General features: G+C 44.4%; 1 protein-coding gene across 1 annotated transcript; it reads left to right on the top strand.

The window, feature by feature from the left end:
- The first annotated feature begins 77,972 nt into the window (after nt 1–77,972).
- RBBP8NL (RBBP8 N-terminal like) lies at nt 77,973–126,873 on the top strand. Its single transcript, XM_087720566.1, has 14 exons — nt 77,973–78,200; nt 93,470–93,616; nt 93,828–93,870; nt 95,421–95,516; nt 99,427–99,539; nt 100,797–100,869; nt 105,943–106,097; nt 107,531–107,613; nt 110,791–110,954; nt 112,226–113,012; nt 114,528–114,639; nt 117,773–117,834; nt 120,693–120,819; nt 126,248–126,873. Exons 2-14 carry the CDS (start codon nt 93,550–93,552, stop codon nt 126,373–126,375), a joined length of 2,010 nt encoding a protein of 669 aa, XP_087576692.1. The 5' UTR covers nt 77,973–78,200; nt 93,470–93,549; the 3' UTR covers nt 126,376–126,873.
- Nucleotides 126,874–129,764: the final 2,891 nt, after the last annotated feature.

The raw sequence follows: 129,764 nt of genomic DNA, 5'->3' as shown, positions 1-129,764 counted from the left end.
CAGCTGACTCCAGCAAAGTTTCTTGCAGATCAAATTCTTTGTCCTACTGACCAACCTCCTGTACTCTTGAGTAACAGAAACTTAAGAGGGAGTCTCATTTATTGCTGTCATTTCCCTCTCCCTCTTCCTCTCAGTCTCTCTCTCTCTCTCTTTCTCACTCTCTCTCTCATTCTCCCTCTCCCTCCCTCTTTGTCTCTCTCTCTTTCTCTCTCTCTTTCTCTCTTCTCTCTCTCTTCTCTCTCATTCTTTCTTTCTCTTTGTCTCTCTTCTATGTCTCTCATTCTTTCTCTGTCTCTGACTCTCATTCTCTCACTCTCTGTCTCTCTTCTCTCTCTCTCTCATTCTTTCTCTGTCTCTGACTCTCATTCTCTCACTCTCTGTCTCTCTTCTCTCTCTCTCTCATTCTTTCTCTCTCTGACTCTCTCATTCTTTCACTCCCTGACTCTCTTCTCTCTCTCTCATTCTTTCTCTGTCTGTGTCTCTCTTCTCTCTCATTCTTTCTGTTTCTCTCTTTGTCTCTCTCTTCTCTATCTCTGTCTCTCATTCTTTCTCTGTCTCTCTCATTCTCTCTCTCTTTCTTTCACTCTCTGACTCTCTTGTCTCTCTCTCATTCTTTCTCTCTCTGTTTGTCTCTCTCCCCCCTCTCTCTCTCTCTCTCTCTCTCTCTCTCATTCTTTCTTTCTGTCTGTCTGTCTGTCTCTCTCTCTCTCTCTCTCACACACACACACACACACACTTAGTGAAGATAAGGATTGCAAGATGATCCCCTAGTTACAAGAAAGGTCAGGCTTTGATCACTGAGTGAGTTATTATCTCTTGTGATCAGCTGAAAATGCAGTGGGAAATTATCCCTGAAGGAAATTCAGCTGAAGGCTCCCTCTACCGAGTGGTTCCCAAAACTCTCCCAAACAGTTTAAGAGAAACAAACTGGTCTATAATGGTGCCAGTGTGATTTTTTTTTTAAAGGCACAGTTATAACTTCTATGAAAGTTGGTGACCTCCAGTAGATCAGTTCTCCAGAGCTTTTCCTCCAAATAACCAGAATCTAAGACCAATAAGAAGGGACACAGTGGCTCAGTGGCTAAGATGCTGAGCTTATTGATTAGACAGGTCAGCAGTTCGGTGGTTCGAATCCCTAGCGCCGCATAATGGAGTGAGCTCCCATTACTTGTCCCAGCTTCTGCCAACCTAGCAGTTTGAAAGCACATAAAAAGTGCAAGTAGAAAAATGGGGACCAATAGGCGTTCTGTGCGCCTTCAGTGTTTAGTCATGCTGGCCACATGACCATGGAGACATCTTCAGAGAGCCCTGGCTCTTCGGCTTTGAAATGGAGATGAGTATTGCCCCCTAGAGCCCCCTAGAGTCGGGAACGACTAGCGCATATGTGTGTGAGGTGAACCTTTACCTTTAAGACCAATTAGAACAGTGCAATTGCCATCTCTGTGTGCCCTGAAAGCAAGTGATCTAGTTGGCTTTCCTTCTGACAATTAAAACCCTATAAATAAGTCCTCAACTTACAACTATTCATTTAGCAACTGTCTGAAGTTACAACAGCCCTGAAAAAAGTGACACAACCAGGTTTCACACTTGAGGACTCTTGCATCCCCCCGGTGATCACATGATCAAATTCCAGGTCCTTGAAAACCGGTTCATATTTATGATGGCTGCAGTGTCCCGAGATTATATGATCCAGTTTTGCAACCTTCTGACAAGCAAAATCAACAGGGGAAGCCTGATTCACTTAACAACCGTGTTGCTAAAAGTCTGTAGAGATTCTCAGTCATCCAGGTCATGGTTGTCCCAAAGGTGCTTTTTTTCCCCAGGAGGCAACTGGACTTTTTTGTTTGTTTTTTGAAGACAATACAATACAATAGCAGAGCTGGAAGGGACCTTGGAGGTCTTCTAGTCCAACCCCCTGCCTAGGCAGGAAGCCCTATACCATTTCAGACAAATGGCTATCCAACATCTTCTTAAAGACTTCCAGTGTTGGAACATTTACAACTTCTGGAGGCAATTTCTGCTCCACTGATTAATTGTTCTAACTGTCAGGAAATTTCTCCTCAGTTCTAAGTTGCTTCTCTCCTTGATTAGTTTCCACCCATTGCTTCTTGTTCTACCCTCAGGTGCCTTGGAGAATAGCTTGACCCCCTCTTCTCTGTGGCAGCCCCTGAGATATTGGAAGACTGCTATCATGTCTCCCCTAGTCCTTCTTTCTATTAAACTAGACACCCAGTTCCTGCAACCGTTCTTCATATGTTTTGGCCTCCAGGCCCCTAATCCTCTTTGTTGTTCTTCTCTGCACTCTTTCTAGAGTCTCCACATCTTTTCTACATCGTAGTGACCAAAACTGAATGCCGTATTCCAAATATGGCCTTACCAAGGCATTATAAAGTGGTATTAACACTTCACGGGATCTTGATTCTATCCCCCCGTTGATGCAGCCTAGAACTGTGTTGGCTTTTTTGGATGCTGCTTCTCACGTCTATATGAGCATAAAAAGTTTTCCTGCAATTCAACTTCTGGGCTCTACATTCATGCAGTTTATTTGGTGTGCAGCACCAAAATGATTTCCCATTGCCTTTTTCCATAAAATGATTTTCCAGCTTCCCAGTCTCGCCAGCAGCTTAGAATGACAAGAAATGTGTGTTTTCACAACGATAGAACACATAATATTGACCTTTGTTATTGAATGGAATGAATCATTCAGGAGGCTATTTAAAATGCAAACATGGTTCAAGGGTTTATTATCGCCAGCAGACACGGCGAAAGAGACATGGGTGCACAGAGGGAATACTGGAGACATAGCAATTACAGGCAGACTTCATTAATTAGCTTGTATCTGGGGTATCTCTGAACTGGCTTTCCCTTCCTTTGCTTAGATTCAGACAGGCCTAGGCTACCACCTCCGTTATACGTAGGAGTCATTTCAAAGCAGACTTTTATCCCAATCACCTTTTCAGAGGAAATATTTCAGCTAATAAAAGGTCACTAAATCAGAATAGAGCTGGAAAGGACCTTGAAGGCCTTCTAGTCTAACTCCCTGCTCAAGCAGGAGACCCTAGACAGTTTCAGACAAATGATTCAGACAATTTCTTCTTAAAATCTTCCAGTGTTGGAGAATTCACAACTTCTGGAGGAAAGTTAGCAATAGCAATAGCAGTTAGACTTATATACCGCTTCATAGGGCTTTCAGCCCTCTCTAAGCGGTTTACAGAGTCAGCATATCGCCCCCACAGTCTGGGTCCTCATTTCACCCACCTCGGAAGGATGGAAGGCTGAGTCAACCTTGAGCCGGTGAGATTAGAACCGCTGAACTGCAGATAACAGTCAGCTGAAGTGGCCTGCAGTACTGCACCCTAACCACTGCGCCACCTCGGCTGGTTAATTGGTTAATTGCACTGGTTAATTGATCTAACTATCAAATCCTCCTCAGTTCTAAGTTGCTTCTCTCCTTGATTAGTTTCCACCCATTGCTTCTTGTTCTACCCTCAGGTGCCTTGGAGAATAGCTTGACTCCCTCTTCTTTGTGGCAACCCCTGAGATATCGGAACACTGTTCTTGTGTCACCCCAAGGTGGCGCAGTGGTTAAATGCAGCACTGCAGGCTACTGCTAGATCAGCAGGTCAGCGGTTCAAATCTCACCGGCTCAGGGTTGACTCAGCCTTCCATCCTTCCGAGGTGGGTAAAATGAGGACCCAGATTGTTGGGGGCAATATGCTGACTCTCTGTAAACCGCTTAGAGAGGCCTGAAAGGCCTATGAAGTGGTATATAAGTCTACTGCTATTGCTATTGCTATTCTTTCTATGAAATTAGATACACCCATTTCCAGTACTGGACTGCCTTTTGTCAGAAATGGTGTAGGGTCTCCTGCTTGAGCAGGGGGGTTGGACTAGATGACCTATAACCGTGATGGCGAACCTATGGCATACGTGCCCCAGGTGGCACACGGAGCCATGTCTGAGGGCACACGAGGCATTACCCTGTCAACTCCAGTGCGCAAACGCGTGCTGGCCAGCCGATTTTTAGCCTTGGTTTTCAGCCGTTTTTCACCCTCTGAAGGTGAAAAACTGTCAACCCGTGCAAACCGGAAGTTTGGGAACGGACTTCCAGTTTGCACGTTGGGCTATTTTTGGCCCTACGGAGGCTTCAGGGAAGCCTCCTGACGCCTCCAGAGGGAGAAAAACGGCCCAACGGGCAACCCAGAAGTCAGAAAAACGGGCCATTCCCAGCCTCCAGAGGGCCTCCGAGGGGGTGGGGGACCGTTTTTACCCTCCCTAGTCTCCAGGAAAGCCGTGTGCTCATGCGCAGGAGAGCAGGGGGTGGGCATGCGCAGACAGGCGACTAGGTACCTGAGGCGAAAAAGGTTCTCCATCACTGTTAATCTGAATCTGAATCAGAGACCGTTTTTTATATCGTTGAGCCTCCAGTCCTCTAATCATCTCTGTGGCTCTTCTCTGCACTCTTAAAAACCTCCAGCGATGAAGCCGCAGAGGTGGGCTCCTACCAGTTCGCACCTATTCAGTAGAACCAGTTCGTCAAATCTACCGAACTGGTTAGAAGAGGTTCCACCAGTGGACCCGGAAAGCAGGCCACACCTACAGAAGAGGTTCCAAAAATTTTTGAAACCCACCACTGGTGGGTGTGCAAAGTCCCGCAGTTATCTACGCATTTATAATGATCTAGTAATATTTCCTTATATATTTTAGGGACCTTTCCTTACATAATTGGTGTTTTCTTTCGTACTTTTGGATTTCTAATTTCTGTTTCCGTTAGTTGGCAATTGCTAAAACCAATCCCACGTGAAAAAGTATTCAAAGCCTTCTTGATTTCAATTGTCAATTTATTTATTCCTCCACATTGTAATATTTATTCATTTACATATCTCTGTTTTTCCACTGTTGTGCAAACACAATTCCAGCAGCTGCTAACATGTGTAAAATTAAATATATATCATACTCCCTTTCAAATAGCCCACAAAATATTTCTGGTTTTAATTCCATATCTTGCTTTACGATTGCTTCTAACCACTAACTTCTGAATAGCTACTTGGACCGACCTAAGTACTAATTCATAATTTCATATCCGGTCACATGGGTGGCAAGCCACTCCCATCCGGTCACATGGGCAGCAAGCCACTCCCATCCAGTCACATGGGCAGCAAGCCACTCCCATTCGGTCACATGGGTGGCAAGCCACTCCCACAAAGGAGGTCACACCCACAGAGTAGGTTCCAACAATTTTTGAAACCCATCACTGTGAAGCAGCCACAACTTCTGGAGGCGAGCTGTTCCACTGGTTCATTGTCCTCACTGTTAGGAAGTTTCTCCTCGATTCCAGATTGCTTCTCTCCTTGTTGAGTTTCCATCCATTGTTTCTTCTCTTGCCTTCTCTGGTGTTTTGGAAAATAAGTTGACCACCTCTTCTTCGTGGCATCCCCTGGAATATTGCTATCATGTCTCGCCTAGTCCTTCTTTTCTCTAGACTGGCCATACCCAGTTCCTGCCAGGAGTGGGATTGAAAAGTTTTAGCAACCGGTTCTCTCCCCGGTTGCTGGGTGGGTGTGGCCATGGTGGGCATGGCCTACTTGGCCTCCTGCACCACAGTTTTTTTTTGGGGGGGTGAAAAAGCCTCTCCAGGCTCTGGAGGCCCTCTGGAGGCCAGAAATGGGCCTGTTTCCAGACTTACAGAACTTCTGGAAGGACCATTTTTTCACCCTCCCCAGACTCTCTGAACCTCTGGGAGGGCGAAAACGGCCTGCCCTGGGCTACAGAGGCCCTCCTGAGGTCAGAAACGGGCCATTTTTCACCCTCCCAGAACCTCCACGTGGGCCCTGCACTTACCTGGCGTCCAGAATGGACCATGTGGAAACTCCTGGGAGGGGAGGGGCAGGGTGAGTGTGCCTAGCAGACAGTGAGGAGGTTGGAGAGGAACATGGACCAGTCCTGGAGTCTGGGGAAAGCTCTGATTAGTGTTCTGTGTCAGAAGCATGGGTGGGGCCAGGGCCGTCCGACAGTTATCAGCAGCCTTCGGAATCAGACATCAGTGGGGCAGAAGAACAGCTGGAGCCTGTTCCTGATGTGTGCATGTGCAGAGCTGCCAGGAGAAGGGAACAGCTAAGGAACAAGAGCCAACTCGGGAGTGAAGGCACAGGTGGACGGTGAATGGCCCCTCCCAGAGGGAATAAAGAGGAGTGAAAGGGGAGTGGAGTTTGCAGGAGACAATTAGTTCAATTCATTCGGGGGAAGATCTGTTCCTGACTTCTTGCCAAGTAATTGCTGCTACAGCATGGAGTTTGGAAGATATCAACCTGGCAGCTCTCCAAGCCTGATAAAGGTCCGTAGTTGTGAAATCTCATGAAAGACTGTTGGCCGGGACTTTGCTGGAGAGGAATTCGCTTTAAACTAAATAAAAGGGGTTTTATCGGGATGAGGAGTCGCCTTCGTGCTTTTGGGGGGCCTAGGACAGAACAGCAGTCTAGTTCGGATATATACATGTACATGGCGAGAAAAACGAGTCTTTACCAACGGATGACATAGGGAAGAAAGCTGTTACAGAATCTGTGCTCGGAGTGGGGGGAAAAAATGAAACTTTGATTTTTGGGTCTTACCGATTACATAGGTTTGTTGTTATAGAAGTGGCTAGTTTATACTATTATGGGAATAAAAAGTTGATGTTTGATGTTATTATTTTAATCTACTGCACCAAAGGAAGTCGGAAGTCAAAGCCTCCCCCCCCTTTTTTCCAACACTTTTGAATGTTGAATGTTGAATGTTGATTTTATTTATATGCCGCCCTTTTCCCCCCCGAAGGAGACTCAGGGCGGCTCACAACTCAAACCAGGGAAAGGGGGATACAGACAAAATTAAAAACGACACAAAACAATGTATGGTTTAAAACACACGACAGTCATACCATTCGAGACGGGGGCAACGGCTCTTTAGCCCCAGGCCTGTCGGAACAGCCAGGTTTTAAGGGATTTGCGGAAGGCCTGGAGGGTGGTGAGGGTTCGAATCTCCACGGGGAGCTCGTTCCAGAGGGTCGGAGCAGCCACAGAGAAGGCTCTCCTCCGGGTAGTCGCCAGTCGACATTGGCCGGCTGATGGAATTCGGAGGAGGCCTAATCTGTGGGATCTAATCGGTCTAGTGGAGGTAATTGGCAGCAGGCGGTCTCTCAAGTACCCAGGTCCAATACCATGAAGGGCTTTATAAGTGACGACTAGCGCCTTGAAGCGTATCCGGAGACCAACACGCAGCCAGTGCTATTTCCCTTCCCTTTCCCCCCACCCCTCTTTTTCCCACTATCTTCTTTTGATTTTTCCGCACCTTAGAGTATTAATACATAAATAAATAAAAACTTTGGAAGAAACAAAAAATAAAGCCATGCTCTAGAGCAGGGGGTCTCCAACCTTGGCAACTTTTAAGACTTGTGGACTTCAACTCCCAGAGTCCCTCAGCCAGCAACTCTGGGAGTTGAAGTCCACAAATCTTAAAAGTTGCCACGGTTGGAGACCCCTGCTCGAGAGCATGGCTTTCTCAACCACCTCGCCTTGAAGCTTTTTGTGGACTTTAATTCTGGGAGTTTAAGTCCACACGGCTTAAAGATGCTGAGTGTGGGAAATGACAGCTGTAGAGTTTTCTGTCAACTCATGGATCGTTGAAATGCTCTTCCAATCAGCATTGGAGCAAGACCTTCTTATCTCATAAAGCGGAGAGCCTTGTAAAATCATTGAGCTAGCTACTTTGCTGGAGATTGCATGGGACGACTCCACATTGGCCTGGAGATTACAACATACGAAGAACGGTTGCGGGATTTGAGTTTGCTTAGTCTAGAGAAAAGAAGGACTAAGGGGTGACATGATGGCGGTATTCCGGTATTTGAGAGGCTGCCACAAAGAGGAGGGGATCTATTCCAAAGCACCAGAAGGGCAGGGCGAGAAACAATGGATGGAAACTAATCAAAGAAAGAAGCAACCTGGAATTAAGGAGAAACTTCCTATCAGTGAGGACAATTAACCAGTGGAACTGAAGTTGCCTTCAGATAGCAATAGCAGCAGTTTAGACTTATATACCGCTTCATAGGGCTTTCAGCCCTCTCTAAGCGGTTTACAGAGTCAGCATATGGCCCCCAACAACAATCTGGGTCCTCATTTTACCCACCTCGGAAGGATGGAAGGCTGAGTCAACCCTGAGGCGGTGAGATTTGAACAGCCGAACTGCAGAACTGCAGTCAGCTGAAGTAGCCTGCAGTGCTGCATTTAACCACTGCGCCACCTTGGCTCTGTTGTGGGTGCTTCATCACTCTAGGTTTTTAAGAAGAGACTGGACAGTCACTTGCCTGAAATGGTATAGGGTCTCCTGCTTGAGCAGGGGGCTGGACTAGAAGACCTCCAAGGTCCCTTCTTGCTCTATTCTGATTGACCAGATTGAATGATTGATTGGCTCTCTTGCTGGTTTTCCAATAAACTTAACCTGTCACAATTACAGTGTCGACTGCACTGGAAGATTGGTAACAGAACTCAACAATGATTGCTCCGAGCCAGGAAAAACATCATAAAATTAGGTTTTATGTCTTTAGGCTCAGTGCTGGCAACAGTACGAGGTCTGGAGACAATGAGGGAGCCATTGTCTAAGCCCGTCTGGGTCAGGAGCTTCAGGGCACCTGATTTGCACACCGTCACCACAACACAGACACAATGTTGGCCTAATTCATGACCACAGCGCCACTATTGTCTTGTCGTCCAAGTTTTCTCCAGCAAAGCAATCTCGTGGCAGCAAAAACGTCACGCTGTCCAGCAATTCAAACTAAATTAAACTAAACTAGTAAAATAAAGTAAAATAAAGAAGTAAAATAAAGTAAAAAATAAAGTAAAATAATAAAATAAAATAAAAAAGAAGTAAAATAAAGTAAAATAAAAGGAAAGGAAAGGGAAACAAAAGAAAACACATGGAGTTATCCACTTACAACAGTTTGCGTAGTGACCATTTACTTAGTTACAATGGCACTTGGAAAAGGGACTTATGACCATTTTTCACACCTGTGACCATTGCAGCATCCCGCTGGTCACATGATCAAAATTCAGGCGCTTGGCAACTGACTCATATTTATGACAGTTGCAGTGTCCTGGGGTCACGTGATCCCCTTTTGCGAAAACAAGCTCAATGGGGAAACCAGATTCATTTAACAACTGCCTTCCTACTCTAACAACTGCAGAGATTCACTTAACAACCATGGCAAGAAAGCTCGTTAAATGGGGCAAAATTCACTGAACAAGTGTCTCATTTAGCAACAGAAATTTGGGGGGGGGTCAATTGTGGTTCGTAAGTCGAGGACTGCCTGTAAACTGCCACGCACAACCAGGCACCGCATAAATACCATGCATAGAGTAGCCGAACGCACAGATTTCCGTAGAGAGTATCGGGTTCCGGTAATTCACAGAAAGAAAGCAAAGGAACAGAAATTGCCTCCAGAAGTTGTGAATGCCCCAACACTGGAAGTCTTTAAGAAGATGTTGGATAGCCATTTGTCTGAAATGGTATAGGGTTTCCTGTCTAGGCAGGGGGTTGGACTAGAAGACCTCCAAGGTCCCTTCCAACTCTGCTATTGTATTATTGTATTACACAGTCCTGGTTTGCAACTGCTTCATCTTTGTCGTGAATAACTCCGGTATGAACTGACAATCACCATGTGAAAATAAAGTCAGGGTTAACCACCCGGTGCCACTTCCATCATTTAAGCCTCTCCCCAGCCCCACCCAAATACCCACGCGCGCACCCCACCCACTCACCCGGAAACTATCAGGCTTCAAATGGCTAAGCACATCCAGTCTCCCACCCAGCTTCTCAGCTCTGCAGCCGCTTTCAGCTGTGCAGCTGGAGAGTCAGCAGCGGCAGCCGGATTTGGCCAGGTCTGGCCTGTCCTCGCCCATCCAGCTGGGGTCCTTGCATGGTTCCATTGGGCCAAGCGGTGTAGTACTTGGTAGCAGGGGTGAAATCTGGCAGGTTCTGACAGGTTCTGGAGAACTGGTAGCGGAAATTTTGAGTAGTTTGGAGAACCGGTAGCGGAAATTTTGAGTACTGTATATACTCGAGTATAAGCCTAGTTTTTCAGCCCACTTTTTGGGCTGAAAAAAGCCGCCTCGGCTTATACTCGAGTCAGTGAAAAATTTGCCCGAAATGGAGGAGAAAAAGGGGCGGGGCCATGCCGCTGGGTGACACTCGTGAATGGCCCAGTGCCCCTGTGAGTTTCCCCTCCCTCTGTGTCAGTTTGCCGCGCAGCGCGCACCGCACCATCCCCCCTCCTCACGTTCTAATGTAATGCAGGGCTGTCTTACGAGTCCCCTTCCTCCCCCTCCTGCCGCTCTGCAACGATGTCCCACCTCCTCCTTGTTATGGCAAGCAGCCACATAGCGATGTCCCACCTCCTCTGGTACAGTGATCCAATGATAGGAATCACTGTGCCGTGTGTCATAGGAGGCGGGACATCGCTCCCGCGGCTGCACGGGACATCAGCATCACAGCGGGACATCAGCATCATGAGGTGAGTGAAGTATTTCATTGAATACACCGCTAGTTTACTGTTTTTCTTTGAAATAAATATTCAAAAACATTATTGGTATCTATTTTTGTTTTTGAAATTTACCGGTAGCTGCTGCATTTCCCACCCTAGGCTTATACTCGAGTCAATAACTTTTCCAGTTTTTTGTGGTAAAATTAGGTGCCTCGGCTTATATTCGGGTCGGCCTATACTCGAGTATATACGGTAGTTCACAGAACCGGCAAATCTGGCTGGCCTCAGAGTGGGTGGGAATGGAGATTTTGCAGTATCCTTTTCCTGCCACACCCACCAACCCACACCCACCACCAAGCCACACCACGCCCACCAAGCCACACCCACAGAACCAGTAGTAAAAAAATTGAATTTCACCACTACTTGGTAGGCATGGCTTGGTCGCGCGATTCTCCTTCCCCCGCCAGAATGCTCCCCACCAGAATTTTTTACTACCGGTTCTGTGGCTGTGGCTTGATGGCTTGGTGGACATGGCTTGGTGGGCATGGCAGGGGAAGGATACTGCAAAATCTCCATTCCCTCCAAACTCCAGGAGAAGGATACTGCAAAAGATGCTGAGTGTGGGAAATGACAGCTGTAGAGTTTTCTGTCAACTCATGGATGGTTGAAATGCTCTTCCAATCAGCATTGGAGCAAGACCTTCTTATCTCATAAAGCGGAGTGCCTTGTAAAATCATTGAGCTAGCTACTTTGCTGAAGATTGTATGGGACAACTCCACATTGGCCTGGAGATTACAACATACGAAGAACGGTTGCAGGATTTGAGTTTGCTTAGTCTAGAGAAAAGAAGGACTAAGGGGTGACATGATGGCGGTATTCTGGTATTTGAGAGGCTGCCACAAAGAGGAGGGGATCTATTCCAAAGCACCAGAAGGACAGGACGAGAAACAATGGATGGAAAGTAATCAGAGAATGAAGCAACCTGGAATTAAGGAGAAACTTCCTATCAGTGAGGACAATTAACCAACGGAACTGAAGTTGCCTTCAGATGTTGTGGGTGCTTTATCACTCTAGGTTTTTAAGAAGAGACTGGACAGTCACTTGTCTGAAATGGTATAGGGTCTCCTGCTTGAGCAGAAGAAGGAAGACAGGAGGACAGGGGATAAAAGAAGTAAGGCAGAAGATGAAAGAAGAAAAACAGAAGAAGGAAGGCAAGATAGAAGAAAGAAAAAGAAAGAAGGAAGAAGATGAAAGAAAGAAGATGCAAGGAGAAAAAAAGAAGGGAAGATGACAACGGAAGATGGAACAAAAAAGAAAGAAGACAAGATTGGAGGAAATAAGAAGACAGAATGGAAAGAAAGAAGGTGGGATAACAAAAGACGGAAGAAGAAAGATGGCAGAAGAAAGAAGGGAAATAGAAGGTGGAAGAAGAAAGAACACAGAAAGGGAAAAAAGGAAGACAGGATGACAGAAGAGGAAGACAGACAATTCAACAAGAAAGAAAAGCAAAGAAGAAATATGATAGAAAAAAGAAGATGGAAAATGGAAGAAAAAAGAAGGAAGACGGAGGATGGAAGAAGAAAGAAGGAAAACAGAAGATGGAAGAAGAAAGAACACAGAAAGGGAAAGAAGGAAGACAGGATGACAGAAGAGGAAGACAAACAATTCAACAAGAAAGAAGAGGAAAGAAGAAATATGATAGAAAAAAGAAGATGGAAAATGGAAGAAAAAAGAAGGAAGACGGAGGATGGAAGAAGAAAGAAGGAAAACAGAAGATGGAAGAAGAAAGAACACAAAAAGGGAAGGAAGGAAGGAAGGAAGGAAAGAAGGAAGACAGGAGAAGAGGAAGACAGAAGGTTCAACAAGAAAGAAGAAGAAAGAAGAAATATGATAGAAGAAAGAAGATGGGAAATGGAAGAAAAAGAAGGAAGACAGAGGATGGAAGAAGAAAGAAGGAAAGGAGGAAAGGAAGAAGAAAGAGCACAGAAGAAGGAAGGAAGGAAGACAGGAAGACAGAAGATAAAAGACAGAAGATGGAAAAAGAAAGAAGACAGAAGAGGAAAGAAGGAAGATGGTGGAAGAAAGAAGGACAATGAAAGAAGGAAAGTGAGGAGGCTGGATACCCAGCGTGAACCTATTGCAAAATAATAAAAATACAGGACCCAAAAAACGAAGCCAAACTGAGCCCCTTCAAAGGGGAGAGGAGGGAGATTGGCACAGGGCAGCTACGCGTTCTCTCACGCTTCCCTGTCTCCAGCAAGCCTCGCCCGTTATCTTGCCTTGCACAATAAAGATTGTGAAAGAGTTCTGCAATATTTATATGGGCACTCAATTAATTATGAACACCCGACGGTCAGCAGCAAAAGCTCTCTCCTAGAATTACGTCTCTTTCCTTTTGAGGGCCGCTCTTTCCATGATGAACCTCGGTTTCACCAAAGCCTCGTAGAATGAAATGTGCATTTTTGAAAGGAAGCTAAAACTCCAGGCAACAAGTGCAAAAGAGCCCGTAACTCTTTGTCCTCATAACAACCGGGGTCAGAGTTACGTGAGCGTTTCGATGAGCGACTGTTCAGGTGCCGACTTCTGCGTGCAGGTCAGTGGTGGGTTCCGGATCCCTTTCCAACCGGTACAGTTGGAACGGGCCCGGTGGCGTCCACATGCACACACGTGCAAGGCACATGTATCTTAGCACCTCCGTGAGCCTCTGCAATGCTCCAGCTGCTCAGCGTCACACAGGCGCTGTATGCGCCGTGCCCAGAAGACTTAAAAGACCGGTAAGGAGCTCAGGCAAGTGGGTGGGCCCTCCGGAGCACCATACTGGAACGGTATCTGGTGCTCCGGGCTGGCTCTGGTACGCCTGTACCGGGGCATACCTCCTACAACCCACCACTGGTGCAGGTAGTCCTCAACTTGCAACTATTTGTTTAGTGCAGGGATGGACTTCAAAAATTGCTCTCACCCCCCGCCCATCCGCACATCATCAAGATGAAGAGCAAGAGGAGGAATTCTGGGAGTTGAAGTCCACACGTCTTAAAGCTGTCAAGTTTGAACACCAGTGGGGTTTTTTTTCTAAAGGGTTAGGGGTGCAAGAGTCTTGTAACTTGACAGCTTTAAGACTTGCGTGCTTCAAATGCCAGAGTTTCTAAGCCAACATTTTGGTTGCTAAGCAAGAGCGTTGTTAAGTGAGTTTCACCACATTTTACAAGTTGGTCACGCCCACCCAGTCACATGGCTGGCAAGCCACTCCCACCCGGTCACATGGCTGGCAAAGCCACTCCCACAAAGCAGGCCACACCTAAGGAAGAGGTTCTAAAAGATTTTGAAACCCACCACTGCTATGCACTAAAGACAAATTCCTTGTGTGTCCAACCACATTTGGCCAATAAAGAATTCTATTCTATTCTATTCTATTCTATTCTAAATCCACCCTGGATTTTAGTTTTTCATCAATGATACCATAGCTATCCTTGCCTGGTTAAATAAAATAAATAATATAAAATATGTGTCCTACCTCTGATCCTGAATTAGGGGGAAATTGAGTTGCAAGGTGATAAATTAGATTCTCTGGCCCTGAGGTAGTCTCGCTGCAAAAGACTAATGAGGCTACACTTAAGCAAATTATTAAGTCAGCGGCATTTAGGATTTATCCATGGGAATTTCACACTTTATATTCTCAATACTGAAAGGGTTCCTTCCTTACAAGGTCTGTAGCCTTTCAGTGCGCAAAATGAATCAAACTCGATGAAATTACGTTACCATCGGTTTCTACAGCATTAGACTGAAATCTAATCTTCTAGACGCAATGACAGAAACTCAACAATTAATTCATGGATTATTATAACCCCAAGCAATCCTTCATACGTATTCGGCATTTGAATCAGTCTACTTTTAAATGCCAGCTCCAAAGAAGAACCATTAAAGTTGAAAGGCATTAGAGTTAGAAGAATCAACTTCCTGCTCAGTGTAGAAATCTAACCTAAGCTACCCCTGAGAGGTTCTATCATCTTTAGGACATGGAACATATAATAATAGGGTTGGAAGGGACCTTAGAGGTCTTCTAGTCCAACCCTGTGCTCAAGAAGGAGACCCTACACTATTCCGGACAAATGTCCAGTCTCTTCTTGAAAACCTCCAGTGATGGAGCTCTCACAACTTCTGAAGGCGATCCGTTCTACTGATTGTTTTGACTGTCAGGAAATTTCTCCTTTATTCTAGGTTGGATTTTTCTTTAACAATCTTCCATCCATTACTTCTTTTCATACCCTTTGATGCTTTGGATAACATGTTGACACACACCCACACCCTCTCCTTCTCCATGATAGCCCCTTTGCTTAAAAGAGAGACAGCCATCTTTCTTAATAACTTGTTCCTTTGGAGAACTGTTTCAAAGATGATTAGGGGACTAGAGGCTAAAACATAGAATAGAATAGAATTGGACACACAAGGAATTTGTCTTTGGTGCATAGGCTCTCAAGTGTACATAAAGAAAAAAAATAAAATATATTCATCAAGAATCATAAAGTACAGCCCTTAATGATAGTCATAGGATACAAGTAAGCAATCAGGAAACAATTTCAACATAAATCAGTGTAGGAGTTGAGATAATTTATGTCCAGGATGCAAGAGGTTTGTAAATATTTTCACAGCCCTCTTTTTGACTCCCGCAGTGTACAGGTCCTCAATGGAAGGCAGGTTGGCAGTAATTGTTTTTTTCTGCAGTTCTGATTATCCTCTGAAGTCTGTGTCTGTCTTGTTGGGTTGCAGAACCAAACCAGACAGTTATAGAGGTGCAGATGACAGGCTCAATAATTCCTTTTTAGAGGAATGTACGATGAACGGTTGTGGGAACTGGGCATGGCTAGTCTAGTGAAGAGAAAGACCAGGGGAGACATGCTAGCAGTCTTCCAATATATATTTGAGGGGCTTCCACAAAGAGGAGGGGAATAAGCTATTCCCCAAAGCACCCGAAGGCTAGACAAGGAATAATGGATGGAAACTGAACAAGGAGAGATTCAACCTGGAAATAAGGAGAAATTTTCTGACAGTGAGAACAATCAACCCATGGAACAACTTCTGAAGTTGCCTTCAGAAGTTGTAGGAGCTTCCTCCCTGGAAGCTTTCAAGAAGAGACTGGACTGCCATCGGTCAGAAATGATGTAGGGTCTCCTGCTTGGGCGAGGGGTTGGACTAGATGACCTACAAGATCCCTTCCAACTCTGTTAATCTGTCAATGTGTTTAAATGTTGACATTCAGATGGAATTCAACTGCAACTTAAACTTTTGATTCTATTGAATCATCTTGTTATATCTCTAAAATTTGGGTCAGTTTCCAAGACATGAGGAATCCTATTGCTGTCTTTTAACAACCACCACAACCACAACTCAAGGGCCAGAGTTTTATATTATGTAGCTCAGGGGTAGTCAACCTTTTTATACCTACCGCCCACTTTTGTATCTCTGTTAGTAGTAAAATTTTCTAACCGCCCACCGGTTCTACAGTAATGGTGATTTTATGAAAACCTAATGAAAATTTTTAAATAATGCTATGAATTTTTTTTAAGTCAATTAAATTTAAAAAAAGGAAAGTGCTTCAGTATTGGACAAAACCCCTACTGTCCACCATGAAAGCTGGAACACCCACTAGTGGGCGGTAAGGACCAGGTTGACTACCACTGATGTAGCTGTTATGGAGATTCCATAAATTGACACTTAATTCCCATCCTGCATTGTGAGAAAAATATGAATATGGAAGCCCAGTGAACTTAACAATAATTCTGGTCACTGGAATACAAAAAGGTTGTTGAGACTCTACAAAGTGCAGAGAAGAGCAACAAAGATGATAAGGGATTTAGAGAGTAAATCTGTATGACTAAATCATATCTGTATGATTTACTGTATGATGAATGATTGAGGGAATCAGGTATACCAGTCTAACAAAATAATTAGGATGAGAATCATAGTAATAGTATAGTAATCTCGTGACCCGTCAAAACCACGCTCGACTAAGCCGCGCCAGATTAAACCGCGTCGCTGACGTCATCAACAGGGCGACAACAGCCAGCGCGGAGAAAGAAGGACGTTTTAAATAGCGCTTTGAAAGCAAGCCGATTCAACTTAAGGTAAGGGTTAGGTTTAGGGTTAGCTTTGGGGTTAGGTTTAGGGTTAGGTTAAGGGTTAGGGTTAGGTTTAGGGTTAGGTTAAGGGTTAGGTTAAGGGTTAGGGTTAGGTTTAGGGTTAGGGTTAGGGTTAGGTTAAGGGTTAGGTTTAGGGTTAGGTTTAGGATTAGGTTTAGGGGGGTTAGGTTTAGGTTTAGGGGTTAATTTTAGGTTTAGCGTTTACAGCGTGCTTCTGTCTCCGCGCTGTTGTCGCCCTGTTGATGATGTCAGCTACGCGGTTTAGTCGAGCGCGGTTTATTCGAGCGCGGTTTTGTGGTGGAACCTAGTAATCTTCCAGTATTGAGAGGATATCATAGAGAAGATGGTATCACCTATTCTCCAAAGCACCTGAAGGCAGGAGAAAAAGTAATGGGTGGACAATCACTAAAGAAAAATCCATCGTAGAACTAAGAAATATTCTGACAATGAAAACAATAAGCCAGTGGAACACCTTGTCTCTGGAAGTTTAGCAGCTCCATCACTGGAGGTTTTCAAAAAGATATTGGGTGGCCATTTGTTTGGAATGGACTATGCTGTCCTGCCTGAGCAGAGAGTTGGACTAGAAGACCTCCAAGGGCCCTTTCAATCCTACTATTCTATGTTCTATTTCATGAAACAGTGGGAAATCTGGTCTTTGAGACTATAAATGTTTCAGAAATGTGATTGAATTATACCTCTACATAATACCCCTAATTCTGCATCTGACAAGCAACTTTTAGCTTGCCAAGGAAATTACATGTGTTTATTTATTAGAAGGTTTCCGTACAACGACTCAAATAGTTTTAAGCATGAATGCCCATTCTACATGAGAACTTGAATACCCTGGGATAGAATGGGCAGCCAATAGATGACAGACAGATAGAACAGACAGAAACACAGACAAATAGATGTTGAGATTCTAGAAAGAGTGCAGAGAAGAGCAGCAAAGATGATTAGGGGACTGGAGACTAAAACATATGAGGAACGGCTGCAGGAATTGTGCATGTCTAGTTTAATGAAAAGAAGGACCAGAGGAGATATGATAGCAGTGTTCCAATATCTCAGGGGCTGCCACAAAGAAGAGGGAGTCGGGGCACCTAAGGGCAGAACAAGAAGCAATGGGTGGAAACTAATCAAGGAGAGAAGCAACCGAGAACTAAGGAGGAATTTCTTGACAATTAGAACAAGTAATCAGTGGAGCCTCCAGAAGTTGTGAATGCTCCAACACTGGAAGTTTTTAAGAAGTGTTTGGACAACCATTTGTCTGAAACGGTAAAGGGTTTCCTGCCTGAAAATGGGTTGGACTAGAAGACCTCCGAGGTCCCTTGCAACCCTGTATTCTGCTAAGAGGATTAACACGTTAATATTGGCCTTTGTCAATGGTAACTGCCCTTTCTCCTGATCTCAGGTGTTTTGTACTTGAAAGGGTTAAACTTTCCTCTCAGAGATTCAGGAATGTCCTTCAGAGGGTCGGTTCAAAGGTTCACCCACATGTATCAAAAACATACGGCCATAAACCAAAGTGCAGTGCCAACTCGGTACAGCACTGTTAATTATCATCAAGGTAGCAATAATTCTCCCAGGGGCAATAACTGGAAATTAAGGTTTATTTATGGTAGCATCCAGCCCTTCTCAACCCAGGGAGAAGCCATCAGTAGCAGTCAAGGGGACAAAGATTACCAAGAAATATAAACTGAACTCTTAATTGATGTTATAATTACTTTTACCGTATCTACAGTTGTGGCTATTTCTGCTCTACTCCTGAGAAAAGACTACAGAACACAATCGAGCCCAAAACTACAGATCACAACTGAGCCCAAAACTACAGATCACAATTGAGCCAAAAACTACAGATCACAATTGAGCCAAAAACTACAGATCACAATCGAGGCCAAAACTACAAATCACAATTGAGGCCAAAACTACAGAACACAACGGAGCCCAAAACTGCAGAATACAACTGAGCCCAAAACTACAGATCACAATCGAGCCCAACACTACAGAACACAACTGAGCCCAAACTACAGAACACAATGGAGCCTAAAACTACGGATCACAACTGAGCCAAAAACTACAGATCACAATCAAGGCCAAAACTACAAATCACAATTGAGCCCAAAACTACAGAACACAAGAGCCCAAAACTACAGAACACAACTGAGCCCAAAACTACAGAACACAATTGAGCCCAAAACTACAAATCACAATCGAGCCCAAAACTAAAGAACACAACTGAGCCCAAAACTACAGAACACAAGAGCCCAAAACTATAGAACACAACTGAGCCCAAAACTACAGATCACAATCGAGCCCAAAACTAAAGAACACAACTGAGCCCAAACTACAGAACACAATTGAGCCCAAAACTACAAATCACAATTGAGGCCAAAACTACAGAACACGACGGAGCCCAAAACTACAGAATACAATGGAGCCCAAAACTACAGAACACAACGGAGCCCAAAACTACAGTTCACAATCAAGCCCAAACTACAGAACACAACTGAGCCCCAAAACTACAGTTCACAATTGAGCCAAAAATAACTCAATTACTAAGTGAGTTGCTAAGCGGTTGCTAATTGAGGTTTGCCCCATTTTACAACCTTCTTTGTCACAGGCGTTAAGCAAATCACTGCAGTTGTTAAGTGCTTCATGTGGTCATTAAATGAATGGCTTTAACCGTTGACTTTGGATTTTGGGGAGCCAGCTGGGAAGGTCCCCGAGGGTGATCCCATGACCCCGGGACAGTGCAACCCTCACAAATACATTGCCTGTCGCCAAGGGCCCAAATTTCGATCCCGTGACTGGGGGAGATGATGTGGGAGTGACCTTGGTTCCTTCATTGCACTGCTGCTTACTGTTAAACTTCTTTGTCTGAGTTGGTGAATCCTTGCTTGGAGTATTGTTTGATTCTTGGCCTTAGTGCAGGGGTGTCAAACTCAAGGCTCCCACCAAGGTGTTTAGATCTGGCCCACGAGGCCGCCCTGGAAACAGCAAAGGACTGGCTAACGCTGTGCCTCTGCCAGCGAAAACGGAGCTCGGGAGGGCCCTGCAGACCAGGCCCCGTTTTTGGCCACAGCAGCCTCCTGCAACCCTCTGCCAGTGAAAACATGGCTGCACGCCCCCCCCCCCCCCAGCTCCTTTTTCACTGGCAGAGGGCTAACAAAAGGAACTAAAGACAAAACAAAAGGAGAAAGGTTTCCCCTTCTGCATTTGAGCAAAAGGAGGAAAGAAGAAAGAAAAAGATAAAGAAAGAAAGAGGGGAAGGAAGAAGAAAAGAGAAGGAAGAAGGAAGGCAGAAGAAGAATAGCAATAGCAATAGCAGTTAGACTTATATACCGCTTCATAGGGCTTTCAGCCCTCTCTAAGCGGTTTACAGAGTCAGCATATTGCCCCCAACAACAATCCGGGTCCTCATTTTACCCACCTCGGAAGGATGGAAGGCCGAGTCAACCTTGAGCCGGTGAGATCTGAACAGCCGAACTACAGAACTGCAGTCAGCTGAAGTAGCCTGCAGTGCTGCACTCTAACCACTGCGCCACCTCGGCACAGAAAAGGAAGGGAGGGAGGGGAAGATTATAACGAGAGGGAGGGAGGGTCTGAGGGAAGTCCTGCCTTAGTATTTGGCCACCATAGGTGCCCCCATCGAGCTGACAATGGCCACCCTGGCCACGCATACCCCACTCAGGCCCACTTCAGTCCCCCGAGGTCAAACTCAACCCTAATTCAGCCCTCAATGAAATTGAGAGTGACACCCCTGGTTCAGGGATAGTATTCACTTACCTTGCCTACCAGGTCGCAAATGTGAGCACGCGCATGGCCTTCCGCGCATACGCTTTAGCTTACAAAAGTGCCTAAATGGGATGCCATATAACCAGGGAGGGTGGGCAGGGCCACCTGTGATTTGCGCTACTGGTTCGGGCGAACCAGAGGTGGGTTCCTACCAGTTCGCACCTATTCGGTAGAACCGGTTTGTCAAATCTACCGAACCGTTTAGTTTTAGTTTAGTTTTCCCTTTATTTGTATGCCGCCCTTTTCCCTGGGGGGACTCAGGGCGGCTCACAGTTCAAAAGGGGGGGGGGGAGACAAACAATATTCCAACATGGAGACAATACAACATATTAAAAAGAGAGCACAACAGTCACACAATTCGGGTGGGGTTAGAATCTTAACTCCTGGCCAGCCGGGACAGCCAGATCTTTAAAGCCGCGCGGAAGGACTGGAGGGTGGTGAGGGTCCGAATCTCCATGGGGAGTTCGTTCCAGAGGGTCGGAGCAGCCACCGAGAAGGCTCTCCTCCAGGTAGTTGCCAGTCTGCACTGGCTGGAAGATGGAATTCGGAGGAGGCCTAATCGATGCGATCGTATCGGTCTAGTGGAGGTAATTGGCAGTAGGCGGTCTCTCAAGTACAACCGGTTAGAAGAGGTTCCACCAGTGGACCCGGAAAGCAGGCCACACCTACAGAAGAGGTTCCAAACATTTTTGAAACCCACCACCTTGGATATGATTATTCTACACTATCATGCTCATATTTATAAAACTCAGTGCCTCTGTGAAAGGTAAGGATGACTACTGCGTTTGTGGTGCAATCAGAACATTGCGTGTGTTGAAGTTGTTTTAACGCAAACCAAAGATGCCTTTTAAAAAACAAGTTTACATCCTATTCTTATGCATGCCGGTGCTGTGTGTGAGATAATTTAAGGTGGTTCTGACAAGTGTCATCGGCATCTTCATATCCGGTCACATGGGCAGCAAGCCACTCCCATCCGGTCACATGGTCAGCAAGCCACTCCCACAAAGGAGGCCACACCCACAGAGTAGCTTCAAACAATTTTTGAAACCCACCACTGGGGCAAACCGATCCGAACCGGCAGAATATGACCTCTGCCCTGGTCTAGTGTTATCTCGGTGCTCATCTCTGCTTATCTAGGTTTTGATTGCTGGTGAGAAGGTGTTTTGTAGGGTTTTTTTGATCTTCTAGTTTGGTAATGAAACATTTACAAGAAAGCAGCCAAGTTCAGGGAGCACAGGCCCCCCGCAGTTCAATCCCGAGTTAGAAATATTCTCTGCTAAATGTTAAGAAAACCTATCCACATTTCCATGGCAATGTTCCATGAATTCTTTCTGCTTGGGGAGAAGTTTCCCAAGCTAAAAATTTTACTTTAGTTTAGTTTATTGTCATTGCAACTTGTACAACAAAATTAAATGCCACCTTCAGTGTACATTAGGTAAATGTTCCCCTTGTACATATGTACTAGTCATTCCCAACTCTAGGAGGCGGTGCTCAAAGCCGAAGAGCCAGAGCTGTCCGAGACGTCTCCGTGGTCATGTGGCCGGCATGACTAAATGCCGAAGGCGCACTGAACGCTGTTCCCTTCCGGCCAAAGGTGGTTCCTATTTTTCTACTTGCATTTTTTTATGTGCTTTTGAACTGCTAGGTTGCCAGAAGCTGGGATAAGTAACGGGAGCTCACTCCATTATGTGGCGCTACGGATTCGAACTGCCGAACCTCCGACCTTTCTGATCAACAAGCCCAGCGTCTTAGCCACTGAGCCACGGCATCCCATATCAGTGGACCTTATAACTATAAAAACAAAACCCCAAACACACATTCTTCACACGCTATATAATTGAAATTGAAAATCCGATACTGCATTAATATCGCAATGTTAATTTTTCCCTGCTTCAACCGAGAACTGCTAGGGAAAACGACGCAAGAGAATTTTCCCTGCACAGGGCTAGTTTTCGTTCAAAGCTCTCGCCGCGACCCACCCCGCCGTCCCCTCTCCCCCCCCTTCCCCATCGCCAACTTTAAAATTAGGAGTAATGCATTTGATCATATCCATTCGGAATGCAGAATCTCTTCTGCTCCTCGGGGAGCCATTTATATTATTCAGCCTTGCCTTGAACTGATTAAACCAAACAGGCCTGCCAGCTTCCATTATCTCAGTGAGCCTAAAAGGTAACGTTGAATTGGAGGGAGGGAGAAGGCATCCGTTGAGTGAGCATTGCCAGGTGCCCTTCTGGCATTGTCCAAGCATGTGAGATTTTTTTCCCCCTCCTGCAATTGTCTCGGGATATATATTCCCGATGCGGTCATGTCTTCCACTGCTACTGACGTGCGGGAATGCCTCTTGAGGCTCCAGCGATGCTGGCAGTGCCCAAGTACCACACGAGAGCCGCTTGTTTTAAATAGCAAAATGCAAAACTAAAATGTCACACGGCAGAGGAGCCATTGGGGAAGGGCTGAATGAATGCCTGTCTTGGAATTTCCGGACGTTAACAGAGCATGTTCCTGTTGAATGACTGATCCGTGCTCCACGTCCATTAATCGTTATGGAGAAGAGTTGCTCGCGTTTGTTCTGGGGGTGGCTTTTAAAAGATGAACCAACCAAACACACCTTTGGGTTGGTCTCTCCACCAGGATGATCTGCACGGTCAGAAAAAGTCAAAATAGAGTTGGTTTGGCCTAGTTAGTTAAGGCACCACGCTAGAAACTGGGAGTTCTAGTCCAATGAAAATGGATTTATTGATTGATTTCTACAGCCACCCATCTCACATCCATGACTCTAGTCTAGGTGGCTTAAAATAAAATGAGAGAGAGGGGTGGGGGTGGATGGATGGATGGATGGATGGATGGATGGATGGATGGATGGATAGAGAGACACAGAGAGAGAAGTGGGTGGGTGGGTGATGGATGGATAGAGAGATAGAGAAAGATAGATGGATGGATGGATGGATGGATGGATGGATGGATGGATGGATGGATGGATGGATGGATGGATGGACGGACGGACGGACGGACAGACAGACAGACAGACAGACAAGTGGGTGGGTGGATGGATGGATGGGTAGAGAGACAGAGAGAGAGAGAGGTGGGTGGGTGGGTGTTGGATGGATAGAGAAATAAAGAAAGATAGATGGATGGATGGATGGATGGATGGATGGATGGATGGATGGATGGACGGACGGACAGACAGACAGACAGACAGACAAGTGGGTGGATGGATGGATGGATGGATAGAGAGACACACAGAGAGAGAGAGGCGGGTGGATGTTTGGGTGATGGATGGATAGAGAGATAGAGAAAGATAGATGGATGGATGGACGGATGGACAGACAGACAGACAAGTGGGTGGATAGATGGATAGAGAGATAGAGAAAGATAGATGGGTGGATGGATGGATGGATGGATGGATGGATGGATGGATGGATGGACGGACGGACGGACGGACAGACAAGTGGGTGGGTGGGTGGGTGGGTGGGTGGATGGAGATAGATAGATAGATAGATAGATGATGATGATAGATAGATAGATAGATAGATAGATGATAGATAGATAGATAGATAGATAGATAGATAGATAGATAGATAGATAGATAGATAGATAGATAGATAGATAGATGTAGACAAACAGACAAACAGACAGAAAAGGGAGAGAGAGAGAGAGAGACCAAGCCCATCTCCTGGCTGAGTGAAGAGATGATGCCCAAAGTTGTTGATTTTCGCATCCATCCTAGAGGAGAATGGGTGTTGTAGTCGCCACTTGCACATTTGAAAGAGACCAGACTAGAAGAGAGGATAGCCAGTCAGGATCCCCAATGAAAAGCTGAATGTGTCCAATACAATCCTGCAGTATCCCTGGTTTAACCATTGGGCACTTTGTCCTAAAAAGAAGAACAGTTCCCTTGATGCTCTTTTTCTTGTTTAACTAAATTTGTTCTGCTAACGCTTTGAGGTGTTTTGGTTGTTTTTTTTACAAGTCCCGAGTTCACATTCTGATATGAACCAGAGGTCAGAGAGTTAGAGAACTGAACTGTAAAAGTTATTTTACAGGTAATATCCAAAAGGAGTTTGTGAGTTTTATCACCGGAGATAAGAGATTGGCTCCCAGCAGCTCCTCCTCTGGATTTGACTGGCACCATCAAATACACAACCAGCCCAATGGAGAAATGGGAGTGAATCCCCACTAATGACACCTTCCTTTCATGTCTCCCTCACTTCTCCTGTCTTCCTTTCCCTTCTTCTTCTTCTTCCGTGTTAATGGGAGAGTTGGAGGCAACCTATGGCTGCAGGCAGCTCAGAAAGAGGCCCAACCAGATCCTCTCCATCTCTTTGATGGGTGATTCCTGCAGCACTCAAGCTCTTAAACCAGGATTACAAGATTTCAGATCCATTCCGAGAGGCCTGGCTAAATTAGCTGTGACTTCTGTCCTGCAAACCCGACACGAAGTGGAGGAACAAAGGGGATTAATGTCCTTTCAGTACAAGGCTGGGCAGGAATAGACAATGTTAAGGTCTGCCCCAGACAACTACGGTATCTTTGTAGAATATTTGGAAGGGTTTCCCCCCCCCTCCCAGGTAACATTCTCCCATGGATGTCTAGAAACATATCAAAAGGCTACACTTTATAAGGCCACACTTGGGATGCTGCATCCAGTTTTGGCTGCCACAATGTAAAAAAAGATGTGGAGACTCTTGAAAGAGTGCAGAGAAGAGCAACAAAGATGATCAGGGGACTGGAGGTGAAGAAATATGAAGAACGGTTGCAAGAACTGGGTATGTCTTGTTTAATGAAAAGAAGGACTAGGGGAAACATGATAGCAGTGTTCGAAGAGGACCTTGACATCTAGCAGGTTGTGGGCTGTCCATGATGTGTCCACAGATGGCTGGTAAGGCCTATACGGGCACAAAACATTCTGCCACATGTCGGGCAAGCATGTGTGGGCACCATTGTTGCAGCATTTGCAGCTCCGGCTTTGCGGAGTGCTCGCTTCTCCTGTGCTATGGTCGTTCTTCTGTCCCCAGATGTCTGGCAACCTCGGTGGGTCAGCATGCGCCATGTTGATCAATCTTGTGCCAGGAGGTGATGTCGATATCCAAGGAAAGCCAGGAGGCTTTCAATGTTTCTATTGCTTCTATCGCTTCAGGGATCTTGGAGTCCTAGTGGACAACCATTTAAATATGAGCCAGCCGTGTGCAGCAGCTGCCAAAAAAGCCAACACAGTTCTAGGCTGCACCAACAGAGGGACAGAATCAAGATCACGTGAAGTGTTAATACCACTTTATAAGGCCTTGGTAAGGCCACACTTGGAATACGGCATTCAGTTTTATTCACCACGATGTAAAAAAGATGTGGGGACTCTAGAAAGAGTGCAGAGAAGAGCAACAAAGAGGATTAGGGGACTGGAGGCTAAAACATAGGAAGAACGGTTGCAGGAACTGGGTATGTCTAGTTTAATGAAAAGAAGGACTAGGGGAGACATGATAGCAGTTTTCCAATATCTCAGGGGCTGCCACAGAGAAGAGGGAGTCAAACTATTTTCCAAGGCACCTGAGGGTAGAACAAGAAGCAATGAGTGGAAACTAATCAAGGAGAGAAGCAACTTAGAGTTAAGGAGAAATTTCCTGACAGTTAGAACAATTAATCAGTGGAACAGAAGTTGCCTCCATCTTTAAGAAGATGTTGGACAGCCATTTGTCTGAAGTGGTGTAGGGTTTCCTGCCTAGGCAGGGGGTTGGACTAGAAGACCTCCAAGGTCCCTTCCAACTCTGCTATTGTATTGTATTGTATTGTATTGTATTGTATTGTATTGTATTCCTTTGTCCCCACCCCACCCCCTGCGATCGCTTTCCTTGAGACAGCTCAGCACAGAGGAGCTGTTGGGGGATGTGACCCCAATAAAGAAAGTACTAAAGGGCTATCAGTAAACAGGCCAACCCAAGAATCTCTAAGACCGTCCCCCTCAACATTGACAGGCAAGGCACCAGAATGTAAATAGACAGCAGTTTGTTCAATTTATTGATTTACATTAATTCATATTTATACAGTACGCCTTACTAGCACTGATGACGCTGCCTAGTTGGGTAATGAAACGTCTGCAAGAAAACAAGAAAGCTCAGAGAGTGCCGAGGATTCCCACATTTCAACCTTGAGCTATTCTCCTTCGAAGTCTGAATTATAACGTTCTTTCGTAAGTATGAAAAACGGCTATAAGTCGCTTTTTCCAGGGCCATTGTAACTCTGGTCACTAAACAAACGGTTATAAGTCAAGGACTACCTGAAATAAATTTCTGCATGCAATCAAGGCTTCTGGGAAAAAGAACAAAACTTCTAAATCTATATTCCAAAGGTCTTTTTCCAAAAGCCAACTGTTGGGTTTTTTCCCCCTTAAAAACATCTTGCTTCTGACTCAAGAAGATTCTTAACCCCATTTTCAAACGAAAACCAGAAAGCCCAGTTGCCTTTTGGAGCAGCATTAACAGATTAACAGAGCTGGAAGGGACCTTGCAGGTCATCTAGTCCAACCCCCTGCCTAATAAGCAGGAGACCCTACATCTGCCTCTGCCTAGGGCTTTGGGGACAATCATGACTCGAGTGAGTGGGAATCTCCACAGACTAGGGGTGAGTTCCTGTGCACACGTATTTGATGCACAGTAGAAAAAAATTGTTTGGTGCATGCACAGAAACAAAAATTAAGATGGCGGCAACTATTGCGCTGCCTGGAGAACCAGTTTGGGGGTGTGGCTGGCCTGGGTCGCTGCCGGTTGAGACCCAAGCCGCCAAACTACTACCGGTTCAGCCAACCACTGCCACAGATATTCTAAATCTATATAATTTTGTCTTAAAAACTCTTGTTTTTTTCCCCAACGGAGTTATTTCATAACTGCTGTTTAGAAACCGCGACCCGTCAAATGCGCGCTCGACAAAAGCGCGCCGAACAAAACCGCGGTGAGAAAAACCGCGAGTTCGAAATCGCGCCCACAAAAGAGCGCCGACAAAACCGCGTCCACAAAACCGTGATTAGGGTTAAGGTCAGGGTTAGGGTTAGGGTTATTACGTTGTTTTTGCGTTGTTTGTTGATGGCGCGCTTTTGTTGGCGCGCATTTGTCGGCGCCCTTCTGTGGGCGCGATTTCGAACTTGCGGTTTTCTCGCCGCGGTTTTGTTGGCGCGCTTTTGTCGAGCGCGCATTTGTCGGTGAACCTTAGAAACGGGGGGGGGGGTGTTGCTCTGTTTTACTAGGTTTTATTCCCCCCCCCCCTAAAAATCTTAACAATTCCTCAGCGATTGTTCTTCAGCCCAACAATCTGGCCCTTCACCAACTCCACCTTTCTCCCACCCTCCCGGCTCCTATTCCATGATGGGGGCGACAAGACAAAGGGTTAAGTAAATGTTTTCAGAAGATAAGCTGCCTTGTTGACAACCAACAGGCACCAACAACAGGAGCCCCTTCCAGCTGTGATAACCCGGGGAGGTTTAAAGGAGCAGAATCAGTAGGCGCCATGGGAGAAATGTGGCCAGCCGTTTCTGGCACTTACAAGGTGAGGTGGGGAGGAGGAGAGAATCTGGAGATGCTTAAAGGTCCCACGCTTAACGTTCTCTTTCCTTCTTGGGAATGGAAAAGAATGGGAACTTTAGGGACCTATGAGAGATAAAGAGTTTCATCTCCCTTTATTAGAATAACGGAGTTGGAAGGGATTTTGGAAGGAGACAAGATCACACTTGGCCAATAAAAAAGTTGTATTCTGTTCTGTTTTGTTCCTATTCCATTCTGTTCCTGTTCCTATTCTATTTTGTTCTGTTCTCTTCCTACTCTTATTCCTATCCCTATTCTATTCTGTTCTGTTCCTATTCTACTCAATTCTGTTTTGTTCCTATTCCATTCTGTTCTGTCCTTGTTCAAGATGTTGATGATGATGATGATGATGATGATGATGATGATGATGATGATGATGATGATGATGATGTCGTCCTTGGTGTTCTCTGAGCTCGGTGGTTTTCTTGCAGACGTTTCATTACCCAGCTAGGTAACATTATCAGGGCTAGAAGAGAAGAGAGGTTTTCAGAGACGACGATGATTCTGGGGTCCTTGACGCTCTCTGAGCTTACTGGTTTTCTTGTAGATGTTTCATTACCAAACTAGGTAAGTGAGTCACTGCAGTTGTTAAGTTAGTCACACGGTTGTTAAGTGAATCTGGCTACCTCATTGACTTTGCTTGTCAGACGTTCGCAAAAGGGGATCGATGACCTTTGGTATACAGCGACGGTCATAAATAGGAGTCAGTTGCTAGGCGTCTGAATTTTTTTATATAAAAAGTTTTTTATTAAACACACATTAAAACATTGGACACAGTTTAACCATCCTGGCAATGTCTTTGCCATAGATACTAGGATATGAAGTTAAATATTATAGCCACCATGCTTATTTACAAAATTGGTCTATTCAGTATTTACAAATATGAGGATATCGTATTTCCATCCATGTGGCTTTGTTCTTGTCTTATACATTTTCGCTGTTATGATTTCATACATAATTCTCATCTCCATTCTATACATCTTAATCATTGCTTATTTGGGGTTTTTCCTTTTTTTTTTGTTCCAATCATCGACCAAATTTATCTCAGATCTTATAATATTTTGATTCGTCTTTGTTCTTCAATTCCCACCTCGATTTATCCATTTCAGCAGAAATCAGAATTTTCCTAATTACTTCCTCTTCTTGTGGAATTTCCCTGTTTTTCCATTTGGCAAATTGGCACAGGCCATTCTTGCTGCTGTAATAATATGCATTGTTAAGTAGATTACCCCCTTGTTGTGTTTATCATTTATGATTCCCAAAAGAAATAGTTCTGGTTTGAATTCTATTTCCTCTTCGGCGTTTGAATTTTGAACTCGTGGCCATGGGGTTGCCTCAGCGGTTATAAATATGAAAAATGGTCATGAGTCACTTTTTTCAGTGCTGTAGCAACTTTGAACGGTCACTAAATGAACTGTTATAAGTTGAGGACTAGCTGTAAAACAATATACAAATAAACCTCAACTTTCAATCATCAATCAGGCTACATAAACAGAGGGACAGAATCAAGATCCCATGAAGTGTTAATACCACTTTATAAGGCCTTGGTAAGGCCACACTGGGAATACGGCATTCAGTTTTGGTCACCACGAAGTAGAAAAGATGTGGAGACTCTAGAAAGAGTGCAGAGAAGAGCAACAAAGATGATTAGGGGACTGGAGGCTAAAACATATGAAGAACTATTGCTGGAACAGGGTATGTCTTGTTTAATTAAAAGAAGGACTCTGGGTGACATGAGAGCAGTCTTCCAATATCTCAGGGGCTGCCACAAAGAAAAGGGAGTCAAGCTATTCTCCAAGGCACCTGAGGGTAGAACAAGAAGCAATGGATGGAAACTAATCAAGGAGAGAATCAACCTAGAACTAAGGAGAAATTTCCTGATAGTTCGAACAATTAATCAGTGGAACAGAAATTGCCTCCAGAAGTTGTGGATGCCCCAACACTGGAAGTCTTTAAGAAGATGTTGGATAGCCATTTGTCTGAAAAGGTATAGGGTTTCCTGCCTAGGCAGGGGGTTGGACTAGAAGACCTCCAAGGTCCCTTCCAACTCTGCTATTGTATTATTTGTTCAGTGACTGAAGTTACAACAGCACTGAAAAATGACTTTTAGCGGTTTTTCATATTTATAAAAGTTGCAGCAGCCTCGTGGTCACATGATCAAAATTTGGGTACTTGGCAACTGGCATGTATTTATGACAGTGCAGTAACCCACAGAGGTCATCTGATCATTTCTTGCAACCTTTTAACAAGCAAAGTCGATGAGGAAGCCAGATTCACTTAATAACCATGTTAGTAACTGAACAACTGCAGAGATTCACTTAGCTACTGTGGCAAGGGAGGTCGTAAAATGGGGCAAAACTCACTTAACAAATGTCTCCCTTAGCAACAGACATTTGGGGCTCGTTGTAGCTGTAAGTTGAAGATTGCCTGTATCTAGAGTTTGTAAGCCACCCAGAATTAAAAATGGTGACTCTACTAATGTTTTAAATAAATTGAATCAAATTAATATTCAGCCTTGTGGGATGTCAGTTGCCAAACCCAGTTCTAGCCACTTTAATCCTGAGGGTTGCTTGTTTTCTTGCAGTCGTTTTATTACCCAGACTAGGTAACATCATCAGGCTAGCACTGATGATGTTATCTAGTTTGGTAATGAAACGTTTGCAAGAACTAAGCACTAAGCTCAGAGAGGGCCAATGTCTCCAGGATCTTCATCATCATCATCATCTTCTTCTTCTTCTTCTTCTTCTTCTTCTTCTTCTTCTTCTTCTTCTTCTTCTTCTTCTTCTTCTTCTTCCTCCTCCTCCTCCTCCTCCTCCTCCTCCTCCTCCTCCCTGAAAACCTCTTTTCCCTTCTAGCCCTGATGATGTTGAAATGTCTGCAAGAAAACCACCAAGCTCAGAGAACACCAAGGACCCCAGAATCCTCCTCCTCCTTCTTCTTCTTCTTCCTCCTCCTCCTCCTCCTACCCCCCTTTGAAAACCTCTCTTCCCTTCTAGCCCTGATGATGTTACCTAGTTGAGTAATGAAATGTCTGCAAAAAAACCACCAAGCTCAGAGAACACCAAGATCTCCAGAATCACCATCATCATCATCATCCTTCTTCTTCTTCCTCCTCCTCCCCCCCCCTCCTCTTCCTCCTCCTCCTCCTCTCTTAAAACCTCTCTTCCCTTCTAGCCCTGATGATGTTACCTAGTTGGGTAGTGAAATGTCTGCAGAAACACCTCCAAGCTCAGAGAGCACCAAGGACCCCTCATTTCAACCCTGAGCTACAAATGTTCTCCTGTATTAGCTTTGATCCTTGATGTGACCTTTCAGAAGTTCTCACTGAAATATACTGGAGTTCTGAGTTCAAGTCCTCTATCTGACATCTTGGTGCCAATCACCTTTAGCGCTTCATGACAGCTGACCGGGAAAGCCAGCCAGCTGAGGTTAAAGTTGAGTTTACTTAGGGCTTAAAGATTACGGAGGAAAGGGACCAAAGACTGCCTCAAGGAATTTTGATTGAAATTTTATAATGTAAAGTAAAATGTCTGCAGATAAATTGGGAGAATGTTTACTAAAAGCTGGAGAGATTAAACTTGAACTAAATCCCGAGTTAATCCAACCTCCCTCCCAAAATAACGAGGAGGAAAAAGATAATAAGAACACTGCAAAACTGGGTTCAACTGTTTTCTCGCATAAAATAAATATATATATATATATAGCTGCTTTGGGAAAGAAGCGAGTATATAAAAATAATCAGAACCTAGTAAAAAAAAAGGTTAAGGCAGAGAAAGCCATTTTTATTTTAAGTCTAGGAGCCTCTAAGCATGTCTCTGCAAATCTATTTTAAATCTATTTTAAAACAGAGGCTAAGAGAAAGAAAGATACTTAAGTTAACCTCAAATTAAGTAAGAGGTGAAGGGTGAGACCTCTGATTAAAATATTTTATATCTGTTTTCATAAGGAGCCTGAACAGGCTTGTGGGTTTATGCCTTTTGGCATGACACAGGGGGAATTTGAAGGGTAAAGAGATAACAATGCAAAATGTCAAGACAGAATTTTTCCCTAGAGGGGCGGCCTGGAAGAACCACTCGAATATGTATTATCAATCCTAGAATTCACTAATATGCTTAAAATAATAACAAAGGCAATCAGATCTCCCTGGAAAGGCAGAAGATGAGAACAGATCTCCCCGCTGCTTGCAATCTCCATCCAACAACTGCTGTTGACAGATGTTGGCTGTGTTCCCGCAACACATTTTTAACCCATTCCGTGAAAGATCTAGTGTTTGCGAGGTTAGTTGTCATCTTGATCTGGTGTCTTTTTTTGGCTTCGAATGTTGGGTGTAGAGCAGTGGTGGGTTTAAAAATTTTTTAGAACCTCTTCTGTAGGTGTGGCCTGCTGTGTGGGAGTGGCTTGTCGGCCATGTGACCAGGTGGAAGTTGCTTACTAGCCATGTGACTGGGTGGAAGTGGCTTGCCAGCCATGTGACTGGGTGGGCATGGCCAACTTGTAAAAAGGATGAAATTCACTTAACAACGCTCTTGCTTAGCAACCAAAATGTTGGCTCAGAAACTCTGGCATTTGAAGCACGCAAGTCTTAAAGCTGTCAAGTTACAAGACCCTTGCACCCCTAACCCTTTAGAAAAAAAAACCCCAGGGATGTTCAGACTTGACAGCTTTAAGACTTGTGGAGTTCAACTCCCAGAATTCCTCTCCAGTCATGTTGGCTCAGGAACTCTGGCATTGAAGTGTGCAAGTCTTAAAGCTGTCAAGTTACAAGACCCTTGCACCCCTAACCCTTTAGGGGAAAAAAACCCAGGGGTGTTCAAACTTGACAGCTTTAAGACTTGTGGACTTCAACTCCCAGAATTCCTCCTCTCGCTCTTCATCTTGATGACGGGCAGGAGGAGGGAGCTGGAACCGGTTCTAAGCAGCACTGTAGATTTGTGGAACCTCTTCTATAGAAGAGGTTAGAACTGGCAGGAACCCACCCCTGGTGTAGAGTCAAAAGCATCAAGCTGATGTTCTCACAACCGCACAATTGAAGCTCTGCCTCATTAAACCCCAAGGTCTCCATCGAGATTCTCAGTCATCCAGGTCATGGTTGTCCCAAAGGTGCTTCTTCAAAAAGGCAACTGGACTTTTTGGGGTTTTTTTTTTCTTGAAGGCGTTTCGCTTCTCATCCCAGAAGCTTCTTCGGTTCTGACTGAAGAACTGAAGTCAGGATGGAAAAAGCTTCTTGGATGAGAAGCGAAAAATTCTTCAAGGGAAAAACAACAACCAAGAAAAATCCAGTTGCTTTTTGAAAAGCCACTTCCAATTCCAACTTCCTCGTAAGTAAATGCTAAATGAAACAGCCGGTCCTTTACATCCTTGGACGAAAGAGCAAACACTTACATTGTTGAATAGGATCCTTAGAAAATCCAACTTGTTTGGATGTAGATAGTTACCGTACAGTGGTGGGTTTCAAAAAAATTTCGAACCTACTCTGTGGGTGTGGCCTCCTTTGTGGGAGTGGCTTGCCGGCCATGTGACCTGGTGGGAGTGGCTTGCCGGCCATGTGTTTTCTCTCACTCTCTCTCTCCCTCTCTCTCTCTTTCCTTCCTTTTGTCTCTCTGTCCCTTTTTCCTTTTTTTCTTTCATCTCTCATTTTTTATTTCTTTTTTATTTATTTATTTCTTCCTTTGTTTCTCTTTCTCTCTGTGAGTCTCTCTTTCTCTCTCTCTCTCTCTCTCTCTCTCTCTCTCTGCTTGTGTGTGTGTGTGTGTGTGTGTGTGCCAGTGGTGGGTTTCAAAAAATTTTGGAACCTCTTCTGTAGGTGTGGCCTGCTTTCTGGGTCCACTGGTGGAACCTCTTCTAACCGGTTCGGTAGATTTGATGAACCGGTTCTACCGAACTGGTGCAAACTGGTAGGAACCCAACTCTGGTGTGTGCATATGTCTCTCTCTCTCTCTCTCTCTCTCTCTCTCTCTCTCTCTCTCTCTCTCTCTCGGTATGGCTCTCTCTCTCTTTCTGTTTCTCTCTTTCTTAATGTGTGTGTGTGTCTCTCTGTCTCTGTGTGTGTGTGTGTCTGTTTCACTCTCTGTGTTTCTCTCTCTGTCTGTCTGTGTGTATGTCTGTCTGTCTCTCGCTTTGTGTGTGTGTGTGTCGATTTCTGTTTCTCTCTCTCTGCGTGTGCGTGTGTGTGTGTGTGTGGGTGTGGGTGTGTCAGTGGTGGGTTTCAAAAAATGTTGGAACCTCTTCTGTAGGTGTGGCCTGCTTTCCGGATCCCCTGGTGGAACCTCTTCTAACCGGTTCGGTAGATTTGACGAACCGGTTCTACCGAACTGGTGCGAATTGGTAGGAACCCACCTCTGTTACCGTACTAGAAAATACAAGTAGAAGATACCCAGCTCAGTTTCTCTTGTCCATCTTCACGAGGTTTGCCAAGATATATTTAATTTATATTCTGCCTTTATTTTTTATTTTTTTAATATATAGAATAGAATAGAATGTGCAATTTCTCCCGCTTTCGGCACGCAACCACGAAAACTTTAGCCATCACTGCCGTAGGCCCTTTGCAGCATCCAAAACCATGTTGACAATATAACGGTAGTGATTGCTGCTTGCTTTGAACGAGGGCAGGATTAATTTTTTTTAAAGTAAAAAACAAACGAAGGCATCTTTTAAAAAGTCAGATAGGGAATCCCGTGGGCACCACAGGAAGGATGGGGGGGGGAGGGAGGGTTACTGAGGCCCACAAACAGCATATCGCTATCCTTCCTTTAGACCCCGCCACATCTTCCAGGAAGCATAACAAAAGAGGCATTTAGACATTACCCAAGTTTTGGGTTTTCCCAGACAGAAACTGCCTGCATTATTTCAAAAGCAGAGGGACTCCAATCACCAACTCTGGAGTCTCTATAAAGGGAAAGCTGAGTCTGTTCATGACTTGCCACCATGGCAGTTCCTCCATCTTGATAGGTACCCGCGGAAAAATAAATACGACTCCCCGATTCCTCTCTTTTCCCAGCTAAAGCAGCTTGTTATCATGACTGAGCAAGGAAACATCAAACTCTTTGGAACATTTTGAGACAATAGATGAAAGGCCTCGGATTATCGCTGGGTAAAAGAGCTGTTATTTTCAATTTCCTCCCCTTGAATCCAAGTGACGCCTACTAGAAATACGTATCTCTTTGACAAGCTGCGTCTTCCTTTGCAAGGGTTTTTCTGGTTGCCAAGATATAAACAAGATGTCGAGACTTTGGAAAAAGTGCAGAGAAGAGCAAGAAAGATGATTAGGGGACTGGAGGCTAAAACGTATAAAGAACAGTTGCTGGAACTGGCTATGTTTAGTTTAATGAAAAGAAGGACTAGGGGAGACATGATAGCAGTCTTCCAATATCTCAGGGGTTGCCACAAAGAAGAGGGAGTCAAACTATTCTCCAAGACACCTCAGTGTAGAACAAGAAGCAATGGGTGGAAACCAATCAAGGAGAGAAGCAACATAGAACTAAGGAAGAATTTCCTGACAGTTAGAACAATTAATAAGCACAGGGGTCATGCGTGCATGTGCGAGGCGGGTTAGGGTTAGGTACATTGCATTATGATTGCATGCACGCACTTTCGGCACGTGACAACATCATGCCATGTACCATTCCCAAAAATGGCCATCCAATGTCTTTTTGAAAACTTCCAGTGACAAGGTGTTCCACTGACTTATTGTTTTCATTGTCAGAACATTTCCTAGTTCTAGGTTGTCTTTTTCTTTAATGATTGTCCACCCGTTGCTTTTTCTCCTGTCCTGAGGTGCTTTGGAGGTGACTCCATCTTTTCTGTGCCGGCCTCTCAGTACTGGAAGATTTCTTATCATATCACCCTAATTATTTTGTTAGACTATGCATGCCAGACAAATGGTTGTCCAATCTCTTCTTATAGCAATTCTTTGTATACCTACAATTCAGTGCCACTGAATTCAATGGTAATAAACTAATTAGAAAGTGGTAATACCACTTCGTAATGCCTTGGTAAGGCCACACTTAGAATACGGCATTCAGTTCTGGTCGCCACGATGTAGAAAAGATGTGAAGACTCTAGAAAGAGTGCAGAGAAGAGCAATATAGATGATTAGGGGACTGGAGACTAAAACATATGAGGAACGGTTGCAGGAACTGGGTATGTCTAGTTTAATAGAAAGAAGGACTAGGGGAGACATGATAGCAGTGTTCCAATATCTCAGGGGTTGCCACAAAGAAGAGTCAAACTATTTTCCAAGGCACCTGGGGGTAGAACAAGAAGCAATGGGTGGAAACTAATCAAGGAGAGAAGCAACTTAGAACTGAGGAGAAATTTCCTGACAGTTAGAACAATTAATCAGTGGAACAACTTACCTCCAGAAGTTGTGAATGCCCCAACACTGGAAGTCTTTAAGAAGATGTTGGATAGCCATTTGTCTGAGACGGTATAGGGTTTCCTGCCTAGGCAGGGGGTTGGGCTACAAGACCTCCAAGGTCTCCTCCAACTCTGCTATTGTATTGTATTAAACTAAGGGAATTCAATGTGGTTTATTTTGGAAGACATAACAGTAAGATGTTATTGTGAGGGTAATATTTGCAATGCTTTTGATGTTCTGCCTTGGGTTTGTGCAAAATATACATGTATGTACTCTGCTTAGAAGCTTCTGCTTATTCTCCAACATCCAATGGACAATTGTTTATTCGTTTGGAAATAGCTGAAATTCATATTCAACATTCCACATGTTAGGAAAATGTTTATGACATTTTAAATCACAGTTTATTTAATGGCAAATGTTTGGGGGAGAACCTGGTATAAAACGATGGGACCACACAGAAATGTGTCCTGTATATTACAGATTTACAGAATTATGTGCGCACAGATGCAACACACTGGCTTAAGCATACAACAGCTAATATCCTTTTATGATTACAGGAAAGGAGGGAAATTTCTACAGCAACAGTTAACATAGATACTTGCTTTTTAAAAGAAAGTCCCGAACACCCTAGGAATGTTGGACTACAATTTCTGATCAGCCCTAGGGTGCAGCAGCCTATAATAAAGATATAGAGACTCTGGAAAGAGTGCAGAGAAGAGCAACAAAGATGATTAGGAGATTGAAGGCTAAAACATATGAAGAACGGTTGCAGGAACTGGGTATGTCTAGTTTAATGAAAAGAAGGACTAGGGGAGACATGAGAGCAGTCTTCCAATATCTCAGAGGTTGCCACAAAGAAGAGGGAATCAAGCTATTCTCCAAGGCACCTGAGGGCAGAACAAGAAGCAATGGATGGAAACTAATCAAGGAGAGAAGCAACCTAGAACTGAGGAGAAATTTCCTGACAGTTAGAACAATTAATCAATGGAACAACTTGCCTCCAGAAGTTCTGAATGCCCAACATTGGAAGTCTTTAAGAAGATGTTGGATAGCCCTTTTTCTGAAGTGGTGTGGGGTTTCTTGCCTAAAACAGGGGGTTGGACTAGAAGACCTCAAAGGTCCCTTCCAACTTTTGTTCAGTCTTTAATTTCTCGAAGGTAGGTAGTCCTCAACTTTCAACAGTTCATTTAGTACCCATTCAAAGATACAATGGCACTGAAAAGAAGTTACTTATGACCATTTTTCACACTTACAACTTGCAGTGTCCCCAAGGTCACATAATCCAAATCCAGATGCTTGGCAAGTGACTCTTATTTATGACGGTTGCTGTGTCCCAGGGTTCTGGGGAAGCAATGTCGACAAAACATTTGTCTAGTGCGCATTTGTCGAGTCACGCAAAAACCACCTTCCCCCAACTACACACACGCCCTACACTTACCAAAACAGGCCACATAGAGACTCCTGGGAGGGGCGGGTTGGGATGACAGGGGTGGGGCCAGAGGTGGGTTTTTAACAGTTCAGACCAGTTTGGACTGGTTCGTCCGAGTAGGTAGTAACACGGCTGGACACACACCCGGACCGGTTCTATCTTGTTTTTTGCTTCTGCGCATGCGCAGAAGCAATTCTTTTACTTCTGCACATGTGCGCATGGCGTACATCAAGTGTGAGCACGCCCAAAGCGCGTTCCTGAGTGAACTGGCAGTAAAAGAAGCCAGAACCCGCCTCTGGGTGAGCAAGGGGTGGGCGAGGCCAGCCAGGGGTGGGATTTGGAGGTTCTCTCCGAACCAGCCACAATGTTAGTTACCCGAACATGGGTGAATCCGTAGTAGCCCGCCCCTGCCGATCTCTTAGTAATAAGCAAACCAAATAAGTAACACCTTCTCCTTATTCTATCAGCAAACCGATCTCTAAAATATTCACATTACCTCTAAGCAAAAAACCCTTTAAAAGGCATAACACGTTTAACCGAAGTTTGACATAAATTAACCTGACATTAACCTAGAGTTTAATCTAAAATTTTCACTTTTTTTTAAAGCCTAATGTTTGACATAACAAAAAAAAAGAGAACATTTCTCCTTTAACTGACTTCTAAAGACATGTAAAAAAACATTTGTTTGGTGGGAAAATATGTGTTAAATTCTAAAGTACATGATTGCACTTGTATACTGTGGCTTTTTAATGTTAGTGTTAAAATAGAAAAAGCTGAATATATTGGAAGGTAATAGAAGTAAACTGAAGGGAGGAGTTGAGCGAAAGAAGGAGGAGGGTGGAGAGGGTGAGAGAGAGGAGGAGGAGAAGGAAGGGAGGGAATGGATGAAGAGAGGGAGTGATAGAGGGGGAGGGGAAGTAGGTAGTAGAGGGGTATGTAAGAAGGAAGAATGAAAGTTGGAGGGGGTTGAAAGAGGGTGTATGGTGGGCCAAGGTGGTATATTGGGTTTGTATTGTAGGGGGCATTTTCTATATAAGTGAAGGCTGTGTTTATTACTCAATGTTACATGCTCCGGTTATGCACAGTAAACATGTGATTGTATAGAATGAAATGGAAATAAAAATATTATGTGAGAAAAACTCAGGTTTCCTCGATCACCTCTTAGCTCTAAGCAAAAACCCCTTTAAAAGGCATAACACGTTTAACTGAAGTTTGACATAAATTAACCTGACATTAGCCTAAAGTTTAATCTAAAATTTACACTTTTTTAAAAAGCCTAATGTTTGACATAACCCAAAAAAAAAGAGAACATTTCTCCTTTAACTGACTTCTAAAGACATGTAAAAAAACATTTGTTTGGTGGGAAAAAACACAACACACCTCCCTAAAAACATTTTCCTGGGAATCTTATCAAGACACCTGGAACGTGTGCTAATCTCATCAAGGGTGGGTTTCCCAGCAGATGAGTCACAAGTTCAGGTCAGGTATATTTGAATAATCCCCCTCCACCTCCAGTTCATCTCCATAATGTTATCAACCTTCAAGATGTTCCCCAGCCTTTGCTTCCTTTGTTATGGATAATTGCATTTGCAATTATCGAAAACCATTTCTTGAATACAGCTCATCTGTCTGGAACCCGCACTGCATATCGGACATTAACACCATTGAGCAAGTCCAGAGGTATTTCAGGAGAAGAGTCCTCCATTCCTCTGCTCGCAACAGAATATCTTATGCCACCAGGCTTGAAATTTTGGGCTTAGACAACTTAGAACTTCACCGTCTTCAATCTGACCTGAGCGTAGTGCATAAAATTATCTGCTACAATGTCCTACCTGTCAATGACTACTTCAGCTTCAACCACATCAACCCAGGAGCACACAATAAATACAAACTTAAGGTAAACCACTCCAAACTCGATTGCAGAAAATACGACTTCAGCAACAGAGTGGTCAACGCCGGGAATGCTCTACCTGACTCCGTTGTTACAACCTCAAACCCCCCAAAATGTTAACCTTAGACCTCGCCCCATTCCTAAGAGGTCTGTAAGGGGCGTGCATAAGCGCACCAGCGTGCCTACCGTCCCTGTCCTAATGTTCCCTTGTATTCGTATCCATTTCATGTATTCAAAATCATGTTTATACTTATTTATGTTATCTAATAGATATATAACAAAATAAAATAAAGTAAAATAATGTTTCCATGAAGAGCAATTGGGTGTTGACCCATCCACTTTGTTTGGGTGCCCTCATTTCTTTAGCCCCCAGATTGCCAGATTCTGTCCTCCTCTCTCGTCTCCATCTTTGGAGGGAGGGGGGGAATTAATACACAATCAGCTTAGAAAGAAAAGCCTCCTTTCCTTCCCCTCCTCTCCCTTCCTTCTTCTTCCTTTCCTTTCCTCTCTTTCTCTACTCTCTTTCCTTTCCTCTTCTTCCTTTCCTTTCTTCTCTTTCTCTATTTCCTTCCCTCTTCTTCCTTTCCTTTCCTCTCTTTCTCTACTCTATTTCCTTTTCTCTTCTTGCTCTCCTTTCCTTTCTTCTTTCTCTATTTCCTTCCCTCTTCTTCCTTTCCTTTCCTTTCTTCTCTTTCTCTATTTCCTTCCCTCTTCTTCCTTTCCTTTCCTTTCTTCTCTTTCTCTATTTCCTTCCCTCTTCTTCCTTTCCTTTCCTTTCTTTCTCTACTCTATTTCCTTTTCTCTTCTTGCTCTCCTTTCCTTTCTTCTCTTTCTCTATTTCCTTCCCTCTTCTTCCTTTCCTTTCCTTTCTTCTCTTTCTCTATTTCCTTCCCTCTTCTTCCTTTCCTTTCCTTTCTTCTCTTTCTCTATTTCCTTCCCTCTTCTTCCTTTCCTTTCCTTTCTTTCTCTACTCTATTTCCTTTTCTCTTCTTGCTCTCCTTTCCTTTCTTCTCTTTCTCTATTTCCTTCCCTCTTCTTCCTTTCCTTTCCTTTCTTCTCTTTCTCTATTTCCTTCCCTCTTCTTCCTTTCCTTTCCTTTCTTCTCTTTCTCTATTTCCTTCCCTCTTCTTCCTTTCCTTTCCTCTCTTTCTCTATTTCCTTTTCTCTTCTTGCTCTCCTTTCCTTTCTTCTCTTTCTCTATTTCCTTCCCTCTTCTTCCTTTCCTTTCCTTTCTTCTCTTTCTCTATTTCCTTCCCTCTTCTTCCTTTCCTTTCCTTTCTTTCTCTACTCTATTTCCTTTTCTCTTCTTGCTCTCCTTTCCTTTCTTCTCTTTCTCTATTTCCTTCCCTCTTCTTCCTTTCCTTTCCTTTCTTCTCTTTCTCTATTTCCTTCCCTCTTCTTCCTTTCCTTTCCTCTCTTTCTCTATTTCCTTTTCTCTTCTTGCTCTCCTTTCCTTTCTTCTCTTTCTCTATTTCCTTCCCTCTTCTTCCTTTCCTTTCCTTTCTTCTCTTTCTCTATTTCCTTCCCTCTTCTTCCTTTCCTTTCCTTTCTTTCTCTACTCTATTTCCTTTTCTCTTCTTGCTCTCCTTTCCTTTCTTCTCTTTCTCTATTTCCTTCCCTCTTCTTCCTTTCCTTTCCTTTCTTCTCTTTCTCTATTTCCTTCCCTCTTCTTCCTTTCCTTTCCTCTCTTTCTCTACTATTTCCTTTCCTCTTCTTCTTTTCCTTTCCTTTCCTCTTCTTCCTTTCCTTTCCTCCATTTCTCCACCCTTCCCTTTCCCTTCCTTCTCCTCTATTTCCTCCCCTCCCCTTCCCCATTTCAAATAGAATTATTAATTTTCTCCCATGGAAATAATTAGTGTGTGCAGCTAGTTTACTGCTCCCCAATGAAACGGGTTAAATACCTCGCTCCTGGTTATGTTGGGTGCGGCATTAAAAAACATGCAGCTCGAAGAGATTGTTGCACAAGTGGCAAATAGGTTCAGATTGTCCACACGCATTTTGGGCCACATCTGGGGACACTGTTGTCATTCAGACATTGGATCAGTGTTTCACATTTGCTGGCTGGGGAATTCTGGGAGTTGAAGTCCGGACATCTTCAAGTTGCCAAGGTTGAGAAACACTGCATTGGATTTTCCCGGGGGAGGGATGAGGGATAGAGTAATTACACGAGTGTGATTTTATTTTAAAATACACCTCAAGCAGTGGCTTCCCTCCCCCCTTCCTCTGGGGCATTCTGGTCTTTGAAAAATGCAAACCTTACAAAATTCAACATCATCTCACAGTGATTCAGGGAGTAATTTAGTTATGGCACAATTAAAAGTGACAAGGTCAATGGTGTTTCTCTGGAAAGCTTATAAAGCACTCTTTCCTTTTCCACCCTCTTAAAATAAACACGTGGGCCGCCTTCTGGATATAGAGAGTCAAAACCAAAAAGGCAATTCCAAGGCTAAAATTCCTACATGTTCTGCTTTAAACTCGGGCATGGCTGACCTCTGACCCTGGACTGCTAGCCCCCCTCCCCCGCATCTCATTCTTAAGAACTGAAATATATTTTAGCTTTGCAATTATTTGGAGACTTTGCAACATGGAGGCATAACCTTTTAATGGAAAAATTATATGGCCTGCTTTCCCGTTATATGGCCCGTTTTTTGCAGGGCATCATATTATCCATAGAATATGTTTTTTTTTTTTTAAAAAAAATTAGCGTATGGCAGAGGTGTCAAACTGGATTTCTTCAAGGGGCGGATCAGCGTTGTAGTTTGTTTTTATTTATTTTTATTTATTTATTTTCATCAAGCCTGTATTAGAGAACAGATGTAAGTATAAACATTTCTTTTAAATCAGCCATCCAGCGCCCTCTAGTGTCCAACATGCAAAGTGGTCTTAAAGGTTTCAAAATATAAACAAAGGCATTTTCCAATGAGAAAAGATCCTTTCCATTGGCTTTAAAGTCTTAAATCAAACTCATCTGAGCCCTTAACCCGTTTAAACTTTCTAAAGCCAACAGTAATCAACCTTTGGCTGTATATTCCAAAAACGCTTGGTTTCAAATCTTTAATTTTTATACTTAAACTCTTTTAAAAGATTGAAGGAAACTGATCCAGTGGTTGCAACAAAATTTGCCAGTCTAAAAATTCTCAATCTTTAAAAAAAAACAGTTAAAGGGAAAAAATTAAATTCAAAGTGAATTTAAGAGAGTTAATGCTTGGTGGAATTTAAAGTCCATATAGGCAGCGTTAGTAGCTAAAAACATGATGAAATTGTGTTACTCCCAACCAATCACAAACCAGCTGCATATAAACAGGTATACTGAGTGTTTGTAGGTAATCCTGTGATCTCTCCTTAGTCCAGAGAGATTTCAGCAAATTTCAGCAACCCAAATCCCACTTTCGGTTGCTGGTTTTATAGAGGAATGCTATAACATTTCTCTAAACCTTTCTAAAGTTTGCTATAACAGCCCATTGGAAGTAGATCAAAATAAAGTTTAAATTTTAAATCCAATTAACAAATCTAACATTTTTAAAGAACCTCCATTGTTGGCTGTTCAAGCTTATTGATCCATAAAATGCAAACATTGTTAATATCAACTTCAATGGTAGACTTCAATTTTTTATACAATTAACCCGGGTATGTCAAACTCGCGGCCCACATGCCAGATGTGTCACACTCTGGCCACGCCCATGCCCAGTTTAGCAAAGGGGGAGAAAGTCACGATACGTCACGTGACACCATCGTGACGACATGCATTTGATACCCCTGAACTAAACTAAACTGAGTTTCTATCAAAAATGAAGCACCTCAACTTTCTTAATAGCAGCCAATCACCAAGAAACTTTGAGATCTTGTCCCACCTTAGGCATGAAAGCCAGCTGGGTGATTCTTAGTGACGGTGCTTTGCTACAAAACTATGTGATCGGGCTTGATAAATTGACACTTAAAGCTTGAAAATTAATGAATAGTTATGGTGGGGCTTGATAACCTGTCACTTAAAGCTTAAAAATTAGTGTAGAATGTGTAACTCCTTACCATCAGAGTGTCTTAATATAAGGCAACTGGCAATTGGAACAGAGTTATTTTCAGGTGGGGAGGGGGAGTAGAACATCTAACTCCTTAGCATCGACATGTGTTAATATAAGGGAACTGGCGGTTGGAACAGTTCCTTTCAGGTGGGGAGGGTCAGTAGAATGTCTAACTCCTTAGCATCGACATGTGTTAATATAATTGTATAATAAATACTGATGATCTGATGGTCATTTCGACAAAACCTTTCTTAGCGAGCATCTAGAAGCCAAGAGGAACATACATGCCAAATTTCAAGTTTGTAGGCTTTACAGTTCTGGAGATTTCGTGATGAGTGAGTGATATTTGGTTTTTATATATATAGATGAAGCACCTCAGCTTTCTTAATAACAGCCAATCACCAGGAAACTTTGAGATCTTGTCCCGCCTTAGACATGAAAGACAGCTGGGTGATTGAGCCAATCACTATCTCTCAACCCAACCCATCTCACAAGGTTCTTGTGGAAACAATAGGAGAAGGAAGGTGTGCTGGATATATTTGCCACCTTGAGTTTTTTTGTCGAATAATAAAGAAGGAATACAAATAAATTAAATAAAAATAAGATGTAAGCCAGGGGAGAGATGTACATCTATGGAACATCAGCCTACAGTTCTGATACCTTGCTCTGTTCTGACAAATTCTTATTTTCTTTTTTCTTTGCACCTCTCATTTTTTAACTTTTTATATTGTTCATAGTCTTCTATTCTAGTCTTTTATTTTTATTTGTAAACCTATTTACAATTAATTAAAATAATCATCTCTAAAAAATTCTTATCAAATTAAAGAAATGTATTTTCACCCTTTCAAAAGTTATTTAAGACAAAGCTTTTCCAAAGTGCTTTTCACCTGATGGCAGGGGAATTCTGGGAGACGAAGTCCATAATCTTAATATTGCTGACTGAGAAACATTGAGTTAGGATAATTTCTGTCCAGGTAAACATCATTTGGTTCCTGTTCCCAGTCTGACTGAGGAAGAAATAGGACCTGCTACAGGAGAACAAATCTGTGTTGGCACAGTGGTTAGAATGCAGTATTGCAGGCCCAGAGCCAGGGGTTCAATCCTGACCAACTCAAGGTTTACTCAGCCTTCCATCCTTCCCAGTGGTGGATTCCCAATTTTTACTACTGGTTAGCTCGTGTGCGCACACGTACTTGCACACGATGCTTTTATGCATGCATGGAAGCTTCTGCATGCACAGAAGCGTCCGGATGGGTGGGCGCAGCCTCCCACCACCGCCACTACTGGTTCGCTCAATCCGGGCCAAACCAGCAGAAACCCACCTCTGATCTTTCCCATGTCAGTAAAACGAGGACCCAGATTGTTGTAGGCAATGTGCTGAAACTGTAAACTGCTCAAAGAATGCTGTAAAGTGGGGATCCTTAAAGTAGGGTTGCACAGGTGAGCAAAGCTTCCTCTGCACATACACAAGCTAGGTAGCATGTGAAAGCACCACCGCTCCACCTGTGGAAAAATTGTTTTGCACAGAACTGGTCCCTGGTGCCCAAAAAGTTGGGGACCACTGTCGTAAAGCACTATGGAGCAATAGATAGACTTATAGCAAGTGATAGATAGATTTATAACAAGTGCCATTGCTGTTGCTAGGAAAAAATATCACATCCATTGATTTTCATAGCTGTAGAAAAGGAACACTTATAACCCCCTAAATAATATTTTATTACAGTTTAGAATTTATGTTTTATTATAGACACCTTCTCTTCAGTGGTGGGTTTCAAAAATTGTTCGAACCTACTCTGTGGGTGTGGCCTCCTTTGTGGGAGTGGCTTGCCGCCCATGTGACCGGATGGGAGTGGCTTGCCACCCATGTGACCGGATATGAAGATGCCGACGACACTTGTCAGAACCACCTTAAATTACCTCACACACAGCACTGGCATGCATAAGAATATGATGTAAACTTGTTTTTTAAAAGGCACCTTTGGTTTGCGTTAAAACAACTTCAACACACGCAATGTTCTGATTGCACCACAAACGCAGTAGTCATCCTCACCTTTCACAGAGGCACTGGGTTTTATAAATATGAGCATGATAGTGTAGAATAATCATATCCAAGGACCAGTGGTGGGTTTCAAACAATTTTGGAACCTCTTCTGTAGGTGTGGCCTGCTTTCCGGGTCCACTGGTGGAACCTCTTCTAACCGGTTCGGTAAATTTGATGAACCGGTTCTACCAAATAGGTGTGAACTGGTAGGAACCCACCTCTGCTTCTCTTCCTCCCCCCATTCTCTGCCTCTCTCTGTGTCCCTCTCTGTGTCTCTCTTCTCTCTGTCTCTGTCTCTCTCTGTCTCTCTGTCTCTCTCTGTCTCTCTGTCTCTGTCTCTCTCTGTCTCTCTCTGTCTCTGTCTCTCTCTCTGTCTCTCTCTGTCTCTGTCTCTCTCTCTCTCTCTCTGTCTCTCTCTCTGTCTCTCTCTCTCTCTCTGTCTCTCTCTCTCTGTCTCTCTCTCTCTCTCTGTCTCTCTCTCTCTGTCTCTCTCTCTCTCTCTCTCATCTTCTTTTATGGGCAGTTGGAACAATGAACTTAGTGCAAATGAGTGCAATTTTTATTATTCATCATTTGGCATTAACATTTTTGGGCACTCTCCCAGGGCTAAGTATATACTTTATCTTATTCTGCATAATCCTACAGTACTTAAGTTGTTCCTTCTACCTAATCATTGCTCTCCTGAGCTATAAAGATTCAACACACCAGATTTCCATCAAGGACTTGATCCAACCCTGCTTAGCTTTTCCAAGATAGGCCAGAGTCATAAAATATTATACTTTCCTGATGATGGAGATGATAGAGATGTTAAGGATGAAGGAAGGAGTAGGAGTAGCGATTGGAGGAGAAGGAGGAGAGAAGTGGGAAACACAGTGGGAAAGGAGAAAGAAGAGAGATGGAGACACAATGGGAGAAAGAAGAAGGAATGAGGAGGGGAAAGAGAAAAAGAGAAAGAGAGAAGGAGAAGGAGAGGGAAGGGGAGAAGGAGACGCAATGGGAAAAATAAGGAAGAAGGGAGGAGAAGGAGAAGGAAGGGAGATGAAGACAATGGAAGAAGTAAGGAGGAGGAAGAGAAGAAAAGGAGGAGGAGAAGGACACGGAGAGCTGTCACCCCAAAATGACTTCTAACTCAAAATATTTATATCCAGAGTTTTAAAAAAACTAATCAGTCCAATAAAAAACTTACAGAGTAGTTGTTAATGTTCAGTTGGAGACACCAGTTAGGACAGCGTCTTCATGGTTGTCTGTATCCCCATCAACTATTTCAACTGTCCCTGCTAAGTCAATATCTCCTCTTTGATACATGGGCCATGACATCACAACTACTTACAACAGGGGCACAGCTTACAACACAATAATGCCGTGCTGCTTTCCTCACTGTGGTAAAGACACCAAGATCCCACACCCTTAGAAGACCTTTATGCTGTTGCTAGATGCAAAGTCATGTCCCACCCATCGCAACCCTATGGACAACGTTCCTCGAGGCCTTCCTGTCCTCTACCATCCTCTGGAGTCCATTTAAGCTCACGCCGACTGCTTCAGTGATTCCGTCCAGCCACCTCCTTCTCTGTCGTCCCTTTCTTCTTTTCTTTCCCTAGAAGGCCTTAGTCTTTCCCAAACGTTAAATACAGCCCTCTTCCCACCAACAGGTCTGGACCAAGAGAGTTATCCCAAAGGTGCTTTTTTCCAAAAGGCATCTGGACTTTTTTGGTTTTCTTCCTTTGAAAACATTTTGCTTCTCATCCGGGAAGCTTCTTCACTTCATTCGGCTTCTCGGACGAGAAGCAAAAAGCTTTCAAAGGAAAAAAAATACACAAGAAAATCCAGTTGCCTTTTGGGAAAAGCACCTTTGGGAAAACCATGACTTAGAATTAAGGAGAAATTTCCTGACAGTTAGAACAATGAATCAGTGGAACAGAAATTGCCTCCAGAAATTGTGAATGCCCCAACACTGGAAGTCTTTAAGATGATGTTGGATAGCCATTTGTCTGGAACGGTATAGTGTTTCCTGCCTAGGCAGGGGGTTGGACTAGAAGACCTCCAAGATCCCTTCAAATTCTGCTATTGTATTGTATGAGCTGAATGATTGAGAATCTCTGTAGATGTTCAACCAAGGCAGTTTTAACTGCGGGGGTCTTTAGTGCTCTCTGAACTCTGGGTCCTTTCTTGTAGGCGTTTTATTAACCAAACTAGGTAACATCATCATTGCTAGGGTGGCTAGGGTTTGGGGTAACGAAACGTCTGCAAGAAAAGCAAGTAAGCTCAGAGAGCACCAAGGTTCCCTCATTTCAACCCTGAGCTACAAATATTCTCCTTTATTGGCACAGTTATAAACTATTCCAACCAGAACTGGGTTTTTCTGCCCATCGGATAGCTGTGAGATTAGTACAAACTGGGCAGCTTCTAAAACTTCATGAAGTAGGAATTGAAGTGTTCATCTATTCCATAAATTTAAGAATGTCTATATTTTGACATTTGAACTATGGTGCTGGAGAAGACTCTTGCAGTCCTAGAGGATCAACCTTGACTGCTCTTTAGAAGGCCAAAACCTGAAGATGAAACTCAAATACTTTGGCCATCTAATGAGAAGGAAGGACTGACTGGAGAATTAGATGGGGAAGAAATGGAGGTAGTGACACATTTTATTTTCCTGGGCTCCAAGATCACCGCGGATGGGGACTGCAGCCAAGAAATTAAAAGATGCTTGCTCCTGGGGAGGAAAGGTATGGCAAATCTAGACAGCAGACTAAAAAGCAGAGACATCATCCTGCCAACCAAAGGGCTTATAGTCAAGGCTATGGTTTTCCCAGTTGCAATGGATGGCTGTGAAGGTTGGACCATAAGGAAGGCTGAGCGCCAAAGAATGGAGGCCTTTGAACTCTGGTGCTGGAGAAGACTCCTGCGAGTCCCTTGAACTGCAAGGCAATCCAACAGGTCAGTCCTAGAGGAGATCAACTCTGATTGCACTTTAGAAGGCCAGATCCTGAAGAGGAAACTCAAATGCTTTGGCCACCTAATGAGAAGGAAGGACTCACTGGAGAAGAGCCTCATGCTGGGAACGATGGAGGGCAAAAGAAGAAGGGGACGACAGAGAATGAGGTGGCTGGATGGAGTCACTGAAGCAGTCGGCGTGAGCTTAAATGGAGTCCAGGGGATGGTGGAGGACAGGAAGTTCTGGAGGAACGTTGTCCGTGGGGTCGCAATGGGTCAGACACGACTTTGCAACTAACAACAACAACATTTTGACTCTTAGGACTATATTCTGAAGATACCCCTGTGCAGGGGTGAAATTTAGCAGGTTCTGACAGGTTCTGGAGAACTGGTAGCGGAAATTTTCAGTAGTTCAGAGAACCAGCAAATACCACCTCTGGCTGGCCCCAGAGTGAGGTGGGAATGAAGGAATGAAGATTTTGTAGTAACCTTCCCCTGGAGTGGGGTGGGAATGGAGATTTTGCAGTATCCTTCCCCTGCCACGCCCACCAAGCCACGCCCACAGAACCAGTAGTAAAAAAAATTGAATTTCACCACTGCGCCTGTGTAAGTAGATCCACCTGTGGACAATCATTTGGCATTAGTAGATCCTGGCCCAGCAGAAGTTTGGTACCAATAACTCTGTCCATGAAAAAGTGAATGGAGAGAACTCCATAGCCTTCTAGAGCACAAAAGTTAACAACGTCAGCTCCCTTCGGAAAGTATGAATTCCACCACATTCAAAAACCTGATTAATAAGTAACTCATTTATCTGATATCGGCCACGAATGCTGTTTGCAAGTATTCAGCCACAGAGCAATTCAATAACACCACTCGGCCATTATCTGCTAATCATATAACACAAACATTTATGAAATGGACATTTCTGAAGGCTCTTTAAGGGGCATTTAAAATGTGTTGGTCTTTGAAGCTTTATCTTTGCAAGCTCACAGAGGCCGATAAGAGACCTGGTTGAGCTGTCTCCTGTGAGCCGGTTCAAATCCTGTCTGTGCCAAAGACAATGACATCTGCTTAGTCTGGCAGGGGAGCTGCAAATGGCAGGAGAAAACTGGGGCTCCCAAACCATGAGGAGTTAACAAATAATCTCTTGGGAAAAGGTAACATACCATAATAGATGATAGATGGATGGCGATAGGTAGGTAGGTAGGTAGGTAGGTAGGTAGGTAGGTAGGTAGGTAGGTAGGTAGATTGATCAATAGATCGATGGATGGATGGATGGATGGATGGATGGATGGATGGATGGATGGATAGATAGATAGATAGATAGATAGATAGATAGATAGATAGATAGATAGATAGATAGATAGATAGATAGATAGATAGATAGATAGATAATGGATAGAGAGATAGGGATGGATGGATGGATGGCAATAGATAGATAGATAGATAGATAGATAGATAGATAGAGATAGATAGATAGATAGAGATAGATAGATAGATAGATAGATAGATAGATAGATAGATAGATAGATAGATAGATAGATAGATAATGGATGGATAGAGGGATAGGGATAGGGATAGGGATGGATGGATGGCAAGAGAGAGAGAGAGAGAGAGAGAGAGAGAGAGAGAGAGAGAGAGAGAGAGAGAGAGAGATGATAATGGATGGATAGAGGGATAGGGATGGATGGATTGATTGATGGCAATATATAGATGATAGATGATAGACAGATAGATGGATAGATGGAGGGATAGATGAATAGATGGATGGATGAATGGATGGATGGAAATAGATAGATGATAGATGATAGGTAGGTAGGTAGATAGGTAGGTAGATCGATCAATAGATCGATGGATGGATGGATGGATGGATGGATGGATGGATGGATGATAGATAGATTAGATAGATAGATAGATAGATAGATAGATGGATGGATGGATGGATGGATGGATGGATGGATGGATGGCAATAGATAATGATAGATGATAGATGATAGATGATAGATAGACAGATAGACACACAGAGAGATAGAGATATAATGGATGGATAGAGGGATAGGGATGGATGGATGGATGGAAGGGGATAGGGATAGGGATAGGGATAGGGATAGGGATAGGGATAGGGATAGGGATAGGGATAGGGATAGGGATAGGGATAGGGATAGGGATAGGGATAGGGATAGGGATAGGGATAGGGATAGGGATAGGGATAGGGATAGATGGCGATAGATAGATGGATGGATGGATGGATGGATGGATGGATGGATGGATGGATGATGGACAGAGAAATAGATATAGATGTAGATAGATGATAGACAGACAGACAGACAGACAGACAGACAGATAGATAAATAGATGGATGATGGACCGAGAGAAATAGATATGTAGATAGATGATAGATAGACAGACAGATAGGATGATGGACAGACAGAAATAGATATAGATATAGATGTAGATAGATGATAGACAGACAGACAGAGACAGACAGACAGACAGATAGATAGATGGATGATGGACAGACAGAAATAGATAGAGTTTTAGATATATGAGAGAGAGAGAGAGAGACAGACAGACAGACAGAGACAGAGAGACGCAACTGTTGCTGCCTCTATTAATGCAACTAATAAAATAAAGCATAGGGAATAAATCTTATGATTCTCTGTGAAACTGCCCACTGAAACCCAGCTAAGGAATCCAAACTTGCAGGCCGTGGTTAACTTATTCACCTTGAAATTTCTGTTTACATATTCATTCATTTTCAGAATTACAGGCATGGGCAACGTTTACTGATAGATAAGAAAGACTAACTATGAACAGAAGGGGGAAGGCTGCCCCAAGGTTATCCCCTTGAATTTTGCTACTTGCAAAGGAAAAAAGAAAAAAGAAAAAAACAGACTCCTGGGAACAAAGGAAACCTTTTTAAGGCAAGATTAGGCTCCCTTTTTTTACAATTTCCACCAGGAAGTTCAGAACAGAAAAGATCATCAGATATGATGGGGGAGGTACAAAGCATTAGCAAGGGGATGAAGCATTTTGGTGACACCGTTGGCCTCCTCTTGAAGACTTAATGGAGCTGCCTCTATTGAAAAAGTAGGTATAAATATGCATAAATCAAACCGAGTGGCTTTGTCTGCAGGGGGTCTGTCTCCCACTATTTCTTTGGGGGAGACCCCCCCCTGTACATACTCAGCAGTGGTGGGATTCAAATTTTTTTTACTACCAGTTCTGTGCGTGTGGCTTAGTGGGTGTGGCATGGCTTGGTGGGCGTGGCAGGGGGAGGATACTGCAAAATCTCCATTCCCTCCCCACTCCAGGGCAAGGATACTGAAAAATCCCCATTCCCTCCCGATCAGCTGGGATTCGGGAGGCAGAGAATAGATGGGGGCGGGGCCAGCCAGAGGTGGTATTTGCTGGTTCTCTGAACTACTCAAAATTTCCGCTACCGGTTCTCCAGAACTGGTCAGAACCTGCTGAATACCACCTGTGACATAAGAGCCGAGGTGGCACAGTGGTTAAATGCAGCACTGCAGGCTACTTCAGCTGACTGCAGTTCTGCAGTTCGGCTGTTCAAATCTCACCGGCTCAGGGTTGACTCAGCCTTCCATCCTTCCGAGGTGGGTAAAATGAGGACCTGGATTGTTGTTGGGGGCAATATGCTGACTCTGTAAACCGCTTAGAGAGGGCTGAAAGCCCTATGAAGCGGTATATAAGTCTAACTGCTATTGCTATTGCTACTGTCCAATAAACACTGCGGTGAGCTTTGACTATTTATTCCTGCTGCATCCTCATGGCATTGCCTTCCCCTGCACTCAAGCCCATACCCTGAGGTAGCCTTAATTCATCCTTACTTGTAGCAGTGTTACAATAGGGTTTCTCCTCTTATTTCAACGCAGGTTTTCCTCTGGATACAATCTGAATCTCCAATCACTATTGCAGTCGGTGGTCTCTGAGGAGATGGGATTAGTCCATCTCCTATGGGACACATTGGATTTAGCAATAGCAATAGCAATAGCAGTTAGACTTATATACCGCTTCATAGGGCTTTTAGCCCTCTTTAAGCGGTTTACAGAGTCAGCATATCGCCCCCACAGTCTGGGTCCTCATTTCACCCACCTCGGAAGGATGGAAGGCTGAGTCAACCTTGAGCCGGTGAGATTAGAACCGCTGAACTGCAGATAACAGTCAGCTGAAGTAGCCTGCAGTACTGCACCCTAACCACTGCGCCACCTCGGCTCTAGGATTTGGTCTAGGCAAACTCCCTTCCCAATATTCTCTATCTTCTGTCCAATATAAGTTGCTGGCAGGCTGCTTGGCGACTCCTCTCCTCCTTCCACAGCCACCTGTTGAGATGACCTTGGTTCCCATAAGAAAACTTTTTTGTTTTGACTGGTAGCCGCTCTATCTACTTCCCCTCGGATGGATGGATGGATGGATGGATGGATGGATGGATGGATAAGCAAAAAGACAATGAACTTAGTCATCTTCAATGAGATACTTCCCATTCATACCCATGGGTCAACAAAGGACATGCACACGGCTAGTCTTTATACATGCTTAGTCATTCTGGATCATGTCAAGAAATTGCATAATTTTCTGAGAATAGATGCAAGACAAAAATCGCTCAGCATTTGTAGAGTTTGGCTTTTGAAGCTGCTGTGGCCTCTAATCAAAGAGCCATATTTTAATTGCCCAACTAGCCCAAATTTTTAACAAACAAAAGAGCTTAATTCTTCTTTCCATTCAAGGTAAACCTTCAGAATTGTCTTGTTCCGCCACCCCTTCAGTCACTTGTTACAACCATCTGCCTGTAGGTGGCTCTGTTCAACCATTTTGCCTTACAGACAGTGACTCTGATTTGAGGATGAAAACGTGTAAAATTAAAAATAATTTTTAAAAAAGCATTCAAGGCACTTGGTTTAGTCCTTGGCCCAGCCCTTCAGTCTATATTTTACTGCAATGTGCCTGGTGGTACATCAAGATGTTTCCCTCCCCCTCCCTAAAAAAAACATAGGATAGATTAGAGAAGGTAAGGGAATAAGAAATGATACTAAATTATATTTGGGTTTGCGGAAATACCATCCCAAGGAAACATAAACTGAGATTTGAAAGAGACACCTACAACAATAGAAAAAGAAAGGGAGAGAGGAGAAGACGGGGGAAAGAAGGAAGATGTAAGGAGAGGAAGAGAAGGAGAGAGGGTAGGAAGGGGAAGAGGAAGAGTAGGAGTAGGAGAAAGGTAAGGAAAGAAGGAAGGGGAAGGAGAGGAGGAAGGAAGGAAGGAGAGAATGGAGGGAAGGAGAAAAGAAAGAGAAAATAAGGTGGTGTTACAACAGGCAGAAGGGATGGTAAATAAAGCAATCCAAACTATACACTATAATCTATTAAATGAAATAACAAATGTATAAGAATGACAAATGTAAAGAAGAATAACAATTATGTGAAAGCATACTTACAATGGTATGTAAGAGAATAAAAAAATAAAAAAAATTGGGGGGGGAGATGTTTCCCCCACTCCCTGTAGGAGGCAAGGGAGATACTAAATGCGTGTTTTAGTTTCTTTAAACCTGCTTTAAACGGACTTTCTGGTAGGGAACAGGTCCTTTTTCAGCTCACTGAGTTTCAAATTGGGGGGGGGGAGTTAAACATAGTCAATGCTTCAAGGCAAAGCTTTTTAATCATAGCATGAGTGAGAAACAGTCTTGTGTGTAGAGAAGCCATTCTCTAATGTATGTCTCTTTGCTGGCAAATGAGTAAAAATGGGAAGGAGCAGGAGGGGGGAGTAAAGGGGAAGGGAGAAGGGAGAAGGAGGGGAGGAGGAACAAGGGGGAGAGGAAAGGGGAGGAAGAGAAGGAAAAGGAGGAGGAGGTGAAGGGAGAGAAGGAGGAATAAGAAGGGGGAAAGAGGAGAAGGGGGAGGGCGAGGGGAAGAATGGATGAGAAGGGAGAAGAGAGGGGGAGGAGAGGAAGAAGAGGAGGAGGGAGGATAAGAAGGGGGAGGGAAGGAGGCAAGAGTAGGGGAGGGGCAGGAAAGAACAGGGGGGAGGGGGAAAGAGAAGAAGGAAGAGGGTGAGGGGAAGGGGGAACCAGAAGTGAGGGGAGGAGAAGGGAAGGGGAAGAAGGAGTAAGAGGAGGGGAAAAGAGAAGAAGGGAGAGGGGAAGGAGGGATGAGAAGACAGAGGGAGGAGGAGAGGATGAAGAGGGGGAGGAGAAGGGAAATGAGGAGGAAGGAGAGGGGAGAGAGGAAGAGGAGGGGGAGGAAGGGTAAAGGAGGAAGGGAGGGGAGGAGGAGTGGAAGAGAAGGCCTAGGGGGAACTAGAGGGGAGGGGAAGGGGGAGGAAGAGGAGGAAAAGGTTGAGGAGGTGAAGAAAGAGGAGGGCCAAAAGAGGAGAAGGGAGAGGAGAGAGGGAGGAGGAGAAGAGGAAGAAGAAGGAAGCGGAGGGGAGGGGTGAGAGGAAGAGGAGGGGAGGGAGATGGGACAGAAGGAGGATAATATAAATATTTCAATGAGCACAATGTTGGGAAGTTCTCTCTATCAATCGTCATCTGTCCTTCAGGAGAAGGACGTTGTGTTGCTCACACTCTCCGTGCAAGTGAGAAAGGCCAGAAGGCCAGAGATGCTGAACCTGGATTGCAGAAAATCCTAAAATTAGATCAGGTGGGATGATTTTGGTATCAGCAGCCAGTTTCCTGTGTTCTGGGCTGGGCAAATACAAGTTTAGTACCTGTATTTGCTGACCGAGCAGGTCTTACTACTTCGGCAATTGACACAAAGGGTGGAGCAGCATTGTGTTCATTTCGGCTTCCCAACTGGTATGTTTTGAGCCAAACAAATGCTTTGCATTTCTTAAAGGATCACATTGTCGGGCCTGCAGCCATATTCCTCTTGGATCTTTGGCCTGTCCCATTTTCTATTATTCTGCTATGCCTTTTTCTATTGTGGGAAAATGGGAGGGGGGAATTGTACAGAGTGAGATGCTATGTAGCCATAACAAAATTCTTTCTAGAAAGCCAAGGTCATCCTTTGTCTCTGGACCTCTGCACCTGACCGGAACTGGATGGGTGGAAGCTGCCAGTGTGGCAGTGGGAGATTGGACCATGGGATGGGTGTGGGGGCAGGATCTTGAACTTTCAACTGGGTGGGGAAAACTGGGAAGCTTTTAGATTCGGATTTCCACAGATGTGCCAACGTGGCTCTCTTAATAAATTGGAACTTGGAGCAATACTTTGCCCTGGGACTCTGATTTACTTTTGGATGCTATTTGGAACCCTGACACATATCCTACAACCTTCTCACTCTCAACCGTTTTGCGGGGGGGGAGGGTGTTAGGGAGAATTCACAGGCAGACATTGTTCTCTTTTTTTATTTTTGAACCCTTCCCAGCAGTGGTGGGTTTCAATTTTTTTTTAGAATCTCTTCTGTAGGCGTGGCCTGCTTTGTGGGAGTGGCTTGCTGGAAATGTGATTGGGTGGGAGTGGCTTGCCAGCCATGTGACCAGGTGGGAGTGGCTTGGCAGTCATGTGACCAGGTGGGCATGGCCAACTTGTAAAATGTGGTGAAACTCACTTAACAACGCTCTTGCTTAGCAACCAAAATGTTGGCTCAGAAACTCTGGCATTTGAAGCACGCAAGTCTTAAAGCTGTCAAGTTACAAGACCCTTGCACCCCTAACCCTTTAGAAAAAAAACCCCAGGGGTGTTCAAACTTGACAGCTTTAAGACTTGTGGACTTCAACTCCCAGAATTCCTCCTCTCGCTCTTCATCTTGATGATGTGCGGACGGGCGGGGGGGAGAGCTGGAACCGGTTCTGAACGGCACTATAGATTTGTGCAACCTCTTCTATAGAAGAGGTTAGAACTGGCAGGAACCCACCCCTGCTTCTGTAGCTGGTACAGAATTTTGAATTTGTGACAGCTGCAGTCCCAAACCTTTGGGGCACCAGGGACTGGCTCCATTGAGAGGGGTTTTTCCATGGACCAGAGGGGGCTTGGTTTTGTGTTGGAAGAAATGTCCTTCTGGGTTCAGTTCCAAGTGTGGAGAAAGACACTGGAAACATGGAGGCTGTTTGGAAAGATGATTTTAATGGTGGACAGGATCACATGCCTTGAAGATGTTGGGTGAAGAAGAAGAAAAAAGGGAAGAGAATGCTGAGAGTGCCTGTTTAATACCCACTCTGGCAGGGGTGAAATCCAGCAGGTTCTGACAGGTTCTGGAGAACTGGTAGCGGAATTTTTGAGTAGTTCAGAGAACCAGCAAATACCACCTCTGGCTGGCCCCGCCCCCATCTATTCTCTGCCTCCCGAATCCCAGCTGATCTGGAGGGAATGGGGATGTTTCAGTATCCTTGCCCTGAAGTGGGGAGGGAATGGAGATTTTGCAGTATCCTTCCCCTGCCACGCCCACCAAGCCACACCACGCCCACCAAGCCACGGCCACAGAACTGGTAGTAAAAAAAAATGAATTTCACCACTGCTCTCTGGGCTTTTGAATTTAGGCCTGTATTCGGATTGGTTGTCAGACTCCCATGGGGCCATGTAGGGGTAACTCTGTAGGCTGTCCTGAGTCCCAGGCTTGGTTGACTTTTGTTGGGTAATGATGATGTAATGAAAGGGCTTTGGGATTCCTATTTTGCCCCACTTGGAATTGAACCCAGAAGGATATTTCCTCCAATTGTGTGCTGCCTGCATCCCCCGAATGGGGCTTCGCTTCTTTGCGTGGCCCGGGTTTTGGCATCCCATGACCCAGTACCAATCCACGGACCAGGGGTTGGTGACCCCTGTGCTATACTTCTCCTTACTGTGCAGGCTCTATCAGTCAACATGCGCGGTTCCCTCTGTCTCCAAAGCAAAAGGGCGCCCTCTAGTGGACACAAATGCACAGTCACGCAAATTGTTATGGGTGCTGAGTTTTTAACATTCCGATCAACAGTAGGCCTGTGAAACAGAGTTATAACAGAAACAGAGGTAGGTATTCCTCGATTTACAACAGGTTACTTATCGACTGTTCACTAAACAGTCACAACAGCACTGAAAAAAAGTGAATCATGACTCTCTTTCACACTAACGACCGTTGCAGCAATCTCATGGTCATGTGATCAAAATTCAGATGCTTGGCAACTGACATGTACTTATGACGGTTGCAGTGTCCCAGGGTCACGTGATCCCCTTTTGCAACCTCCTCACAAGCAAAGTCGATGGGGAAGCCAGATTCACTTAACAACCATGTGACTAACGTAACAAGTGCAATGATTCACAACTGTGACAAGATAGGTGGTAAAATGGGGGAAGAGGGCTGTGGGGTTTCACTTAACAAATGTTTCACTTAGCAACAGATATTTTGGGCTCAATTATGGTCGTAAGTCAAGGACTAAGAGAGAGAGAGAGATGTAGAGATAGATCGATAGATAGATAGATAGATAGATAGATAGATAGATAGATAGATAGATAGATAGATGGATGGATGGATGGATGGATGGATGGATGGATGGATGGAGAGAGGAGAGAGAGAGAGAGAGATGGAGAGAGAGAGAGAGAGAGAGAGATGAAGAGAGAGAGATGTAGAGATAGATAGATAGATAGATAGATAGATAGATAGATAGATAGATAGATAGATAGATAGATAGATAGATAGATAGGCAGGCAGGCAGGCAGGCAGGCAGGCAGGCAGGCAGGCAGGCAGGCAGGCAGGCAGGCAGGCAGGCAGGCAGGCAGGCAGGCAGGCAGGCAGGCAGGCAGGCAGGCAGGCAGGCAGGCAGGCAGGCAGGCAGGCAGGCAGGCAGGCAGGCAGGCAGATATATATAACTTATGACCAGTGTGTGTGTGTGTGTGTGTGTGTGTGTGTGTGTGTGTGTGTGTGCGCGCACACACATTTCACAGTCTCTGCCAAATTGTATGAAGGTAGGCAGGGAGGAGCGTGAATTTAAGCTACAGGAAGTTGTTTTCTTATAACCATTTATTTTTAGCAACAGTTTAAAGATACAACTGCACTGAAAAAATGGATTTATGAGTAGAACCATGACTGTGGAGATGCTGCATCAGTTGTAAGTGAAAGGACCAGTCATAAGTACTTTTATCGGTGCTGTTGTAGCTTTGAGGACTACCTGTAGAGACAACTAGGGAGGCAAGGTCTGCCCCCTCCCCCCCAAAAAAATCAGCCTTTATTCTGTCCATTTTCTCTACCAGGAGAGCCGCTCAAAAAACGTGAGAGATATTTGAAAGAAATTCCCAAGATAACGAAAGGAAAGCCACTTTCGTAGATCAGGAGAACATCAAATCAGGGTAGATTTCAGCCCAGGAAAAGAATAATAAGAGAAGAAGCTTTATTTGGGGTGTAGCAAGTTAGCATCCATCCCTCTCCTAGAAAAATGAAATATTTTAGAAAGCATTAAAGGGCAGAATATTTCCCCAAAAAGGGAGGCAGAAACTCACACACCCCCTTTGTCAATGGGCCATTAAGGCCTGAGCCAGCCTATTCTACACAACAAAGATCTACCTCCTTCAGGCAGAGCCATAGGAGGAATTGCCCAAGGCACCTTCATTACATCATCACCCAGCAAGGGTCAACCAAGCCTGGGACTCGGGACAGCCTACAGAGTTGTCCCTGCATGGCCCCATGGGAGCCTGACAACCAATCAGAATACAAGTTCAAATTCAAAAGCCCAGAGAGGGAATAGAATAGAATAGAATAGAATAGAATACAATACAATACAATACAATACAATACAATACAATACAATACAATACAATACAGTAATACAATACAGTAATGCAATACAATAATATACAATACAAATACAAATACAAATACAAATACAAATACAAATACAAATACAAATACAAATACAAATACAAATACAATACAATACAATACAATAGCAGAGTTGGAGGTCTTCTAGTCCAACCCCCTGCCTAGGCAGGAAACCCTATACCGTTTCAGACAAAAACCCAGCATGTCTTCCCTTTTTCCCCCAGGACCTCAAATCATGTGGTCCTGACCACCATTAAACCATCTTTCCAAGTGTTTCCAGTGTCTTTTTCCCCACTTGGAACTGAACCCAGATGGGCATTTCTCCCAACAGGAGAAAACAATGAATGAATGAAAATCAAGAATAGCCCTTTGCTCTGGAAACAGCCAAGCAATCTACATCTCCTCCTTTTCTAGAAACTTTTTCTAGGCCAGGCTGCAAACCATTCACAAGAGAACTAGCAACCAAGGTAGGAACATGACTGTTTACCAACCTGCTACTTAAATAAGGAAGCAGCCAGAAAGATGGCTGCCCCATCCTGTATAACAGGCTGATGCGAAGACAATGAAAGATATCCAGCCAAAAGATTTATATCGGCCCATTGCGAAAGCAACTGGGAATTCCACTTCCATAATTCATCCAGGATGTATAGAAACGCAGCCTGTGGCTAGCGTGAACAAACACGGACCCAACTCCCAGCACTGACATCAAAAAATGCTGCAGAAATTCATCCCATGGATTTTTTTAAAATTATTATTAATAGCATGTATGCAAGAAAGACAGAGTTGAAACTGCCTGGAAGAGACTCAGAATCTGCTTGATTTAAAATAAACAGCTTGGAGCCCCGGATCTGTGAGATTTGAACAAAATTTAGGGCAAGAGGCTTGAGAAGAGCAAGTGATGTGAAATGAAATGCAAAAATAAAAAGAGATCTTAACCCCGGTGGCATATTTTAAAGTTGCACAATACTGTCTGGTGCAATTTTAAGAGCCAAGAAACACAGGTGAGCAGCAGAACAGAATTGGAAGGGACCTTGGGGGGTCTTCTAGTCCAACCCCCTGCTCAAGCATAAAGCCCTATACCTGTGATGGCGAACCTATGGCATATGCCTGCCAGAGGTGGCATGCAGCGCCCTCTCTGTGGACACATGAGCCATCACCCCAGCTCATCTCCATCGCTCATGCGCACGCACCTCCCGCAGGCCAGCTGATTTTCAGGACTCTGCTGTGCATGTGCAGGGGGAGGGGCACATGCAGGAGACGTGTGGGCATGTACAAGGGGGTGGGGTGTCACACAGGAATGCACAGGGTCAGGGGGAGCATGGGAGGGTGCAGCGCCCCCACCATTGTGGCCCATTTTTGGTCCCAGGAGGCTTCAGAGGGGCCTACTACTAGGCCCCAAAAGGTCCGGTTTTTGTCCAGGGGTAGGGTTGCTCCCAGGAGGCTTCAGAGAGGCCTACTGGGCCCAAGAAGGCCCGGTTTTTGTCCCGGAAGGGGGGGGTTTGCTCCCAGGAGGCTTCAGAGAGGCCTACTGGGCCCAAAAAGGCCCGGTTTTTGTCCGGGGGGGGGGTTGCTCCCAGGAGGCTTCAGAGAGGCCTACTAGGCCCAAAAAGGCCCGGTTTTTGTCCCGGGGGGGGGGGGTTGCTCCCAGGAGGCTGCAGGGAGGCCTACTAGGCCCAAAAAGGGGAGCGGGGTGGGTCGTGTGTACATGCGAGGGGGTGAGAGTCACATGGGGGATTGAACATGCATGCGCAGGAGCACGTTGTGTGTGTCATACATACATTGCATTATATGTGCTCCTGTGCTTTCAGCACACGGCGCCAAAAAAGCTAGCCACCACTATTTCCGACAAATGGTTGTCCAATCTTTTCTTTAAAACCTCCAGTATTGGAATTTAATTGGAAACAATTACAGTGAGGAACAGCTTGCATCTAGAAGTGGTGGGTGTTCCAATACTGGAGGATTTAGGTGCAAGCTGTTCCCTCACTGTAACAAGGAGGAAACATCTCCTTGTTTCTATGTTTGATCGCTCCTTGATTAGTTTCCATCCATTGCTTTCTGTCCTGCCTTCAGGTGCTTTGGAAAATAGCTTGACACCCCCACCTCCTCTTCAGCTCCTGTCTTAAAGCTGAAGCCTAGGCAGGTCAAAAGCCTCAAGATGGTGGCCACAACCATGAGCTGGAAGCCTCTGCACCTTTCGTACATGGGCCTCTCCTCTATGGGGCTGTCCCCTGTTTCAGGATATTTCCCTAGCATCTGGGGGAAATTATCAGCCAGCCAGGACAAATGTATCATAATATCACAATAGCAATAGCAATAGCAGTTCGACTTATATACCGCTTCATAGGGCTTTCAGCCCTCTCTAAGCGGTTTACAGAGTCAGCATATCACCCCCACAGTCTGGGTCCTCATTTCACCCACCTTGGAAGGATGGAAGGCTGAGTCAACCTTGAGCCGGTGAGATTTGAACCGCTGAACTTCAGATAGCAGTCAGCTGAAGTGGCCTGCAGTACAGCACTCTAACCACTGCACCCCCTCAGCTCAATGCAAGCTCCATCCTTCACCTACTGAGGTACAAAGCTGCAGAAAGCATTTTGCGGCGATGTCACAATCCGCACGTCATCATTTTGCATTGTATTTGAATTTATTAGTTTGTCAAATGTGTACAAGAGAGCAGGTATAAATGTAAACATGGATATAAGTGAAAGAAATGAACACAAATAAATGGGGGTGGTAGGACAGGGATGGAAGGCATGCTGGTGCGCTTATGCACGCCCCCCTTACAGAGCTCTTAGGAATGGGGTGAGGTCCACGGTAGACAGTTTAAGGTTAAAGTTTTTGGGGTTTGAGGCTGTAACAACAGAGAGCATTCCAAGCATTGACCACTCTGTTGCTGAAGTCGTATTTTCTGCAATCGAGTCTGGAGCGGTTTACCTTGAGTTTGTATCGTTTGAGTTTACCTTGAGTTTGCATTTTGGTGTCATTCATTGCGGCTCGTTGGAGACAAGGAGAGAAGCAATTCAGGAGAAATTTCCTGAGAGTGAGAACAATTAATCCGTGGAACTGAAGTTGCCTTCAAAAGTTGTGGTTGCTCATTGTCTGGAAAAATGGTTAAAAAAAAAAGTAATGTGTTGCAGATGTGAAGCTTGTACAAACAAAATAAAAAGTTTTTTTTAAAAAAAAAATTGTGGGCGCTCCATCACTGGAAGTTTTTAAGAAGAGACTGGACTGCCATTTATCAGAAATAGTATAGGTTTCCTGTGAGAGCAGGGACTAGATCAGTGTTTTTCAACCACTGTGCCGCGGCACACTAGTGTGCCGTGACATAGTGTAAGGTGTGCCGTGGGAAAAACACCCGCCGAGTGTTTTTGTCTTGGGACATCTCTGTGTCCCGAAAGTTGCTTTCGGGACACAGGGATGCCTCTATTAAGTCCCTGCGGCCCCACGTTTACTTTAAAAACGTGGGGACCGCCGGGAGGTAGCGCACGCAGGGATGTCACTGACGTCCCATGCGTGCGCCCATAGCAACAATCGCGGAGGACCGGAGCAGCGAGGAGAACGCGCGCTGTCAACTTGGTAAGTGTTACCAACGGCGCATCTCCTTCGGTGTTCTGAGCACCGAAGTGGGCCAGTACACAGGGAATTACAACCTAATGTTGGGGAACTACAATATAGGCACAGAGTTAAAAAAATTTAACATTTTCTAATGGTGGTGTGCCTCGTGATTTTTTTCATGAAAAAAGTGTGCCTTTGCACAAAAAAGGTTGAAAAACACTGGACTAGATGACCTCCAAGGTCCCTTCCAACTCTACTGTTACTGTTACCCTGCTCTCTTCCCCCTTTCTTTTTCCCTTGCCAAGGCATCATTTTCAAACTGGGCCCCTTCTTCATCCCTCTCTGTCCCGCGAGAGGCATTTGCAGAAGGAACCCCCCCCCCCAAAAAAAAAAAGTCAAGGTAGCGATTGCAACCATATGACCGACAACCTGTGATGGATGTTTAGAAGGATCAGGGTGTCAGTTGCATAGCTGCAACCATCCCTGTTAATCGGGTGGGTTCTGGATTCGTTTACTGCTGGTTCGGTCAGGGACGCGCTACATGCGCAGAAGCAAAAAACAAAAATGGCAGTGCCCACGGGGCTGCTGATAGAACCAGTTCGGGCACATGCATGGCCAAGTCCAAAACTGGAGGAACCAACCTCTGCTGTCAATCCTTCACTCCTTCACATCCATATCTCACCTCCTTTTATACCTCCTCATCCTCCTCATCCTTCGTCTTCTAAATTACCACACTTTTTTATTCCTTGGGACAACCAGACCTTAACTCCAAGTCCATTTTGTCTAACAACAGCTTATCTTTTCCTCTAATATTTATCAAGACGTTTGGCTTATCCGTTTTATCAGTGGTTGATCAATTTGGTTAAGGCATCAGGTTAGAAAACCAGGAGACTATGAGTTCTAGTCCCACCTTGGCAGGAAAGGCGGCTGGGTGACTTTGGGTTGATCTATAGGAGACGGCGAGTTCTAATCACAGCTTAGGCACGAAAGTTGACTGAGTGACTTTCAGCCCGTCATTCTCAATCAGTCCAGCCCACCTCACAGTACTGTTGTACAGAAATCGGAGATGGAAGGAGAGTTAGGTATGCGTGCCAACTTGAATAACTAATAAAAATAATAAAGGTAGGATTAAACAATCCAAAAGAATAATAATAACATATATTCTCTTTCCAGACATCCCTGTTACCGCAATTTTTAAGCAACAGGAACAGGTTCATAAATGTCTGACTTACATCTTCAGCAATGGCCATAGCTCGTGAGTTCGATCCTAGGTAGAAGTAGATGTAGGATCTCCTGATTGGGCAGGGGGTTGGACTAGATGACCTGCAAGGTACCTTCCAACTCTGTTAATCTGTTAAACTTACAAATCTTTCCACCTTTTGGATTATATACTCCTGACAAACTCTGACCGGCACCAATGAACTAGTATTTCGAGTTCTCTGAATATCTCCTTGATCTTCTGGATGACTGGCACCAGTCAAATCACATGTTCAACTTGTCAATCAAATATAAAAGGAGCATAACCCGTAGGAAGAGCAAGGGATCCTTGATTTGATTTGATTTCTGTACTCCCCCACCCCATCTCAACAAGCAACCCAGGGCAGTGTATGAGAGATCTCTGTCTTGTATGTTTGTGCAGGATGTTGTTTATTCCTTTACATTAAAGTCATGATCTTACAGATGCCTACAAACATATCAACTACAGGATGTAGTTCAGGGATGTCAAACTCAAAGCCCGCGAGCCACATCCGGCCTGCGCTTAGATCTAGCCCGTGGGACCACCCTAGAAAAAAATGAAGGATCGACCTACAGTACCTCTGCCAGAGAAAATGGAGCTCGTGAGGGCCGTGTGCACCCGCACCCCGCCCCAGCTCAATTTTTGCTGGCAAAGGGTTGTGGGAGGCCACCGCAACCGAAAATGGAGCCCAGGAGTCCATTTTCACGGCAGAGCGCTTGGGCTACCACAGGAACCCCCCAACATGAGTGAAGTCAAGCTGGCCATGCCCACCTCGCCCCCCCCCCCCGTCCTGAGGTCAAACACAACCCTGATGCAGCCCTCAATGAAATCGAGTTTGACACCCCTGGTGTACCTGTGTTTCCCCAAAAATAAGGCAGGGTCTTATTTTCTTTTGACCCCAGAAATAAGCGCTTGGCCTTATTTTCAGGGAGGTCTTATTGTTTTTGAGGTACAGGATCAGAAGTGATATTCAGCAGATTCTGACCAGGAGAACTGGTAGCGGAAATGTTGAGAAGTTCGGAGAACCGGTAAATACCACCTCTGACTGGCCCTGCCCCCATCTATTCTCTGCCTCCCGAGTCCCAGCTGATTGGGAGGAAATGGGGATTTTGCAGTATCCTTCCCCTGGAGTGGGGAGGGGATGGAGATTTTACAGTATCCTTCGCCTGCCATGCCCACCCAGCCACGCCCACTAAGCCATGCAATGCCTACCAATGCACATCCACAGAACCAGTAGTAAAAGATTTTGAATCCCACCACTGTGCAGGAGTTCGGCGAGTGTGGTCCCCCTCATGGCTGCTGCTATTTTGCAATATTTTCGGGAGGGCTTATTTTAGCGCATGCACTCAGAAGCCTGAGTGGGCTTATTACCCGGGGAGGTCTTATTTTCAGGGAAATGGTAGTTTGTCAATGTTAAAACTTTAAGATACTTTTAAGCTCAGATTGTGTAACGGGATAATGTCAGCGTTCCAAATAACATTCAAAATTAATTCAGAGTCCAAGGCAAAGTATTGCTCAAAGTTCCAATTTATTAAGAGAGCCCTGTTGGCACATCTGTGAAAACCCGAATCTGAAAGCTTCCCAGGTTTTCCCACCCAGTTGAAAGTTCAAGATCTTGCCCCCGCACCCACAAGTCCATCACATGGTCCAATCTCCTTCCACTGCCATGCTGGCAGTTCCACCCATCCAGTTCTGGTCAGATGCAGAGGTGGAAAGACAAAGAATGACCTTGGGCTTCTAGAAAGGAATTTTATTTTGACAACATCACATTCTACTCCTTACTATTCCCGCTCCCACTAATAAAACAGCAGAGTAAAATAAGAGAGAATGTGGCAGGCCAAAGATCCAGAAAGGAATATGATTGCAGGCCCGACAGACCTTGGGAAACAGGAGTGAGAGTCACAAAAAGCACAACCAGCATACAAAAGATATCTCATTCCACAGAAAAGGAGGGAGCATGAGAAACGTTTGAAAAAAAAGTCCCTCCCTAGTTTTCCAAAACGTAAAAGAAGGGAAAGGGAGAAAGGTTATCAGCCTTGCCAGATTCTGTTAAAGTAACTTTACAATAAAATTAATATTCATAATTATGCTTCTTTTTGTCCTGCTTACCAGGAGACTATAAATCTCATTTTTATATGTACATACAGTTTGTGATTTATATTTATATATTATATTTATATTTCCTTTATTTGTATGCCGCCCTTTTCCCTGGGGGGACTCAGGGCGGCTTACAATTCAAAAAGGGAGGGGGGGAAAGACAAACAGTATTCCAATATGGAAACAATACAACATATTAAAAGAGAGCACAACAGTCACGCAATTCGGGTGGGGTTGGAATCTTAACCCCAGGCCAGCCGGGACAGCCAGATCTTCAAAGCGGCGCGGAAGGATTGGAGGGTGGTGAGGGTCCGAATCTCCATGGGGAGTTCATTCCAGAGGGTCAGAGCAGCCACCAAGAAGGCTCTCCTCCGGGTAGTTGCCAGTTTGCACTGGCTAGTAGATGGAATTTGGAGGAGGCCTAATCGATGCGATCGTATCGGTCTAGTGGAGGTAATTGGCAGTAGGCGGTCTCTCAGATACCCAGGCCCACTACCATGAAGGGCTTTATAGGTGATAAGTAGCACCTTGAAGCGCACCCGGAGATCGATAGGCAGCCAGTGCAGCTCGCGGAGGATAGGTATAACGTGGGTGAAGCAAGGTGCACCCACAATCGCTCACGCAGCCGCATTCTGGACTAGCTGAAGTCGCCGAATGCTCTTCAAGGGCAGCCTCATGTAGAGCACATTGCAGTATTTCAGCCTAGAGGTCACAAGGGCACGAGTGACTGTTGTGAGGGCCTCCCGGTTCAGGTAGGGACGCAACTGGTGTACCAGGCGGACCTGGGCAAATGCCCCCCTGGTCACAGCTGACAGCCTATCTAGCAACAATAGAAAGTACGAGTAGTCCTCTGCTTACAACCGTTCATTTAGTGACCGTTATAACAACACTGAAAAAAGTGCTTAGGAGAGTTTTTCACATTTACTACCCCTGAAACATTTCCAAAGTCACGTGATCAAAATTTGGACCCTTGGCAACTGGCATGTACTTATAACAGTTGCAATGTCCCGGGGGTCCTGTGAATCTCCTTTTGCGACTTTCTGACAAGAAAAGTCAACGTGGAAGCCAGATTTACTTAACAACCCATGTTACTAACTTAACAACTGCAACGATTCGCTTAACAACCATGACCAGCAAGGTTGTAAAATGGGGGCAAAACTCACTTAACAACTGTCTGGCTGGGGCTCTATTGTTGTTGTAATTCGAGGACAACCTGGACAAGAAGTTGAAAGCAGAGTGTAAGTATTCAAGCTGATTGACGCAAAGACAGACAGAGGAAATTCATCTTTAAACATAATCCCTGAAAAAGGGTAGTCTGTAGCCAGGAGTGGCATAGTAAAAAGCTTCCTTCTATTGGGAAGAAGGATTTATTTTGTTATTTAATTGATTTATAGTTCATCCAACTCTATCCGGTTTCTGGGCAGCATAGAACATGTATATTATGTAATTTTCATACAAAGTAAACACCCCAAAGAAGGAAATCCACAGATCTAAAACTGTTGTTAGCCTCTCAGCGCCACCATCCTGAGACAAGCAGCCATATAAATGGATAAATAAATTTTGATGTTATTAGTTGCGAAGTTCTGTCCAACCCATCGCGACCCCATGGATAACGTTCCTCCAGGCCTTCCTGTCTTCTACCATCCTCTGGAGTCCATTTAAACTCACACCGACTGCGTCAGTGACTCCATCCAGCCACCTCATTCTCTGCCATCCACTTCTTTTGTGCTCAATCTTTCCAAGCTTTGGATCTCAGTCCAAGGGACTCGCAGGAGTCTTCTCCAGCACCATAGTTCAAAAGCTTCAATTTCTTGGCGCTCGCCCTTCCTTATGGTCCAACCTTCACAGCCATCCATTGCAACTGGGAAAACCATAGCCGTTACTATAAGCCCTTTTGTTGGCAGGGAGATGTCTCTGCTTTTTAATATGCGGTCTAGATTTGCCATAGCGTTCCTCCCCAGGAGCAAGCGTCTTTTGATTTCTTGGCTGCAGTCCCCATCTGTGGTGATCTTGGAGCCCAGGAAAATAAAAGCGTTCACTACCTCCATTTCTTCCCCATCTATTTGGCAGGAATTGAGAGGGCCGGATGCCACGATCGTAGTTTTCTTAATGTTGAGTTTCAAGCCAACTTTTGCACTCTCCTCCTTCACCCGCATCAAGGGGCTCTTTAGTTCCTCTTCACTTTCTGCCATTAGAGTGGTGCCATCTGCATATCTGAGGTTGCTATCGATAAATACATGTCAATAAATCAAGCACTTCACCAGGGCTCCCCCAATTATTTTAATTCAGAGGTTCACGGAACTCTTCAACTCATTGTCCCTTCCATGAAGTTTCAGAATGTTTGTCGATGCGGAAACATTTATTAAATGAACATAATTCAATATTGCTTCAATGAATATTGCTTCAATGAATAGTGCTATGAATGTGACAAGGCAGGACCTGGAGACCAAAAAGTGAAAGAATTGGAGTAAGTCACAAAGTACAAAGATCTTGCAAATAGAAATAGAGCCACTGTGCCAAAAGGAAGCAATATTAGTCCTCCTAATATTAATAGGCACCATGGGTGTGGTCCCATAATGTCTAAAGTACCATTTGAAGATGATTGGCGTTGACAATTTCACCATCAGTCAATTGCAAAAGGTGGCTTGACTTGGAATGGCTTACATCCTGCAATACCTTTAACCCTGCCAAACAACAACATCTGCCTATTCCGGGTAATTGGGAAGGGCCTGATAGGGGGATAAAAATGTGTGGCACGACAAAACCGTGCTCGACTAAAGCGCGCCCGATTAAACCGTGTCACTGATGTCATCAACAGGGCGACAACAGCGAGCGCGGAGAAAGAAGGGCGCTTTAAATAGCGCTTTGAAAGCAAGCAGATTCAAGTTAAGGTAAGGGTTAGGTTTAGGGTTAGGTTAAGGGTTAGGGTTAGATTTAGGGTTAGGTTAAGGGTTAGGATTAGGTTTAGGGTTAGGTTAAGGGTTAGGTTTAGGTTTAGGATTAGGTTTAGGGGGGTTAGGTTTAGGTTTAGGGGTTAATTTTAGGTTTAGCGTTTACAGCGTGCTTTTTTCTCCGCGCTGTTGTCGCGCTGTGATGATGTCAGCTACGCGGTTTCGTTGAGCGCCCTTTAGTCGAATACGGTTTTGTGGTGGAACGATAAAAATGACCTGGGCATGGCTAGTCTAGTGAAGTGAAGGACCAGGGGAGATATGAGAGCGGTCTTCAGATTTGAGAGGCTGCCAAGAGAAGAGGGGGGTCAAGCTATTCTCCAAAGCACCTGAAGGCCAGACAAGGAATAATGGATGGAAACCGACCAAGGAGAGAGATTCAATCTGGAAATAAGGAGGAATTTTCTGACAGTGAGAACAATCAACCAATGGAACAGAAGTTGCCTTCAGAAGTTGTGGGGGCTTCATCAGTGGAAGCTTTGAAGAAGAGACTGGACTGCCATTTGTCAGAAATGCTGTAGGGTCTCCTCCTGGGTGGGGGGTTGGACTAGATGACCTACAAGGTCCCTTCCAATTCTGTTAATCTAATGTATGTCTAATGTATGTCTATCCCAGACTTAATGCAGGTTTTTGCATCCTTCCAGAAGGACAACAGTAGATCTCGAGAAGTGGAAGGCTGTTCCCCAAAATAGGAACTACATAGAGAAGACACCCAGCTGGTAGGACTATAGGTAGTCCTTGACTTATAACAGTTCACTTAGTGACCGTTCAAAGTTACAACAGCGCTGCTATCAAAATTCAGACGCTTGGAAACTGACTCATATTTATGATGGCTGTGGTGTCCTGGGGTGATGTGATCCCCTTTTGCCACCTTCTGACAAGCAAACGTTAATGGGGAAACCAGATTCACTTAACAACGGCGCTACTTATTCACTTAACAAATGCGAACAAGAAAAGTTGTCCAATGGGGCAAAACTCACTTAACAAATTTCTCACCTGGCAACATAAAATTTTGGGATCGTAATTGTGGTTGTAAGTCAAGGACTACCCATGTAACTCACAGTCCTGGCTTCTTGTCTAGAGCCTTCAACCACCACACCCAATTGATTCTGATAAAAGAAAAAAGGGAGTCCCAATATTTTATAATGTGCTCACTTACAAGCACGTTAGATGACCTCTAAACGGATACATGGGTTTCTGTTGTTGTTGTTGTTGTTGTTTTGCTACTATCCAAAACTTAGCTAGATTTCTGGGGCTCTAGATCTAGGAATCCTAAACAATTTTCACAGAAAGGGTTTCTTAACCTTGGCAACTTTAAGGTGGGTGGACTCCGACATACTGGCTTCAACATGCTGGCATGCTGGCTGGAGAACTCTGGTTGTTCCAGTTAAACCAGCATCGCAGAAGAACCCAGTTGCAAAATGTTACTTTGCTTGTTTGTTTGGACTGCTGGAGAGAACAATTGTTGTAGGAGAGCAGCATAACTTGTCAGCAGCTAGAACAAGAAGATATATGTATGTATGTATGTATGTATGTATGTATGTATGTATGTAATGTAGGTAGGTAGGTAGGTAGGTAGGTAGGTAGGTAGGTAGGTAGGTAGGTAGGTAGAGATAGATAGATAGATAGATAGATAGATAGATAGATAGATAGATAGATAGATAGATAGATAGAAAGATAGATAGATGATAGATAGATAGATAGACAGACAGACAGACAGACAGACACAGACAGACAGACAACAGATAGGGATGATAGGTAGGTAGATAGATAGATAGATGGATAGATAGATAGATGGATAGATATAGAGATAGATAGATAGATAGATAGATAGATAGATAGATAGATAGATAGATAGATAGATAGATAGATATAGAGATAGAGATAGAGATAGAGATAGAGATAGAGATAGAGATAGAGATAGAGATAGAGATAGAGATAGAGATAGAGATAGAGATAGAGATAGAGATAGAGATAGAGATAGAGATAGAGATAGAGATAGAGATAGATGTACCGTATAAAAGACTCCAATCTCATTTAGCCAGACTTCTGTTTTCCCTTCTCTACACTTTTCTATCAAGTCTGAACTATACAGGTAGTCCTTGACTTATTGGGGAGCAGAATTTCAGTGGGTAAGCAAAGCAGATGTTAAGGGTGTCCTGTTCAATTTTACAATCGTTTTGCCAAGGGTGTTAAAAGCACGTTGCTGCAGTTGTTAAATGAAACACATTATTGTTAAGCAAATCATCAGTAAGTGAGGTTAAACATGCTAGGGAATAATCATGTGTCTGTCATCCGACAGCAATGAAAAATAAAATTAAAATTAATAACATATAAAAGTAATAATAAATAATTAAATACATTTTGATGAAAATTCAAACATGGTTAGAGAAAATATTAAAGTAACATATAGATTTAAAGCCAGAAATATTTTTGTTAGGTATGCTACCAGAAAAATATGACAAAGGGAATATACGTATATTTAATATTGCAAGTATTGACAGCAGCGAGAATCGTATTTGCACAGCACTGGAAGAATGAGGAAATTCCTACAGATGAAAATACGATTTTAAAAAATCTTAGAATGTGCAGAAATGGATAGGTTAACACTAAAGATAAAAGACAAAGAAGATACAGACTATTTTTTAACATGTGATTTATTCTATAAATGGTTAGATAATAGTGTTAGAACTTAGAAGTTAAAAGATTATTGATATGTATAAATAAATAATAATATCAATACTACAATTACTATGGATAAGTAAATTGACCCGATACCCATGCTTCACGATGTAGCAATAGCAATAGCAGTTAGACTTATATACCGCTTCATAGGGCTTTCAGCCCTCTCTAAGCGGTTTACAGAGTCAGCATATTGCCCCCAACAACAATCCGGGTCCTCATTTTACCCACCTCGGAAGGATGGAAGGCTGAGTCAACCCTGAGCCGGTGAGATTTGAACAGCTGAACTGCAGAACTGCAGTTAGCTGAAGTAGCCTGCAGTGCTGCATTTAACCACTGCGCCACCTCGGCTCTTAACTATGTAACTATGTGATCGGTCAATGCAGGAGAAATCTGGTTCAATCCATTGACTAAGTGATGGTCAGTGATTGAAACACATAAGGAAATATCATTCTCACCACCTTGAATCCGGAAGCAGTTCCATAGGTAGAACTGCCATGATCTTAGTTTACTTAATGTTGAGTTTCAAGCCAACTTTTGCACTCTCCTTCTTCACCCGCATCAAATGGCTCTTTACTTCCTCTTCACTTTCTGCCATTACCATTTACAAAACCATTTATAATACCCCAAGTCTCCTTTGACCACATGTCACATATCTATTATTCTGTGATTGTGTTGTTGGAAGAAACGTCCATCTGGGTTCAATTCCAAGTGGGGAGAAAAACACTGGAAACAATGGTGGCTTTTTGGAAAGATGGTTCAATGGTGAACAAGACCACATGGTTTGAGGTCCTGGGCAAAAAGGCACATAGGTGAGAGAGAGAGAGAGAGAGATTTATACCCTCTGTTGGGCTTTGAATTTGAGCTTGTTTTCTGAAATATTCTGCCCTTTTAATATTTCCTAAAATATTTCATTTTTCTAGGGGAGGGGTGGGTGCTCCTACAGTGTTCAGAACTCTAAAACAAGTGCCACATTTATAGTATAGTACCAAGTGGAAATAAAAAATATTACCCAGTGATGAAAGAGGGCAAGGACAGGCAAGTCTCAAAATGCCAGCCAAATATTATGGGAGTTAACATGTAATCCACTTTGATCACTGATTCTGCAAGCCAAGCAAGTATCTGGGAGAATGCGCTCCATATATTAAATAATCAAAGGAACATGATACATATGTGTGAATGAGAGGGAGAGAGAAACAGAATCAGAGAGAGAGAGAATCAGAAAGAATCAGAGAGAGAGGGGTGGAGACAGCTGTTACAGTATTGGTTGATATTTCATCCATGACCAATATCCAGTCATTGGTTCTTTTCTCCATCTGTCAATTATCTCTCTATTTCTCCCCTTTGTGAGAACTCTCTACTCTGAAGAAAATATTTATAGCTCAGGGTTGAACTATGGAGTCCTTGATGCTCTTTGAGCTTGGGGTTTTTTTTGCAGACGTTTCATTTCCGAACTACGGAACATCATCAATTTAGATGTTTCATTACCAAAGTAGGTATCATCAATGTAGCACTGATGATGTTCCCTACTTTGGCAATGAAATGTCTGCAAAAAAAAAAACCCAAACCCTCCAAACTCAGCACCAAGGACCTCATATCTCTCTACTCCTTGTAGACAGTAAGAGAGATGATCTTGACAGAAATACAGAAATGTATGCAGGAACCATTCCCCGGACAAAGGGAGCTGAAACGTTCTTTAAGAGCAGGAAGCAAGATGATATTTGGGGATCCCAAAGGACCTTTTTCAAAAGGCAACTGGACTTTGCTTTTCCTTGAAGATGTTTCGTTTCTCATCTAAGAAGCTTCTTCAGTTCCTAAGAAGTTTCTTGAGTGAGAAGCAAAACATCTTCAAGGAAAAACAAAGTCCAGTTGCCTTTTGAAAAAAACACCTTTGGGACAACTATGATTTGGATGACTGAGAGTCTCAATAATCAGAATAGAGCTGAAAGGGACCTTGGAGGTCTTCTAGTCCAACCCCATGCTCAAGCAGGAAACCCTATACCATTTCAGGTGGATAGCTGTTTTTCTTTCAAAGCTCCAGTGATGAAGCAGCCAAATTTCTGGAGGCAAGCTGTTCCACTGGTTCATTGTCCTCACTGTTTGGAAGTTTCTCCTTAATTCCAAGTTGTTTCTCTCCTTGTTGAGTTTCCATCCATTGTTTCGTCTCTTGCTTCTCTGGTGTTTTGGAAAATAAATTGACCCCCCCCTCTCCTTTGAGGCAGCCTCTCAAATATTGGAATATTGCTATCATGTCACTCTAAACTTATTTTCTCTAGACTGGCCATACCCAATTCTTGCAACTGTTCTATATATCGGTTCACCGACAAATGCGCGACCGACAAAAGCACACCATCAAAAACAACGCAAAGCAACGGTAACAATGTTAACAACCCTAACCCTTACCCTAACCCTAACCCTAACCCTAACCCTAACCTAAAAACCCTAACTGCACTTTTGTGGGCACGATTTTGTCGGCGCGGCTTTAGTGGGCGCGCTTTCAACGTCGCCGTTTTGTCGCGCCCGTTTTGTCAGCGTGCATTTGTCGGGCGCGCATTTGTCTGGTCACGCTATATATCTATCTATGTCTCTCTCTCTCTCTCTCTCTCTCTCTCTCTCTCTCTCTCTCTCTCTCTCTCTCTCTCTCTGTTTGTGTGTGTGTGTGTGTGTGTGTTTGTGTGATTGTGTGTATTTGTCTCCGGCCTTTAATCCTTTTAGTTGCTTTTCTTTGCACTTTTTCCAAAGTCTCAACCTCTTTTTTGTAATGTGGTGACCAAAACTGGATGTAGTTTTACAAGTGTGGCCTTACTAAGGTTTTATAAAATGGTATTAATACTTCATTTGATTCTATGCCAGTTTATGAAACCAAGGATTGTACTAGCCTTTGTGGCCGCTGCCGCACACTGCCGGCTCATGTTTAAGTCATGAGTACTTGTTACAGACAATTCTAATATTTCCATACGTTTGCCCAAAGGGTATATATGTAGATTGGAGATGGTGATCCTTCGAGAGCTGTATGCAACGAAATGCCATTTAATGTAGGCCAATTAATGTACATTCAAAGTGACAATAAAGTTATTCTAAGTTCTTTGCGGCCGCTCCTCCAATACAGGAACACTGCTATCTCCGTAGACATTATGTTTGGAGGTGATATAGATTAAAAAACCTCCCCGGTTCAGTGGGGTATAAGAAGGATGGGAGATTTCAGCCCCCTCAGTTTTGTAAGATTCTATTAATTTAGCCAGGCTACTTCCCTCAAATATGAGTTCTTGTCTTCCTAGGGCAGTGGTTCCCAAACTTGGCAACTTTAAGACTTTTGGACTTTTGGACTTCAACTCCCAGAATTCTTTAAGACTTGTGGACTTCAACTCCCCAGAATTCTTTAAGACTTGTGGACTTCAACTCCCAGAATTCTTAAGACTTGTGGACTCAACTCCCAGAATTCTTTAAGACTTGTGGACTTCAACTCCCAGAATTCTTTAAGACTTGTGGACTTCAACTCCCAGATCTAAGCTCCAGCAGCTCTGCTGAATTCTGGAGTTGAAGTCACAAGTCTTAAAGTTGCCAAGTTTGGGAACCACTGTCCCTAGGGGAGTTGATTTTCTGGTTTGGCCTATCTGGTAGAGCTGGCACTCCTTTTCACAACGATCCCAACCAAACACGAACCGAATAGAGTCCGCATGAGCTACGGGGCCCAATGCCTCAGAGACTCCGGTTTGACTTTATTGCTGACATTTTTCAAAACAAACAAAGGCAGCTGTGAGGGAAGGTCAGCCTGCCAAGGCTCTTGACTAGCTTTTCTTCCTGAAGAGAAGAATACGGCCATTCTTTTATTTTTTATTATTATTATTTTTAGACCGTTTATGAACCAGATTTGTCTGAGGTGAAAGAATGGAAAGCATTGCCCCAAGGGCCCGATCCAAAGTCGGTCTCGCGATTTGGAGCCCTCAAAGAAATCAATACTTTCCCTTCAAGGGAGTGAAACTAACTGGGGGTTTCCCACAGTCTCCTATTTACCATTTACTTCACCAACAAAAGACAATAGAGGCCATTCAGACCACCCCAACCAACCCCCTTGGCCAAAGGTCTTCAGAAAGGCCCTGAGGGTGGAAGATAAAGTTATGTTAGGGAATGTCTTCTGTCGCTATGTAAGTTACAGAAAAAAATAATACTGCTTCATGACAGGGAGGGTGGGAAGAAGGGGGGAGGGAGGGAGGAAAGAAGGAGGGGGAGGGAGGGACAATGGAAAGAAATGGGAAGGATGGAGGGAGGAGATGGGAGGGAGGAAAGAAATGAGAGAGAGGAGGATGGAAGGGAGGGAGGAAAGTGTTGGGAGGGAGGAGGGAGGAAAAATGGGACGGAGGGAGGAAAGAAATGGGAGGAAGGGAAGAGTTGGGAGGGAGGAAAGATGGGAGGGAAGAGTTGGGAGGGAGGGAGGAGGGAGGGAGAAAGGAAAGATGGGAGGGAGGCAAGGTAATAAGATGGGAGGGAGGAGATGGGAAGAAGGGAGGAGGTAAGGAGGGAGGGAGATGGAAAGAAAGGAATAAGAAAGGGAAAGAGAGAGGGAGGGAAGGAAAGAAGATGGGAGGGAGGAGATGGAAAGAAGGGAGGAGGTACGGAGGGAGGGAAATGGGAAGAAAGGAATAAGAAAGGGAAAGAGAGATGGAGGGAGGGAGGAAAGATGGGAGGGAGGAAAGAGATGAGAGGGAGGGAAGGAAAGAAGATGGGAGGGAAGGAGGGGATGGGAAGAAGGAGGAGGTAAGCAGGGAGATGGGAATAAGGAGGGAAAAGAGAGGATGGAAGTGCGGGAGGGAGGAAAGAAATGGGAGGGAGGGAGGAGGGAGGGAGAAAGGGAAAGATGGGAGGGAGGCAAGAAATAAGATGGAGGGAGGGAGGAGATGGGAAGAAGGGAGGAGGTAAGGAGGGAGGAGATGGGAAGAAAGGGAATAAGGAAGGGAAAGAGGGAGGGAGGAAAGGAGGGAGGGAGGGAGGAGATGGAAGAAAGGAATAAGGAAGGGGAAAGAGGGAGGGAGAAAGAAGGGAGGCGAGGAGGATGAGAGGGAGCCTAACATTTCTCTTGCCAAATAAGGCATTTGTTAAGTGAGATCTGCTCCATTTTAAATATTTCTTGCCACATTTGTTAGGTGAATCACTGCAGTTCTTAAATCAGCAACCTGGTTGTGAAGTGAATCTGGATACCCCATTGACTTTGCTTCTCAGAAGGTCTCCAAAGGTGATCACATGACCCACCCACCCCGAGGGGGGGGGCACCACAACTTCATAAATATGAGCCAGTTGCCAAGTTTCCACGTTTTGATTACGTGACCATGGGGATGCTTCAACTATCTTTTTTTTTCTTTTGCTTGAGAACTTTTCTTCTCCAAATTTGTGGCTGGCGCACAGAATAATGAAAGAAAAACTGACAATATTGGTGCGCTAAGCATTAAACAGCCTTCCTGCAACGCTCAATGGTTGGAAAGGAATCAAGGAGAGAAGCAACCTAGAACTAAGGAGAACTTTCCTAACAGGACAAATTAACCAGTGGAACTGCCCGCCTCCAGAAACCGTGGGCGCTCCATCACTGGATGTTTTTAAGAAGAAACTAGAAAGGCACTTATCTGAAATGGTATAAGTTCTCCTGCTTGAGCAAGGGGCTGGACTAGAAGACCTCCAAGGTCCCTTCCCGCTCTATTCTATTATTCCCTAAATATGAAAAAATTGAGGAGGTAGCTCAACTGGATAGGATAACGTTATGCTTGATATATAAAAATTCTCAAAGGAAACCATGTACTCCTGATGTTTAGTGATTGAAGGGGAGCCTGGAGCCTGGAGCCTGGGGGAGGAAGTGGCAATTGTTTTGTTAATACAAGTGTCTTTGATCAACAACACTGAGCTGTAATTATGGGAAAACAATCAAATCTCTATGTGGACTTTATGAAGGACTGGTCTGACCACTTCTTTGTATTATAGTGAGACTGGTTTGGCAGCTTCAGCTCCAATGAACATCCTTTCAGCTCCTGGGTTAAAGAAATGCAAACTGGAAGAGCAGGTTGGACCGAAATGCGGAAAGAAAAAAAAAAAGGAAAAAAAATGGCTTATTGTCTGCGCAGATTTACCCACACTTCTTACTATCTCTGCTGCCTTTCCTAGCATGACTTCCAAGAGGGAGAAAGCTGCAGGTATCCAGGAGAGAGAAGAAAAAGAAACCGAGGAAAACTGAGTGGGGGAAAAAAAGAGAGAAGAGAGAAGATTGGGAAAAAAAGATGCAGCTCATTTGATGTGAGTCTTGCTACCGGTTTAGGGATGAATTTTTACCCCAATCGCTTCTGGAATTGAACAGGGATCGTATTTAGCATATGGTTGGGAGAGAAGGAGTTTTGGGAGCCTTATTGTGAAAATGTGAACTGGGAAAAATATGTGTGATATGTGTGTACCTTGGGAAGCAGTTCTTTGAAATGGGAACTTCTCTCTCTTTTTTTTCCCCCTATTCCGGAATTTGGGGAGATATCTGTATGCCATAACTTGAGAACGGTTTTATAGGAGCTGTCCAGAAATATTTGAGCCGTGTCCATTTTCGCTAGTAGTAAGCGTTGGCTGGAATCAGGAATGGTTATCCACGGTCTAGCTGAAAACAATGGATGGGAACTAATCCAGGAGAGAAGCAACTTGGAACTAAGGAGAAACTTCCTATCAGTGAGATTAATTAACCTAAAGGAACAGCTGAAATGAAATCGTGGGGGCTCCATCACTGGAGGTGTTTAAGAAGAGACTGGACAGCCATCTGTCTGAAATGGTATACGATCTCCTGCTTGAGCAGGGGGTTGAACTAGAAGTACGTGTTGCAAATTTAGCAGTTTAAGGAAGGGACGTGTTTCATTTAGATTTGCTCTTCCAAAATAGAAAAGAAAAGTTCAATAGGCTTTCGTACATTTCACTAAAATAAATGTGTGCAGTGTCATAATGCACTAATGCACATAATGCGTAATACGCATAATGCAGGATTTGGGTTTGGCTAGTCTAGAGAAAAGAAGGACTATGGGGGACATGATAGCAGTGTCCCACTATCTAAGGGGCTGCCACAAAGAGGAGGGGGTTCGACTTATTTTCCAAAGATAAGAAACAATGGATGGAAACTAATCCAGGAGAGAAGCAAATTGGGATTAAGGAGACACTTCCTAACAGTGAGAACAATTAACCAGTAGAACAGAAGTTGCCTTCAGAAATTGTGGGTGCTTCATCATTGGAGGTTTATGAGAAGAGACTGGGCAGCCACTTGTCTGAACTGGTATAGGGTCTCCTGCTTGAGCAGGGGGTTTGACTGGAAGGTCCCTTCCCGTTCTATTCCCATTGATAAAAGCTGTGCATGGGGTGATCTAAGCAGCCATCTATCTAGGGTTGTCTTCTCATCATATCTGGAAGGTCGACATCTTTCGTGAATGACCCCCTACGAACCTCAAATTAAAGCATCCTTTTATCACTTTCTACCAACAAAATCCCCATGCGTGCTGGAGAACAGCTTGGCTTTCTATTCTCTTAGGAAACAGAATTAGGGGAAATAAAAGCACCTGGCTTTAAATAATAAGTTTTATTCTCAGAACAATACAAGCCGGGGTTAAAATTAACATCATGGACTCTGGGCTTGTATGCAAACAGATTGGAGTTTTTAGGCTTGGTATTTGGGCCACCTTCTAAGATCCCTCTTAAGTTTGATCAGGCCATCTTGTGACTTCTACCCATTTTATGGGTTTGCATTTCAAACACCCGGGGAGGGAACGAATTCAGCAGTCAGATTGCGTTGCGTAAGTGTGATGCAGGTAGCCCTCGATTTACGACTGCAAAAGAACACAACATTTAATGTCGCTAAGTGAGCAACTTGTTAAGTGAGTTTCGCCCCATTTTACGACCTTGCTTGCCACAGTTGTTAAGTGAATCGCTGCCATTGTTAAGTTAGTGACACGGTTGCTAAGTGAATCTGGCTTCCCCGTTGATTTTGCTTGCCAGAAGGTCGCCAAAGGGGATCAATGACCTTCGGTACACAGCGACGGTCATAAATAGGAGTCAGTCACTAGGCGTCTGAATTTTGAACTCGTGACCATGGGGTTGCCGCAGTGGTTATAAATGTGAAAAACGGTCATAAGTCACAAGTTAGTGACACGGTCGTTAAGTGAATCTGGCCTTCCTGAGAAGGGGGTTATATGATCCCGGGACCCTCCAACCATTATAAATACAAATCAGTTGCCAAGCATCTGAAATTTGATAGGGATACTGCAATGGTCGTAAGTGTGAAAAATGGTCATAACTCACTTTTTCCAGTGCCATTGAACTTTTGAACTGTCACTAAATGAACTGTTGTAAGTCAAGATTACATGTAATCTTTGAACTTTGGTGAACCAATGGAACCAATTTCTGTCCTTTAGGTTGGGGGCTAAAAGAACAACAGAGTTGGAAGGGTCCTTAGAGGGTCTTCTAGTCTGACCCCCTGCTGAAGCGGGAACCCCCATACTGTTTCAGACAAATGGTGCATCCACAACTTCTGGAGGCAAGGCATTCCACTGATTCATTGTTCTCACTGTCAGGAAATGTCTCCTTGGGTTGGTTCTCACCGTGATTAGTTTCCGTCCAATGCATTTCCAGAGCAGGTATCTGCATTGTACCTTCAGCCAGTTTCTTCACATGGTGGCATGGGAACGCCAATCATACTACATTTGGCAGGTGTCAGATTAAGGGAAACCGAGATGTAGGAGTGCCTTCTGTCAAAAAGCTCATGATGTTGGCCATGAAGGTATCTCCGAAACTCTGCCCATTTTTACGTACATCATGGGTGTGATGCAGTGATGAAATTCAATTTTTTTTTACTACCGGTTCTGTGGGCGTGGCTTGGTGGGCGTGGCAGGGGAAGGATACTGCAAAATCTCCATTCCCACCCCATTCCAGGGGGAAGGATACTGCAAAATCCCACTCCCTCCTAATCAGCTGGGACTCGGGAGGCAGAGAATAGATGGGGGTGGGCCAGCCAGAGGTGGTATTTGCCGGTTCTCTGAACTACTCAAAATTTCCACTACTGGTTCTCCAGAACCCAGTAAGAACCTGCTGAATTTCACCCTTGGTGTGATGCCTAAATCAAACCAGGCAGAGTGTGATCATAGTCTAGTGAAGAGAAGGACCAAGGGAGAGATGATAGCAGTGTTCCAATATTTGAGGGGCTGCCACAGAGAGGAGGGAATAACCTATTTTCTAAAGCACCCAAAGGCCAGACAAGGAATAATGGATGGAAACCGAACAAGGAGAGATTCAACCTAAAAATAAGGAGAATTTTCCTGACAGTGAGAACAATCAACCAATGGAAGAGGAGTTGCCTTCGGAAGTTGTGGGAGCTTCATCACTGGAAGCTTTCAAGAAGAGACTGACTGCCATCTGACAGAAATGGTGTAGAATTTCCTGCTTGGCCACGGGGTTGGACTAGATGATCTACAAGGTCCCTTCCAACTCTATTAATCTAATCTAAAACTAAAAATCCCATATCCTTTACCACATTCTCTGGATACCACTTCTTGGATGACTGCTGCAAAACCTTGATATCCATCTGAAATTATCCAGATGGGGAAATCAGTGAGACTCAAAAAAAAATTTCCTTTGACTGATGATAACCCTAATAGCTAAAGAGCAAAATAGCTTGCTATTTTTTCATCTCCATGGAAGACAAGAGTACAAGACTGATAGGAAAAATCTTGTTGTTGTGCTGACTTTTGCCATTTTTATTTGTTCAAGGACCATCCATAGACAGTCATCCAAAATGCAAATCAGGGGTCCTTGATGCTCTCTGAGCTTGGTGGTTTTCTTGCAGATGTTTCATTATCAAATTATACACTGATGATGTTACCTAGTTTGGTAAAGAAACGTCTCCGAGAAAACCACTAAGCTCAGAGAGCACCGAGGAACCCCACAGTTTAGCTCTGAGCTACAAATATTCTCCTTTATTGGTGTTGGGAAAATATCCAACTGGTTCAGTTCCAAGCTGGGAGAAAGACACTGGAAACATGGAGGCTGATTGGAAAGATGGGTTAATGGTGAACAGAACCACCAAGCAAATGGTTCTCTGGTGCAGCTGAACACATGGAGTAGAGAGTCGGGGGTATTTACACCTTCTCTTGGGATTTACACTTGAGCCTCCTGTTCCTGTTGTAAGAACATGCATTCTATTGGCTGTTGTCAGACTCCCATGGGGCCTTGTGCAAATCCTAGCAGTTTGTCTGAGATAAGTGTGGTTGAAGCTTGGGCTGATGCAATGTCCTTAGGAGATTTTGCAATGCAATGAACCCTGCTGCTAGATAATCCTATTATTTCCTGGTGGGTCATGTCTTAATCCCATCACCTTGGAGCTGAAGGTCTTTTGTCTTGTAAATAGAATGGCCCAGTCTTTCTTAATGGGCACCAAATATCTGCTGGGGGCAGAGAGCTGGGGCTGAGTTTCTGTCTCCCTTAAGATTTCCATTTCTCTTTTACAGGAGATATAATATTCTGTCTTTTTAAATATTTCTCAAAATATTTCATTCTTCTAGGAGAGGAGTAGGTGCTAACTTTGTACATTGGTATAATGCAAATTGTGGTGGCTCAGGGGCTAAGACGCTGAGCTTGTCGATCAGAAAGATCAGCAGTTCGGCAATTCGAATCCCTAACGCCGCATAACAGAGTGAGCTCCCGTTACTTATCCCAGCTTCTGCCAACCTAGCGGTTCGAAGCATATAAAAAATGCGAGTAGAAAAACAGGGACCACCTTTCGTGGGAAGGTAATGGCGTTCCATGAGCCTTCGGCGTTTAATCATGCCGTCCACATGACCACCGAGACATCTTCGGACAGCACTGGCTCTTCGGCTTTGAAACGGAGATGAGCACCACCCCCTAGACTCGGGAACATATGTTCGAACCTTTACCTTACCTTTTCATAATGCAAATTGTCCCAGCTGGGATGCCTAGTCAAACCTGGCTCAATCTCAAAAAGCAGAGTTCCTTATGATCAGTACATGGATTGGAGACTACCACAAAATTCCCGGACTACTGGCTAGACTGAGAAGTGAAGAACCACATTCCAGAAGGGATCAGTGGTGAGCCACGTTCACATTGTTGGCACCATCACTAAGGAAGCATTTCCATGACCTCATCAAAAGCCAACCCAGTTCCAGAGAAGCTTATGCCTGGATGACAGGCGAGACAAATGCAGTCCTAAAAACTGCAGGACGACAACAACAACAGCAGCAGCAACAATGACAACAACACACCCCTCCATGAAATCATGGAAGACACATTAGTGTAACAGCGGGTAAATGAGAAGGTGATGACAATATATAGGAGGAAAGAATTTGGGGTGGGGATGGGGATACCACTGGAAGTCAAATCTTTCTTATCTCACTTCATTGTAAACTGCCCAGAGTTGCTGCAAGTCAGGTAGGGTACTTATTCAATAAAGTGCTATTATGGTTAGTCTCACAGTCAGCCAGATGCTCAGACTGGATATTGGATAGGCAGATGGGGAGGTTTGACGGTGTTGAAAGGTTCACACCAAGATATAAGTTGTTCCCAGCAAAGCTGCCTTTTGCAATTGACGAATCGGGATTTAGAATATAATAGATTAACAGAGTTGGAAGGGACCTTGGAGGTCTTCTAGTCCAATCCCCTATACCCGGGATGGTAAACTTATGGCACATGTGCCACAGGTGGCATACCGAGCCCTTTCTGTGGGCACATGAGTCGTTGCCCCAGCTCAGCTCCACCATGCATGCACGTGCACCTCCCATCGGCCAGCTGGTTTTCAGGTCTCTGCTGTACATGCACAAGGGTGGGGCACATACGGGGGTTACACATGCATGCACAGAGGCCAGGGCACAGGGGGGGGTCACACACATATTGCCTTATGGGTGCGCACACGGGTTTTCAGCACATGACAACAAAAAGGTTAGCCATCACTGCCCTATACCATATCAGACAAATGGTTGTCCAATCTCTTCTTTAAAACCTGTGTTGGAGCATTCACAACTTCTGGAGGCAAGTTCTGTTCTAACTGTCAGGAAATTTCTCCTTTGTTCTAAATTGCTTCTCTCCTTGATTAGTTTCCACCCATTGCTTCTTGTTCTACCCTCAGGTGCCTTGGAGAATAGCTTGTCTCCCTCTTCTTTGTGGCAGCCCCTGAGATATTGGAAGACTGCTATCATGTCTCCCCTAGTTCTTCTTTCTATTAAACTAGACACTCACAGTTCCAGCAACTATTTTTATATCTTTTAGCCTCCAGTCCCCTAATCATCTTTTTTTTTTATCAATGTCAATAGTGTTTAAGTGGTTCTCCAAGTCTTTTGGAATTGCACCGAAGACGCCTATTACTATTGTTGTTACTATCGTTGCTTTCTTTTGCCCCTGTCTTTTTATTTCTCTCTCTATAAATATTTCTATTTCAAATGCAGACCTTTATATTTTGTTATCTTCTCCAGTTCTTTCCCTTCTGCAGTGTTCTGCTGCCTCCAGGTAGTGCCACGTCCACTATTCAGAGTTTATTGTCTTTCTTATCAACAGTTGTTAAGTCCGGGGTGTTACGTGACAGGGGCCTGTCTGTTTGAATTCTAAAGTCCCAGAGCACTTTAGCTTCTTCATTGCCTATGACTTTCTCTATTATTATGATCATCTGTGCACAATGTAAAATCACAACTGCCAGTCCTTTAGCTAACATTGGCCTTCATATGCTTCATAGTTTTTCCCAAGAAGCTAGGCTGTCGTAATGTATTGGCGTAATATATGGAACGATCCAAGTAGTATTATATAGGTCATCTATAATTAAATTCCAAAGGGATGCGGTGGCTCAGTGGCTAAGATGCTGAGCTTGTCGATCAGAAAGGTCGATAGTTCGGTGATTCGAATCCCTAGTGTCGCGAAATGAGTGAGTTCCCATTTCTTTTCCCAGCTTCTGCCAACCTAGGAGTTCGAAAGCATGTAAAAATGCAAGTAGAAAAATAGGAACTACTTTTGGTGGGAAGGTAATAGCATTCCAGGCGCCTTTGGGGTTTAATCATGCCGGCCACATGACCACGGAGACGTCTTCGGACAGCGCTGGATCTTTGGCTTTGAAATGGAGATGAGCACCGCCCTCTAGAGTTGGAAACGACTAGCACATATGTGCGAGGGGAACCTTTACCTTTAATCTTAAATAATCATTATTAATCTTAAATTAATACAGGTAGTCCTTGATTTACGACTGGAATTGAGTCCAAAATTTCTGTTGCTTAGTGGGGCATTTGTTTACCTTTACCTTTATAATTAAATTCAAAGACTGTTGAAAATGTAATAACTCGAGTCCTAACCAAGGATTTAAGGAACTATGTAAATTGCATATGAGGATATAGGCAATTCCAAGCAGGATTTTTTCCCCCTGTTAAATTAGGGGATCCAGGTCTAATAAATTTAAATTTTTCAAATATCAAGGGACCCCAAAGGTGCTTTTTCAAAAGGCAAAGTGCCCTCTGTTTTCCCCCGCAGACATTTCACTTGTCATCCAAGAAGCTTCTTCACTTCCGAACTGAAGAAGCTTCTTAGGAGTGAAACACCTTCAAGGAAAAAACCAAGAAATCCCAGTTGCTTCTTGAAAAAGCACTGATGGAGGGAAGAAGGGATGTAGAAAGGGGGAGGAGAGAGGGGGAAGAAAGTGTCGGATAAGGTATAAATATGGTGTATGGAGAGCAGAAGAGCCAACAACTGGGTGTTTTTTTCCCTTTGGTAGTTGATGGCAAGATGAATTGATGTAATTACTTAATAATGCAACATGATATTGACTATGTAATAGTATACATGTGATTATATGCTATGAAAATGGAAAAAAAAAATTATGCAGAAAAAAAAATAAGAAAAGAAAAAGCACTTTTGGGACAACCGTGACCTGGATGACTGAGAATCTCCATAGATAAATATCATTTTTAGATATTGCTTCCAGGGCCCAAACATGATTGCTATAACAGTGGGGGGTTTTCCCCCCTAAGCATTTAACTTCAATCTGCAAGCCTGAATATTTCATAATACTTTTGGATTGCTTTGTTATTATTTTAAGTAATAATACCACAACCCTCATAAATATGTTGCCAAGGGTTCAGATTTTGACCACGTGACCATAGGGACGCTGCAACAGTCGTAAGTGTGAAAAACAGTCTTCCATGTCGTTTTAACTGTCACTAAATGAATTGTCGTAAGTCAAGGAATACCTGCAATTCTAAGGCAACCTCTCTCGTGCCAATCTCTTGGTGTTTATTGGACCTTAATTTCAGACTCAGACGCAACCGGTTATTCCACCAGCGCTGTGTTAGCACAGGATGAATGCTTGAGAGAGGAAGAGGTATTGGGTTTTGTTGAAATGTGTTTACTTTGAATTTAAGACTCGCCATGCAACTTTGCTCCAGCAGACGTTCTCAGATAACACGAAGGCCAACATCGTTCGAGTGCTAGAGGCAGTGCAGAGCAATAGCAACGGAGGGGTGGGGAGCCAGAATCTGTTAGTCTCTGTTTTACTTGCTTGGTGAGTTGATGCTAAAAGATGCCTTTAGCAATAGCTTAGACTTATACGCCGCTTCACAGGGCTTTACGGCCCTCTCTAAGCAGTTTACAAAGTCAGCCTATTGCCCCCAACAATGTGAGTCCTCATGCTACAAACCTCAGAAGGATAGAAGGATGGGTGAACCTTGAGTCGGTCAGAATCAAACTCCGGGCAGTGGGCAGAGTTAGCCTGCGATAGGGCATTCTAACCACTGTGCCAGGATGGGATGGGAGGGGAGGGGAGGGGAGGGGAAGGAAGGGAAGGGAAGGGAAGAGAAGAGAAGAGAAGAAAAGAAAAGAAAAGAAAAGAGAAGAGAAGAGAATGGAGGAATGAAGAATAGAATAGAATAGAATAGAATAGTGGAGAGTAGAGTAGAATAGAATAGAAATAGAAGAATGAAGAATAGAATAGAATAGAATAGAATAGAATAGAATAGAATAGAATAGAATAGAATAGAATAGAGGAGTGGAGATAGAATAGAATAGAGGAGTGGAGAGTAGAATAGAATAGAATAGAATAGAATAGAATAGAATAGAAATAGAAGAATGAAGAATAGAATGGAATAGAATAGAATAGAATAGAATAGAATAGAATAGGCATTTAGATTTATATACAACTTGATAGTGCTTTTACAGCCCTCTCTAAACAGTTTACAGAATCAGCATTTTACTTAGAGTGTCCTCATTTTACTGACGTTGGGAGGATGGAAGGCTGAGTCAACCAGTCATCAACTCCTGGCAGTTGGCACAGTTAGCCTGCAATACTGCATTCTAACCACTGTGCCACCACGGCTCATGCATCATTTTCTTTCCTAGCTTCCATCATTTCCCCTTCCTTTCTGAAATTTACAAATAAGAGTGCCACTGTTTGTCCCACTATTCCTTTGGAGGAGACCTGTTCCACTAGGTAACATCTAATACAACATTCTAGCCTTCACTACGGCTCATCTTACCGACCTCGGAAGGATGGAAGGCTGAGTCAACCTTGAGCCCATCAGGATCGAGCCGCTGGCAGTCGGCAGAGTTAGCCTGCAATACTGCATTCCAACCACTGCGCCATCAGGGCTCCTATATCCTGCCTTGGTAAAATATGTATCTGCTTGAGCGGACCAGAGACGGGAGAGTGGCAGTCGGCATTCAGCATGCAGATAGTTCCTTGACTTACAACCATTTGTTAAGTGACAGCTCGAAGTTGCACCGGCACTGGAAAAAATGACTTATGTTGCAGCATAAGTCTGCAGCATGACTTATGTTGCAGCATAAGGAGCCGAGTGGCGCAGTGGTTAAATGCAGCACTGCAGGCTACTGCTAGATCAGCAGTTCAGCGGTTCAAATCTCACCGGCTCAGGGTTGACTCAGCCTTCCATCCTTCCGAGGTGGGTAAAATGAGGACCCGGATTGTTGGGGGCAATATGCTGACTCTCTGTAAACCGCTTAGAGAGGGCTGAAAGCCCTATGAAGCGGTATATAAGTCTACTGCTATTGCTATTGCTATTGCATCCCCATGGTCACGTGATCAAAATTTGGATCATAAATATCAGCTGGTTCATATTTATGACGGTGACGGCGTCCCAGGGTCACGAGATCACCTTTTGCGGCCTCCTGGCGAGCGAAGACAATGGGGAGGCCAGATTGACTCAACCACTGTATTATTATCTTGTGAGTTGGGATACACCATCCCAGGACTGAGTCTTGCTGAACCAGAAACACTGGAGTTGGTAGAATCTCTACTTGCGTTGTTGGAGAACTGGATTGTTCGGGGCAGATGTTGTTCTGTGTCTTTTCTTTCCCGGTTGGAGAAAAATCCAGCCAGTTTCACCGCCCTTGTTCCCCCGGTCTCCTACCTCTGGGAATGAATCTGGAAAACCTCATTTCCTCCTGGGAAATGGAGTTGTTTTCACTTCATTCCTTAGGATGGTGTTTCTCAACTTTGGCTCCTTTAAGGTAGGTGGACTTCAATTCCCAGAATTCCCCAGCCAACATGGCTGGCTGGGGAATTCTGGGAGTTGAAGTTCACAAGTCTTAAAGTGGCTAAGGTTGGCCTCCCATACTCTATAACAGTGACGGCTAACCTTTTTGTCAGCGTGTGCTGAAAGCGCATGCATGCGCGCAAAAGAGAAACCCGAAAACCAGCTGGCTGGTGGGCGGTGGGTGCGCATACGCGATGGAGCTGAGTTGGGGTGACGGCTGATGTGCTCGCAGAGAAGGCTCTGCGTGCCACCTATGGCACACCTGCCATAGGTTCACCATCATAACTCTATGACAATACACAAATGTTTCGTATTACTGTTTGTCATCTTTAGCAATAGCAATAGCAGATTTTTATATACCGCTTCATAGGGCTTTCAGCCCTCTCTAAGCGGTTTACAGAGTCAGCATATTGCCCCCAACAACAATCTGGGTCCTCATTTTACCCACCTCGGAAGGATGGAAGGCTGAGTCAACCCTGAGCCGGTGAGATTTGAACCGCTGAACTGCTGATCTAGCAGTCAGCTGAAGTGGCCTGCAGTACTGCACTCTACCCACTGCGCCACCTCGGCTCATCTTCTCGGAGAGCTCTGCCTGGTCATCGTTGGCCAATGAACACAAGACCTGAAAGCTGGGAGTCGAAATCCTCCTACCTTGAAGAGGCCAAGGTTGAGAAACGCTGCCTTAGAACATAGAATAATTGGGTTGAAAGGGACCTTGAAGGACATCCAGTCCAACCCCATGCCCATGGCAGTAGACATTATAATATACAATACAATACAATACAACACAATAGGAGAGTTGGAAGGGACCTTGGAGGTCTTCTAGTCCAACCCCCTGCCTAGGCAGGAAACCCTATACTGTTTCAGACAAATGGCTATCCAACATCTCTTTAAAGACTTCCAGTGTTGGAGCATCCACAACTTCTGGAGGCAAGCTGTTCCACTGATTAATTGTTCTAACTGTCTCCTCAGTTCTAAGTTGCTTCTCTCCTTGATTAGTTTCTACCCATTGCTTCTTGTTCTACCCTCAGGTGCTTTGGAGAATAGTTTGACTCCCTCTTCTTTGTGGCAGCCCCTGAGATATTGGAAGACTGCTATCATGTCTCCCCTAGTCCTTCTTTTCATTAAACTAGACTTATCCAGTTTCTGCAACTGTTCTTCATATGTTTTAGCTTTCACTCAGGTTGAAGAAACAGATTTGCCATCACTTGGAAATTCCGATTTAGTATTCAGGCCTTACAGTGTGGAGATACTTCGTGAAACCTCTGGCGGCGGTCCATGGATTGCAGGGAAGAAGTACCGGTGTGTATGTTTTATTAGAAGCTGATGTTAGACACTATTCCAGCTGTGCTATGATTAGAGATGGACAAGGCTGCTTCCTTGCATTGTTCAATTGAGCTTGGCAGGGGATCCCCCTGTAAACTTCCAGACATAATATAGTCCTGGGTTGTATAAACAGAGGCATAGAATCAAAAATCACGAGAAGTATGAGTGCCGCTTTATAAAACCCCAGGACGACCATGTCTGGAATACTGCAACCGATTGTGGTCACCCCATTACAAAAAAGATGTTGAGATTTTGGAAAAAGTTCGGAGAAGAGCAACTAAGATGATCAAAGGCCTGGAGATTAAAACATACGAAGAAGGGCAGTAGGATTTGGGTTTGACTAGTCTAGAGAAAAGAAGGACTAAGGGGGACATGATAGCAGTCTTTTGGTATTTGATGGGCTGCCACAAAGAAGAGGGGGTCAAATTATTCTCCAAAGCACCAGAGGGCAGGACAAGAAACTATGGATGGAAAGGAAACTAATCAAAGAGAGAAACAACCTGGAATTAAGGAGAAACTTCCAAACAGTGAGAACAATTAACCAGTGGCATGGCTTACACCTCCGGACATTGTGGGTGCTCTATCACTGAAAGTTTTTAAGAAGAGATTGGACAGTCACTTGTCTGAGATGGTGTAGACTCTCCTGCTTGAGCAGAGGGCTGGACTAGAAGATCTCCAAGGTACCTTCCAGCTCACTCACTCATTCATTCAAATTTCTCCTTAGTTCTAGGCTGAATTTCTCCTTGAATAGTTTCCACCTTATTTAATTAGATCAGTTGCTTCTTGTCCTGTCTTCAGGTCAGAGGTGGGTCTCAAAATCTGGTGCTACCGTTTTGCTCGTGCTCGTGTGATCGCTCTCGTGCGTGCACAACACTTCTGCGCATGCACAGAAGCATCCAGGCGGGTGAGTGGAGCCTCCCGCCGCCGCCACTACTGGTTCGGCTGATCCGTGCCAAACCGGCAACCCACCTTTGCTTCAGGTGCTTTGGAAAATGGGTTGACTTCCTCTTCTTTGTGGCAGCCCCTCAAAAACTATCTTGTCACGCTTAGGCCTTCTTTTCATTAAACTGTTGGAAGGAACGTCCTTCTGGGTTCAGTTCCAAGTGGGGAAAAAGACACTGGAAACATGGAGGCTGCTTGGAAAGATGGTTTAATGATGGACAGGATCAAATGGCTTGAGCTCCTGAACAGAAAAGGGGGATCACATGCTTCCAGATGTTGGGTGAAGAAGAAAAAAAAGACCCAGATGCTGGAAGTCCCTGGTTTTATGCCCTCTCTGGCCTTTGATCTTGTATTCTGATTGGTTGTCAGACTCCCATGGGGGCCATGCAGGGGCAACTCTCTGGGCTGTGTTTTGAGTCCAGGTTTGATTGAGCATCACTTCTTCCCAAGTGCCCTGTGGTGAGATGGGGAAAGGGTTAATACTATCATGCCTTAATCCCATCACCCTGGAGCTGAAGGGGGAGGTCTTTGTTATGTAGAATAGACAGTCTCAGGCCTTTTAATGGCCCATTGACAAAGGTGGAGGCTATTAAGAGTGAGTCTATTTCCTATCTAAAAACAAGTTTCTCCATTTCTGATCCACGGAAATATAATATTCTTCCTTTTCAATATTTCCCAGGATATTCCATTTTTCTAGAAGAGGGGTGGGTTTTAAAGTTTTAAAGTTTTGTATGTCTACAAAACTAGACATACCCAATTCCTGCAACTGTTCTTTATATGTTTTAGCTTCCAGTGCCCTAATCGTCTTTCTTGCTTTTCTCTGTGTGTCTGTATATTTTATCCAGCAATTCTCTTCATAAAATTGCACGTCATCTCTTTCTAAAGTCAGGGAAATCTGCCTGGGCAAATTAGCAGCCAAAGGAACTTTCCCAATTTAAGCTTTCTTTTTAACTTCCTTTACAAGTGGAGTTACTAAGCCTGCATGCCAACCACAGGTATTAATGCAATTTGAGCTTCCTGGAAAGATTTACTCTCCTGAAAGCTTTTCCCGTCAGATTCTGTCACGGGTCCTGAGCAGAGTTGGCTAAGCTTCAGAGTAGTATAATAAAACTTCTGGAAACTCCTTACGGAAATGAGACACTATGCAGTGGTCACGATAAATTAAGACTGATAGCTAAAGGACATCTGTGCAAATGCAGTAATCACCCGTGACGTTAGGTAATTTAGAATATAATCTATTTTCTTCCTGCAGCTTCCTACCATTGATTTGGGGCTATGAAAAATGCTATAAGGTACTCCCCTATAGGGAATAACAGCAATTCTCCAGGGGAACTAGGCAATATGCTTTATAGGTATATTAAACATTTAACTCTGTGGATCAGGTGTGTTATTTTTTATTTCCTATAAATAAAATTTAATTAACTTATTTCCTTTAAAACATAAAGCTGGACATAAAATATTCTATAAACCAAGTAAAATTGAAACATTATTGTATTGTATTGTATTGTATTGTATTGTATTGTATTGTATTGTATTGTATTGTATTACATTACATTACATTACATTACATTATATTATATTATATTAATTATATTGGAGGTCTTGGAGGTCTTCTAGTCCAACCCCCTGCCTAGGCAGGAAACCCTATACCGTTTCAGACAAATAGCTATCCAACATCTTCTTAAAGACTTCCAGTGTTGGGGCATTCACAACTTCTGGAGGCAAGCTGTTTCACTGATTAATTGTTCTCACTGTCAGGAAATTTCTCTTTAGTTCTAAGTTGCTTCTCTCCTTGATTCGTTTCCACCCATTGCTTCTTGTTCTACCCTCAGGTCCCTTGGAGAATAGTTTGACTCCCTCTTCTTTGTGGCAACCCCTGAGATATTGGAACGCTGCCATCATGTCTCCCCTAGTCCTTCTTTTCATTCAACTAGACATACCCAGTTCCTGCAACTATTCCTCATATATTTTAGCCTAGGCTTATTTTAGTGCACGTGCTCAAAAGCCTGATTGGAGTTATTATGCAGGGAGGTCTTATTTTCAGGGAAACAGAGTACATGATGGGTAGTTCTGGTGCAGCTGACCACATGAAGTTGAGAGTGCGTGGTTTTTATACCTTCTCTTGGGCTTTGCACTTGAGCTTCCTGTTCCTGTGCAAGAACATGTATTCTATTGGCTGCTGTGGGGCTATCCAGGGGTCATAGCTGAGGTTGTCTGAGCTCCCAGGTTTGGTTGAAGCTTGGCTGATGCAATGTCCTTAGAAGATTGTGCAATGTAGTGAGCTTTGTTGCTAAATGGCATTGGGTTTTATCCTACTATGTCCTGGAGGGTCATGTCCTATCATCCTGGAACTAAAGGCCTTTTGTTTTGTAGCTGGCCCAGTCTTTCTTAATGGCCAAAAAATATCTGTGGGGGGGCTATTAAGAAAGGTGGAGGCTGTCTCTTTCTGTCTCCAAGAGCATGTTCACTCTTCCTTTAGGGCAGTGTTTCTCAACCTTGGCGACTTTAAGTCCTGTGGACTTCAACTCCCAGAATCCCCCAGCCAGCATAGCTGGCTGGGGGATTCTGGGAGTTGAAGTCCACAGGACTTAAAGTCGCCAAGGTTGAGAAACACTGCTTTAGGGAAATGTAATATTCTGCTTTTTTAATATTTCTCAAAATATTTCATTCTTCTAGAAGGGGGATGGGTCTTCCCCCACCAGAAAGGTTTTTTTTTCTTTTTTCATCTCTAATTTTTTTTCCTCTTAGGTCAGAAGCTGAATGCTGTCAGAGGGAGAAAAGTGATCTGAAACCTACCTTTGACCCATCCATATGACAACAGAAGGAACATGGCCACGGAAAGTTTTGCGGAACTCTTGAACAGACTCAAGGAAACACATGAGAAAGAAGTCCAAGGTAAGAAAAGGTGTGTGTGTTTTTTTGTGTGTTTGTGCGCGCGCCTGATGATTGATTGGATGAACAGATTTGAGGCAGAGATGTTTTAAAATGTAAGAACCCGGTGAAAAAGTGGATGAAAAGCAGAACGACCCCTGATTTTTGTAGAGTTTGATCTTTTGTGACTGCGGCTTCACTCAAAAGGTCACGGATTATTTCTGAACTCTTCCAGGCCTGCAAACCAAACTGAATGAACTAACCAATGAGAAATGTCGGTGAGTAAAACAAATGCCATCTATTGGCCATGGGTTCTTGGACCTAAATTCTTTAGGATAAGACAGAATCGATTAAAATGTAAAATAAACTTTAAAATTCATATCTATCTATCTACCTACCTACCTACTTACTGATCATCCATCCATCCATCCATCCATCCATCCATCTATCTCTATCATCTATCATCTATCATCTATCATCTATCATCTATCATCTATCATCTATCATCTATCATCTATCATCTATCATCTATCATCTATCATCTATCATCTATCATCTATCATCTATCATCTATCATCTATCATCTATCTATCTATCTATCTATCTATCTATCTATCTATCTATCATCTATCTTTATTTATTTATTTATCTATCTGTAATCTATCTATCCATCCATCCATCCATCCATCTATATCTATTATCTATCTATCTATCTATCTATCTATCTATCTATCTATCTATCTATCTATCTATCATCTATCATCTATCTATCTTTATTTATTTATCTATCTGTAATCTATCTATCTATCTATCCATCCATCCATCCATCCATCCATCTCTATCTATCTATCTATCTATCTATCTATCTATCTATCTATCTATCTATCATCTATCTATCTATCTATCTATCTATCTATCTATCATCTATCTATCATCTATTATCCATCCATCTATCTATCTTTATTTATCTAACTATAATCTATCTTTCTATTATCTATCTATCTATCCATCCATCCATACACAGACACAGACACGTGTGTGTGTGTGTGTGTTGCATTTGTGCTGATAAATAAATATATAGAAACTATATAGAGACTATCTATATTAGTCTCCCTTTATTTATTTATCAGCACAAATGCAACACAAATGTAATAAGTCAACATAAAAAAATTCCTTTCTGCCTGGATGGCTGCCAGATGAGCCAATAGACAGAAAAGGGAAGCAGTATGCTCCCTCCCATATTTGGGCATACCAGGGGTTGTGACACAATATATGTCACAACCCCTGGTATGGTATGGTATTTTGTCTGGTATCTTCAGAGGGCTAAATCTGGACCAACTGCTTTTTGACTAATAGTTTGTTAAATAAACTACAATTGGCTGGTAAGCCATAAATAAGCCATAAATTACTGCTCACAAAGCCAGGGGGTGTGTATGTCAAGCCACATTTTGTTTAGCATGATGGGCAAACAATTTCTGTTTCCTGAGTACATATAGTCCTTGATTTACAACCATTTGTTTAGTGACTGTTTGAAGTTACAGTGGCACTGAAAAAATAATTTACTACTGATCCTCACACTAGTGACCATCACATTATCCTCACAGACACATGATAAAAATTTGGTTGCTTGGAAACCTGCATGTATTTACAATAGTTGCAGTGCCTCAGCAATGCAGCATTACAGTGGCTGCAATGGTCATAAGTGTGAAAAATGGTCACCTTTTTTCAGTGCTGTTGTAACTTCAAACGGTCACTAGGTGAACTGTCATACGTCGAGGACAACCTGTACTTTTCTTCTCTTCCTCCTTGTTCTTCTCCCTTGGATTAGGGACAACCAAAGAATTGAAGAGCTCTTTACCAAAAACCACCAACTGCGTGAACAACAAAAGGGACTTAAAGAAAATGTGAAGGTCTTGGAAAACAGGTAAATGGCTTCATTGTATTGTATTGTATTTATTTGTCTTGTATGCCGCCCACTCCCAAAGGACTCCGGGCGGCTCACAATAGACAAGGGAAGGGGGAAGACTAGACAAAGACAACACTTTAAAAACAAAACCACAACATTCACAATTTCCACGGGGCTGGATGTTTCACAGGCCCCCCCGGCCTGCTGGAGCAGCCAGGACTTGGTGGCTTTGCGGAAAGCCGGGAGGGTTGTAAGGGTCCGGATCTCGACAGGAAGATCATTCCAGAGGGCTGGAGCTGCAACAGAGAAGGCTCTCTCCCGGGGGGTCGCCAGCCGACATTGGCTGGCAGATGGAATCCGGAGGAGACCTAACCTGTGAGATCTGATCGGTCTATGGGAGGTAATCGGCATCCTGTCACAGGGGACATCTGCACAGGAGGGGAAGATGAAAAGTGTCAAGATATTGGCCACAACTGCACAACTAAACTTTTCTTCCATAAACATCGGGCAAGGTTAAACAAATACGGTAATCCAGGTTTGGCAAATTGTGTAAACCCAGTTAATCACATTGCATAACACAGTACTGTATATGTATACCATGTTTCCCTGAAAATAAGAGGTCTTATTTTATTTATTTATTTATTTATTGAATTTATATTGCCGCCTATTCACCAATGGTGACTCAAGGCGGCTTACAGAATAAAAGACCACATTTAAAACAATAAAAACTAACAAAAAGAATCAAATAAATTGGTTCCACCACAAATGCGCGAACGACAAAAGCGCGCCTGACTAAACCGCGGTGACAAAACCGCGCTGACAAAAGTGTGCCGACGAATGAGCGCTGAAGCGTGCCGACAACAGCGCGCCGACAGAAGCGCGCTGTAACCCTAACCCTAACCCTAACCCTAACCCTAACCCTAAACCTAACCCTAACCCTAAACCTAAACCTTAGCTTAACTTAAATCGCGCTTCTGTCGGCGCGCTTTTGTCGGCGCGCTGTTGTTGGCGCGCTTTTGACATCACGGTTTTAGCGCCGCGGTTTTGGCGGCGCGCTTTTGTCGTTCACGCATTTGTCGGGTCACGAAATAAATTAATATAGTACAATATAACAAAATCACCCCCAACATCCCACTCCTGGCGACAGCAGATCACACAAGCCATTTAATGGGCTCCATCCTGCTCTGGGTTCCCCAACTGGAAAAACATGTTGTTGTAGTAGCAAAATTCCAGTACTTGTACAATGTTTATTGCTCTACTTTCCAACAATTTTTCCTCCTCTATAGTTAGATATGCTGCTTTCTTTCTTCATGTAATTGTGACCAGGTCCACGATCCATTACTGGGAAGTTTACCTTGCTTACTTTTCTTTTGACACCCTCCCTTTTGCAAAATAAGCACTTGGCCTTATTTTCGGGGAGGTCTTATTATTTTTGAGGTGCAGGGGGCGGCGAGTGTGGTCACCTCATGGCTGCTGCTGTGTTGCAATATTTTCTGGGAGGGCTTAATTTAGGGCACGCGCTCAAAAGCCCAATTTGGCTTATTATCCAAGGAAGTCTTATTTTGGGGAAAACAGGGTAATAATCAATATAAGAGCATCACAATTCATACTGTATAATGAACATAATAACGCACGCACACATGTACTTTTAAAAGAAATCTCCATTGCTGACTGGGGACATGAGCTAGTTATTGAGATCTGTGCCTGTTTGATATGATTTCTGTTCTAGCGGAACTTGATTTTCAGGTTCCACCACAAAACCGCGGTCGACTTAAGCGCGCTCGACGAAACCGCGTACCTGACGTCATCACAGTGTGACGAAAAAAGCACGCTGTGAGCGCTAAAGCTAACATTAACCCCTAAACCTAAACCTAACCCCCCGAAACCTAACCCTAAACCTAACCCTTACCTTAACGTGAATCGGCTTGCTTTCAAAGCGCTTTTTAAAGCGCCCTTTTTTCTCAGCGGTTGCTGTTGTCGCGCTGCTGATGATGTCAGCGACGCGCTTTAATCGGGCGCGCTTTAGTGGACCGTGGTTTTGTCGTGCCACGGATTTTCAAGCACTCCATCCTGATGAGAAAAATGTGCATCAGGTTTAGAAAAGGGGAATGCAGAATGACAGAGTTGGAAGGGACCTTGAAGGTCTTCTAGACCAACCCGCTACTCGAGCAGAAGACCCTACATCTTCTGGACAAATGGTTGACAAACCTCTTCTTAAAAACCGCCATTAATAGAACACCCACAACTTCTGGAAGCAAGCCGTTCCACTGATTGTCTATGATTCTCAATCATCCAGGTCGTAATTGTCCCAAAGGTGCTTTTTCAAGAGGCAATCAAACTTTCTTTGCTTTTTATTTGAAGACGTTTTGCTTCTCAACCAAGAAGCTTCTTTAGCTTTGACCAGATGGTGGGGAATGGAAGGATTTATACTCCTTGCAGACAGTTGGTCATTTACCTTCTTTTATAGAGTAATTGAGGCCACTTGGAGGTTTATCTGTATTTTCAGAATCACCTGAGTGGTGTAAATGGATGTGGAGCTTTTTTGGAACTGTTGAAAAGGACTGTGTTGTAGACTGGAGATAGATAGTGTCCGCTGATTCCACTGATTAATTGCGACAGGAAATTTCTCTTTCATTCTACATCAGATTTCTCTTTGACAAGCTTCTATCTGTTACTTCTTCTCCTGTCCTCAGGTGCTTTGGAGAACAGGTTAACGCCCCCCCCCTTCTCTGTGACAGTCCCTCAAATATTGGAAGACTGCTGTCATGTCACCCGAAGTCCTTCTCTTCATTAGAATAGATATATTTAATTCATCATAAAGTTTAGCTCCCATCCCCCCCTAACCAATTTTGAAGCTTTGGGCCAAATAAATAATGATTCTGAAAATCCTGAGTCTAAAAATGGGCTGATGAAATATCTATCTATCTATCTATCTATCTATCTATCTATCTATCTATCTATCTATCTATCATCTATCTATCTATCTATCTATCTATCTATCTATCATTTATTTATTTATTTATTTATCAAACATGTACAAGATAACAAGTATAGGTATTAACATAAATATGAACAAAGGAAGTAAATACAGATAAATGAGGACACTAGACTAGACTAGACTAGACTAGACTAGACTAGAATAGAATAGAATAGAATAGAATAGAATAGAATAGAATAGAATAGGTATTAATGGAATGGAATCCTTTATTGGCCAAGTGTGATTGGACACACAAGGAATTTGTCTTTGGTGCATATGCTGTCAGTGTACATAAAAAGACAAGATACATCCGTCAAGAATCATAAAGTACCACACTTAATGATAGTCATGGGGTACAAATAAGCAATCAGGAAACAATCAATATCAATATGAATCGTAAGGATACAAGGGACAAAGTTACAGTCCTGCAGTCATAAGTGGGAGGAGATGGGTGATAGGGACGATAAGTAAGACAATAAGACAGGGACGGTAGGCATGCTGGTGCGCTTATGCTTGCCCCCTTTAGGGACCTCTTAAGAATGGGGGGGGGAGCTCCACAGTGGACAGTTTGAGATGGAAGCTGTGGTGGTGGGGGGGTTGAGGCTGTAACAATGGAGTCAGGTAGAGCAACTACCTCAAATATCCTTGGGGAAAAGAAGGAAGAATCACTGCCAAGATGGTCAGAGAACAGAAATTTGGGTCTGAGGCAGAAATGTAATTTGAAAAAGCGTCTCCCTGGTTTTCACAAAGATAAATGGAGGGAGGGAGGGAGGGAGGGCATTCAGATTTGCAAGATTTCTGTTATGTTAAGCTTACAATAAAAAATTATGACTTTGGTTTCCAAGTCTGGTCTACCTTGAAGTTCTGACACTTGATGTTGGTGCGGTACGTCTCCTCCCAGTTGGGTTTGCTACTCTAAAAACACCACCCTGCTATTTTAATTATTTGAAGGTTGCGAGCTGGGCTCTGCGACAGATGCCAAGTGACCCAAGAAGTTGCAAAGAAGAAGCAACATGAGTTTATGAAGGCCCATTTTCAAGGTCTTCAACACATCTTCATCCTAAGTGAGTTCCGCTAAGAAAGAGATTCCTAGAATAAGGGAAATGAGTCAAAATATGGGAGATCCTCGGGTTGAAAAAAATTCAAAGTTGCAAACTTTATACAATATATTTAGTATCAGAAACCAGTTTTTTTTCTTCTGATGCTGGAAAATGCCATTTCTTATATTGGAGTCATGGTGGCGCAGCGGTTAGAATGCAGTATTGCAGGCTCATTCTGTTGACTGCCATCTGCCAGCAATTCGGCAGTTCGATTCTGACCAGCTCAAGGTTGACTCGGCCTTCCATCCTTCCAAGGTGGGTAAAATGAGGAGCCAGATTGTTGGGAGCAATATGGTGACTCTGTAAACCGCTTAGAGAGGGCTGTAAAGCACTATAAAGCGGTATATAAATCTTAACTGCTATTGCTATACATGTAGACCTGGGGGTGTGGTTTGGTAGTTTTTCATTGTAAGTTTTGTGATGGATGAAAGAATGTTAGGTAGTTGGTGTGCCCACCTTTCTAATTGTCCATGTCCTCCTTTTGCTGTTTAGATACCTGGTAACCCTAGGTCTGTGACATACGTGTTCTCTTCTTTCTGTCTATAATCTTGACCCCCATCTCGGCCATTAAGTCCCAGAACATCTGGGCCGGCAGTCAAGAACTGGTGGTCCGTGGACTACTGGTGATCCGCGAGAAAATGTTGGCGGGCCACAGAAAAATCTTTGCATTTTTTTGTATTGCACTAAATCAGGGATCCTCAAACTATGGCCCCTGGGCCAAATACAGCCCGCCGAAGCAATTACTCCCGCTTGCTGAAGGGATGGGGTCCTTCAGGCACTTAGCTTGGCTGCCTGTTTAGCAGCTCTAGCCCCTCCCCCCCTCCCCGCGAATCCAGGCGCTTTAGTGAGCAGTGCACGCAACTTCGGCCGGGCTCCTTGAAAGACAGAGTTTGCTGGGGGGAGATTTAGCGGCCGGACTGGCTATAAGAGAAAGATTCATTCTTGGCTGTATTTGAGATTTCTAGCGGCCATGAACAGCAAACCTAGGGTTAACCCCAGGCACTTCTCTCCGCTAACAGGAGGTCAAGCTAAGTGCCTGAAGGACCCCATCCTGTCACTGATTCATATTAGTGGTCCACAGGATTTAAAATTATGAATTTAGTGGTCCCTGGTTGGTGGATTTAGTGGTGGAATGGTGATTTAATGGAAAGGTTGGTAACCCTTGATCTGGACGGCTGTGGAAAATTGAACTAATCCAACATTTTTCTCTTTCCATTCCAGCTAATGAACTGAATAAGCTGAGAGAGGAAAACAAGAGCCTGAAGGAAGATTTGAAGAGGTTATATGGCCCAGAGTAAGCTTTCCTAACTTTTATCGTTTGGTATTTGGGATACTTGGAAGTGAAACCAATATGGCCGCCTTCTCCATTGCAAAGGTGGGCTGTTCCAAAATGTCTTCCTCCTAGAAAGGTGGTACATCTTGGGAAAGGTCTGAGAAGCCTCTAGGTCTACTTGGCCAATTATCTATGGGGATTCTCAGTCATTCGGGCCCTGGTTGTCCCAAAGGTGCTTTTTTCAAGAGGCAACTGGACTTTCTGGTTTTTCTTTGAAGGCGTTTCACTTCTCCTCTCAAGAAGCTTCTTCAGCTCTGACCAGCTGGGGAATGGAAGGATTTACATTTCTTGTGACAGCAGGTTGCATTCTTTTAGCGGATTGTTAAGATCACCTGGAGGTTTATCTGTGTTCTCAGGTCACCTGAGTGGTACAAATTGGTGTGCAGTTTCAGCTCTGAACACAGGGAGTTCAAAGTGAGATGGATTTGAAAGATCTCAAGAGCTTTTGGTAGGCGTTGTGTTCCATTACCGGAGAAGAATGTGTCCCGGTTATTCTGAAAAGAGTTTGAGTCCTAACAGAAGTAGCAAAACCTGTGGTAGGACCATATATTTTTAGCCTGCAAGTGAGAACTTGCATAAAGTTTCCAAAATAGAGAAATCAAAGTTTAGCCACAAAGACATCTAGCAGATCAGAAAGGTTTTTACATCTTGGTATACATAGTCCTCAAATTACAACCATTTGGTTAGTGACTGCTAGAAGGTACAACTGCACTGAAAAAAGGAATTTTTTTCACACTTATGACCATTGCAGCATCCCCATGGTCACATAATCAAAATTCAGACACTCGGCAACTGGCACGCATGTATCACAGTTGCAGTGTCGTATCGTTTGATCAGCAAAGTCAATGGGGAAGCCAGATTCACTTAACAGCCAAGTTACCAACTTAACAACTGCCGTGATTCACCTAACAACTGGTCAAGAAAAGTCATAAAATGGGGCAAAACTCAACACCTATCTTGCTTAGCAACGGAAATTTGGGACTTAATTGTGGATGCCGGTCAACCTATCTCTAATTCTCTGCTGCAAGTTTGTCTAATGCAAGTATTTGAATTAGCGTTTAGCACACATTTGGCTTTCCTTTAACTATCTTGATAATGGGTTAAGTATAGATGGTTCTCTACTTACAACCACTTGATTAACAACTGTTCGAATTTACAACAGCATTCAAAGAATGACTTGAAATGTCAAGTCAAATGACTTGAAAAAGTGACAGTTTCACACTTACACCCATCGCAGCCAGCATACTCACACGACTTCACCTCGCCCTCCCCTTGCTTTTGGCGCACGATGGCACGGTGGACCCGTTTCTCGACCTCCCCAGGCTCCAGAGACTTTCTAGGAGCCTCCCAGGCCCTCCAGAGGCTGGAATCGGCCCATTTTCCGACTTCCGGTTTGCATGTTGGGCCGTATTTCTGATTCTAGAGGCTTACAAGTGAAGCTGTTCAAAGACCGTTCAAAGTTACAACGGCACTGAAGAAAGGGACTCATGGCCATTGCAGCATCCCCATGGTCATATAATCAAAATTTGCATGTTTGGCAACTGGCTCAGATTTATGACGGTTGCAGTGTCCCAGGGGGGGGTCATGGAATCCCCTTTTGTGACTTTCTGTCAGGCAAAGTCAACGGGGAAGCCAGATTCGCTTAACAACTGGGTTACTAACTTATCGCCTGCAGCGATTCGCTTAACAGCTGGGGCAAGAAATGTCATAAAATGGAGCAGAACTCCCTTAACAAATGCCCTCCCTTAACAACAGAAATGATGGGCTCGATTGTGGTCGTAAGTCGAGGGCTACCTATATTCTATGTTCTGTGTACTAGAAAGTAACTTCAACTATCAGCAGATGGCACTATTGCTGTATTTACATATAGCACCGGAAAGTCTGAAATGTAAATTTGGGATGAAAGAAAGTGTTCCTGATTATCAGATTACACAGATTAACAAGAGTTGGGAGGGACCTTGTAGGTCATCTAGTCCAACCCACCCAAGCAGGAGACCCTACACCATTTCTGACAAATGGCAGTCCAGTCTCTTCTTGAAAGCTTGCAGTGATGAAGTTCCCACAACTTCTGAAGGCAACTTCTGTTCCGTTGGTTGATTGCTCTCAGAAAATTTCTCCTTATTTCCAGGTTGCTTGTCTCCTTGATTAAAAAAAGATGTTGAGACTTTAGAAAAAGGGCAGAGAAGAGCAATAAAGATGATTAGGGGACTGAAGGCTAAAACATATGAAGAAGGGTTGCAGAAACTGGGCATGGCTAATCTAGTGAAGAGATGGACAAGGGGAGAAAGGATAGCAGTGTTCCAATAACAGATAACAGAGTTGGAAGGAACCTTACAGGTAATTTGTAATTTAATTTGTAATTTTAATAGATTTGTATGCAGCCCAATCCCAAAGGACTCCGGGCGGCTTACATAAAAACAATTTAAAAAGTATTAAAAAAGATTAAAAACACGAGACAGAACGACTTAAAAACAGAAACACAACATGCACTCAGTTGTAATGGGGCTGAAGCTCCATTGGTCATCTAGTCCAACCCTCCTGCCCAAGCAGGAAACCCTACACCATTTCTGACAGATGGCAGTCCAATCTCTTCTTGAAAACCTCCAGTGATGAAGCTCCCACAACTTCTGTTCCACCACTGTCAGGAAATTCTTCCTTACTTCTATGTTGGTTTCCATCCATTGTTCCTTGTCTGGCCTTCCGATGCTTTGGAGAATAGCTTGGCCACCTCCTCTCTGACCAAATAAAGTGTTCCTGATTATCAAGCTTGTTTTGTACTGAATTTGATCCCAGGCCCCTCCGCTCTAAGTGAGGCTAGTGAGAAAACAGCTGGCCTTTCAAGGGCCTCTCAAGGATAAAACCAAAACAAGATCCTCCTTCATTGGGAGTTGCAGTTGATCCCTTTGGAATGAATGGGGAAGGGCACAAATTGGATCACTCAAGCAGGGACCTTGCATAGGCCTTTCGTGCAGTGGTGAAATTAATATTTTTTTACTACCGGTTCTGTGGGCATGGCTTGGTGGGCGTGGCAGGGGAAGGATACTGCAAAATCTCCATTCCCTCCCCACTCCAGGGGAAGGATACTGCAAAATCCACATTCCCTCCCCACTCCAGGGAAAGGATACTGCAAAATCCACATTCCCGCCCCGCTCCAGGGGAAGGATACTGCAAAATCCACATTCCCTCCCCACTCCAGGGGAAGGATATTGCAAAATCCACATTCCCTCCCCACTCCAGGGGAAGGATACTGCAAAATCCACATTCCCTCCCCACTCCAGGGGAAGGATACTGCAAAATCCACATTCCCTCCCCACTCCAGGGGAAGGATACTGCAAAATCCACATTCCCTCCCCACTCCAGGGGAAGGATACTGCAAAATCCACATTCCCGCCCCACTCCAGGGGAAGGATACTGCAAAATCCACATTCCCTCCCCACTCCAGGGGAAGGATATTGCAAAATCCACATTCCCGCCCCACTCCAGGGGAAGGATACTGCAAAATCCACATTCCCTCCCCACTCCAGGGGAAGGATATTGCAAAATCCACATTCCCTCCCCACTCCAGGGGAAGGATACTGCAAAATCCACATTCCCTCCCCACTCCAGGGGAAGGATACTGCAAAATCCACATTCCCTCCCCACTCCAGGGGAAGGATACTGCAAAATCCACATTCCCTCCCCACTCCAGGGGAAGGATACTGCAAAATCCACATTCCCTCCCCACTCCAGGGGAAGGATACTGCAAAATCCACATTCCCGCCCCACTCCAGGGGAAGGATACTGCAAAATCCACATTCCCTCCCCACTCCAGGGGAAGGATATTGCAAAATCCACATTCCCTCCCCACTCCAGGGGAAGGATATTGCAAAATCCACATTCTCTCCACACTCCTGAGGGAAGGATACTGCAAAATCTCCATTCCCACCCCACTCTGTGGCCAACCAGAGGTGGTATTTGCCGGTTTGGGATATTATGCATGGCCAAAATTTAATGCAACTTTACAAGACGATGCATTATTTGGACCGTGTTAAATGTTTAGTTTTTTAAAAAAAAAATCTGTAATTTGAGGAAATGCCGGCTCCTTTCTAGAACATAAAGAGTGCCCATACCTGCATGTGATTGTCCTGTTTTAAAAACAATCCCATATCATGCTCTTCAGCATTTAACACAGAAAAATAGAGATCCCTTATCACTGGACAAGACCTTGAAAAATGTCCTATTATGCTCCTTCATAAATACTTATACAGCTGATAGATGACGAGGAGGAGGAGGAAGAGGAAGAGGAGGAGAACTACAATGTTATCTAGTTAGATAATGAAATGTCTGTAAGAAAACAACCAAATTCAGGGAGCATTAAGTACCCCATAAGTATAGAACTAATATAAGAGTTCCCCTGAGCTATTACAGGAATTTGTAGGTACAGGTAGTTGAACCCAAAATTTATGTTGCTGAGCAAGACAGTTTTTAAGTGATTTTTGCCCTATTTTACAACTTGTCTTGCCACAATGGTTAAGCAAACCACTGCAATTGTGAAATCAGTAACACGGTTTTAAAGTGAATCTCTTTTCTCCATTGACTTTTTACTGCATGCAATCAATCAATCAATCAATCAGAATGGAGCTGGAAGGGGCCTGGGAGGTCTTTTAGTCCAACCCTCTGCTCAAGCAGGAGACCCGATACTATTTCATAAAAGTCTCTTCTTAAAACCTCCAGCGATGGTGCACCCACAACTTCGGATGACAAACTCTTCCACTGGTTCATGGTCCTCACTGTTAGGAAGTTTCTCCTTAATTCCAGATTGCTTCTCTCCTTGATTAGTTCCCATCCATTGTTTCTTGCCTTGCCTTCTGGGGCTTTGGAAAATACGTTGACCCCGTCCTCTTTGTTCTCAAATCGCCCAGTGCTTCTGATTTTTTTCCCCCCATGTCTCGCATGGGCTTTTTATAAAAGCCCATGCGAGCCATTCAGACAGATGCCTTTAAACCCTCTCTTGTTTCATCTTTGTTTTCGTTTGTTTCCTTTGTGTGGCAACAGGGACAGGCCGAAAACTTTGAAAGCGCAGACCAGAGAAGGAAACTTCATCCCAGGCGTGTCTTTGTCTCTCCTCTCCAGCCGAAGCAGGAAACCAAGTGTCGGGAAAAACGTGAGCCCAGAAACAGAAGACGAGTATCCCGAGCCGCTGGAAGGAGGCACGTTCTCCTGCAACTGGGCCCAGTTGGCTCTTCAATCCATTCTAGATCAGGAACCTAGCAGAACCTCCAGCAGCAGAGAGATGCTACCTTAGGATATCTAGTTCCCTGTTTTTCACATCAGGGAGCCCAGATTTAAGTCTCTCCATCAGGAAATGCTGGGGGAAACCATGCCCTGTTGTTCTCAACTGGAGAGATAGATGTAGTCCCAGGGGTGGGTTCTGGCTTCTTTTACTGCCAGTTCGCTCAGGGATGCACTCATGGGCACATGCCTGATTTGCAAGTGCTTGATGCGCGCTATGCACACATGCACAGAAGTAAAAAATTGCTTCTGCGCATGCGCAGAATAAAAAAACAAGATGGCGGCGTTTATGGTGCCGTCGATAGAACCGGTTCGGGTGCGTGGGTGGCCAAGTTATTACCTACGTGGAAGAACCGGTCCGAACTGGTAGGAACTCATCTCTTTGTAGTCCTCTACTTACAACCATTCATTTAGTGACCATTTGAAGTTACATAGGGCACTGGGAAAAGTGACTTATGGCCGGCCTTCGCACTTACAACCATTGCAGAATTCCCACGGTCGTGTGATGAAAATGTATTTATTTTCTTCAAATGTATCATTTATTTTTATTTTATTATTTTACTAATTAAATGTATATGCCCCCCGTCTGGCAGTCACGTGATTCTGGGTAGCTTACAACATGCCAAATTTGGGTGTTTGGCAACTGGCCTGTATTTATGATGGTTGCAGCTGACTTCCCACAGACGAAGTCAAAGGGAGAAGCCAGATTTGCTTAACGACCACATGGTTCGCTTAATAACTGCAGCGATTCGTTTAACAACCGTGGCAAAAAAAAGAGAGATAAAAATCAGGCATGACTCATTCAACGACCATCCTGCTTTGCAATGGAAATTCGAATCCCGATGGTCATAAGGCGAGGACTACCACTCCTGAGCCAAAGGGTTCCATTGTACTTAGTGCCTTAGTGACATGAGCCGAGGTGGCGCAGTGGTTAGAGTGCAGTACTGCAGGCCACTTCAGCTGACTGCTAACTGCAGTTCGGCGGTTCAAATCTCACCGGCTCAAGGTTGACTCAGCCTTCCATCCTTCCGAGGTGGGTAAAATGAGGACCCAGACTGTGGGGGCGATATGCTGACTCTGTAAACCGCTTAGAGAGGGCTGAAAGCCCTATGAAGTGGTATATAAGTCGAACTGCTATTGCTATTGCCTTCCCAATGGATTGGGGACTAAAACTCCCAGCATTTCCAGCATTTCTTACGGGTGGTCATGTTGGTTAGCAATTTTAAGGACTGGATTCTCAGTGGATCCAGAGAGAACCAGGTCGGAAAGGATAGTCTGCAGTTTAAGAAGAGAAACGTCTCCACTTGTAAGCACTACATCATCTGAAATAAATGTTTTTTTCTTGTTACAGATGAGTCTCCGGAACACAGGCTTTCTCCAGAAAGCAGAATCTCCCCTAACATCCTCCTCCACGGAGACCATGCTCTGGATATGGTAAACTATTTCCTGTCTAAGCTTAGTCTTTTTTTGTTGTGGACTGCCAGCAGAGCAGATTCGGACAGTGAGGAGGTTGGGGAGGAACATGGGCCAGTCTTGGAGTTTAGGCCTGATGAGGGCTCTGCACTGGAGGAAGAGAAGGGGCCAGGACCACCAGCTGCCTTTGGAGTCAAACATCAATTGGGGCAGAAGAACAGCTGGAGCCTGTTCCCAATGTGTGCATGCCAGATGAAAGGAACAGCTAAGGAACAAGGGTCGACTTGGGAGTAAGGTGGATAGTGAATGGCCCCTCCCATAGGGAATAAAAGAGGAGCAAAAGGGGAAGGGAATTTGCAGGAGACAATTCATTCCTGCATCCTGGCCAAGTATTGCAGCATCTGAAAGATATCGGCCTGGCCACTCTCCAAGTCTGCGAGACCGTCTTCTGCCACATACCTCCCTCAGACCAATAAGATTGCACAAGATGGGCCTTCTCCGGGTGCCGTTAGCGGGACAATGCCGACTGGCGACGCCTAGGAGTAGGGCCTTCTCTGTTGCCGCTCCGGCCCTGTGGAATGAGCTGCCCCCTGAGATCTGGGCCCTACCCACTCTCATGGCCTTTCGCAAAGCCATTAAAACCTGGCTTTTCCGGCAGGCTTGGGGCTGTTGACCCCTTGATTGAGGTCCAGCCCCCTCCTGATTGGGTGTTTGTTGTGTTTCCCTTTTTAACCTTGTTGTGTCCAATTGTTTTTAATAATTCTTTTTAATCTTTTTTCATTTCTTTAAGCCGCATGGAGTCCTCCGGGATTGGGCGGCATAGAAATTTAATAAATGATGATGATGATGATGATGATGATGATGATGATGATGATGATGATGAATGATTTTTGCCTTCCCTCCTCACATTTGATTCTTGACATTGGGTTAGTTGGAAACAATTTATGGCTGTGATGGTGCAGTGGTTAGAATGCAGTATCAACCTTGGGGCTCATTGTGCTGACTGCCAGCAGTTTGGCAGTTCGATCCTGACCGGCTCAAGGTTGATATAGCCTTCCATCCTTCCGAGGTCGGTAAAATGAGGACCCAGATTATTGGGGGCAATAGGCTGACTCTGTAAACCGCTTAGAGAGGACTGTAAAGCACTGTGAAGCGGTATATAAGTCTAAGTGCTACAGCTATTGCTACTGGGCACTTCACAATTGGCTTGAAATTAGGAAAGTTGGGGTTAAGTTATATAGTATCAGAAACAAGTCTTTCTGATGCTGGAAAATGTCAATTCTTATATTATAGCCATGGTTAGAATGCAATATTGCAGGCTGCTGACTGCCGTCTGCCAGCAATTCGACAGTTCAATTTTAACTGGCTCAAGGTTGACTCAGCCTTCCATCCTTCTGAGGTCAGTAAAATGAGGGCCCAGATTGTTGGGGCCATGATGCTGACTTTGTACACCGCTCAGAGACGGCTAAAGAGCACCTTGAAGCAATATATAAGTCTAAGTGCTATTGCTATTACGATAGAATCAGAGTTGTCTAACTTTGACAACTTTAAGACGTGTGGACTTCAACTCCCAAATTCCCCAGGATTTAAAGTCACCAAGGATGGACAACCTGAAGGCTAGATAAAGTGAGAGAAATAATCAGGTCACAGCCTCCTTGTAAAAATGTTGACTTTTTGCCCAAATTATTAATCCTATATTTAATAAGCAATTGTGTTTAATATTCTATTTTATACAAGCTGGAGAATCTGGCTTGACGTGTTCCGGGATTACTCTTTCAACTGCAGCCTTCAAAGTGATCTATTTATAATATATGTTTGTCATGAGTAGATCTCCATGGACCTTTCCAATTTAATGGCTCTGTTCCGACTTGCTTAATTGGGTCACTTGGGAGAGAATGTATTGTAGGAACAGCAAAACTGGGTTAATTAACTGACCCAGTTAACCACTGTAGTCCCAGAGGGTTATTTTTAACCCATAGTGGACCCCGGCATATCCCAAGGGTTACACTCGTCCCAAAAGGGAGACCTGCCAACCAGCTGACCCATTTTGCATTCTCAGCCTCTTTTTCTTGAAGACCTGGGGGGAGGGGGGGATGAAAAATTAACCCTTGCCATTCCAGAACTCATCACCAGGGGCTGGTACCATAGAACACGGCGTTCTGATTGGCTGCAGCGTCTACGCCCAATTGGAAAGAAGGAATTAATTATTTAGCTAGCTAGATATATCTAGTTATCTAGCTGTTATTTACCTACCTCATCTATCATCTATATATTTTTATCCATCCATCCACTCATCTATATCATCTATTTATTGATCTATTTAGCTCTATACATCTATTTTAATAATGTGTCTATCTATCTGTCTGTCTATCTGCTTGTCAGCATCCTATTATCTATCTGTTTATTTATCTGCCGTATCTACCATATCTATCTACCATATCTATCTACCATATCGATCTATCTATCTATCTATCTATCTATCTATCTATCTATCTATCTATCTATCTATCTATCTATCTATCTATCTATCTACCTACCTACCTACCTACCTACCTATCTATCCATCTATATATCTATCCATCTATCTATCTCCATCCATCCATATCTTATCCATCTGTGTGTGTGTGTCCCCATCTGTCTGTCTATCTACCTATCTATCCATCCATCCATATCCTATCCATCTCTCTCTCTGTGTGTCTGTCTGTCTGTCTATCTATCTATCTATCTATCTATCTATCTATCTATCTATCTATCTAACTATCTATCTATCATCCATCCATATCCCATCCCTCTGTGTCCGTCCATCCGTCCGTCCGTCCGTCCATCCATCCATCCATCCATCCATCCATCCATCCATCCATCCATCCATCTATCTATCTATCTATCTATCTATCTATCTATCATCCATCCATATCCCATCCCTCTGTGTCCGTCCTTCCGTCTGTCCGTCCGTCCGTCCGTCTATCCATCCATCCATCCATCCATCCATCCATCCATCCATCCATCCATCCATCCATCCATCCATCCATCCATCTATCTATCTATCTATCTATCTATCTATCTATCTATCTATCTATCACCAAGGACCCCATAATTCAATTCTAAGCTAGAGATATTATCTTCTATCAGTCCATTGAAGTCCCAAAATTTGAAATTTTCTTGTCCTCACTTATTCCTCTCATCCGTCTCTGTTCTTAGAGCTCTCAGAAGAGGGTCAACCAATTTCAAGAAACCATTGAGCTGATGAGAACCGGATCCCGAACCTCCTCGCAAGAAAGAGATTACCCAGGCAGTGGCTCCCCACCCCTTACAAGCAAAACACCACCATCTCCTCATTGCGATCAAAGTCTCAGTCTTGAAGCGTAAGTAGTTATCCCTCCAACACTACCTCAGCGGCGCAGTGGTTAGAATGCAGTACTGCAGGCTACTTCTGCTGATTGCCAGCTGCCTGCTATTTGGCAGCCGAGCCTGGAGGAGCCGTTTTCGCTCCTGGAGGCTCGTGGGAAGCCTCCAGAGCCTGGGGAAGGCAAAAATGCCCCCCCCCCCGCCATGGTGCAGGAGGCCGACTAGGCCACATCTGCCATGGCTACACCCACCCAACAACCAGACAGAGAACCCGTTGCTAAAAATTTTGAAGCCCACCCCTGGTCATAAGTGTGAAAAGTGGTCATAAGTCTCTTTTTTCAGTGCCGTTGTAACATTGAACGGTCACTAAATGAACTGTTGTAAGTCGAGGGCTACCTGTATGAGTTCCTAGATCCTTTGCTTATGCCAATCTTTACCAAGTTGATTTTTATTCGTGTCAGAAGCACCTACAAATTATAGACGTATAACATTCAACATTGAGCAAATAAAGTAGGTACAAAACAGGACATTGGAATATAGCATGTGTTTAAAAAAAAGTAGAATAAATAGGATTAAAACTAGATTAAAAGCAACCTGAAAATGTTCTGTGAATTATTCTCTGATAGCCCATGGGCCCAGCCAGTAGTTTTTGGTCAAATTGTTTGAAAATTGTGTTTGATGTAGGCAAGACATCTCAACTGTAAGAGCCAGTTAAGGTACCTCCAAGTCATCCCATCACAGCTGCTGGGCCAGACGGCCTTGACTTTCTGAGAAAGGAATGTTCTTTTGACTATATATCACCCCCACTCTGTAAAATCCCCCTTCCCATTTTCCCACAGTAGAAAATGTGGTTCACCAACAAATGTGCACCCGACAAATGCGCGCCGCCGAAACCGTGACAATAAAACCGCGACTTCAAAAGCGCACCAATTAAATCGCATCGACAAATGCGCGCTGACAAAAGCGCGCCATCAGAAACAACGCGAAAACAACGCAAAAACAATGTTAACAACCCTAAGCCTAACTCCAACCCTAACCCTAACCCTAACCTAAAAACCCTAATCGCGCTTTTGTGGGTGTGGCTTTGTTGGCGCGCTTTAGTGGGCGCGCTCTCGACATTGCGGTTTTGTCGCCGCAGTTTCGTTAGGCGCACATTTGTCGGGTCACGGAAAATATGACAGGCCTGAAGTGCCCCAAGGTAAAAGATGGCTTCCAGATCTGACAGGTTGCTTACAACGATAAAACCTTGGTAGCTTGTGTCCCAAAGTGACGGCGTTGATTCTTTTAGATTTTTAAGAGCCAACAAATCAGATTGCCGAGCCTCTCCATCATCTTGTGAGAACCTGAGGCTCGCCACCAAAAAGGAACAGCTCTACCTCTTCAACCAAAGCTTAGCCCTGCACCATCTTGGCCTGCGGAATAAACCAGCCAGCAAAGAAGGTGGTGATTTCCCTCACCACCTGTTACGGGCTAAGGAAGTCGGCAGTCGAATGAAGCCGCAAGAGGAGTGGGAAGACCAAGCGGCCATCTTGGAACTTCCGGGGGCTGTCTTGTACATGAAGGACCGTCATTTGGAGAACAGGCTGCAGCTGCTGAACAGCTCGGAGAAGCTCCGGTGTTTCTTGATGCAGCAGGAAGGGAAAGGAAGAAGCGAGGAGAGTTCAGATGAGGCTTGGAGTCAGACCCTTTCCCTATCCCTGAGCGTCAGCAAAGAAGGGAAGAAGGAAAGACCCTGTCCAGAAGACTCGGTGGGTGATACACTAGAGCAGCAGTTCCAGGTCAACAGAGAAAACCCGGACCGAGGAGAGGAAGCCACATCTGTGCAGGACCATGCCACGGAAGCACCTCTGGATTTATCGGATTACGGAAGGGGGAGAGAAAGTGGCTCCAACTGGCACCATCGGTCCTCAGTGAAACACGAAAGGCGAAGTCCAGGCGGAGATGAGAATGAGGACTCCGTTGCTCAGAAAACCTCTTGGTCCAGTTGGCTTGGTAGAACCCAGAAACACCATTACGGGAACCAACAATGGGAACAATTCACGGCCGGAGCCAAGGAAAATACAGTAGTTTCTCCGGTAAGAAATATATGTTTTCTATATATCTGTCTAATTTTGGCTATTTCTGTCCCATCAATTTCCTCTGTATATTCAGCTACTGCATTTTCGGAATATAAAATGCACATTCCACACACACACACAAACACAAAAAGAGGGTGAAAATCAGGGTACGTCTTATACACTGAATATAGCATTTTTGGCCTCCTGAAACCCCACCCTTCTCAAAAATGGATGTGCCTAGGCTTTGGGAGGCCTGCGAAGTGCTCCTGGGGGCTGGGGAGGGAAAAAGCGAGCAAAAAATGGGCCGCTTTTTGTTCATTTTTGCCCCCCCCCCCAGCCCCCAGGAGCACTCTATAAGCCTCACAAAGCCTATGCATGCCTTGTTTTTTGGAAAAAACAGGCACATTGTTGCAAAAAATGGGCCATTTTTGCTTGTTTTTGACCCCCCCCCCCAGCTCCTGGGAGTACTTTGCAGGCCTCTCAAACTCTACATGCCCCGTTTTTCACAAAAAATGAGGCGTGCAGAGGGTTTGGGAAGCCTGCAGATTGTAAAAGCTTTTTTTTTTTTTTATTTACCTCTTCAAAATCTTGGTGCGTCTTATACTCTGGTGCGTCTTATACTCCGAAAAACATGGTACTTCACACATACTGGTGGTCCTTGACTTGCAATCATTCGTTTAATGAGCGTTCAAAATTAAAATGGCATTGAAAAAAATGATTTCTGACCATTTTCATACATACAACCATTGCAGTCAGAGGTGGGATTCACTTCCTGTTACTATTGGTTCACCCAGCATCAGAAATTTGAGCACGTGTCATCCGCACATGAGTGCAGCGTCACAAAACATGGCAATTCGCTTGCGCATACTGTCCGAGGATGCGTTCGATGTCAAAAAACACAGCGATATAGGACGGGATTGCACCCGGGCAGGTGGGCCACTACTGGTTTGCCAGAACTGGTCCAAATCAGCTAAATACCACCTCTGATTAAAGTATCTCCATGGTCACATGATCAAAATTGGGGTGCTTAACAATTAATGTATTTATGACTGTTGTACTGTCCTGGGGTCATGTAACCTTCTTTTGTGACCTTCCCAGCTGGGCTTCCGATAAGCAAAGCCAATGGGGAGAGCCAGAATCACATACGAACTACGTGATTCACTTAACAACTGTAGCAAAAGGTTGTAAAATGGGGCACAACTCATTTAGCGACAGAACCTTTGGCCTTAATTGTGGTCATGAGTCAAGGAATACCTGTACTTTGAGGCCCCTTATAATTGCTTACAATTATACTTGCCTATTAATAGCATGCCGAGCGACATGGCTCTGCGTGCCACTTCGGGCACGCGTGCCACAGGTTCGCCATCAGGGATATAGGGTCTCCTGCTTGAGCAGGAGTTAGACTAGCAGACCCCCAAGGTCCCTTCCAAACCTATTGTTCCATGTTCTGTCTTCTAAGGTAGTCATTAAGAATGTTTCAGGACTTCATAAGGATGTAACTTTTCTCTCTCCTAAACTCCGGGACCTCTGCAGGTGTCTTTGCTGCGAGAACCTGCCACAACCAAGACATCTTCACAGGATTCCACTGCTGACACAGAAGTCAAGATGCCTTTTCGAGTGGAAAATCAGGACCCGGAGAGGCCAGGTAAAAGAGAACCGTATTTTGCACTTTTTTCTGGGAGAAACTAGACAGCCATTTGAGTGAAATGGTGTAGGGTCTCCTGCTTGAGCAGGGGTTGCAGTAGAAGACCTCCAAGGTCCCTTCCAACTCTGTTATTCTGTAATATATACCGTATTTTTCGGAGTGTAAGACACACCTTTTTCCCTCAAAAAAAAATGGGTGAAAATCTGAGAGCATCTTATACACTGAATACAGCATTTTTTGCCTCCCGAAACCCCACTTCCTTCACCAAAAATGGCCGCGTGTAGCCTTTAGGAGGCTTCCAGAGTGCTCTTGGGGGCTGAGGAGGGCAAAAATGAGGAAAAAATGGGCCGTTTTTTGCCCAATTACCCCTCCCAACCCCCAGGAGCACTCTACAAGCCTCCTAAAGGCTATTCAGGCTCTTTTTTTTTTTTTTTTTTAATTGCTCCATTTTCACAAAAACTTTTTGTTTTAAATTTGCCTCTTCAAAACCTTGGTGCATCTTATATTCCGGCGTGTCTTATACTCCAAAAAATACAGTATATATCTGCCTTGTTTAGCAACAATAATGCTGGTTTCAACTGTGGTCATAAGTCAAGGATTACTTTCCAGATACATTAGATATCAATTATCCAAATTTGAAACAGTCTGATCAAACAACTTGTTCTAGAACAGGGATGTCAAACTCGAGGCCCGTGGGCTGCATTTAGCCCACAAGGTGCCAGCAGAGGGTTTAGCAAAACAAAGTCAAAACAAAACAAAACGAAAGGAGGAATGTTTCCCCTTTTGCATTTGAGCATCCAAGAAGGGACAGGAAAGGAGAAAGAGGAAAGACAAAGAAAAAGAAGGGAAGATGGGAAGAGAGCAAGGAAAGAACATGAAGGAAAGAGGGGAAGGAAGAAGAAATTAGAATGAAGAGGGAAGGAAAAAGAAGGGAAGGGAAGGAAGGGGGAAGGAAGGAAGGAAGGAAGGAAGGAAGGAAGGAAGGAAGGAAGGAAGGAAGGAGATTATAATAAGAGTGAAGGAGGGATCTCAAGGAAGTCCTGCCTTAGCACTTGGCCACCACAGTTGCCCCCAATATGAATGATGTTAAGCTGGCTGTGCCTGTCATGGCCACACCCTCCCTGGCCATGCCCCTCCCCAGCCCTCCGAGGTCAAACACAACCCTAATGCAATCAAATCAATCGAGTTTGACAACCATGTTCTAGAACAATAATCTCAATGCATGTTGAGGTTCTAGAAGGGTGAGATATATTACCAAGTGTTCTGACCCAGCCTTAGCAGAACCAAGAAACAGACTCCTTGTCCCCGAAAAAACCCTCTTGATTTAACTACTGTGAATTCGTGGCATTCACACACACAGAAAAGTCGAGGAAATAATCCTTCCAAGGGTTAATTGCAATAACAGACCTTATCAGTCCTTGGATAATTGCCAGGCTGAGAGCTTCCAGTCATACAGCTATAAATTAATTCCTGGCAAGAAGACTCTGAGGCAGCAAATTTTCCGAAAGAAATACGAACTGTTGTCCCCTGCAACCACCACTCTCCTTTTGCTTCTATTTATTCCCCAGCCAGGGAGGGGCCACTCAGCATCCATGTGGGCCTTTCTTCCTGAGTCGGCCCCTGTGCCTCAGTTGTTCTCCCCTCCTGACAGCTCTGCGCATACACACATCTGAAACAGGCTCCAGCTGTTCTTCTTCCCCATTTATCTCCGACTCCGAAGGCAGCTGGGTAATGCCAGACGGTTCTGGCTCCTTTCTGTTTGCAATGCAGAGCATCCGTCAGAGCCATCCCCAGATTCCAGGATGGCCTAAATTCCCCCCAACCTCCTCATCGTCCGAGTCTACCATCAGCTCCGCTGGCAGCTAGCGGGCCACGACACCAAGTCTTGAGCAAGAGACATTTCTCATGATGGACAAATCGCTAGAATATGAAACTTGAGATCCTTCATGCAATCATGTGTAGTTTCCAAAAGACCCCTTGTCCTATTCCCAGGAAATGTTTAAAGTTGCTCAACCAGAGATTTCAATTTCTCTTACAATGGAAGGCTTACATTCCAGGATTACGTGCACCATAAATCTTGTTGAACAAACAACACTTTGGAGTTTAAGTAAATGTGGAGTCTATTAGACACTTGGCCTTTTGTGCTCTGCTGAAATCTGGGGAACTTTGAGCCTTTCATCAAGAACGACTAGAAATTTTTGGCACTTGTCCAAATTTATATGGTCCTAAATGATCCCCACCCTATCAATTTTTGAGTCCAGGGTCAACATTTTGATTTGAAATAGCTCTCCAGAGTCTAGAGCTCAAGCATTGCCTTCCTCAATTCCAAAATCAACCAATGCAATAACTTATCTTCAGAAGTTATGGGTGCTCCATCGCGGAGGCTTTTAAAAAAGAGACTGGTCAACCGTCTGAAATAGTAGAGGGTCTCCTGTTTGAGCCAGGGGTTGGACTAGAAGATCTCCGAGGCTCCTTCCCACTCTATTATTCTGTTCTAAAGGGATGCCGTGGATCAGTGGCTAAGACGCTGAGTTTGTCAATCAGAAAGGCCATCAGTTCAGTAGTTCGAATCCCTAGCGCCGCATAATGGAGTGAGCTCCCGTGACTTGTCCCAGCTTCTGCCAACCTAGCAGTTTGAAAGCACATAAAAAATGCAAGTAGAAAAATAGGAAACACCTTTGGTGAGAAGGTAACAGCGTTCTGTGCGCCTTCGGCGTTTAGTCATGCCGGCCACTTGACCACGGAGACATATTCAGACAGCGCTAGTTCTTTGGCTTTAAAACAGAGATCAGCACTGCCCCCTAGAGTCGGGAACGACTAGTACATATGTGCAAGGTGAACCTTTACCTATGTTCTAAAACTGGGACATGGAGCCTTCTCCAAATAAAGCAGAAGTCAAACACACAATTGAGCAATGGACTCACAAACATTTGTGCCATATTATGAATACTATGAATTATCCCAGATCCTGGTGATTAGAAAGGCATGCATTTCTCTCTTTTCTGAGCCTTTAAGGGGGAAAAACTCTTTCCTGTCTTACGTACTTTGCTCTACTCAGAAAAAGAGAGGGGGAAATTGTGTTTCTAGACCTTATGATAGAAGCTGATTTCCTATATGCCTTTGTTTCTTTTAGGTAACGGTGATTCTGACTCCCTAAACGATGACTCTGATGAGACAGTTGTATCCGAGAGTGAGGTCCGTTTCCGTGTTTTGAAGGGGTCAAAGTAATCCTATTTTTTAACGTGACACGACAAATGCACACACGACAAAACCGTGCAGTCAAAACCGTGCCGCGAAAACCACAAGGTCAATATAGCTCCCACAACAGCGCGCCGACAAAACCGCGCCCACAAAAGCGTGATTAGGGTTAAGGTAAGGGTTAGGGTTAGGGTTAGGGTTAGGGTTAGGGTTAGGGTTAGGGTTAGGGTTAGGGTTAGGGTTAGGTTCAGGGTTAGGGTTAGGGTTAGGGTTAGGGTTAGGTTCAGGGTTAGGGTTAGGTTCAGGGTTAGGGTTAGGGTTAGGGTTAGGGTTAGGGTTAGGGTAAGGGTTAGGGTTAGGGTTAGGGTTAGGGTTAGGGTTAGGGTTAGGGTTAGGGTTAGGGTTAGGGTTAGGTTCAGGGTTAGGGTTAGGTTCAGGGTTAGGGTTAGGGTTAGGGTTAGGGTTAGGGTTAGGGTTAGGGTTAGGTTCAGGGTTAGGGTTAGGTTCAGGGTTAGGGTTAAGGTTAGGGTTAGGTTCAGGGTTAGGTTTAGGGTTAGAGTTAGGTTCAGGGTTAGGGTTAGGGTTAGGGTTAGGGTTAGGGTTAGGTTCAGGGTTAGGTTTAGGTTAAGGGTTAGGGTTAGGGTTATTACGTTGTTTTGGCGTTGTTTGTTGAAGGTGCGCTTTTGTCAGCGCGCTGTTGTCGGTGCGCTGTTGTGGGTGTTATATTGACCTCGTGGTTTTCTCGCCGCGCTTTTGTCGGCGCGCTTTTGCCGTGCGCACATTTGTCGGTGAACCATTTTTTAATGATGGGGTATGAAATCATCGAACGAGATTGGGAAATTGGCTCTCCTGGATTTTACAATTCCAAACGACCTTTCCTACTGGCATTGTGGGGGGGCTGAGAAGAGGACAGGTGGTCCTCGACTTACAATCATTCACTTAGTGACCCCTTGAAGTACAAGAGCACTCCCAAAGGTGCTTTTTCAAGAGGCAACTGGACTTCCTGGTTTTTCTTTGAAGTCATTTACATCCTTTTAGAGAGTCATTAAGGCCACTTGGACACAGATAAACCTCCAGGTGGCCTCAATGACTCTCTAAAAAGGATGCAAATGACTTGATGTCTGTAAGGAGTATAAATCCTTCCATTCCCCACCATCCAGTCAGAGCTGAAGAAGCTTCTTGGATGAGAAGCGAAACGTCTTCAAAGAAAAAACCAGAAAGTCCAGTTGCCTCTTGAAAAATCACCTTTGAGACAACCATGACCTGGATGACTGAGAATCCCCATAGACATTTGCAATAGGACTATAAAAAGTAATTTATGTTTGTGTTTCACACCCACGACCACTGCAGAATCCCCACGGTCATGTCATCAAAATTCAGATGCTTGGCAACTGGCATGTACTTATGACGGTTGCATTGCCCCAGAGTCCTGTGATCCCCTTTTGCGGCCTTCTGACAAGCAAAGTCAATGGGGAAGCCAGATTCACTTAACAACCGTGTTACTAACTTAATATCTCCAGTGTTTTCACTCAATAGCTGTGGCAAGAAAGGTCGTAAAGTGGGGCAAAAGTCATTTAACGAACGTGTTAATTAGCAATGGACGTTTTGGTTGTAAGTCAAGGGCTACCAGTTTTGTAGTTCCGGATCTTCTAGAGATCTTCTGCTCCCTCACAATGGGTCTGAGAATTTTGTAATTGCTACCCGTTTCATTACGTTTATTATTTAAGCCAGGTGGTTCTGACTGAGGCTTCCCAAGAGCATGAAGCAAACTCCTGGTCCCAACAAAAACCCCTTTTATTAATTGACTGTGAATTCTGCTCATTCACATCCAGCAAAGTCTTTCAAGGGAGGATTTACAGTCACAGACCTTATCTGGCTTGGAGAGCTGCCAGGCCGATATCTGCAAAATTTGGCAAGGAATCTCGGAGAGTCACGAACCAATTAAGCGAACTAATTGTCTCCTGCAAACTCCACTTCCCTTTCACTCCTCTTTTATTTCCTCTGGAAGGGGCCATTCATCATCTGGCCTTACTCCCAAGTCGACCCCTGTTCTTTAGCTGTTCCCACACTGGGAACAGTCTCCAGCTGTTTGTCTGCCTCACTGATGTCCAACTCCGAAGGCAGCTGATAACTGTCAGACGGCTCTGGCCCGCTCTCTGCCTCCGACACAGAGCCTTCATCAGAGCCTTCCCCAGACTCCAGGGCTGGGCCGTGTTCCTCCCCAACCTCCTCACTGTCCGAATTTGTTGCCTGCTCTGCTGGCGGGCCATAACACCAGGGATCTCCAAATTTGGCAAATTTTGTGGGCTTCAACTCATGTTGGCTGGGGACTTCTGGGAATTGAAGTCCACAAGTCTTCACTAAGTGGCCCCATATTTAAACTACAGTAAGAACCGCTTGTCTTATGGTTGCATCTAAAAAGCATATCCGAGGAGCCGAGGTGGCGCAGTGGTTAGAGTGCAGTATTGCAGGCTACTTCAGCTGACTGTTAGTTCTGCAGTTCGGCTGTTCAAATCTCACCGGCTCAGGGTTGACTCAGCCTTCCATCCTTCGGAGGTGGGTAAAATGAGGACCCGGATTGTTGTTGGGGGCAATATGCTGACTCTGTAAACCGCTTAGAGAGGGCTGAAAGCCCTATGAAGCGGTATATAAGTCTAACTGCTATTGCTATTGCTATTGCTATATCTACTTATGGTCATGGGAATATAACCAGGCCTGTCTTGGCCAGTTTACAGTGTGAAAAGTTGAGCAGTATTTTCAGTGTAAATGGAAAAGAGGACAGGTCTCCTAAATTACGTGACATTTTTCTTCATGCCTCTTAAACCTGTCTGGATCAATTTCTTTCGTTTATATAGATGGTTGATGCTCATGAAGAGAAAGCTTTCCCAGGAGGTTCGATAAAAGAAGACTACTGCAATGTAACTAAGAAAATTCAGAATTTGCAGAAGAAACGGAAAAGGGGACACGATTCGTCAATAAAAGGTTTGAAATGCTTCCTTTCCAACTCGTTCAGATTTTGCACCCCAAAATGTCATACATTAGCAATAGCAATAGCAGTTAGACTTATATACCGCTTCATAGGGCTTTCAGCCCTCTCTAAGCGGTTTACAGAGTCAGCATATTGCCCCCAACAATCCGGGTCCTCATTTTACCCACCTCGGAAGGATGGAAGGCTGAGTCAACCCTGAGCCGGTGAGATTTGAACAGCCGAACTGCAAAACTGCAGTCAGCTGAAGTAGCCTGCAGTGCTGCATTTAACCACTGCGCCACCTCAGCTCCTCACATTGCCCTGGTTTGCACATAAGAGAATCCATAATTATAATGAAGAATTAAGGTGCTGGCTTAGGAAATAGAGGGTGAATTTTAGTCCTGCCTTAGACATGAAAACTGACTGGGTGACATTTGGCCAATCAGAGGAGACTGGGAATTCTAGTCCCGCCTCAGGCATGAAAGCTGGCTGGATGACTTTGGGCCAATCACAAGTTGACTGGGAATTCTAGTCCCGCCTTAGGCATGAAACCCAGCTGAGTGACTTTGGGCCAATCACCAGCAGATTAAGAATTCTAGTCCTGCTTTAGGCATGAAAACCAGCTGGGTGACATTGGGCCAATCACCAGAAGACTGGGAATTTTAGTCCCGCCTTAGGCATGAAAACTGACTGGGTGACATTTGGCCAATCAGAGGAGTCTGGGAATTCTAGTCCCGCCTCAGGCATGAAAGCTGGCTGGGTGACTCTGGGCCAATCACAAGTTGACTGGGAATTCTAGTCCCGCCTTAGGCATGAAAACCAGCTGAGTGAGTTTGGGCCAATCACCAGCAGATTAAGAATTCTAGTCCTGCTTTAGGCATGAAAACCAGCTGGGTGACATTGGGCCAATCACCAGCAGACTGGGAATTTTAGTCCCGCCTTAGGCATGAAAACTGACTGGGTGACATTTGGCCAATCAGAGGAGACTGGAAATTCTAGTCCCGCCTCAGGCATGAAAGCTGGCTGGGTGACTTTGGGCCAATCACAAGTTGACTGGGAATTCTAGTCCCGCCTTAGGCATGAAAACCAGCTGAGTGACTTTGGGCCAATCACCAACAGATTAAGAACTCTAGTCCTGCTTTAGGCATGAAAACCAGCTGGGTGACATTGGGCCAATCACCAGCAGACTGGGAATTTTAGCCCCGCCTTAGGCATGAAAACTGGCTGGGTGACTTTGGGCCAATCAGAGGAGACTGGGAATTCTAGTCCCACTTTTGGCATGAAAGAAATGTCTTAAGTCAAGGACTACCCGTACAGGTTTCCATGCCTTTATGTTTAGTTCCTGTGAGACTCTTTTTTAACTGTGTCCTCTGGATTCTGAGAAATTACTGATAGTTTTGGTTCAAGAAGAAAACCGCTGTTGCAGTCTGTTGTTCCTTCCATCCTGGATCCCATGCTGCATAAATATTTAACCAAGCTATGGCAAATCTAGGCAGCATACTAAGAAGCAGCGATATCACCCTGCCAACAAATGTGCTTATAGTCAAGGCTATGGTTTTACCAATTGCAATGGATGGCTGTGAAAGTTGGACCATAAGGAAGGCTGAGCGCCAAAGAATGGAGGCTTTTGAACTATAGTGCCGAAGAAGACTCCTGCGAGTCCCGTGGACTGCAAGGTGATCAAACCGGTCAGTCTTAGAGGAGATCAACTCTGACTGCTCTTTAGATCCTGAAGATGAAACTCAAAGACTTTGGCCACCTAATGAGAAGGAAGGACTCACTGGAGAAGAGCCTAAGGCTGGGAAAGATTGAGGGCAAAAGAAGAAGGGGAAGGCAGAGAATGAGGTGGCTGGATGGAGTCACCAAAGCAGTTGGCATGAGCTTAAATAGACTCCAGAGGATGGTAGAGGACAGGAAGGCCTGGTGGAACATTGTCCATGGTGTCGCAATGGGTCGGACACGACTTTACTACTAACAACAACAATACAATTGTCCTGCGATAAAATGCGGTTAAGAGGTTCTAATGTTTTAGCAGGGTGGGATTTTCTCTAAATGGGGATCCAACCCCAGTTGGGAGAAAGAAAGAGAGAGAAAGAGGAAAAACTTCAGCTTCAGTAAGTGTGGTATGTACACAGTCCAGCTTGTTTGTTTAGCCTTTTCTAAGGAACCTTGATTGACAAAACGCACCCAGGTTCCCTGAAAGAATTATTGACTTTGCAAAAAAAAAAAAGTATTTTCGCACAAATGGTGTTTATTTTTCAAACGAGGGCCTACAGAAGTGACAATGGACCATGTTGTACAGGTATTTCCTACAGGTGTGACCTGAGCAGGACATTGATAAGGCTGGCCACAAAACCCCTCTGGCCTGCTAACAATTTCAACACTTCGCGTCCCAAACGCTTCCCTTTCCTCTGTTTGCCCAGTTGAAAAAAATAGAAAAGAGCAGAGCTGACCCACTAATAGAGAGATATGGTGGTCGGCAGGGTTTAAAAACGGGGCATGTTTGACAAGCTGCCACCGTGCCTTTCCGACAAGCTCTGATGTATCTAGATGGAAAATATTGATAGTTCTTTTTTCTTGTTTAGCCCTGGCAAAGCATGGGGCGTGAAAATTTTAAACAGGCAGCAGAGGAGAAGAAGAAAGTGGAGCAAGTGGAAGATACGATGGCGAACCTTTTGTGGCTCGCGTGCCAAAAGCGGGGAGAGTGCAAGGGGGTCATACGCGGGCATGCCACGCCTATAATGCAAGGCGCATGACTCCAGCGCGCATGCGTGCACGACCAGTGCTCCACCCCATTTGGGGGGTGTTTTTTTCACCCTCACCAGCTCCAGAGGCTTTATAGGAGCCTGGGGAGGGCAAAAACAGCCTCCCCCACCCCTCCCCACCCCCATAGGCCCTCCGGAGGCTTCAGGAGCTTCCCTGAAGCCTCCAGAGTGCGAAAAACCAGCCCTACGGGCAAACTGGACATTCAGGAACGTACTTCCGGTTTGCTTGTAGGGCCGTTTTTTCCTTGAAGCATCCGGTGGGCGAAAAATGGTCTCCTGAAGGCTCCGGATGGCTAAAACCGGCCTTATGAGCAAACCAGAAGTACGTTCCTAAATTTCCGGTTTGCCTGTAGTGCCGGTTTTTCCTTGAAGCATCCGGTGGGCGAAAAATGGCCTCAAAAGAAGGCCGGTCAGCTGGCCAGCACACGCATGTACACTGGCCAGCTGACAGGGCAACGCCTCGCGTGCCCTGACAAATAGCTCCACGTGCCACTTGTGCCATAGGTTCGCCATCACAGGGATAAACTAACGTTAAAAATAAAATACAAAGGAGAGACGGAACATTATGACACATGGAACAGATTCTATCTATGGTTAGAAGCATGAGATTTAGGCCTGGGCAGTGATGGCAAACCTTTTCGGCACAGAATGCACAAACCGGAACTCGTATGCATGTGTGTGTGGGTGTGGGTGTGTGTGTGTGTGTGTGCGCGCGCGTGCGCACGCCAAATACCTGAAGACCAGCTGGCCATTGCAGGCATGCCTGTTTTTGGGCTGTTTTTGAGGCCATTTCTGGATATTTTTCGGTCCGTTTTCAGGCTGTTTTCCTGGCCCGAGTAATGGCCAGAAAATGGCCTGGAAACCAGTCTGTTTTTGGGGCATTTTTGGAGCTGTTTTTTGAGCATTTTCTGGCACTCCAGCACCCGCGAAGACCAGCCAAGTAACCAGAAGAGCAGATGGCGACGGCGCGCGTACCCACAGAGGGGGCTCTGCATGCCACCTCTGGCCTGTGTGCCATAGATTTGCCTTCATGGGGTAGGGGGACCTGGAATGATATGCTACATATGCCTCGTGGCATTAGAATGAATATGATGCTCAAAAATAATTGTACAACACTGTTTAAGTAGTATATATGTTATCTGGTTTTCATGGCAAGTGAAATGCTAGGAATTGCACTGCGTTCAATATACTTATAGGTAAATAATAAAAATATATTTTAAAAAAGAAAGAAAGTGGAGCAAGCCATCTGACCTGCTGAACATATAGAAGAGAATACTGGCTGCTCAGGGCTGAACTGTGGGGTCATTGGTGTTCTCGGAGCTTGGGTGTTTTCTTCCAGATGTTTCATTACCCAACTAGGTAACTTCATCAGTGATAGAAAGGAGTGGGGTTTTGCTCTAAGTTAATTCTAGGCCGACTAGATGAAAAAAGTAAATAATAACCCAAACAAGGAACTTGGCAGACAAGCGAGCTATCAGTAAATAATAGCCTAATCAAACAAAAAACAAAAAACACCAAGAACTCCCAATAATGTGTTGGAAGAAATGTCCTTCTGGGTTCGGCTCCAAGTGGGGGAAAAGACACTGGAGACATGGAGGCTGCTTGGAAAGGTGGTTTAATGGTGGACAGGACCACATGGCTTGAGCCCTGAACAGAAAAGGGGATCACATGCAGCATGCTTCAATGTTGGTGGAGAAGAAGAGAAGGACTGAAGGAGGGGATTGCTAGGCTTTTTATACCCTGTTTAGTCCCACCTCTCTGTTTCCTGTTCCTGTGTAAGAAATGTATTCTGATTGGTTGTCAGATTCCCATGGGGCCATGCAGGAGCTACTCTCTAGGCTGTGTTTTGAATTCTCAGATGCCTTGTGGTCAGTTGAGTAAAGTTCCAACATTATCATGCCTTTACTCCCATCCCCCCTGGGGCTGAAATGGAGAAGTCTTTATTATGTAAAGTGGACTAGCTTGGCCTTCTTAATGGCCCATTGACAAAGTGGGGATGGGCAGGAAGTTACAGGCAACTACTCTGTCTTTTAAAACATGTTTCTTTCTCCTCGCATCCAGAGAAATATTCCGCCTTTTCAATATTTCCTAGGATATTTCATTTTTCTGGGAGAGGGCTGGATGATAACTTCCCACAAACGTTTGATAGGGCAAATCACTGTATATAAACATAGCAAACTCCTCTCCCTTCTAGCACTGATGAGGTTACCTAGTTGGGTAATGAAACATCTGCAAGGAAACAACCAACCTCCAGGAACACCAATGACTTCTGGCTGACTCAGCCTTCCACCCTTCCAAAGTGGGTAAAATGTGGACCCAAATTGTGGGGGGGCAAAAGGCTGACTCTGTCAACCGCTAAGAGAGAGCTGTAAAAAGCACTATGAAGCGGTATATAAGTCCAAGTGCTATTGCTATGACTGGATTTCTGATCCCAATTATGGCCCTTAAGTAGAGGATTATGTAGATCAGTGTTTCTCAACCTTGGCAACTTGAAGATGTCCGGACTTCCACTCCTAGAATTCCCCAGCCAGCGAATGCTGGCTGGGGAATTCTGGGAGTGGAAGTCCAGACATCTTCAAGTTGCCAAGGTTGAGAAACACTGATGTAGATAAGTAATTTCCCAGAATGCACTCTGTCTAATGCTCCATTCATTCTGTTTTTTTCTTCTTCTTCACAGCCTACAAGAAATCAGCTCCAGGAGGAGAGAGTGATACAGCCCCCCACATCCTGCCCGGCCCAAAAGACACGAAGGAAATGCCCAACCACAGCCCTCCTTTCAGACACGAGGAACACGTGGAGACATAAGCTTAAAAACCTTCTCACTTGGACCTGCTTGGCAGCCTAAGTTACAGTTAAACTTTCCTGGCTTTGATCAGGAAACCTGCAACAGAACAGACCCAAAAAACAATTTAGTTGCTAAGGTTAAACGGCCTTCCACGTTACACAGATTTACAGATGCAATTGTCAGGTATAGCAACTGGAATTGTGAGAAGTAGGACATCACAGATAGACCAGGCACGTAGAAAAAAAATTAAGAATCACTTCTCTGATTATACTGGTAATAAGAATCCAGGTAGTCTTCGACTTACAACCAGAGTTGAGCCCAAACATTTTTTTTTATTGCTGACCTTTGTTAAGTGGGTTTTGCCCCCTTTCACAGCCTTTCTTGCCACAGTTGTTGAAGGGAATCACTGCAGTTGTTAAGTTGGCAATAAGTTTGATAAGTGAGTCTGGTTTCCCAAGTGACGTCGGTTGTCAGAAGGTCACAAAAATAGTTAGACTTATATACTGCTTCATAGGGCTTAGAGCTGGGCTGGATGAGGGCTTTCAGCCCTCTCTAAGCAGTTTACAGAGTCAGCATATCGCCCCCAACAACAATCTGGGTCCTCATTTTACCCACCTCGGAAGGATGGAAGGCTGAGTCAACCCTGAGCCGGTGAGATTTGAACAGCCGAACTGCTGAACGGCAGTCAGCTGAAGTAGCCTGCAGTGCTGAATTTAACCACTGCGCCACCTCGGCTCTCCCAAAAAGGTTCAGATACACTATATTGCCAAAAGTATTCTCTCCCCTGCCTTTACTCGCCTATGAACTTACTGTAAGTGACGTCCCATTCCTAATCCATAGGGTTCAATATGACGTCGGTCCACCCTTTGCAGCTATAACAGCTTCAATTTTTCTGGGAAGGCCGTCCACAAAGTTCAGGAGTGTGTTTATGGGCATTTTTGACCATTCTTCCAGAAGCGCATTTGTGAGGTCACACACTGATGTTGGACGGGTTTACGTGGCCTACCACTGCGTGGCTGAGTTGCTGTCGTTCCCAAACCCTTCCACGTTCGTATAATACAGTTGACAGTTGACTGTGGAATATTTAGGAGGGAGGAAATTTCACGACTGGATTTGTTGCACAAGTGGCATCCTAGCACAGTTCCACGCTGGGATTCTCTGAGCTCCTGAGAGCCACCCTTCTTTCACAAATGTTTGTAAAAACAGCCTGCGTGCCTAGGGACTTGATTTTATACACATGTGGCCATGGAAGTGATTGGAACACCTGGTTCTGATTATTGGGATGGGTGAGCGAATACTTTTGGCAATATAGTGTAACTCCGCCTGGGCACTGAAACCATCATAAATATGAGTCAGTTGCCAAGCATGTTGATCAGGTAACCATGAGGATGCATCAATGGTCATAAGTGTGAAAAGCGGTCATAAATCACTCTTTTCAGTGCTGTTGTATAAGAGAAAGAACAGCAGAGTTGGAAGGGACTTGGAGGTCTTCTAGTCCAACCCCCTGCTCAAGCAGGAATCCCTATACCCGTGAGAGCGAACCTATGGCAAGCGTGCCAGTGGTGGCACACAGTGCCCTCTCTGTGGGCACGCAAGCCGTCACCCTAGTTCAGCTCCACCGCGCACCTCCCGCTAGCCAGATGGTCTTTGGGTCTCTGCTGCGCATGGTTGGGGGGCAGAGCACATGCGGGAGATGCGCATGCGTGCATGGAGGTGGGGGTCCCGCGTGCATGTGTGGGGTGTGTGGGAGTCACACACCCCTGCAGCCCGTTTTTGGTCCCAGGAGGCTGCAGGGAGCCCTGCTAGGCCCAAAATGGGGCATGGGGATGGTCATGCACACATGCGCAGGGGGAGCGCATGGGGTCACATGCACAAGGGGGAGGGGGCGCAGGCAGGTGTCACACGCACATGCGTGCGCTTTCAGCACACAACGACAAAAAGGTTAGCCCAGAAGAGCCGAGGTGGCGCAGTGGTTAAATGCAGCACTGCAGCTGACTGCAGTTCTGCAGTTCAGCTGTTCAAATCTCACCGGCTCAGGGTTAACTCAGCCTCCCATCCTTCCGAAGTGGGTAAAATGAGGACCCGGATTGTTGTTGGGGGCAATATGCTGACTCTGTAAACCGCTTAGAGAGGGCTGAAAGCCCTATGAAGCGGTATATAAGTCTAACTGCTATTCCTATTGCTATCAGTGCCCTATACCATTTCAGACAAATAATTGTCCAATCTTTTCCTAAAACCTCTAACTCCGAACCGTCACTAAATGAATTGTTGCTAGTCAAGAACTACCTGTATAATCTTGCTGATCTAGTATACTTTCTTCACAGGGAGCACGGCAGTAAAGACATTGTACATGAAGAGAAAAAGGAATTAGTTTGATGCGTTTAGCACCCTCTTGCCAAAACTACCTAAAACCTGCCAAGTGTGTGTTTACCCGTGATTAAATTTCTGCATAATCTGAAGCGTCACATCATTGTTGTTTTGCAAAAATAATTTGCTGGAATTCTATGCCCAGGAAAAAAGGCTAAGTGTACTTGTGATAGCCATTTCATGTAGGAACTAACATGAAATGCCGGGGTTAATTTTGACAAGCAGTGAAAGCATTTATTAGGACCCTCAATCTGAATCAGAGATGGGTTGCAAATACTTTTATTACAAGTTTGGGTTCGCTCGCACAACGCTCACACTTGTGCACAACGCTTCTACCAGTGGTGGGTTTCAAAAATTGTTCGAACCTACTCTGTGGGTGTGGCCTCCTTTGTGGGAGTGGCTTGCCGTCCATGTGACCGGATATGAAGATGCCGACGACACTTGTCAGAACCACCTTAAATTACCTCACACACAGCACTGGCCTGCATAAAAATATGATGTAAACTTATTTTTTAAAAGGCAACTTTGGTTTGCGTTAAAACAACTTCAACACACGCAATGTTCTGCTTGCACCACAAACACAGTAGTCATCCTTACCTTTCACAGAGGCACTGAGTTTTATAAATATGAGCATGATAGTGTAGAATAATCATATCCAAGGACCAGTGGTGGGTTTCAAAAATTTTTGGAACCTCTTCTGTAGGTGTGGCCTGTTTTCCGGATCCACTGGTGGAACCTCTTCTAACCGGTTCGGTAGATTTGACGAACCGGTTCTACCGAATAGGTGCGAACTGGTAGGAACCCACCTCTGGCTTCTACGCATGCGCAGAAGAGTCCGTGGGGGTAGGCGGGGCCTCCCGCTGCTACTGCTGGTTCGGCCGAACCAGGAGCAACCCACCACTGATCTGAATACTATGTTCTTCAGCTATGTTGGCTCAGGAATCCTGGGAATTGAAGTCCATCGGTCATAAAAGGACCATCCTTGCTCACCTTGGGCTAAAACGTGGGTGTCAAACACGTGGCATCACATTGCAGTCATATG

Source organism: Thamnophis sirtalis, unplaced genomic scaffold, assembly GCF_051295495.1.
Source record: "Thamnophis sirtalis isolate CommonGarterSnake01/CBP01778 unplaced genomic scaffold, rThaSir2_p1.2 scaffold_7, whole genome shotgun sequence".
NCBI classification, from domain to species: Eukaryota; Metazoa; Chordata; class Lepidosauria; order Squamata; family Natricidae; genus Thamnophis; species Thamnophis sirtalis.
This window is presented reverse-complemented; position numbering and strand designations above follow the sequence as displayed.

What these genes read in the sequence shown, in the direction of transcription:
- RBBP8NL (XM_087720566.1), top strand. Translation starts at nt 93,550, where the DNA reads ATGGCCACGGAAAGTTTTGCGGAACTCTTGAACAGACTCAAGGAAACA. An exon ending in GAGACCATGCTCTGGATATG is followed by an intron (nt 107,614 to 110,790) that starts GTAAACTATTTC and finishes CTCTGTTCTTAG; the next exon opens with AGCTCTCAGAAGAGGGTCAA. An exon ending in CAGTTGTATCCGAGAGTGAG is followed by an intron (nt 117,835 to 120,692) that starts GTCCGTTTCCGT and finishes TCGTTTATATAG; the next exon opens with ATGGTTGATGCTCATGAAGA.